Source organism: Eptesicus fuscus, chromosome 18, assembly GCF_027574615.1.
Source record: "Eptesicus fuscus isolate TK198812 chromosome 18, DD_ASM_mEF_20220401, whole genome shotgun sequence".
NCBI lineage: Eukaryota > Metazoa > Chordata > Mammalia > Chiroptera > Vespertilionidae > Eptesicus > Eptesicus fuscus.
The window spans coordinates 31,400,427-31,544,605 of NC_072490.1; the positions used below are offsets into that span (position 1 = coordinate 31,400,427).

The 144,179-nt window shown below is 46.4% G+C and overlaps 1 protein-coding gene across 2 annotated transcripts; it reads right to left on the bottom strand.

The window, feature by feature from the left end:
* Positions 1–17,091: 17,091 nt before the first annotated feature.
* Positions 17,092–99,772, bottom strand: NMNAT3 (nicotinamide nucleotide adenylyltransferase 3). 2 transcript variants are annotated; one of them, XM_008152614.3, is made up of 5 exons: positions 99,556–99,772; positions 55,642–55,791; positions 32,537–32,720; positions 27,278–27,360; positions 17,092–18,271 (listed from the first exon to the last, which is right to left on the bottom strand). In XM_008152614.3, the coding sequence occupies exons 2-5, from the start codon at positions 55,748–55,750 to the stop codon at positions 17,889–17,891; spliced, it is 759 nt and encodes a 252-aa protein (XP_008150836.2). In that variant the 5' UTR covers positions 55,751–55,791; positions 99,556–99,772; the 3' UTR covers positions 17,092–17,888. The 2 variants fall into 2 exon arrangements, with proteins under 2 accessions (XP_008150836.2, XP_054585598.1); XM_054729623.1 differs by lacking the exon at positions 27,278–27,360 and having other exon boundaries at positions 18,191–18,271.
* Positions 99,773–144,179: the final 44,407 nt, after the last annotated feature.

A 144,179-nucleotide genomic window follows, 5' to 3' on the forward strand; every position in this document is an offset into this window, starting at 1 on the left:
AAATGGAAGCAATTACTAATGTACTGCTGGTCTCATTCCTGCCCTGTCACCTAACGGCAGCGCAGGACACCAGAGTTCTGCACTCTGCTTCTTTATGTTCTGCTTGATATACTCTGGAGACATTTCCATATCTGTACATGGACAGTGTCCTCCTTCTTCTGCGGGATAATCCACTGTTTAGCCAGCTTGTCCCCCATCCATGGGCATGTATGTTGTTTCTCAGCCTTTACAGTGAAGATCTTTGATCACACCTCATTTCCCACCTGGAGTGCTTGTCACAGTGCTTTCAAACCTCTCTCTCTGCCAACAAGGAGGTGACATCATCGTGTGGGCTGACTTTTTGACCCTCTATTAAAGACTAAATATCTCTTTGAAATTGCTTTTTGCACAAATTACAGCCTAGGCAACAGCAGATACATTCTCTCTTCCTGACAGTGGCTCCCTCCCAACCACTCCCCCTCCCACCCCCACTCCCCCCACGCCCCTACCCCCCCCCCCACACCCCCCACGCCACACACACGATTTAGTCTCCACATGCATCAGGCGGCATTAGGAAAAGAATGCCTCCTCTTGAGGGCAGGGTCACTTCATCCGAGGGAGTGGCCTGGAGTTCAGCCCCTTACCCGCCTTACTCTGCATTGGGGTCTGTTGCCATCTTGGGCCATATAATTCTTTGTTGGGGCGGGGGTTGTATTGTGGGATGTTTAGCAGCACCCCTGGCTAGATCTCAGTGGCACCTCCCACAAAGATGTCTCCAGACATTGTGAAATGCCCCTGGGGAGGGTGGGGGGATCACCCCTGGATGAGACCCACTGTTCTGACAGCTGTACCCCTCCTCAGGCTGGTCTCCTCTCTCTTTCCTCCTGGCTCTGGGATGCTCAGGCCACCAGTGGCTCCCACAAGGCCCTGGCTCCATGTCCCTCCCTAGCCAGCCCAGAGCTCATCTCAGTGGGACAGCCAGGTGATGGGACAGCCAGTCCTGGCCCTGCCCAGCCTAAAGGTGCAAGAGCTCAGGTAGTGGTTGGGTGGGTCCTGGCTTGGCCTTGGTTCTCTAGGGCCTCTAACCAGGGCTAGCTGGGCTTCCTTCCCTGTTGGCCTGACTCACTGGGATGGAGGTGCAGCCAAAGGCTTAAACAGTGAGCTCGTCAGTCCTTAGTCACCCCCAACTAGTCCAAACTCCTGTCCCTGCTCCCCTGTACCATCCACTCAGCCGAATGGACTCCTCACCCTCCCCAACCTTCTCCCTTTGTGCTGTCTCCTGAAATGGTTCAGGCCAAATGTCCAGCACCGTGCCTGGCACACAGCGGGGCTCTGCCAGTGCCAGCCCTCTACCGTGCCCAGAGCAGTCCCTTCATGCTCTAGGCAGAGGCCTGCCTCTCCTCACCATCCCCATTCTCCCAGGTCCATCCCAAAGAACCACGATCTGGCCGTTCCGCCCTCCTCTGGCCGGTTGGGAACTCTCCTACTCACCTGACCTCACTGTGCCCCATTGGCCAGCTGGCACATGGCACTTAATTCAGGGGGGTTTGCCCATTCCCATCTGCCTTTGTTTAGTCCCCCGAAAGGTCAGTATACTCCTGCCCTTCAGGTCTCCTCCCAGGAGGGCTGGGCCCGGTGCTGGCTGTGCTGCTTCCTGCAGCTGGGGGCTGGGTGTGAGGGTGGGCACTAGAGGCAGGATGCTTGGTTGGAAGTTGGCGGTCACTGTCTACCTGAGTGACCCTGGGTAAGCTGGTTATCCCTCTGTGCCTCAGTTCCCCCATCTGTAAAATGGGGACACTCCGAGAAGCAAAGGAGAAAAGGGATATAAAGGGCATGGCACAGAGTCCCGCTCCAGAAACACTGCTATTGGAGGAGCCTTAGAAGTGAGGAAAGAGGCAAGGAGAGAAGGGTGCTGGCCTGTGCCCCCTTCTGGGGCATTGAGCTCAATCCAATGAGTTGAAGTGGGAGTGCTCTGTGGAAGGGTGGAAGCATTAGGTTTCATCACGGTTATCCTTGCTCTGCCCACTCCGTCAGGCCCAAGTTAATCCATTAAGCAGTAGTTTTTGGAGCTGCTTTCTGTCTGGGTGATCACCTGGGATGTGTTAAGAAAGCATCCCAGGACAGTGTGTAAAGAAGAGAGAGGGGATCTGTGTGGGGTTGGCAATTAGTGAGGCGGTGAGCACAGCCAGGATCAGAGAAGTCAGGAGGAGGGAGGAAAGGTCAGGGGAGGGGAGAGATAGGTGAACAAAGCAATATAGAGGTGGGGGCAGAATTGTTAATGATTGAAGAGAGAGAGAGAGGAGAGAGAGGGAGGGGGGGAGAGAGGAGAGAGAGAGAGAGAGAGAGAGAGAGAGAGAGAGAGAGAGAGAGAGATCCTAGGACATCCTAATGGGCTCTTTCCTTTAAAAAGAACAGCAGAGATATGAGATCCAGGATTAGTCCCAAAGCCCTACCAACACCACAAGGAAGGGAACCAGCCCAGTGTGGACCTACCCTGAGGGTGCTGAGAGGCACAAAGAACAATTCTGGGTTGTCGGGGAGGGAAGGCAGGAGAAAGCCAAGGACCCCCAGGGGCTTCTGGGGGACCGCTCAGAGGAGCAGGGAGGAAATGTGCTGGCTCCTTATTTAGCAGATCCACGGGGATACATTAGAGCTCAGGGGACCATCTCCATGAAATGATCCCGCAATTGGATTGGCCATGATCCTTACAGGCTCCTTGTGAGGTGGGCGGTCCTACCTACATTGTTGAGCGGTCAAGCAGCTGGGCCCACAGGAGCTTCCCCAAGGCAATGGGGCTGCAACAGAGAACCCAGGGGCAGACCCTGAGGCTCCAACCACCCCACCCCCTGCAACCCCCTTCCCCTCAAAAATGCTCCTCACAAAATGCTGGGGGAAGAGTGTTCCTTGGAGTCTCATCCCCGCCCTCCTTGCTGGCCTCCCACACCCAGAGACCCCCAGCAGGGGACGGGTGGCCTTGTGCTCTCGCTTTGTGCTCATAAAGAAAACCTTCATCTGGTACCACATCCCTGCTTCTCTCTCAAGGGCTCATTTATTTTGGAGACCTGTAAAATCTTCTCCTTTCCTGTGTGCAAACATGACTCTGGGGAGCGGCCCTGCTCCAGTCCCCGAGTTGTCACCGCGCCATCTGTGAGGTTAATGACTGAAAGGACAAGTGTGACCCTACAAGCTTCCTTACTGTGTCCACCATGTCAGGGAGGGAGAGGGCTGGTCAGGAGACCACAGGGAATGAGGGGCACCAAGGTCTACTGAGGACACTCTCCTTTGATGATGCAAATGTGCAAATGACACACTATGTCCACAAGCCCCAGAATCTTAAATCCACTTTTTTTTTTTTGGGGGGGGGTGGCCTGGGGATTTTTTTCTGTCTAGAAAATGTAGGTCAGCAACCTGCCATCCATACATGGCAATTGTTTCTACAAATTGTGGCACACTGCATGGGAAGGGTGTCTTTTTTATTCTTTTCTTTCTTTCCTTCCCTCCCGTCCTTTCTTCTCTCACTCTTTTTTTTTTTTTTAAGAGTTTAAAAAATGGATTTTTAGAGAGGATGGGAGAGGAAGAGAGAGAGAAACATTGATGTGAGAGTGAGACATCAATTGTCGGCTGCCTTCTGCACACCGCTTGGCTTACTGGGGATCGAGCCCGAAACTCAGGCATGTGTCCTGATGGGGCATCAAAACAGCAACCTTTTGGTGCACAGGACGATGCCCAACCAACTGAGCCACACCAGTCAGGGCTTCTCTCACTCTTTTTTGCTTCCTTAACTATTTCATTATGGAAAAATTTAAACCTATATAAACATAGAATTACATATTGAAGTCCCATGGATTCATCACCAGCTTCAACAATTATTAATTCCTGGCCAATCTTGTTTCCTCTATTTTCCCATCCTTTCCCATTTCCAAAATTATTTTGAGGCAAATACCAGACATTGTATCATTTCATCTGGAAACATTTCAAGAAGTATCTCTAAAAGATAAAGGCTCATTAAAAAATTATCCAACAATACCATTATCAATTTTGTGTTTTCACTGTGATGAGACTCTTAAAATATATTTTTGGCCAGTAATAACAAATTTTGAAAAATATGAATTATATATATTCACAACTTTCCCCACATTTCAAGAAAGATTGTGGCCTAACCAGTGTGGCTCTGTGGTTGAGAGTTGACCTATGAACCAGGAGGTCACTGTTCGATTCCCGATCAGGGCATATGCCCGGGGTTGTGGGCTTGATCCCCAGTGTGGGATGTACAGAAGGCAGATGATCAATGATTCTCTCTCATCATTGATGTTTTTCTCTCTCTCTCCCTTTCTCTCTGAAATAAATAAAAATATATATTTTTAAAATGATTGTGTCATGTACTTTACCCTGGGCCGACTTAGCTAATCAGAAGTGTTGGGAGGCAGGGAGGATTGGAAGTGGCCCTGAAGGCTGATTTAAGTGGACAGAGAGAGAGCAGGCAGCTACCCTCAGGAGAGGAGGGAGGGTGGAAAGGACTGAGGGATGGAGGAGTGCAGTGAGGAGGCAAGAGTCTGAGCACAGAGTTAAGAACTTCTCAGAAGTAATGTTATGACCACATCTGAGCTTTGTGCTGATTACAGAATCCTGGGTAAGATATGATTCCGTAGGGCCTTCATTTTCGGAAGAGAATGTGGTTTAAAGAGGTCACATGGATGGAGCCTGCTGGGCTGGGGACTGAATTTGTGTCTGGCTCTGTCTGACCCGAAAGTCCAAGGTCTTAACCACCAGTTGTCTCCTGAATAAGGCAAAGATCTATGGGGACCGTGGCCTGCTGGATCTGATAAATAAGCCCAAAGAAGAAAATCGCAGAGAGAAAATAAGTCTCCTAAGTCATCATCAATATGGAAGCAGAGCTCGAATCCCCAGGTGAAAAGAAAGCACAGGGCATATATTCTAAGCAGGAAAATCTATAAACAGTTAAAGATTAATGTACCTTAGTGAGGCTCCAGCCAGCTTTAAAAAGAACAAATCTTGCCCGAGCAATGTTTTGGCATTCTTGGGGCAGAACTACACAATGAAGAGATGAAAGGGAAGCAGCTGGTCAAACACATTGATTCCCAGGAAGCACGTGGCCCAGCTCTCTGAGGACTTCCCGAGACCTGAGAGTGAATACAGATCAGGGCTCATGCTGTCCCCTGAGGAGGGGAGGTGGCCTCAGAGGGAGGATTGCAGGGGTAGGGTGGGCCAAGAGCCCCTGTTCAGGGCTGGCCTCCAAGCTTCAGTCCATGTCCTGTCTCCTTAGAAGCAGTCCAGGGTGAACATGCTTTATAGGCAGCTGATGGGGGGTTTGTGCTTCCAAAAAGGGAGAAAATAGGCCAGGAGCCCATGGATTCATTGACAGAGAACAGACTCCAAATAGCATTAGAATCATCTTGGTAAAGACCCTACTCACCTGTGACCTTCCTTCCTCCTCCTCCCTACCCTCTGGATTGATAGAGCCCAGTGATTTATACAGAGCGGGGTTAGAGTCAGACTGGGTTTGAACCTCAGGCCCACCATCTCCTAGCTGTGCGAGTTGGGGTAAGTCACTTAATGTCTCTAAGCCATCCATCGCCTCCAGGGTAGTTTCGAGGTGTCTGGCACACACACATCCTCAATGAATTCTAGTTTCTTTCTCTTCCTTGTCATTTGAGGCCCTTGACCATCTGATCTCAACATCTGTTCCCAGCCCTATGCTCCTTTCCCTTTCAGTCACCCTCCCATGCTGGTGGCATGGTCTTCTATGCCCTCTTGGCCAAGCTCCTGTAGATCCCGGGCCCAAGTATCCTGCCCCTTCTCCTCTTCACCCATCACAGCCTCACGTTCCAACTTCACCATGATCTCTGCCCTGAGTTCCGAGAGCCATGAACTCCCCAGTCATGCTGTGTTGCTCACACCACCCGGGGGTAGACTGAGTTCTTTCTGGGTACATGTGCTCATGCATGCCTGCTTCGCTTCCTCAACAAGACTGTGAATGCTTTGTGGCCAGTGACTGTGCTTTAGATTCCTTCCATATTCCTCACGACCCCTGCTCATGAGCTGGTCACACAGTGACAAGAGCTCCGTGGACACTCACCTAGAGAACTGGGGGAAGTGTCAAAGCTGTGAGTCTACAGTTCCTTTCAGCAAACATTAAGCACCTCGTAGGTAGGTGGTTGGCGCTGGGCTTGATGCTGAGGGTTCTGCCTTGAGTGAGACACGATCCTCAGGAAGTTAAGTCTAGTGGGAGACAGAAGTGTAGCAAGTCGAGGTTTGTGCTTCAAGGACAAGGTGGTGGTTGAGCACAGGGACAAAGTTTAGAAGGATGAGTAGGCGCTTGTCTGACTGAGGGTGGGGAGGGTGCTCCCAAGAGGGAATGGCACATGCAAGAGCAGGGAGGAGTAGGAAAGGCCGTGGGATAATCGGGGAAAGTGGGATAATCCCATGTGGCTATAGCATGACTGAGGGGAGCAGTGGGGGCAGGAAGGATGGCATGTTCTGACACAGTGGAAGAAAATGTTGGGGAGACGAGTGTGGCCAGGCCATGGGCAGCCCTATATGCTGTAACAAGCTACCTGGACTCTATCCTGTAGGAAATGAGGGACTGCTGCAAAGTTGAAGTACAGGAGTGTCACCAAAGGAGGGAAGGAGAGACATGCAGTCCTGTCTTGGGGATGAGCGTCTGTGAAAGCCAGCCCAGAGGGACGGAGCCTAGTGGGGGGTGCAGTGGGCAGGAAGGTGGCTCATTCCGCTGCCAGCAGATCACAAGGGCTGTACGATGGTGTTAGCACAACTATCTTGTTCTTATGCCACCATGGCCCTGGGCTCTAGGGGTGAGAGGAGGATGTGAAAGTTATCTGCCCACCCATTCACAAATCCACCATCCATCTTCTAAACAATCTCCTTGTATCCACCCATCTAACGCACCGCCACAGAATGCACCCTACCGCCTACCCATCACCCATCTACCCCCTCATTCATGTACAGCACTGTCCACCCACCCAGCCATCCTTCTGACCATCCTTCCAACCATCCAGTCATCTTTATTTTAAACAAGTTTTCACTTCAAGGCATAACTAGGAACAGAGGGATGCCGAGAAATTCTTGAGGCCCGTGGCAGACTGCCAAAGTGCCTATCTCATCATCATGAGATGGGGATATTTGCCACCCCGAGACTGTGGGCTGGCCGCATGACTTGCTCCGACAAGCAGAATCTGTGGTGGAAGTAATGTTGCACCAGCTCTGAGTGAGGCCTCCAGAAGCCTTTGCAGCTTTTGCTCTTGTGCTCTTGGGACCCTGCCACCTACACCAAGTGAGCAAGTGTGGGCTGGTCTAATGAATAAGAGATACATGGTCCAGTCACACCTGTTGCCCCAGCCAACAACCGACAGACAGCCACCAGACCTGAAATGCGCCCAGCCGAGATCAGCTGCTATTGGCCCAGAAGCTTCTTGCTAACTGCTAGACTCATGAGGAGACATGCATGGTTCTTGTTTTAAGCCACGAAGGTTTGGGGTGATTTGTTCCACAGCAAAAGTTAACGGATACAAGTCCTCAAAGTCCTGCCTGTCCCCACGTGGGCTCTGGGACCCAAGGCCCCTGCCTTTATTTTCCTTGGCAGATGGGTAAGTGGATGAGGAGTGGCCACAGACAAGACATGGTAGAGTTAGAACAGATGTTGCTAAGCCTCAAGGAACAGGTAGGAAAACAACACCCAGCCTGATGAAGATGGTGATGAAGATGATCCCAGCCGCTGTTTGAGTGTTCATGTGAAAAACATGTTGAATATGTTATCTAATTTAACCTTTAAACCACACTGTGGGGTAGGTGTTCTTATCCTTTTTAATGGATAAAAACAATGAAGTTTGGAGAGATTAAGTAACTGGCTGAAGGTCTCATAGTTTTAAGTTAAAAAACCCATGATTCTAAACCCATTCAAGGAGACAAGGGCTTTACGATGGTATTAGCATGACTATCTTGTTCTTATGGCAACAGGGCAGCGAGGGGGCCTGGGCTGTGGCAGGACATGCTGGGCTGTGGGTGCACAGAGGAGAGGCTGTCCCCAGCTCTGACTGCAGGGATGGGGTGGAGGTTAGGAAGGAGACATCTTGCGATGCGAGGGAAATCCACATCTTACAAACATCCATTTGTACAAATTTGCCATCCTTTTCCCGAGAAGCCAGTTGAGTTTTGGCCACGTTAGGGCTCCCAGAGAGGTTGTGAGTCGAGGCAAAGTTGTGGAGGATTGGGACCCCACGCCTGGCTCGACACCCCATGTCCTGTGCTCGATGCAGCTTCCCGGGAAGGAAGACCCTGGCTCCTCTGCAGGATCAGGCTGAGAGTGACCAGCTCACCAGTCCAGCTACAGTCCATTCACTCTGCCTCCTCCGTGGAGTCAGGCTCCCCCCAGACCCATGCTCACCTAAGCACATGCTACAACATTGCCTGTGGGCCCAACCTGCCCCGGGCCCAGGCCTGTCTGCCCACAGTGGAGGGAGGAATAGAGAAGGAGGTGCCATCCTGCCCATCCATCCCTTTCTCCCTCTAAGGACATGCTTTTTCCATCACTGTACTACCTCCTGCACAAAACAGGAGCAAGAGCGGTACACATACTGCTGTCTGCTTCCCGGTTTTGTGGACACTTGCTAGAGCAAGCATGTCAAACTTGTGGCCCGAGGGCCGCATGTGGCCCACAATGAATATTTTTGTGGCCCAGCCAATATAACGGTATGTAAGAAAACATTAATTTTATCATTGCTTTGTTCTATTTTATGCTATACTTTTCGAAATACAGCTACGTTTCTATGAAAATTGAAGTTTGTGTTTTTTTGCGGCCCACTTAAACTTAAACCTTGTTTATTTGGCCTGTGTTAGCCTTTGAGTTTGACATGCTTGTGCTAGAGTGTTATTAGTGCCCATCACTTCCTTCCTGTCTGCCCTTGCAGACATGTTGCTACCACATGGACCAGGGGGATACGCCCATCCAGGGCGTGAGTCTCTCCCAGGGAATCTGGAACTGTGACACTGCAATAGGGGTGTGGTGGGAGGTCACACGGGCAGTGAAGGAGCATAGAAGCCAATCTGGGAACAGGGGTTAGGGAGGGCGGGAGAAAGAGGAAGAGCGGAAAGAGGAGGAAGAGGAGGGGGAGGGGAGGGAATTCAGTTTCTTTTTTCTTTCCAGCTTCTTGTGAACCCTGTAAATGTGTCCTGTCCTTGGGCCCCTCCCATTGCTGGCATCCTAGGACACCTGGTGCCCCCATCTCTCTTATTAGGCTTGTTTGAGGAGCTCCTGTTTATCAAAATGAGAAAATAAATAAATAAATAAAAAGCCTTGAAGGTGCCCAGCAAACACCAGGAACAATGTTTGCTTACAAATTGCTATGTCTCTCTATGGCAAGTGAAATTCATCACAAATTATCTACTAAAATAAAGAGATTGCTTTGGCTTGTATAAAAGATAATGAAAGTGACATTCTGAAAAAGAATAGGAAATGCGAATTTCAGCAGCTCTATGAGATGAGATTCCCCCACCTTCCCCCCCCCCCCCCCCCACACACACACAAAAATCAATTTACTTAAAAAAAAATCTAGAGTCTACAATCTGGTAACATCAATTAGAATGAAAAATACACATACCATTTGACCCAGCAATGCACTCCTGGGAGTCTTCCCCACAAAAGCACTCGTTTGAGAGGGCTGATGTTTAAGGGTGTTTATTGCAGCATTGTTTGTAGCAGAAAAAAAAAACAAAACGGAAAATCTTTAGATAAGAACTTCCTAAACTCCCTTGAGTACTGTGTTCCACATATTATTAAGTGTATGTGTATAAAAAGGATACATACCCTATTTTTCTGTGTATAAGACACTATTTTTTTCTAAAATCATTAGACTGAAAATTGAGGGGCATCTCATACATGTAAGTCAGCTGAGGAGGGAGCCATGCGGGTGTGTCACTGCTGATACCTTGTCAAACAGGCTTCCTTTAATCACGAGCCTTATTGTTACTGACATCAGCTGATGTCGTAATTGGAGGTGGAGGTGGAGAGTGCGCAGATGCAACACGCACCAGAGCATGCTGAGCCCATAAAGATGTCAAAAAATTAAAAAGATAAATACCGGTAAGCGATTGTCTTACTCTGCAAAATTCAAACTGAATGCAATCAGCTATGCAAAAAGGCATGGAAATAGAGCTGCAGAGAGACAATTTGGACCTCCTCGAACTGAGTGTATGATCAGACAGTGGAGAAAACAGGAAGAACAATTCCTTAAGATGCCAAAAAAGAAGAAGACCTTAAGAAGAAAACTAGCAAAATGTTTAAAATATTGATTTCTTAATTTTGGGTTGGAAAAGTGTGGGGCATCTTATACATGGGGGTGTCTTATACACAGAAAAATACAGTTCTTCAAAAACACTGATTTATAAACAGGCGCATTTATCATGGGCTTCTCACACTATTAAGATGCTTATTCAGATACTAGAGGCCCGGTGCATGAAAATTCATGCACTGGAGGGTGGGTCCCTCAGCCCGGCCTACCCCCTCTCACAGTTTGGGAGCCCTCAGGAGCGGGAGGTGACCCGGTGATCAGGGGAAGGCGATGCCCCATCACACCTCTGCTGCTGCTACTGCTGGCAGTGAAAGCCTTGGCCAGCCCTGGTTACCTGAGCCTTGGGCAGCCCTGGGCATCTGCCATCCGAGGCTTGCCTGCGCCTCGGGCTGGCCCTGGGGGGCTAAGGGGACTGGGGGACTCTGGAGGCAGGCACACGGAGCAGAGTGCCTGCCACGTGCCTGCCGCCCCAGCGGGGCTGAGGGGACTGGGCGCTGCCATCTTGTGGCTGTGGGCGCCACCATCTTCGAGGGCATGCAATCAATTAGCATATTCACTCCTTATTGGCTGTGGGTGCTTCCATCTTTGAGGGTGGGGCAGTCAATTAGCATATTCCCTCCTTATTGGCTGTGGGTGCTGCCATCTTTGAGGGTGGGGCAGTCAATTAGCATATTCCCTCCTTATTGGTTGTGGGAGTCACCATCTTTGCGATGGTGTGAGGGTCAATTAGCATATTATCTCTTTATTAGATAGGATTATTTCATGAAGTATTTCTTGAGCTAGAAGTTGTACTGGGGAAGAGAACAATGATCAAGATGAATTCTTGCTTTCAGGGAACTTTGAGTCACCACTGAATCAATAATTTCAAGAGTGAAGGAATTCTCTTCCAAGAGAAGGGCAGGGAGCTAGGAGTGGCATGGGCAGGTCTGATTTACTCAGGACTCTGACAGGGCATCCTGGAAAAAGCGACGTGAGGTTGAAAACTGAAGAAGTCGTGGGAATAAGCCCAAAGAAGGGAGACAGCATGCCAGGTGGAGGGAACCATATGCAACAGCACCAATGAGAAAGAGAAGGTTGAATGTGAGAAACTGAAAAAAGCAGGTGTGGCTGGAGCAGAGCGAGCAAGAGCTGTAGGGGTAGGAAGGTGGAGGGAGGGGATAGGCTCAAGGGTGGGAGGATTGGGGGTGTGTGGAGCAGGCCACCCCAGGAGGAGTCAAGTCTTTACTCCAAAGGCAAGCAAAGGAAGTGCCAGAGGATTTAAAACACACACACACACACACACACACACACACACACACACACACACACACCTTTGTTAAGGTATAAGTTAAATACCACAAAATTTATCTATTTTTGTTCATAGTTTGATGAGCTTCAGCAGATTTATAGAGTTGTGCACCATCAGCACAATCTAGTTAGAACACTCCTGTCACCTCCGAAAGGTCCCTGTGCCCACTTGCAGTCAATCCTCACTCCCATCCTCAGCCACCACCGGCCTGCTTTCGCCTCTATAGTTTTGCCTTTTCTAGAAATTTCATGTAAGTGGAACGATACACTGTGCTGTCTTATATGTCTGGCTTCTTTAACCCAGCATATTTTTGAGATCCACCCATATTGGGGCAGGTGCCTAACGCAAGGTTCCTCTTTTATTATTCTGTTGTGTGGATGAATCTGTTTTTCCATTTACCAGTTGATGGACATCTGCATGGCCCCAGGTTTTGGCTACAGTGAATAATGCTGCTATAAACACTCACACACATGTCTGGGTGGACATGTTTGCATCTCTTTTGGGTGGGTACCTAGAAGTGAAATTGCTGGGTTGCTTTTAACCATTCCAGTGGGTACGAAGTAGCGTCTCACTGTGGTTCTCTCAAGACTAACAGTGGCGAGCATCGCTTCGTGTGCTTCTGTCCTTCATGGATCTTCTTTGGTGAAGGGTCTGGCTTCTGGGGTTTCCCATTTGATGACTCACTTGAAGGACTCAGAAGCAATTCTTTATACCTATGGTAGTGGGTTATCACAGCAAAAGGACATACAGCAGGACTAGCTGGGAGAGAAGACACGGCAGGTGGAGTCTGGAGGAGCCCAGGCCAAGGCTTCCCAAGTTCTCCCTCCTGGGGTGGGGGCCACACAGAGCACACTTTCCCCTCCAGCAGTGAAATGGAGCATCAGTGTGATTGTTTCTGCCCAGGGAAGCCTGCCTGAGACTCCAGGGTTCGATTCCTGGTCAAGGGCATGTACCTGGGTTGCAGGTTTGATCTCTGGTCCGTCAGGGCACGTGTGGGAGACATCCAGTCAATGTGTCTCTCCTCTCTCTCTCTCTCTCTCCTTCCCTCCCTTTCATACTCTCTCTAAAAATCAATGGAAAAAATATCCTCAAGTGAGGATTAACAACAAAAACAAAACAAAAACTCTAACAATTCCCCCCCAAAAGAAGACTAAAACCCAATTACAAATGATCCAAAGATTTGACTGCATGTGTGCAGGGTTTTTATCATGGGCTGGTGATCAGGGCACTTTGCCTGCATGACCGGCCATGACCAACAAAATTCCGGGCTCCTAGAAGGAAAGCAGGTGTTCGCTATAAATCACGTTTGCACAGTCGAGGCAAGCTGGTACAGGATTCAGTGCCCCGGGCAGGATTCTTATCACTCAGACACGTAGGCGGTACTCCAAAAGCCAATTTCTCCGGTGCCAGCCAAGGGTCACCCCATGAGCAGGTCCTTCCAAAGAGCAACACTGGGCCTGCTGCACACGCCCAGTCCAATCTTTGGTTCATTTTTCAATTGGGTTTTAGTCTTCCTTTTTTTTTTGAAATTTTTAGAATTCTATTCTTGTTGTTGTTAATCCTCACTCAAGGAATTTTTTTTCCATTGATTTTTAGAGAGTGGAAGGGAAGGAGGGAGGGGGAGAGAAAGAGAGGCAGAGGGGGAGAGAAAGGCAAACATCGATGTGAGAGAGACACATAGGTTGGATGCCTCCCACATGGGCCCTGACAGGAGGAAGGGATGGCTCCCCCAACTTGTCCACAGAACACAATATTGTCATTGTTTTTCAGAGTGAAACTCCCATGACTTTGTGGGATTTTTAGAATTTTCATCATTTGGGGAAGGTGGGACCAGATGCAATCCCTTCTGGTTTTCGGTCTATGGTGCCACGAACATGTCCCTTTGGGGTTATGTGAATAATTCTAAAAAATTTTCTGGTGTGTGCCTACGTGCATTATTACAGGTTGTTTATTAGTCACACACGTGTGTCTATAATGCTGAGTTCTGGCCCAAGAAAATAACTTCATGACTGAAAGGGAACGCAGTCCATGCATGGAGACCTTTGCAGAAAGTGAAGGCAGAAGCCCTCAGCATAGGAAGTGCGAGGATGGGGATGAGGACGTTCACAGTCATGTATTAACCCAATTACCAAATGCGCCTTGCAAATCCGGAGCGGTTTAAAATGGAATTTCACATCCTTCTGTCCCAAATGACACAGAAAGTATTATAAACGAAAATGTCTTTCCTCAGGCTGAGATACAGAGCTCCTCTCCTTCGGCAGCACACGCTATCACAGGAGAACCTTTAGTTAAGGCTGGAAATTCTATTTACCCAGGAGCCCAAGCCACTGTTTTTCTATTCTTGCAAAATAAACAGAACAGCGAGGCAAACCAGATGCAAAGAAGGCCCGAGGGAATGGAAAGGAATGTGAAATCAGGTGTGCTGGTCAGAGTCCAGGCAGCAAATCAGGAGCTCAGCGGTGATACACATTTTCTCTCCTCTGATACTAACAAGGGGAGGTTATGGGCATCAATGGGACAAAGTGAAACTAGAGAAATATATATGTGAGTGTGGATATGTGGGTTTGTATGTGTGTTATTTTATTTATAATTAAATATATTTTTATTGAATTCAGAGGGGAGGGGAGAGGGAGATAGAAACATCAATGATGAGAAACATTGATTGGCTGCCTCCTGCACGCCCCCTACTGGGGATCGAGCCTGCAACCCAGGCATGTGCCCTTGACGGGAATCAAACCTGGGACCCTTCAGTCTGCAGGCCGAAGCTCTATCCACTGAGCCAAACCAGCTAGGGCTGTTGTTTCGTTTTAGAAGAGGACGATGAAAAGGCTCAGAAGTGAATGTTTTGCTTGGTGGGAGTCCCATGACACAGTCATGAATCAGAGAGATGAAGGCACCTCCTCCCAGCCTCGTTGGGCCTGGTGCTCTGAGCCTATAGAAAGGCTGGATAGGGAGAGGGCGGCATGCAAGGATACCTGCTCTCGGGTGCATACTGTAATAACAGCCCCCTTCTTAAGGGGGTGGTAATAAATCAAGCTCATCTTGCAGCATATTTTGCCCTTTCCTGCCTCCGGGCCTTTGCGCATGCGGCTCATTCTGACAGCCAGTGGCCTTGACCCATCCCCAAAGTCTTGTGAATTCATCTTTCAGGTTTCAAATCCATCTTCTCTTCCCTGCCATTGGGGTGAATCCCTGATGCTTTATAGGGTCTAAACTCTGTACAGTTTTGAAGGCCCCTTTTCAGAATAAGAATAAAAATTATGATGTGAAAGTCAGACCCCTCCAAGGGTGCTGGGAAGTGAAAGGCTAGCGCTTAAGCTTCTCGGTGAACCTGCTGCCTCTTGTTGTCAGAGCACACAGTGTATTTGTCTCAGAGCCCTCATCACAGTTCATAATCATGTCTGGTCATGTGAGTATTTGATTGCTGTCCACCTCCCCAGTGGACAACAAGCTTTTAGAGGGGAGAGACTGTGTCTATTTTGCTCATTCTTGTACCCCTAGGGTTTAGTCTAGTGCCTGGCACATGAGAGGTCCTCAATAAATAGGATTTGAATAAATGAATCCTGAATATTGAATCATAATCATCAAAATCATACAATTACTAGCTTCCACTCATTGACAGTCACCTCTTGCCAGGCCCTGGACGGCAGTTCTGAAGGTTCAGGTAGGTTGGGAGCCTTAATCTGTGAAAACGGGAGAGAGAACGCCACGAGGGCCCTGGGAAGTGAAGGGAGACTGAAACCGAGGTGCCCCTGGTCCAAAGACGTGACTTCTGATTCCTACTGTCAAGGGCATCCTGACCCCCAGAATAAACACGACTTCATGAGTGGTAGGGACTGCTCCCAAACCGTTTTTGTTTTGTTTGTTTGTTTTGTTTTTTAAGAGACTCTTCTGCAGCTGTTTCTTCCTGATTTTCCCTCTTGGGAAACAGAACCCCTCCTCATATATATACCCCTGCAGCCATGTTCTTAAGCGAGGACGATTATATTGTGCCCAGGAGACATATGGCAATGTCTGGGGGCATTTTTGTTGTTACAGCAGGAAGTGGGGGGATGTTACTACCAGCACCTAACGGACAGAGGCCAGGGATGCTTAGCAATGCACAGGGCAGCCCCTCACAGCAAAGAAGGATCTGGCCCAAATGCCAATAAAGCCCAAGCCGAGAAACCCTGCCTCCAACCCAAAGGCTCCCTCTCCACCCCTTTTCCTGAACACTACAGCTGTTTGCAGGGGTGTGTGTGTGTGTGGGTGTGTGTGTGTGTGTGTGTGTGTGTGTGTTTTCCTCCTTTGCCTTCTATACTCCACACAGAACAGTGGGCAACACTGCTCAGAGAGCAAGGAGGAAGATATTCAGCAGAGCAAATGTGATGTAATTTCAATTACACATTCAGCTTGTTAAAAGAAAACTGACATTATTGTAACAGGCCCTGTTCTAGGCCAGTGCATCGGGTGGCCCGGGAATCTTGTAAAAATGAAGCTTCAGAGTCAGGAGCCTGAGAACCTCCATTGCTAACCAGCCCCCCAGGGATGTCTGTGCTGTGGCCCGGTCCACACTTGGAGTAGATTTCTAGGTACGTAGGATAGGTCAACCAACAAAACAAAGATCCCCCTGCCCTTGGAGAGCTCCTAGTCTGGCTAGAAACATTGGACCCAAAGAAAAGTAGACAGGCTGAGGTCAGAGGCTCTCAGAGACTTAGAAAATCAGAGCGGGAAGAGAACGTAGAGGTTGTCGGTTCCTATTTTAGAGGCTGGGAAACTGAGGCTCACAGTGGGAAGGGAGCTAGTCAAAGTCCCATCGTTTGCTGCGGCAGCTTTTGACAAGGCTGTGGGTTTCCTTTTGCATTATCAGGGTCCTTAGGGACCTCTTTAGGGTAGAGGTCAATCATGGGGAGGGGGAGGAGGAATGGCCAGCAGCTTCAGAGGCTGCAGGAGTACAGGTCTGGGGATCCCCACGGAGGGCCCCACGGTTCTGGACCCAGGAAATCAATTTCAGTCACCACTGTAATGACACATATGCAAACACTTGGATATATTTCTGGAGATTTTAGATTTCTTCGACTGACCCTCTGTTTCTCTGCATGACTAAAACTGTAGCAAGGATGTGCCAGGAGAAAAGGATGGAGAAGTAACACGAATACACGCAGGCATTTAGTTGGCAAGTTAAAGAGTAAACTCAAAATAGAATTAGGCCAGTCAAAACCTCTTCCTATCAGGAATGGAAGGATAAATCCTGAACCCAAGCCGGGCTCCTGTTCTCATCTTCCAGGGCCCAGCTGAACAAGGCCACCTGCCCAGAGCTTCAGGTTGGAGAACTGTTCGCATGGTGTTGAAAAGCAACTGCCTCGTCCACTGCTAAGAACATAAACTTTTAAATTCAGGCCAGTTTGATAGGAACAGTAGCAAATTGCATGGAGTAGCTAAAAAGAAGAGCAACATCTGGCACACCAGGCATTAATAATACAACAAAGGAAGAAAAAGAGAAACTTTTCATTAGTAGTTTTTGATGTCAATTTATTATTTATCCCTTTGTCAATACTCAAACAGGCAGGCCATCATTAAACATTCAGAAAGATCCTCTAACAGACTCGAGGCATCTGTCTTACCTCAGTTTCTTCTTAGAAACCTGGAAATCAAGAGCTTGGGCATTTATAGGATAGCTGTGTTAAAAATATCTGCTGTATCAAAAATATTGTTTGAGGATCACTACTTGGAAATATTTTAGTTGAAATTTTTATCAATGGCCAGTAAGCAGACAGATCCTGGTTCTTAAAGGAAGATCTGGTGTGAATCAGCAAAGTGCAGCTTCCAAATTTTTAAGTCCTCAGTTGGTATTATTTTGTTTGGAACCTGGTGTTGACAAAGCCCACTGTTTATTAATTAGCATCCTGTCAAATCTCTCCAATCAAGACCACGCCGCACCTGGTCCTAGTTAAAAAGTGCATTGTGGGCAATTCTGATGTGACCCACAGGGGACCCTGCCATGCGCAGAACCACCTTCAATGTGCCCGTCACAAGTACCACTTCCGAAATGAGAAGGCCTCTTCACCCAAAGATGCTGAAAGCTTCTGCTACTCCTAATGACCTGCCACGCCATGCTAACTTCTTTGATAAATGTTCATCCTCGAGACACTTGCTCTTCCCGAAGAAAGGCATCCCTGCCTGGGGACAGAAGACTCCTCAGAAGTAAAATCATTCTTGAAAGAAAACGAATGAAAAATGGAAAAAAAGAAAAAGAAAAACAAAGACCGAATGGCTCTCTCCTCAGGAGGAGCTCAGTGAAGAAGAGGCTGGCCTCCCTAGCTTGTCTCCCCTTCGTTGTTCTGGGTGCTGCTGCCTTTCCAAGAACTGCCCCTGGAGTAGAGGTTGTGGTCCTTTATGTAGGCGATGACGGCGTCCGGGAGCAGGTACTTCACGCTGTGCCCGTGGCCCAAGGCCCTCCTGACGTATGTGGCGCTGATCTCGTTCTGCACTGGCTCCCTGACCAGGAGAATGTTGTGCTGCCACCTCTGCAGGATGGGCGAGTCCGAGATGTACCTCTTTAGGTCGTGGCCAGCCCGGCCCACACACACCAAGCCGAACTTCTCCACTATTTCCTGGATGTGCTCGTCTTTCCAGAGGTTGGGGGTCTGGAAGGTCTTCAGGATATCTGCCCCGCAGAGGAGCTTCAGCTCAGGCACAGCTGGAAAGACAAGGGCAGATCCCAGCCGTTACAGGAAGGGTCACGGCCGGGAAAGATAACGTATTCCATTGGCAATGTTCATAAAACGCTCCTTGGAATGTATTGGAGACTCAATGTCTTCATGCTCATGACTTAAAAAGAAAATGCATGAATCTGAAGCCACTTCAGGGACACGCAGTTATAGGTAATAATTCGATCAATAAATCTTTGTTTGATATTGTGAAGTGCCAAGTGACACAAAATAGTTTTTATTTTTAGTGGTTGCTGGATCCCACGCAGAGTGGTCCAAAGGTGGCTATACAATAACAAGCTGTGGGCCTCAGACAAGTTACTGCCCTTCTCAAAACCCATTTCAGCTCTAACACGTGTGCTTCTCTAAGACCTCATCATAAAGGTTAACTGTAAAGGATAACCAAAAGGTCTCTAAGACCCCAGCTGATGACCTTGTCATCTGTTTTCAATGAAACAAAGCTCTAGAACAACTGATCAATGTGGATAATCCTTCGACATTTGTTCTAACAGAATGGCGATAGTGCTGATAAAAGAATACTTAATGTTTATCGGGTGCTTACTATGAGCACTATTGGTTGCTGAGCGCCTTTTGTGTATAATCTCATTTGAGCCTCAGAACAACTTGATGAGGCAGGTATTACTGTTGCGCCCATTTTGCAGAGGGAGAAAGGAAGGCACAGAGAGGCAAGTGACTTGCCTGAGGTCACTCACTCCTCCAGGCAGTTAGTATTCAAACCTGACAGCCAGCCTCTAGGTGGGGCATTTGTAACTGGTAGGCTCTGCTGCCGCCTGCTGGCAGGAATTGTACATGCATCAGAACCGAGAAGCCCTTCCTGGATTGTCAAGGACAAATCAAGTCCATAGGAGAAGCAACCGGCAGGATCCCTGGTCCTTCTAGAATGGGATTCTAGCTTTGGTCAACAGCCCAGGCCGGGCTCCTAGAGCGCTGGCATCTCTCAGTCACCAGGAAACCTCAGTTGGGAGGGGCTTCAGGGTACCACCTGCTGGGGGAAAACCTGATGTAAATGCTCAGTTTAGGCTCCTCTATTGTGGAACCTTTGAAGGAATCTGGACCTGGACCAGAGAGATGAAGTGAAAGAGGAGCACTAGCCCAGCTGTGGGATGGGAAGCGAGAAACTGAGTGTCACGGAGAGGTCCGAGTTCCAGCCTCAGTTGGGCACAGGCTATCGTGGGGCTGGAGCCAAAGCCTTCCTTCTCTGGGCCGCAGTTACCCACCTATGAAATGGTGGGCGCTGGACTTGTGTACTCAGCAGATGTAATTAGAGAAACACACTTTTCAAACACTCTAGCAGGATAATATTGGTATAAGGAAATGGCATTCAAACATACATTAATGCATGTATGCAGGAATTCTCCATGGTTAAGAACAGGATTCTAGACACTGTAGATTCTCATCCTGGCTCTGTCATTCAACAGTGTGACCTCAACTTTAAAATGAGGATATCAACAGTACTTATCAACTAGGATTGTTTTAGAATCAAATGAGCTTACAAACGTAAAGTACTTAGAATAGTAATTGGAACAGAGTAAGTGTGGTATGTGTTACCTGCATCCATCAGTCCGTCTGTCCATCCATCCACTCACTTATCCACCAATTCATTCATCAACACATCTATTGAACACTTACAGGGTATCCCATGGCCTTTTATAATCAATGAAACTGCATTTAAAATTTTCCAATAACTCACACTTTTCACTAATTTGGGCTGGTCCCATTGCTCCAACATATGTGTGGGTTTGAATTATTCTGCACCTGTGAGGTTTTTACTCATTTCTTATTTATTCAATCATTGTACTACAGCCTAACACCAGAGTTTGTCCTTTCAAACAGTTGGGTGGTTTTTATATGGCCTTCCTCTGGGGGAGGTTAGATGATGTACATTTATTTCCAGGGCCTCCCGAGGCCTAGGGCACACACCCCTGTTCCCATAGGTCAGAGAACAAAGACACCCTCTTCTCCTCCCAGTAGATATTTGTGGAATGATTTCCACATATCGGCTTCAATATGAGGTGCCGCTTGACTCATTAACAATGACAGTAGGAGCACGGTTCCCTTTGAGCCCCTGCTCACCCCTTCCCTGGTCCTCAAGTCATAGGCTTGTCTTCTTCCGGCAACAGGTGCTCAGACCCCAACTCTGGGCAGTCCTGTCATCAGGCCTCACAGAAGTGTTCCCATATCCCTCTCAAATCCACTCACATCACTGCTACAAAACCTTCAGATCAAGTGGGTCTCACCATCCAAGTCCCCAGTACATCGTCTGAGGTGTTGAATAAAAGGCTACCATTTGACTTGTCTGAACAGTGACATAAACAGGAGGTGCGCTGGCATTTTCGGGCAGGGTGCTCTCTCTGAATTGCCACAGGCTTTGAAAAGCAGAGATTCACATGGAATGTGAGGGAAGGGCCCCCAGAACCTTTTCTGTTGAATGTCCAGCTGCCCTAATGCCTTTAAAAAAGTTTTTTAATTGATTTTGAGAGAGAGAGAGAGAGAGAGAGAGAGAGAGAGAGAGAGAGAGAGAGAAACATCTGTGAGAGAGAAACATCATCGATGGACTTCTTTCTGCATGCCCGCTACTGGAGAATCAAGCCTGCCTGCATGTGCCCTGACCAGAAGTTGAACTGATGACCTCTTGGTTCCTGAGTCGATGCTCAACACTGAACCACACCGACTGGGCAAGCTGCCCTAACTCTTTGACATTAAAGGGCACCAGACCTGAGGTCAGTCAGCCCTGGGTTCGAACTTCAGACCAGCTGCGACTCTGGGATAGTTGTAGCAGACAAGCCTGCTTCCTCAGTTGTAAAATGGGGATGATAAAACCTCCTGGGGAAGTTATGGAAATGGAGTGAGGGAGGGAATGCTATGTGAATTGCCTGCCTAGTGCAGGATATGCACATGGGCACACACAGGAGTGTGGGACTTCTGGGCCTACACAGGAGGACACCAAAGGTGAGGCCAGGTATTGGCGTCTGTAGGGCAGCACCCAGCTTAACCGGACAAGTCAGTGTGAAAAGGAATCAGATGACGTGCCTGCCGGGTTATATGGAAAGGGAGTCCTCTGAAGGTCACTGGGCGGTGCTCAGCCCCATCAGCCCAGGGCGGGGACCAACTTCACAAAAGACAGACATAGTCGGCTGTTAAAGGACCCAGGCATCCTCCATCCCAGTGTGACACCCATGTAACCCAGGACACAGCAAGCAATCCACATGACTCTGGTGAGGCCAAGGAGGACTGCAAATCACAGGAGTGATGGGCAAAGCAGGGCTCTGGCAGCCAGAAAATGCTGAGCTCAGCCTATAATTCGCAATCCCAGAGTAGAACAGCACACAATAAAATACAGAGCACACAAAATGGTCCTTTAGAAATACGTCACTAGTAACATACAAGCCCCCTCATCAAAAGCCAGACTTATGCTGAGAAAAACTCCATCTTCCTCTTTTAATTGCTCTTGTATTTTTTTTCCTGATTATAAACATATCTGTGTCAATTATGGAACATATAGAAGATATGTGTTAAAAGCAGGAAATAATAATAATAATGATAATAATAATAACAATCCTATATAATAAAAGGCTAATATGCTAAGTGTCATCTGGTTGTCCTTTCAACCAATCAAAGTGTAATATGCTAATGATATGCTAAGGCTGCTCAACCGCTTGCTATGATGTGCACTGACCACCAGGGAGCAGACAGTCAACCAGTAGACCAGTCGCTATGACGTGCACTGACCACCAGGGAGCAGACAGTCAACCAGTAGACCAGTTGCTATGACGTGCACTGACCACCAGGGGACAGGCACTCCGACAGTTAGGTTAACTTGCTGCTGGGGTCCGGCTGATCGGGACTGAGTGAGAGGGGCCAGACATGCCCTGGAGCCCTCTTGCGGTCCCTCCCCAGCTGGCCAACCTCTCATGTCCCTTCCTGGCCTGGCAATTGTGCACTGGTGGGGTCCCTCAGCCTGGCCTGTGCCCTCTCACAATCCTGGACCCCTCAGGGGATGTTGGAGAGCCCATTTTGGCCTGATCTTGCTCAACGCAGGAGCTTCCCCCTGGTGGTCAGTGTGCTCCCACAGGGGGAGCACTGCTCAGCCAAAAGCCAGGCTCACAGCTGGCAAGCAGAGTGGCAGTGGCGGGAGCCTTTCCTGCCTCCTCAGCAGTGCTAGGGATGTCCAGCTGACGGCTTAGGCCCGCTCCCCCTGGAAGCATCAGCTGGACATCCCCTGAGAGCTCCCAGACTGTGAGAGGGTGCAGGCTGGGCTGAGGGACCCCCCCCCCACCCGAGTGCATGAATTTCGTGCACCGGGCCTCTAGTTATATATATATAAAAGCCTAAGCGACTGAACAACCAAATGACTGAACGACTGGTAGCTATGACATGCACTGACGACCAGGGGGCAGATGCTCAATGTAGAAGCTGCCCCCTGGTGGTCAGCAGCAGGAGTGCTGCTTAGCTTACTGACGGGCACCAGATGCCGGGCTCACAGCTGGCAAGTGCAGCTGCAGCAGCACGAGCTTCTCCTGCCTCCACCTCAGCACTAACTGAGCAGTGGCATTGGCAGGCACAGGGCCAGGATGAGCGGGAGCGGCACAGTGCCCGGCTCGGGCTCGGGCTCCTCCCTGGCCACTTGCTGCTTTCTGCACTACGACATCCCTCGAGGGATGTTGGATTGCTGGTTTCGGCCCGATCCCTTGAGGGGTCTCGGATTGCGAGAGGGCGCAGGCCAGGCTGAGGAATCCCACCAGTGCACGAATCTGTGCACCGGGCCTCTAGTAATAATAATAGTTTTGCTTTCTATAAATCATCAATAGTTTAGTATATCCTACCTAATAAAAGGGTAATATGCAAATGGACCACACCTTCACTATGCCTAAGCCACGCCCACCAGCCACGCCCACCAGCCAATAAGGGCGAGTATGCAAATAAACCCAACCAAGATGGCTACAGCCACAGAGAGCAAGGTTTCCCAGGCAACGGAGGAAGCCAAGCTTTCCGCCTGCCCTTGCTAGGCCTAAGCCTCCACTTAAGCTACAAAGTTTCAATTATAGAAGGTAAACAAATCTTAACAGAAATGGCAACAGCCATGGAGCTGGAGAGAGCAGGCCAGGGTTGCCCCTGGCAATGGAGAAAGCAAAGCTTTCCACACACCCTGGCCAGGCCCAGGCCTCCGCTTAAGGCTACAAAGTTTCAATTATAGAAGGTGAATTAACCCCAATAGAAATGGCTGCCGGCCACGGAGCAAGCAGAAGGCTTGGCTCCACTCCAGGCTACAAAGTTTCAATTGTAGAAGGTAAATAAATTCCAGATACCAGGGCCTCCGCTTGGGTCGCCAGGGGGCTGGCCTGCAAACCACCACAGGCCCCTTGCTCAGGCCGCCCCATGCACCAAGGGAACCCCCATCCTGATCTGAGACACCCTTCAGGGCAAACCAGCTGTCCCTCACCCCTGCACCAGGCCTCTATACTATCTAATAAAAGAGTAATATGCAGATTGACCATCACTCCAACACACAACATGGATGCCCCCATGTGGACACAAGATGGCCACCACAAGATGGCCAGCAGGGGAAGGCAGTTGGGAGGCACCAGGCCTGCAAGGGAGGGCAGTTGAGAGGGACCCAGGCCTGCAAGGGAGGGAAGTTGGAGGCGATCAACCCTGCAGGGGAGGGCAGTTAGGGGTGACCAGGACGGCAGAGGAGGGAAGTTGGGCGCAAACAGGCTGGCAGGGGAGCAGTTAGGCATCAATCAGGCTGGCACAGAGTGGTTAGGGGGTGATCAGTCTGGCAGGCAGAAGCAGGTTAGGGGCAATCAGGAAGGCAGGCAGGTGAGCAGTTGGGAGCCAGCAGTCCTGGATTGTGAGAGGGATGTCCGACTGCCCATTTAGGCCTGATCCCACCGGGATCAGGCTCAAACGGGCAGTCGGACATCCCTCAAGGGGTCCCAGATTGAAGAGGGTACAGGCTGGGCTGAGGGACACCCCCCGCCATGCACGAATTTCGTGCAACGGGCCTCTAGTTTTAAAATATTTATATTTTTCTATATATTTGAGATTATATATATAGAACTGTATCCTGTTTTTTCCACTTACCTCATAAGCATTTCCCCAAACCAAGAAAACCTTCTGTTTAGTGTCTTCATCCAGGTATACAGTATAATTTACTTACACATTCCCTTATATTTAAACACTGAGGTTGCTTTTATGTTCTGCCATTATAAAAATTGTGTGATAAACACCTTTCTGCATAAATCTTTGTCCTGATTTCTAATTATTTCCTCAGCTAGATTCCTGAGGGGGCAGGGTGGGAACTATATCATGCAAGAGGCATGGATATTTTTTTCCCCTCCTTTTTAAAAATTTTTTTAAAAATTGATTTTTAGAGAGCTTGGAAAAGGAGAGGGAGAAACATCGATGAGAGACATCATCGACTGGCTGTCTCCTGCAGGTCCCGTGAGCACCTGCAACCTAACTCAACCCAACCCAAGTATGTGCCCTGCGAGAATCAAACCAGTGGCTTCTCGGTGCACGAGTCGACACTCAACCACTGAGCCACACTGGTCGGGCAGGGGCATGGACATTTTTAAAGCCCCTGATTCATTCTGGTCAACTGAAAGCCCACTTTTCATTCAATGTAAACTTCCTTTTTTAATAGTTACTTTAAATGAGAACAAGATGAGCAGCATTTAGGGTTTGAACAGAAAGAAGGGGATATGAGACAAACCCTAATGTTATAGGGCCAAGCAGAGTAGGCTAGGAACCCCTAGAAAAATAAATCCCCAAAGCCAGTGCCGTGAGCTTTGGCAGAGGGAGTGAGGAGTCCATCTCAGTGAAAGCAAATGGGACTGTTTTCACGGGGAAGGTGGGTTCCAAACTGCGCCTCAAGGTCAGATAGGTTTCAACAGGGGAGCCGAGATGGGAGGGGGAGGAGGGGCAAGCCAGGTAAAGAGCCAAGACAGGGATTCTGGAAGCATGTGCAGAGAGGTGATGTGCGAGAAGATGGGAGCCTCAGGGTGGCATGCCTCCCACAACACGGGGGGGTGGGGGGCTCCCAGCCTCTCACTGGAGGCTCTAGCATTCCTCAGAGGCACGGAGTGCCCAGCACCTATGCTGTTTCCTGCCTTTGTGCCCTGCTCAGCTGCCCTTCTGTCCAGAAATGCCCCCAACTCCAGATAACCTACTGATCCTATGAGTCCCGATGCAGGTGTCTCCTCCTTCAGGCAGCCTTCCTAATCCATGCCTGGACTCATCACCATTCACAGCCTGTCTCCAGCTCAGGAATAGGGTGGGGGCAGGCTGTCTCTGTTCTCAGCCTGAGCCCAGAGCCTGGTCCGGGGCGGTGCTGAGCGAGCATCTCTAGACTCCTATGAGGAGTGACTGCTGAGCCAGAGATGATTCAGAGAGGAGGCAAAAGACTGAGAATGAACACTCCTTGTGCTCACGACTGGGGCAGGGGGAAGAGCCCATGCAGTCAGGAGGAGAGGTGGAGACCAGAAGAATATAATAAACATTGCATAAGCTGATTACCCAGGACACTCTATAACTCCTTCCTCCTTAGATTCCTACTCCAGTACACAGTTCCCCAAACTGGCCGTAAAGCCTGTCCCCAGAGTGACTGTGAAACACCCAGATTCCCAGTGCCATTCCCACATGGGAGGTCTGGGGTGTGGTCTGGGAATTCGTGTTTTTAACAAGCCTCACAGGCGATTCTGCTGTGAGGGATCCTTTGGCTGGCATTTGGGGACTACTGCATGAATCCTTTGGGGCCTGGTAGCATTTTCAAGTCCTTTTAGAAGATTGTTTCCCAGTCTGTGTTCTGGGGAGCACTAGTTCTGAGAATTACTAACATGCACTAAAAAAAGAGTTCCATGACTAAAGAATGACAATGGCTGCTATTTCCTTTTCCTGTGGAGTCACAATGCTCATGAACATAATGAAGGCTCTGAAACGCCCTGCAGTAAAGAAACCATTTTAGGCTTGTTTAACCATGACATTCCCAAGCCCAACTGATCTGGAAATAGGGTCCCACCAACCAAAGCTGGGAGAACCGCAGATGGGCTGCTGGAACTTCAGGCCAGTGGGAAAGTAATTGATTCCCTCTGTGTCAAGTCCTGCCCTCCCATCACCTGTTCCTGTTTATTTGCAAGAGGGGGCCCTGCATTTGACTCCCACCCCAGTGCCATGGCCGCCTTTAGAGAAAGAAGGTACTTTGAAATCACAGCTGGCAAGGTTCTACCACACACCAGGAGTTGACAACAGGGTAGAAACCCAGGGTTACAAACTGAAAGGACAATCCAAATCAACTTTAAATTCCCTTAAAAACAGGTCTTCTTTCCCTCACCGGTGTGGCTCAGTGGATAGAGCGTCGGCCTGCGGACTGAAGGGTCCCAGGTTCGATTCCGGTCAGGGGCATGTACATTGGTTGCGGGCACATCCCCAGTAGGGGGTGTGCAGGAGGCAGCTGATCGATGTTTCTCTCTCATCGATGTTTCTAACTCTCTATCCCTCGCTCTTCCTCTCTGTAAAAAATCAATAAAATATAAAAACAAAACAAAACAAAACAAAAAAAACAGGTCTTCTTTCCCAAGTAAACCACTGAGTTACACTGTTGTGTTAGTTTCTCAGTATAAGGGTTATAATGGCACATTTTGTATTCAACAAGAAAAAAAAACCCATCCTGAAAAAAACAAAAAGAACAAAAACACAAAACAGAAAGGCTAAGGCTTTTAAAAGAACCCCAGCATCACTCACCCATTTATCCCCGTGTAGCCCTGACTGTAATCCATGTCACAAGCATAGGTCACAGGGTAGGTAAACCCCTTTGGGGCAGGAAATCCCAAATTAGCATAATGATTTACAAGGAGTGGTGGCAGACTGATTAATTTGACCATTCAGCCTGGGAAGCTCACCCCAACCAGGCGGGCCCCAGAGGGCTGTGACTCCCATCAGTTCTCCCTCCCACAGAGGAGGGGGTCAGTACCCACCTGTGGGCGCCTGGGAGACATCTCTGCCTTGGCCCCGACCTTCCTCCTGGGGCAGATATCTGAGCAGTTCGCTGTGATGATGCCTGTGTTGTAAACATAAGGCTCAGGGTGTGTCTGTGCGGCCTACTGTCCCCCAAAGCCACCCAGGGGCTCCCACATGTTAAGTCTCAGCCTGCTTCTGTCCATTTTACGTAACACATCCCACAATTATTTGCTGAGGGCCTACTATGTGCCAGGCCCTGTGCCAGGTGCTAGACAGAAAGCAGACACTAGGAGGGGTGGGGGGGTGGGGAGGAGGGGAAGAATTAGTATATTCCTACTCTTTTCACATTTTCTTTCAATATCTCACTTTTTAAAAAGAACTGAGTAGGGGTTAAGGACATGGCTATTAGAATCAGACAGATCTGAGTTCAAAACACAAATTTTCATTTGTAAAGCCGGGATAAAAACACCCACTTTTTAGAACTAGACAGAGTAGTGGCTAAGAGTCTGGCTCCAAGCCAGTCTGCCTGGGTTGGATCCCAGCTCCCCCGCGCCCTGCCCCGAATGCCCCGACCACCCCCGCCCCCAACCCCCCCGCCGCCCCAGGCCTGCTGTGTATCCCTGAGCGAGGGTTTCAGGTCTCTGTGTGGATGGTTCAGCATCTGCATGATGAGGAATAATGACAGTGCCTGCCTCCAACGGGTGGTTATGAACATTAAAAGAGCTGTACATGCAAAGTGCATTGAACAGTGTGCACACAGAGCAAATCTCGTTACACGTTAGCATTTCCAATATGATTAGCCTCACCAATTTGGCATGCGTGGCTCTTTTAGCATTCTGTCTTCTGCAAATCAAGAGATAGCTCTGTCTTTTTCTTTTCTTTTTTTAAAAATCACACACAGGTAATTACTATGTCATATCAATTTGATCTTCCATCTCCTACCTACTGTATTGTGCATTAACTAGAGCTGTATTTGAGAGGGAGCAGTGCCGGCGATAAAAGCATATGCTTTGCAGCCAGAGCAGGTGGGTTCAAGTTTAGGTTCTCCTGCATGTCTGATCCTGGAAGGGTAACAACACCCTGGGAGCCTCACTGATCTTGTCTGTTAATTGGTCATGAAAAGTTCATGCCGGCCTCATCTCCGCTGAGTATCCCAAGAACACGAAGAATGAAGTGCTCTACCCTGCCAAGTGCTGGGGAAGAGGCTCAATGCTGATGATTACTGGGGGAGGGCTCAGTGTAAAGACGAAGTTCTAGCATTAGACTGCCTGGGTTGGAACTCTGGCTCCAGCTTGTAGCTGTGCAATCTTGCTGGGTTTCTTATGCAATCTGCCTCCAGCTTCCTCATCTGAAGGACGGGGGATAATGACAGTCCCATCCCAGAGAGCTGCTGTGAGGATTACCTGAAGAGCTTAGCACCGGCCCATACACAGAAAGTGCCTAATAAATGTTAGCTGTTATTATTATTGTTGTCAGCCTATCTTCCCCATAAGATTGTGAACGGGGAGCGCTTCCAATTCACCCTTACAGTCTTAGTACTCAGGAACTGCGCACCGAGTCAGCTAAATTCCGGAATGATGGAAGGAGTGGATAAAGAATACATTTAATTCTGGTCCAAAGTCCTTCCTGATCATCTCAGAGACTCGGCTAAGTTTTTTTAAGGCCTAGCTGTGCTTCCATATTGTCTTTCTGCTTTGGTTTTAGTAAGCTGCACTCTGCCTCTACGGTTTCACTCCTGGCTTCGTCTGAAATCTCACATCAGGTTGAAGTAGGTTTGGGTCTCACTTCCGCTTGCTTACTGCAGGACTTTAAGGTATGTCACTGACCCTTTCAGAATCTCCATTTCCTTATCTGTAAAATGGGGCTAAACCCACCTACTTCTCAGAGTTGCTGAGCTGATTAAATATTATACACATGAAAGCACCTAGTACGCACAGTAGGTGATCAATAAAAGGTACTGATTGCCATTTCGTTTACTTACCTTGAAGCTTCTAGTTCAAGTTAACCTATTTTGAGTATTAGCTAGATCTCTAAACTCTGCTGTGCAAATGATTACTTACAGTGCTGAGTGCCTCTTCCTCAGAGACCTCCACTCTGCCTCTGTGGGAAGTGGCCATCACTTCCTCTTGTTGCCTGCCTGAGTGGTACCCTGGTGTGCCTCGCCCTAAGCCTGAGAACTGACCTGAGGAGCACGTTCTCTATGTCCTAAGAAGCCCCAATAGTCTCTGGGGACACCTGATCTAAGGGTCACTGTTGTAGGAGCAAAGTCAGCCTCATGGTGTTCCCACCGGCAGATCCCTGGTTTTGAAGATGGCCATGAACTGGCTTCAGAGTCCAACAGACTGAGGCTCCACCACTTGCCTCCTTGTTGTGTGACTATGATAAAGTTAGCTTCTCTAAGCCTCAGTTTCTTCATCTGTAAAGTGAGGACAGCGTAAGATCATGTTTGTGAAGGGGTACATGAGATGTTGATGATGGACTATATCAAGTCACGTGACTAGGGCTCTCCTCCCACAACATGGGGAAAAGGTGAGTGAGATATAAGTTATCAGATGCCCTAAAAGCATGAAAGCTGGCCTAGACTTAAACACAAGCAACCTGATAAGGAGAAAAAGAATCCTCAATAAGCCCCACAGTGATTTACTTTACAGTGATATTTGTCACTGTTACTATGATGGAAATCCACTGTTGACTCGATCAAGAAGATACTAAATGGAGCAAAGGATGGGGTAAATTTACCATGCCTTCTAGAAATCACCTAACTTTACAATTAGTCAGATTTTTCAACCTTAAAACAAAGAGCTTCTGGTAGTTTTAGATAAACATTAATAATCAAACAAATTTTCTAATGTAATGAATAAACTTGGAGATGAAGCTCACTCCAAATATTGAAAACATATCTGATAATCAGCTGATAAAATGGTGTTGACTGTCTGTATCAGGGGCTTCTCAACATTGGCTGCACAAAATAAATCATTTGGGTACCTTTTAAAAATTACCCATGCCTGCCCTGGCCGGCTTGGCTCAGTGGATAGAGCGTCTGCCTGCGGACTGAAGGGTCCCAGGTTCGATTCCGGCCAAGGGCACATGCCTGGGTTGCGGGCTCGATCCCCAGTAGGGGGTGTGCAGGAGGCAGCCGATTGGTGATTCTCTCTCATCATTGATGTTTCTATCTCTCTCTCCTTCTCCCTTCCTTTCTGAAATCAATAAAGAAATATATTTTAAAAAAATTACCCATGCCTATACCCCAACCCAGACATATCATAATTGTGTGTATGTGTGTGTGTGTGGGGGGGTGCTTAGCATTTAAAAAAAAAGCTTCCCAGGTGATTCCTACAGCAGGGCTGAGACCACTGGTTTGGACGGATCTCTGTACTAATGAAAAGCCTGAAAATTCTGGCCACAGGTTAAGATCACAAGGGAACTCTTAAAAATCCTGACGACATCCCAGCCTCTGGGGAAAGACTCAGGCACTGATACTTTCGAAAGTTCCTAGGTGATTCAATGTGCAGCCAACGTCCAAAAAAGAAAAGAAAAGAAAAGAAAAGAAAAGAAAAGAAAAGAAAAGAAAAGAAAAGAAAAGAAAAGGAAAGAAAAGAAAAGGAAAGGAAAGAAAAGAAAAGGAAAGAAAAGAAAAGAGAATTCGTTCAGTAAAATTTAGCTCACACCTGCATTTTCCCGCAGAAGCTCTAGTAATATGATATAGTACTGTGGTCAGTTCCTATTTATCCAAGAATGGCTTCTCTGTTTTGAGGATAAATTACAGGCCAGAGTTAGGGATGCAGGGAATGTAGTAAACATTATTAAGCATCTTCCAGAAACCAAGTGTTTTTTCCTACACTATCTCATTTAATTCACACTGTACCCCACTGAGGTAGGTGGTGTCACCCCCATATGATCAGGTGAGAAATTGAGGCTCAGAGAGGGTGACTCACATCAAGTCACTTAGCTAGTAAACTGGGCTCCAAAAGCGGGGCCCTCGGCCACACTCCACAGCATCTATCTGTTTCTGCCTTCGTCTCCAGCTAAAGGATTTGTTGGATTGTCTATTGTTTTGTTTCCATTTCCCTCTTATCCTAGATGAATGAGAGCTGACTATAGGGCTTATTCTGAATGATGATCTAGGCGGAAATTTATTCCTTCTGTTAAAAAAGGAGAGAGCACATGTCCTAACAATTATTTCATATTTGCTCTCCTTTTAACTTGGCAACAGATTCTGAAGTAGCACTGGAACTGCTGAATGCTTTTAGCTGGTTCTCCGCGCCCCCCCACCCCCCCACCAAAGGTAAATAATAAACACCAGGGTATGTAGCTAAATGTTTACCTGAACTTTCTCCCAAGTGACTTTGAAAATGAGTAAAAAATGGAAATCTAAACAGATTATAAACAGAGCTGCCAATGGTCCGAACGTGCTCCCAAATAGGTGGAAGACACAGCCGGCTTCCGGCAGAGCTGGCTGTCATTACAGCCCAGGCAGGCCCGCCTCCCAGTCCCCTGTGGCAGCCAGGACAGGTGGGGCTTCCTGCTTCTCTAGCAAACTCTCAGTGACGTTTCCCAGACACAAGCCAGTGGCCCATCGTCCTAACATGCAGGACTTGCCAGGGCTTTTACAGAGCAAATTACTTACCCTGAATGCTAACAGCAACTCCAAAAGGAAAAAAAAAAAAAAAAAAAAAAAAAGCCGTGTAACTAGTTCTAGATTCATAGTCCCCCCTCTCCCACATTTTAAAGTCTAGATTTATAGAACCCAGGACTTGTATAATTAGAAAAGATAGCGTATTATGTACCCACAGTTTTCAACCTACTCAATGCTGACAATAATAAAAGGTCCCACTTACTGAATATTTTTATGTGGTTCTGGGTCAGAAAAGTTATTTCCATCTTTAAAATCCTAATTAGGATTGATTGTCCCCATTTTGCAAATGAGAAATATGTCTCAGAGAAGTTAGGTCGAGAGCCCAGAGTCACCGAATGCCTAAAGCTACTCAGTGGTGGCACTGCAGCCAGATGGTACCTACAACCGGCTGAAACAAGACTGGGCGTTTCCAGAAAGCCCATCCCAAAGGGCAGTGGTTTGTGATTTTTCTCATTCAGGACCTCTCTGAGATCGTGGGCCTGTTGGTCTCTCTCCCTCTAGGGTGAGCACTTCTTGGATTTTGGCTGTGAAGGCCTGGCTGAAGCCCCACTCAACACTCCATCCCTACTTTTCACCCCATGGGCCCTGCAGACATGACCCATGGCCCCTGGTCATCTCAGGAAGGCATGCCCACTGTTACCTCAGCACCTTCACCGTCTCCGTCCACTGCGCCTGCTCACTCTCCCAGGGGTCCACCCGGATCCAGTCGGACGTCTGCAGGGCCAGCCGGACCATGGCCACTCGGTGGTGGGCAGCTGCAAGGTCTTTTTTCCTGTAGTTGTCACTGACTGGAGAGATGATACCCCCGATCACCTGGTACGTTCCTAGGCAAAGCAGAACAGTGGTGTTGCTCGCCACCTGCCTGAATTCAGGCAGGTGCTCAAAATCTCCATGCCTCATTCTGGCATTCTCTCCTGAGTGGCCAGCTCCCTTAGGCATATCCTTATTTGAAGGATATGTTATTGCCTACGTATTTATTACTCTTACATACCTTTCTGTGAATTGAGCACCTTTAACTCTAACAATGCTTCTTGACTTAAAGTCTTTATGTCTGATATTAATGTAGCCTCAACAGCTTTATATATGCATGGCCTTTTTTTTTTTTTTTTTATAACCTTTCTCTTTCAACCTACCTATACTTCCGTTTCAAACACGTCTTTTGTAAATAGCTGAATTTAAAAATATTTTGGTCAAGTTTGACAATTACTGATTTGTAACTAGAGCATTAAGTTTACTTATATTTAATGTAAATATTGACATATTTAAATTTCAAGCTACCATCTTTGTGTTGAATTTTTTTAATTTTTTTGTCACAAGTTTTATGTGTTTTTTTTCTCCTTTTCTGCCTGCCTATGTACTTTATTTCATTTTTTTTTCCTCTTGGACTGAAACTTACATATGCAGTCTTATATTCAAAGTAAATTAAGACCTTTACCCTCTTCCTCAACAACACAAGGACTTCAGAACTCTGTAACTGCATTTAATATCTCCTTACATGTCATTGTTATAGATATTTTAAGTCTGTTTATCCCCCTAACCTTAATAGGACATATTATTCTGTTTTATACACTGATCACATTTAAATTAAAATAACCTTTTTATTTATTTCAGAGAGAAAGGGAGAGGGAGAGGAAGAAACATTAATGATGAGAGAGACTCACTGATCGGCTGCCTTTTTGTATGCTCCACACTGGGGATTGAGCCCACAACCCAGGCATGTGCCCTGATCAGGAATCAAACCGTGACCTCCTGGTTCATAGGTTAACACTCAACCCTGAGCCATGCCAGCCAGGCTGTTTTTACCAATTTTAGAGAGAGAGGAAAGGAGAAAGAGAAGGAGAAATAGCAATGTGAGAAACATTGACCGGTTGCCTCCTATGTGCTCCCCACCTGGGAATGGAACCTGAAACCTGGGCATGTACCCTGACCAGAAATCAAACCCGCGACCCTTTGTTGCTACTGGCCCTTTGTTGCCACAGACGATGTTCCAACAGAGCCAGCCGGCCAGGGCAAAAGCATAACTTTTAAACTCTGTATCTGACGATGCCAATTTCAAAGTCTGTACAGGTTGTTTTTGTGGCCTGTTGTTTCTTATTTATACTAGAAATTCGTGCACGGTGGTGGTGGGGGGGTATCCCCTCAGCCCTGCCTGCACCCTCTCCAATCTGGAACCCCTCGGGGGATGTCCGACTGCTGGACATCCCTCTCACAATCCCGGACCGCTGGCTCCTAATCACTCACCTGCCTGCCTGCCTAGTCGCCCCTAACTGCCCCCCGCTGCCAGCCAGGTCTCCCCCAACTGCCCTCTCCCTGCCGACCTGGTTGCCCCTAACTGCCCCCCCCTGCCGGCCTGGTTACCCCCAACTGACCCCCCCTGCTGGCCTAGTCACCCCTCACTGCCCCCCTGCCAGCCTAATCACTCCCAACTGCCCCCACCCACCCCCGCCGGCCCGGTCACCCCCAACTGCACCCCTACCCCCCCCCCCCGGCCGGCCTGGTCGCCTCCAACTGCCCCCCTCTGCTGGCCTGGTCACCCCCAACTGCGCCCCCCCCCCTGCTGGCCTGGTCGCCCCACGCAGCCTGCTTTTTCAGTCATTTGGTTGTCCCTCACTAACCCTCCTGCCAGCCTGGTCGTAGGCAGCCATCTTGTGAGGGCATGATGGTCAATTTGTATGTTACTTCTTTATTATATAGGATTGCTTCATGTTTATTTATATTGTTTTGTTTGTGCCTATTTTTGACTGCTTGCTGCTCAATGTCTCTGACTAGTTACTTGTGGAGGCTCCCCCAGGCCTAAGATACATATATTTTCTTCCAGAAAGACTTTATGTTTGCTTTTGACAGACACCTGGAGGTAGAAGTCATAGATGACCTTAAATCAAGCCCTTTGGTTTCAGCTTCTTTGGCCAATCCAGGCAAAAGGTTGCAAAGGCTGATGTGTGGCCGTTTTTTTCTGGCAATGTTTTATCCTTTTGTTTTCTTCTCCTACTTGCCTCAGTACCAAGGCAACAAGGCTTCTGGGAAGTCCTCTAGGGTTGGGGAAAGGAGGTGGGTTATGATGCAGTTCACCCTGGCCCTGTGGGTATAGCTCCTTAGGGGTCCAGCTTAATGTGTGGGAAGTCACCCATAGGCTCCTTAGCTTGGGCAGGCTCCAGCCTTTGAACAGTTTCCCTCTTGGCCTCTATGGCCATTGATTCAATGCTAAGTGAGCAGTAGGGCATCCATGGCAAGTGTCTGTAGGACATCAGTGGTTCTGGTGTTGTAGTAACCTAGTGATCTCCATGGTTACAGGTGTTTATCTCTCAGCTGGTCGGAGACATCAGCACTTTTCAGCTTTAAAAGTGAGGTTTGAAAAGGTTCTATCCACCATTTATTGTTGTTTTAGTGGGAGATGATCCAAAGAGTGCAGCCTGTCCCCCTGGAAGCTGGAGGTTCTTTGAGGCATTTTCCCAGCCAGGGTAACCCGGTTGCCTAGGGCTCTCTTCAAGGGGCAGCAGCATTCACTGCTCCAGGGGGATGACAGAACCAGCGGAGAATAGAAAGGGGACATTCAGCTTCTGAATTCCAGCACTGGCTGCTAAAACTCATCTTCAGAGGAACACTGAAGGCTAAAGTTTTCATTTGTAAGAGTCAGGCTTTGTTGAGAGAGAAATATTTAAGTTCCAAAAGTTAAACACACACACACACACACACACACACACACACACACACACACCAGAGCCCAGGGAGTCAGAGCACACAGTTTTACTAAAACCCACAGAGTAGTAAGAAGGAGAGAATATGAAACTGGAAAGGAAAGGCCCTTTCTGGGCTGAGGGTGGAGGAGTGAGCTGCAGGCATAGAGAAGAGCCTAGAAGAAAAGTTTGTGGTGACAGAGTTTAGACACAAGTGGAGGCTTGCTCCTTACACCCTCTTACCCTTCGGAGACAAAACCTTGTGCATGTTGGGTGGGGGAGGGCCCAAACTGCAGATCTGCTGGGCTTGTATTATGCTTCCCACTTGGAATTCTGGGAGGAGACCATCTTGCATTGCCCTATGCCAACACAGCATCAACACAGTAGTAATGGTGGTGTGGCACGCATGGGCAGAGAGGGCTTCAGAAAACATTCCCTCCCCTGCCCTCCAAGTCCCTCTTAGCTTCAGCAGGGCATGACAGAGATCCATAAAAATTCCCCAGGCTCCTTGAGAGGAGTAGTGAAGGAGATTGAGGGTAGTTAGCAGGGTTACTTGCAGGGAGACAGGGTACAGGATACCGAGTGTGCAGCCAAAGGCAGGAACCATGGTGTTGGGAGTACCAGGGAGAGCCCAGGCATGGGCCCAGACAGCAGTGGTAGTTAGTGCCTGAGCCAAGGGATGCTGAGGAGGCTTCCAGTGTGGAGGCACAGAGGACAGGGGCCAGTGCCAAGGTCAAGGGCAGCCCCCTTGGCTAGAGGGTATTCGGGGCCAGATGCCCCTTTTTGGATGCTAGGATGATATGCTACCGATGAAGCTTAATTCAATCTTGGAGAAGTAGGCAGTAAAAGATTAACTTGACTAAACAATGACCTGTAAGAGTAAGCTTAATATCAGAAAATAGTTATCTTGAAGTAGCATTTTTTTTTTTTACCATTCATGGAAATGGTGGCTTAAGAGCAAGTTGAGTGTTATAGAAAGCAAAGAAAGTTATATTTCTACACATCTGAGTCCCATGTTATACATGGAACATGTTAGTTCTTTCCCCTTTAGAAGAGAACTAGCTTCTGCTAGGTGCTAACTCTCTTGGGCAATTTACATACATTTTTAACATTCACATTTGTCTTTGTTTTACTGGAGAAAACTGGGTATGAGGCACCAGGGTCCCTTCCAGGTGGTTCTGCTAGGCACTTGGATACTCAGGTGCCACCTGTGATGGTTTAGCTCATCTTGACAGGGCAGGTCGTAGGCTGAGAAATCATTGCTGTGTTACGGCACTCAGGGGAGGAGAGTCAATAAAAATAACAGTTTGGGCTAAAACTTCTTGCCCTTCGAATGGTCATGAGTTCAAGCCTTTTTCCTCTGCCACAATCCCAGTTTTTCCTCTTATGTGACCTCCCTCTTCCAATTGTTAGATGCAGGTACTTCTCTGGTGACCCCACTGCTACCCAGACACACCTCCCTTACAGCGCTTGTATGATAATGATCTGTTTGCCTTTGTCTTTCCCATGAGACTGATAGCTCCCTAAGGACTCGTAACTGTTTTCATTCTGGTAACATGCCCAGAACATTGCTTAGTATGAAGTTATACTGTCCTTACCTTGAGGTTACCATAGTAATACATGGCTGTGAGTTTAATAAGGTGGATAGAGCTCCTTGTTTATCTCCACCCCCTGTGGAAAATCTAATACAAGGGCAATAAAGGAATAAAAGAAGTATGAAATCACAAGGGCAAAGTGAGTGAGAAAGGAGACAACAATGGATGGAAAGGTGAACAAAATTTTGGAAGCTAGAGAGCTGATGAATAATGGTGACAGAGCAAGCAGAGTCTGCAGGCGGGGAAGGTGGTAAGAGGGAAGGTGCCCTCCATGGCAGAGCCCAGAGCAGCTCAGGAACTGGAGGAGCCAGCAACCTCTCTAGGTGGGGTGTGCCCGAGGGCCGGGACACAGGGAACTAGTTGAGAATTTGCCTAAGGAGCCCTTAGATCCAATCACCTACCTTTTTCTCCCATCCTGGCCAGAAGGCCATGTATCTGCTTTCTGTTGAGGTTGGACCAGAAAGATTCTTTTTTTTTTTTTAATTTCAGAGAGGGAGAGAGAGAAACATCAATGATGAGAGAGAATCATTGATTAGCTGCCCCTGCAGGCCCCAAACTGGGAGGAGCTTGCAATCCAGGCATGTGTCTGACCGGGAACTGAACCATGACCTTCTGGTTCATAGGTTGACATTCAACCACTGAGCCATGTTAGCCGAGCAAGAAAGACTCTTGACTCCCAGATACAGGCACAGTTGAGAGGAGGACTAAGTTTGGCTCCCACTATAATAGACTGGAGATGTCTCTCTGGGAAATCGGCCTACCCAAGAGAAGACAGCTACAGATACTCACATTTGGGGGTCTTAGACCTAGGACCTGGTCATATGGCCATGAGCCCCACCAGCTTCACCCAAATACTCAGAGCCTCAAGCCAGCATTTGCGGCCTGACCTGAAAATATGAGTGGAGAGCCTAAGAAGAGACACATTTTAGAAAGGTGCTGATCATGAGTGACAGAGACCAAAACCACCACCAGGAGAAAAGGAACTCGGACACAAAAGCAATGCAGAGAGCAACAGGACATTTCAAAAATCTCCAAATAATGTCAGAGAGATGAGAGATGACATCCCCTTCTATGAAACAAGAATGGGATGCTTTATAAAGAAATAATCAGAAATATTATACTGACTGAAATACAGAAGGTAGGAAATCAAATAGATGTTTTTCTTCAAATACTTAAGTGACTGTCCATTTCCTTTTATTAGATAATCTGTCCCCCACTGACTTTGTTTTTCCCTTAGCATATATTCTTTTCAGAGAGATTTTATGTTTCATTATGCTGTCTAGAGTCAGAATCACATTCATTTAATCACTTAAAAAATTACATTTTAATGTCTGAGAGAGCCTTCTGAGTACCTGGTTAGTTTTCCAGGAGAATCTTGGGATACTTTCTCAAGTTAAATAAAGAAAAATAGCCAGGGGTATTTTCACTGGAAAGCCAATCAATAAAAAACGGTGCCAGCGAGGAGCTGGCTATATTTCCACTTAGTCGGGTCTCTGAGCAGAGGAACAGAGCTGCTGCCCTCAGCGCCCTTCATGTTTCTGGCTTAGGTTAGCCCTGGGGGCTTGTGTCCTTGGCTGTTTCTCTTGTGAATGATCTTTTTTTCTCATGTCTTATTACACAGAGTGGCCAGATTATTATGATCTCTGAACACATAATAATCTGGCCACTCAGTGTATATTCTATATAATAAAGGGCTAATATGCAAATTGCCCCCTTGACCAGGAGTTCGACCAGCAGGCAGGCTGGCCCCCACCCATGCACGAATTCATGCACCGGGACTCTAAAATATATATATATATATATATATATATATATATATATATATATAATGAGTGGCCAGATTATTATGCATTCAGAGATCATAATAATCTGGCCACTGTGTGTGTATATATATATATATATATACACTAGAGGCCTAGTGCACAGATTTGTGCACCAGTGGGGTCCCTCGGCCTGGCCTGTGGGGATTGGGCCAAAACCAGCTCTCTGACATCCTCTGAGGGATCCTGGATTGCGAGAGGGCGCAGGCTAGACTGAAGGACCCCACCAATGCATGATTGGGTCTGGGGAGGGACCACGGGAGGGCTCCAGGGCGTGTCCGGCCCATCTTGATCAGTCCCAATTGGCCGGACACCAGCAGCAAGCTTACCTACTGGATGGAGTATATGCCCCCTGGTGGTCAGTGTGCATCATAATGACTGGTCGAATGGTTGAACGAGTGTTGGGACACTTAGCATATTAGGCTTTTATTATATAGGATATTTTTTCATTACGTTGTATTAATGTTACTTAGAAAACTCTACCTTTTTAAAATTAAAGTATAGTTGACATATCTATAACAATCCTATCTAATAAAAGAGTAATATGCAAATTGACCATCACTCCAACACACAAGATGGCTGCCCCCATGTGTACACAAGATGGCTGCCACAAGATGGCCAGCAGGGGAGGGCAGTTGGGAGGGACCAGGCCTGCAGGGGAGGGCAGTTAGATGACCAGGCCAGCAGAGGAGGGAAGTTGGGGGCGACCAGGCCTGCAGGGGAGGGCAGTTAGGGGCAAACAGGCTGGCAGGGGAGCAGTTAGGCATCAATCAGGCTGGCAGGGGAGTGGTTAGGGGGTGATCACACTGGCAGGCAGAAGCAGTTAGGGGCAATCAGGAAGGCAGGCAGGCGAGCAGTTCGGAGCCAGCAGTCCTGGATTGTGAGAGGGATGTCCGACTGCCCGTTTAGGCCAGATCCTACCAGGATTGGGCCTAAACGGGCAGTCGGACATCCCTCGAGGGGTCCCAGATTGGAAAGGGTGCAGGCTGGGCTGAGGGACACCCCTCCCCACCCCGTGCACGAATTTCGTGCACCGGGCCTCTAGTAAAAGCATAATATGCTAATTAGACCGTATGTCCTTCCGGATGACCTTCCGGATGAAGCTAGGGCTGTGAGGGAAGCCTGGGTCCTGGGTGCCAGAGGGAAGCTGGTGCCAGCAGCCAGGGGAAGGAAGGCCTACTCTTGCCAGAATTTCGTGCATCATGCCTCTAGCAATATTATTTTAGATCAAGCATACAACATAGTGATTCAATAGTTATATTCCTTATGATATGATCACTCTGTACTTTGGTTTGTTTAGTTTGAATCTGGGCTACCTTACTGAACTGATTAGTTCTAATAGGTTTTCAAACTCTTCTCTTGGATCTTTTTTTTTTTTTTTTTTTTTAGGGACATGGTAACATCACCTGAAAATAAAAACAGTATCCTTTCTATAACCATATTTCTTACTTTTGACTGATGCCGTTGGAAAATAATAGTGGTGAGTAGGCATCCTTTTAATTTCCTTGCTTCTGTGGGAATGCTTCTGAAGTGTTAGGCCACTATTTATCATGCCAGATAAGCATTCTTATAGTTCTAATTTAAAAAGAGCTTAAAAAACACCACCCAAGCAGGTGTTGGGATTTTATTGAATGACTTTTAAGTGTGTATTGAGATGATGATTTAGGTTTCATAAAAATATACTGTCTTAGTAATGCGATATATTAATAGATATCTTTATGGTATACTGTCCTTGAATACCTAGGATAAATGCTACCTGGTCATGTTGAATTATTCTTTCATTAGCAGTTACATAACCTACTATTTTATATGGGTGTTTTGCATTCAAGATTATACTGTTAAACGCTAGCTATAATGTTACAATATCCTTATCCAATTTTCTTTGTTATAGAAAATGGCTATGGTAGATTGAACTATTGGTCCTAATTCCCCAGTCTGCCATGATGAGATTACACCTCTGCCACAGCCTCAGGAGGCAGAATATATGTCCCCACCCCTTGACTTTGAGGTTGGCCATGAGACTTCCCTTGGCCATTGGGATATTAGCAGATGTGACATGAATAGAAACCTAATGACTTGCTTTCTTGTTGGCCATCCTGCGCTTGTGCCATCTGAGAGAATATATGAGGTAGCCACTATTCTGTCTATTCTCCTGGACCCCAGCATTATTTAAATACTATACTTTAAACTAATGAGAATTAGATAACATATGGACAGCTGTGGCACTTAGCTGGTGCTCAGCAATTGTTCCTTCCTCCACTCCCTGGCCTGGTGAGTCAGCAGAGGAGAGAGTTGTGGTAGAATGCATTTCCAAAGATGGTCAGAACATTTATCTCCCAGCCTGTATGCTCCTCTAGAACCTGGCCACTCCTCCACCAGGAGAAGTCTGTGCCCCTCCCCTTGGCTTGGGTGGGCACTTGTAAGTGCTTTACCCAGTGGCAGAAAGTGACACTGTGTCACTTCTGAGACTGTGTCATTAAAATGCCATATACTTCCACTTTGTGATGTGGGGAGACTTGGTCTCAGAGCCTGGTTACCAGACCGTGAAAGCCCAAACTAGCCTATGCTGAGAGACCCCACAGTGCAGTCACATGGACGTGTTACAGTCAATGTTAACATCCCATCCCATACCCAGCATCAACTGCTAGAGTGAAGAAGTCTCCAGATGCTTCCTGCTCCCAGCTGTGTCGTCACTCCCAGCTGAGTTCCCAAACATCCTGGAGCAGAGACAAGCCATCCCACTGTGCTCTGTCCAAATTCACGATCCATTGAATCTCTGAGTGTAACAAAATGGTCAATTTACACCACTAAGTTTGGGGTGGTTGTTATGCAGTAATAATAACTGGAACAGGAATGGAGATTCAGAAAGGTTATGTAATTTTTCCATGGAAACACCACCAGAAAATGGCAGAGTTGGGATTTAAATCCAGGTCTGCCTGTACTTTATCTATTGCCCTGAACTGATGACTGACCCTGAGGTTGTGAGAACCCTAAGTCAGCCAGGTCTAAGAAGGGCGCCTCTGTCTATGTAGAGCCCCACACCAGGTCACTGTGGTGCGTGACAGAGATTCCGCCCCCGCTAGAGCTGACCTGAACAATGAGACCATCTCCCCTTGCAAGACTGGGCTGCAATAAAATGTTACTGCTGCTTAAAATGCTAGCAGCCTCACAAACCATGAAGTAAGACTTAATAGCATTTCAAAGTGTAAAGACTTCATTATTTCCACAGAGAATGCTTCGGCACATTTATCAGCATTTTATTAAGAACGAGCATACATATTTAAAACAAAGCTACACTTGTCAAAACAACTGAGAAAAGTGTTGGGTAATGCTTGGCCTTGCCTGCCCCGTCCCACGGGTTCTGGGCTTTTGCTCAGAAAGCTCAGTGTCCCTGTGGGCACAGGCACAGCCAGGCCTTACCCACTTCATGGACCCTTCTGTCCATTTCCTTCTTTCTGTGGTTGTGCTGGCTGGAAAACAAAACCTTGAAAGGCAAAAATAAATAAAAAATAAAAAATTAAGAACTATCAGGAGCAGCCCAAGGAAAAGGAGCCAAAGGGATGATAAGCAGGTTGGAAAAAAGACAAAGAAAAAAAAAAAGACCAGAACCTCAGTAACTAAATGGATCTGCATGATTTTTTTAAAAAGGTTATTGTGATTAAACTTGGCCTCCAAGCTAAGCCTGGAGAACATGAACTGGCTGAGGCTATTAAGGCTTTGTGGCCATTTTCTTCATCAGATTTCAAGCTTATTTAGCAAGTCCGTCCTCCCTCCGTCCTCCCTCCCTCCCTCCCTCCCTCCCTCCCTCCCTTTCTTTTCTTATTTTGTTTCTTCAGCCAGATTTCTCTTTGCTCTTTTGGCCCAAATGGACTTGAGACTGCCTGTTTATTGCTCTGCTCTGTGCACTGCTGGCCAAAAGCACCCATCAGTTTCATAGGCCATGGTGTGTCTGGATCACAGACATCTGGGGGAGGGAGAAGAATACATCCAGGTCTTCTCATCATCCCAAAGTAGATTGGTGGCCCTCTGGAACCACAGTCGGCCAGCTGGGACCGTGGTGGCCATCGCCGGAAGTGTAATCATCCTTCCCCCCTCTTCAGTGCCCTCAGGGTATGCAGCTCTGTCTGCCCGTCACTTCCCTCTTTCTGTGCCAAGGCTCTTTCAATCAGCAAACTCTTCCTGCGTGCCACAAAGCACTGGTCTCCAGGTCTTTCAGCGCCTGAGCTTGTCAGTGTGAAGTTTCTCTGCCTTTCACTTCCAAATGTCCTGCTTTCTTTGTGTGCAACTTCCTAAAAACTTGGCAAAGTAAACAACAAAGAAGCAATATTTCCTAGAGTTTCAACTTCCCTTCTTCGTCTGGATAGAAAGGACTGTTTTGTTGTCTCTCTCTACTGCCCTGTTTGCTACAATCATTTTTCTGAGTCTCAGGTACTTAGTGTTGGCCATTTGGGAGTGCCTTCTGTTTATCTGAGGACTGACAAAGCCTCAGATGGGGTGGCCGGCTCCTTGGGGTTCTACGTGCTTTCAGGGTATTACAATGTTTTTCTTTTGCGTGTCTCTGTTTTCCATCATTTAACCCCTGGCTGTGTGTCTCTGCCTGCTGAATAGAATGAATGTACTTGCAGAGTTGGTATGTTTTAAAAAGAACTCACCAGAACTCCAAAATGCTAGGTTATTGGCTCCTTAGAAACTTCTCTTTGGGGGTCTTAGATCTGGCAGGAACTCCACAAAGCAAGAAAGGCAGTAGGGGGCAGGTTGTAATCAGACAGTTCTGGCTTGGAATAAAGTCCACTGAAGGAGTCCTGGGAAAGCAGCTTGAAATACTGCCTTGAGCAACCTCTCTGTGTGCAAGCTATGCAAAGCAGCCTTGTTTCCACCAAGTCCTGGGCAATCTGTCATTTCAGTGGTCCTCTTAAGATGGCAGGAATGTGAAGGCAAGCAGACAGAGGCACGTCTGAACAAGAGGCTCAGCTCTGCTACTTATGAGCTGTGTGACTTGGGGCAAACTGCTTAACCTCTCTGTTCCGCAATCTCTTCACTTGATTCCAATGAGCTAATAATATAGGAGACAAAGACCAGTTCAGGCAAACACATGGTTGAAGAGCGCACTAGAAACATCAGATGAACATACCCCTGCCTCTCTCTTGTTCTCACCACAAACACCATTGCTCTTCTTAAGGCAAGAGGGGACCACATTCATTTATTTAGCATGTATTTTAAGGCAGGCAGTGCACCAGCATGTGAATTCTGAAATAAAGTGGGAGCCCTGCCCTCAAGGGGGTTTCAGTCTTGGGAGAGACAGACAGTCACCATGAGGTGGTCAGTGCTGGCAAAGGTACCTGGGGAGCCCCCAAAAGGCTCTGAACAAGTTGAGCAGATTTTCTGGAGGAGGGGGCATCTAAATTGAGTCACATTCCAATGCAGAAGGCAGCGGGTGGCCTAAGAAAGGTGAACTCTTGTTAATCAAATCAATTCTTTCCACTTTAACTGTATTGAAAAGAGACTTTCTTTCTTTTTTAAAAAATCTTCAGAACAACTGAAGCTTGATGACTCCTTGATTCTGCACTAATATCCTTGCCCATTTCTTGATACTTTTTCAATTTTCCTTCATGGTAATTTACACCCAAGGAAACTGTCCAAGATCTGCTAAGAGATTCAATAAAATAGGTCATGGAGTTAAATGCTGCGGTGAAACACAAGGCTTAATTTTATGGATAAAATTTAAACTGCTTAGCTGCCTTTTTGCATTATTCGTGTTAAGACTAATGATGACTCAGGAATGGAAAGGGATCACTGTAGGAATCAGGAAGCCATTTTCCTAATTCTATAAGCTCATCTGGTGGGGTGGTGGTCTTTGCCCTTGAGGTTAACAGACAGGGCATTTGGAAAGAGACCTGACCAGCCTGCTAGCCCGTCTCCACCACTAGGGTTGCTCCTGGCCCCACTGCAGGAACAGGGAGCCTGAAACTGGAATGCTTCCTAAGATTGACATTGGGAGGAAGGAGAAAGAGGAGGACAATGTTTCCATGCCAGCCAGTACTTCCTGGTATCTCTCTGAGTGAGGTCCACATTGATGTCATCGTTCACAATTCTTGGCAGTGAGGCTGTAAGAACTGTAATTTTCCCCAGCCATCCCAGGGCAATGGGATTCTTATGCATCAGTGGAGAACCATGGGTCAGCACTAACTCTGGAGGGACCACTTCTTTTCTATTATCCAAGGTTCTTTTATTAACCGAGCACTGGGCTGTAAACAAGACCTCTTTTCTATAATGACCAAAGTACTAATTTTTTGAGAATGGAATAAAAGAATATATCTCAGTAAAAATACGTTTAGAAAAAAAAAAAAAAGGATATGGGTTTCTTAGGTTGTAAATGCTTTAAGGAGTTTAATGCAATTTCATTTTTGTGGTTTGTTTCTAACAATACCCTTAATTTACATGTCTAATGTATTCAATGGTCAATTCTGATTATGTAAATAATAAATGATCTTTCCATTTGCAATATAAGATATAATTTAGAGTTGCAAAACTAACTTAAAGCTAACCATTCTCACCAAGCACTAAAAAAGTAGTCTGGGTGGGAACATTTTTCTTAAAAGTTTTTCTTTTTCTTTTAATTTCAAGTGTTGTTTAGATTTGTTTTTCTGTAGCTGTTCTGTGTAATAGTAAATAGGCACCTACCAGCCCCCACAAAGAAAAAGGGTTCTGTGATCCAATGGTAACATCTTGCATTATTATACTACTAGAGGCCCGGTGCATTAAATTTGTGCACTCGCTGGGGGGGCCGGGGGGGAGAGGGTCTCTGAGCCCGGCCTGCGCCCTCTCGCAGTCTGGGAGCCCTCGCAGTCGGACATCCTTAGTGCTGCCGCAGAGGTGGGAGAGGCTCCTGCCACCGCTGCTGTACTCGCCAGCCATGAGCCTGGCTTCTGGCTGAGTAGTGCTCCCCCTGTGGGAGCGCACTGACCACCAGAGGGCAGCTCCTGCATTGAGCATCTGCCCCCTGGTGGTCAGTGCACATCATAGCGACTAGTCGTTCCGCCATTCAGTCTATTTGCATATTAGCCTTTTATTATATAGGATGACACAACCAGGACACTGATATTCATATAATCTACTAATCTTGTTCAGATTTCACCAGTTTTACATGCACTCAATTGCATATGTGTGTGTGTGCGTGTGTGTATTTAGTTCTATGAAATTTCATCCATCTGGAGGTTTCATGTATCCACACCACAGTAGACATACCTAACAGTTCCCTTACCACAAAGACCCTCAGGATGCCCTTTTATAATCACGTCCACTTCCCGCCTGTCCTCCCACCCCCATCCTTAACCCCTGGCAACCACTAATCTGTTATAATTTATATAATTTGATCTTTGCAAGAATGTTATATAGATGGAGTCATACAATATGAAAACTTTAGGATTGGCTTTTTCACTCAGCATTATTTCCTGGAGACTCCTCAAAGTTGTCACATGTAGCTTCTTTTTATTACTGAGTCAGGTTCTGTGGTATGGGTGAATTGTAGTTTAACTATTAACTATTCAGCCCTTGGAGGATATCCGGATTGTTTTCAGTGTTAATCATTATAACTGAGGCTGTAATGAACATTGTGTACAGGTTTCTGTGTGCACATAAGTCTTCATTTCTCTGGGATAAATGCCCAGGAGTGCAATTGCTGGGTTGTAAGGTAGTTTTGTTTTACATATTTAGTTTTACAAGGAATTGCCAATCTTTTCCAGAGTGGTTGTGCCATTTTATGTTCCCACCAGCAATTCTGAGCAGCCCCGTTTCTCTGCATCCTTTCTAGCATTTAGTGTGGTAGCCATTTTACCAGGTATATAGTAATACCTTCTTGTGGTTTTAAAATTGCATTTCCCTGATGGCAAATGCTGCTCAGTGTCTTTTCATGTGCTTCTTTGCCATCCTCTTCAGTGAAATGTCTCTTGGTGTCTCCTTCTTCCCATTTCCCAATTGGACCGTTAAGTGTTTTCAGTTTTGAGACTTCTTTATATACCGTAGGTACTCGCTCTTGGGTGGATACATCGTTTGCAACTTCAGCTCTTTTTGAGGAATAGCACAAAGTGAAACAAAATAATCAAAAAATTAAATATAAATAATTATTGATTTGTTTTCTTTTTATCTTCGGCTAGGGGGAAGGAGAAAAGGATGAGAAAACAGGGGAAGAGGTGGGAGGCATCTTATAGTTTATGGGGACATGAGTAACGGTTCCCATTTTTTCATAGCACTGTATATATGAGCAGCAGTGGTGTAGAATGAAAACCAGGACGCAGGGTTCATAAAGTGTCTGAGAGCCTCAATGTAAAGGTCACTCATCGGTTAAGTGCTGTTTACCTCTAACCTGGCGTAGTCAAGTCTAGTGCAAGAGTAATGTCACAGAAACTGCCCCCTCCGAGACCTGTCCAGAATCTGCTTCATTTAAGCCACATCCCAAGGTAGATATATAAGGATAAGAAAAATGCTGATTTCTTATTAAATCAGAACAGCACCTACTTTTGAAAGGATTTGGAATGTTAACACATGTGTAGCCACAAGCCCTTGAAACCTCACAGGATAAGGAAAAACTTATTTTGGTCCAAACAACTGCTGGAATAATCCAACACCTCCAGAAAAAAAAAGTTTTAAATTAGAAATGTGAAACGAACCATGTTTCAGACCAGGCTGGAGAACTGTGCATGAATATATATTAAAATCACTCTGATTGATTGATAAACATCATCTGTGTGAGCCCAAGATTAAAGTACCATGCCGGGATTATTTTAAATTTACTCAGGCTCTCATGGTATCTCCTAAAGCGCAGAAGACCCAGAACTGGAGCTGCCACTGCCTTAAATAGAATTATTACAGCTTAATCTCCCCCCTTATCTCAGATTATGCAGTACTGCCTGATCATGATGCATTTAATTCTCTTTATACTCACTGTATAGTAGAGAATCAAGATTAAATCACAGGGGTAGCAACAGTCATGTGCAATATACTGGACACTGACCAGGTGTTTTTCTTTAACACAGAAAACTGCTGATGCTCAATAAATATGCTTCCATTTAAAATGCAAGGCACTGAGAGGAAACTCTGGGAGCCATAAGATACCTTACCCCTCCTCCAGGTTGTCCAAAAGGAGGAAAAGAACAAAGCTTTTGACTGGTGGTTATCTTTACGATGCAGTTTCATCAGTTTTAACATGCGGGGCAAGATTGTGAGGAAATAACATCATAAAGTATCAAGAAAGGAATAAAGGACACAGGAGAAGCTGTGCTGTGGTCTCCTCCCTTCCATGCATAGATGTGAGATTATTATGTGAACCTGTCTGCTCATGGTCATAGGAACAGGAGCCGCTGTAAGCCAGCACTGGGCTGGGGCCTGCTCCAGATGTAGTGGAGAGGCCAAACATGTATTGGATGTATCACGTGGGCTGGATACTTTATGTACATCATCTCATGTAGACCTTATAATAAACTAGAGGCCCAGTGCATGAAATTATGCAAGACCCAGACCCGCCGCACCACCGCAGGACCCCAGACCCGCTCTGCGCCACCATGGAACCCATCAACGCACCTCCTGGTGACCAGTCATTTGGTCGTTACGGCATTATGGCATTATGGTCACTGGCTTTTTATAATATAGATAACCTTGTAGGGTTAGGAGATTGTATCCCCATGTCGCAGCTGAGGAAACGCAGGTTGGGGGGTGAAGGGCATTGCTCAAGATCATGAACTAGTGAGTGGGTTTAACAACCAGGTTAACTTCAAAACCAGTGCCCTTTCTGACCCTCTTGTCTCCTCTGTGGTTCACTATTCCGCAATCCTTTCTTTTATCTGTTGTGGCAACCAAGAGAGACTAGAAATAGAGAATCCAGAACCCAAGAGCAACGAAGTCCGAGCTGAGTGGCTGTGTGGGGTCTGCGTGCTGGCGGGCTGCCAGACACAGGCCTCCTGGGTCCTGCCTGGGCCGGAACAAAGATTTGATGGAGAGTAGATCTGTGGCCACTTTCTCTCCATGAGTCTAGAAAACCAGTGCTCTTCTTTCTGGAGGAACCTGTTGAGCTGACTATAGAAAAAGCATAAAGGATAAATTCTGGACTACAGTTTGGGACCCTGAATTCAAACCACACCAAAATCAGGGACAGGGCCTGAAACTGATAATTTCTAAGCCACTTAGAAAAAGTGATGACTACTCAGAGCTGGCAAGAGTTCATAGAGAATAAGTCATTTCCCTATTTGGGAGGGTTTCCACATGAGCAGGCAAGTAACAGCAATGAAGGCAGAACCTTATCCAGGCATCAGACAAGATTTTACAAGATCACCTCAGCAATGAGTGGGAAATGCATACTGGGCCAAGTTTCAGGCAAAAGCTGTCTGGGGCTATGCACCTGCCCTGAAGGCTGAGTCCAGTTTGCTCTGGTGAAGGGGGCCCGAACCAAGCATGTCAAACTCAAAGGCTAACACGGGCCAAATAAACAAGATTTAATTAAGTTTATGTGGGCTGCAAAAAAACAAAAGCTTCAATTTTCATAGAAACATAGGTTTATTTCGATAGAGACTTGCTGAATATAAAGGGCTGAAATAAATGAGTCATCGTTAACATAAAATAATAAGACATTTTAACCTTTTGCTCTCGGATGTTGAGTGTGACTCGACGCGGTTAGCATTAGAATAAAGGAATCGAGAAAAAAGCAAGCGAGTGCAAAGGGTTAATAAAAATTAATATCTTTTTCTTGAACATTAACTTACCAGACACTGAATAACTGCACAAATTAGTAAGCGTAATGCAAATAAAACTAATTTTCTTGTTCTCTGAAAGCAAAATATTTCCTGTTGCATATACCAAACAAGTCAATCCAAGACTAATGACGTGGCAATTGGCTGCTAAAATATTCGCTGCTAGTATTAGTGGAGAGAAATGGTGCGCCTGCACATAAGGCACATAAGAGAAATGAATGCAACACAATTATAGTAATCAGTCATTAGCAAACATTGTAGTTTGTTATTAATAATTATGTATAACAAGATATTGTAAAAATTAAGTTATGAAATTTTTATTAAAACATTTCTTACAGCCCTAGCTGGTTTGGCTCAGTGGATAGAGCATCGGCCTGCGGACTGAAGGGTCCTAGGTTCGATTCCAGTCAAGGGCACATGCCTGGGTTGCAGGCTCAATCCCCAATAGGGAGCATGCAAGAGGCAGCAAATCAACGATTCTCATCATTGATGTTTCCCTCTCTCTCTCTCTCTCTCTGCCTTCCTTCCTGAAATCAATAAAAATATATTAAAAAAATAAAAAAATAAAAAATTTCTTACATACCGTTATATTGGCTGGGCCGCAAAAATATTCATTGTGGGCCACATGCGGCCCGTGGGCCATGAGTTTGACATGCTTGGCCTGAACTCTTAAGTCAGCAATCCAGGTGCTGGATGGGTATCTGGGCTGTCCAGGTATAGCTTGCTAAGAGTATTCTAGCAATTGCTTTTCCGAGGTTCTTTGAGGATTTGTGTGTCAAGATCTCACCTGGTGGCCACTTGGTTAAAGACTTCCACAGAGTCCTTTTCACCTAAAGTCCACATTCCTTCCTTGGCATTTCAGACTCCAAGATCTAGCCTCGACCACTTCTCCGTGTTCTGCCAGTCCACCCAGACTCTCTGCTCTCACACATGTCTCTGGGACTTGCACCTTCAGAAGGCTGCTGCATCTCTGCAGGTGGGGCAGTGGGAAGAACACTGGCCTTTGGGTCACAGCCTGGGTTCATGCCCAATTCTCCCATGATTAGCTGTTTAAGTGACAACCTCTTCAAGCCTTAGTTTCCCTATCAATAAAGGTAGGGAGAAAATGGTCTCCTGACCATTGAAAACTTTCTTTGTTTGTTAATTCTCACCCGAGGATATTTTTCCATTGATTTTTAGAGAATGAAAGGGAGGGACAGAGACACAGAGAGAGAAACATCGATGTGAGAGAGACACATCTTTTGGCTGGCTCCCGCACATGCCCCAATCAAAGCCCGGGATGGAGCCTGCAACTGAGGTAGGTGCCCTTGACTAGAATCAAACCCAGGACCCTTCAGTCTGCAGGACTATGCTCTATCCACTGAGCCAAACCAGCTAGGGCAACTGAACACTTTCTATGTTCTAGTCCTTGTACTTACACAACCTTCTTTAACCATTATAGCTTATGCAGTGTTCTCTTGCACATTGTTGTTATTCTTGTGCTTAAAGTATCCTTCTCAGCCTCTCCCCTTGTCCCATTTGATTCACAAGTTCTCAAGAGTAGGACTAGAAGTACTTTCATCTTTATAAAATCTTTCTGTACTTTGAGATTTGCACATTATAAGGTTCTTATGTTCTACCCTTTGGTAACTTGCCTGAGGTCACACAGGGACCACTTTTGCTCCCCTATTATGCCTGCATGTTGCATAGCTCCCAGCTCAACAAGTAATTTGTTGAATAAATGGAGGAAGCATGGGTTGGTGGTTATGAGCACAGATTCTCTGGGGCAAACTGTCTCTTCTGGCTGTGTGACCTTGGAAAAGTTACCCAATCTCTCCCAGCCTCAGCTTCCCCATCTGAAAAGTAGGGAGAGTAACAGTACCCACTTTGCAGGGTTGTTGTGACAGTTAAATGAGTTTGTGTAATGCAGTTAGAACACTACCTGATAAATAGTAAGGTCTATATGAGTTTGTTAGATACACAAAACAAACAGGTGCTACACAGTCATTAATGAACAAGTATTAAACTGACAGAAAGTTTGATTTAAAAAAGGAAATACAAGTGGACTGTTGTTGAAATATAGGCCAATGCCCAAATTAAATTGATTAGAAATAATAAACGTTGAAATAACAGAACACAGAATCCAAATTCAATTAGTAAGTTTGTGACTACATGTTGGGAAAACAACTGCTTACAACTGGGAATACATCCAGCATCTTAGGAGAAATTCAGTCTTGAATCCTTAATATATTCAAAGAAATGCTTTAGGTATGTCTGATGCTATTGACTAGTCATATGTTGGGTTGAATCTTCTCTGTCAAAAATCAGCAAATTAAGAATAAAAATGCCAAATGAACTTCTTTACAACTACCCATACCCACTACACATCTTCATCCATCAAGCCTTTGAGAACCCTCTCTGTGAGTGTTGTGCAGCATGCAGTGCAGGGCAGGGAAGTGCCTCTGGTTAAAGGACAGCACTACAAATACAGAAAATCCAGACACCACACATTCCTACAAGCCCATATCTTATTCCCAAACAGTCTTGCAAGTAAAGGAGGGTAAAAATATAGCCGGTTCAACTTGGAGTATGTATGACTTTGTTTTACTACTTTATTAATGAAAATCTACAGGCACAAGTTTTCACAGGACTAAAGACAGTTAAAGGTTTTGACATGTTATAGGGCCTCTGTCAGTTTTTAAGGTTTCCTGTTGTTTCGGGAGAAAAAGGAAGCAGTAAACCAAGGAAGGGAAGGACAACTGCAGTTTGAAGAAAGGATGCTTATGAAAGGAGAAAGTTCAAAATTTGAGCTACTACAGCAAACTAGGAAGACACTGTTAATTTCTATTTAAAGGTACGAAACAAATTGCTTTAGCTTGTTTAATTTGGTTTATATGCCTGCAATAGCAAATGAAAACTGTGAGTTGTTTTAGTAAAAATACACCATCACAAGGAAGATTTCATTTTCTTCAAGAAAAAAGGAGGTCATCTGTGGGGCCAGTTTTTCATCCAGCCTTAGCTGTGAGCTGATTCTGATTGAGAGAAAGGCTCTGTTTAAGTATTTGCCCCTGGAGAGATAGTGGGTTGGATTATGCCTCATTGCACAGATCTGCTGGCCGGGGGAGACTGCAGTCAGTGGCTGGGGCTGTGGGTCAGAGAAGATGATGCCCGACTATAAGAGAATGGAATTCCCACCACATACCCCTCATGGTGGCAAAAAGGTCCCCTTTTCCATGACCTGGTCCTCCCTACCTTTTCAGCCTCGTCTCTCTCTCTCCCATGTGCTGGAATGTGGTCTTTTCCACCTCCATGTCTACCCATGCTGCTTTCTCTGCCCACAATCCCCCTAAACGGTGCCTGCCTAAGTCTTTCACTTCTGCAAGCTTTAGGTGTCACCTCCTTCAAGAAGCTTCACCCAACTGCCAGGTGGGAGACATCCCTCCTTTGCACCTAGTGCCACAATCACCTGCTACTGTGCATCTCTGGCCACCTACACTGTGCACTCCTTTGGGGCAGGGGAGAAAATTTAATCAACTGTATTTCCAACCACAGTGGTTGGCCTGGGGGAGATGCAGTAAATATCTGTGGGATGTTGAAAGATGTCACCTCTATGTATAACATTCAAAGACATGGGCAGGAGAATTCATTCTGGACTTTCAAAACTGACCAAGTTCTTTCCATAGAAGAATGACTGAGGATAAAGGCAAAGAAGGTACTGGAAGTCATTTGTGACCAAGGACCCTTTACCTATTAGTACCCCAAGTGATAGAAATCATAAATAATATAATGTGTCCATGCATTTTGTGGTTACTGTGACTTTTGGGGACTAGGAATATTCTGACATGCACAGGGTCATGCCAGAGTCTTACCATGTGGCTAAAGCAGAGTCTGCAAGTACATTAAGTACCTGAAGTCCCCAATACAGCTGTCTGTGAAGCAGCACATCCTAGAAAGCAGAGTATAGGCCCTGCCCTGATAAACCTCACAGCAAAGATAATGGCCACGAAGCCAGGGGCATTTCTGATGAGTCAAAGTTGACAGGAAAAGCCACTCAGTGGCTAAGAGTCAAGCAGATATTTATAGCGAGCCAAGTAGAAGCTATACGCCCTGAAAGGACATTATTCCACACACTATTTACAAATATATAGGGAGTATATTCCTTCTTTCCCCCCAAATAGAAATATTCTCCCTCCCCCAACATAATTGCTTTATAAGAAATTTGTGGAAAGTGGAATGGCTGCACCAAGGGTATATCCTTTTTTCCTAAGAGAAAAGGACACTTTTTTATTTTAACACAACAGCAGTTATTGATCTTAAAATTTAAACAATAATTCTTTAACACCATTTAATATCTAGTCAGTGTTCAGATTTCCCCAACTCATGAATATCATTTTATAGTTTGACTTGAATCAGGATTCAAATAAGGACCATGCATATTTGAATGGTTAAACATCTGTTGAATCATAGTTTCCTATAGCTCTTTCTTGCTTGCTGTTTATTTGTTAAACAAATTGGGACACTACAGAATTTATCCCATTACATATATGACCGAAGCAACCTTGTGGAGTCTTTTTTTTTTTTAAGTCTGGTATTTTTTTTTACCAAGGTATAATTTGCACTTATATACTTATATACATAGTTCATGGACACAAACACTAGGGTGGTGAAGACCTGATTTTGGGGTGGGATGGGTAGGGGCTGAATGGAGGGGAGTAAAAGGGGGAAGATGAGAGACATCTGTAATACTGTCAACAATTAAAATAAACAAATAAAATAAAAAAGGTACAATTGGCATACAATAAACTGCACATATTTAAAAGGTATGATTTTGTAAGTTTTGACATATGTATACACCTGTGAAATCACCACCACAACTGAGATAACAAATATATCCAACATCCCCCAAACTTTCCTTGAGCCACTTTGTAGTCCTTCCCTCCTGCCCCAGGTTGCTCCCGGACCCCTCAACTACTAATCTGTTTGCTGTCATTGTGGATTAGTTTGCAATTTCTAGAAATTTATATTAATGAAACTCATATAGTATATACTCTCTTTTGAGCTGGATTCTTCTATTCAGCATAATTGAGATTTATCTGTGTTTTTGATTCATTCTTTTTTATTGCTGAGTACTACTCCGCTGTATGGATACAACACCATCTGTTTTATTTATTCACATGTTGGTGTACGCTTGCATTGTTGCCAGTTTGGGGTTATCATAATTAAAGCTGCTCTGAAAATTTGTGCACAAGTCTTTGCATGAGCATATGCTTTCATTTTTTTGGGGGGGGTAAATAGGTATGGAGCAGCTGAATCTCATGGTAGGTAAATATTTAACTTATAAGAAATTGCCAAGCTGTTTTCCACAGCCGTTGCACCATTTACTTTCCTACCAGTAATATATAAGAGTTCCATACGACTAAGTTTTGGGGGAGTCAGAAGCTATATGTGGATTTTTGACTGTATGTGTGTGTGTGTGTGGGGGGGGGGTGGTCAGTGCCCCTAACCCCTTCGTTGTTCCGTGGTCAACTGCAGAATGTTTGCTTACCCACTGAGGGGTAGCAGAGGTTCTCAAGGGCACATACTACCTCTTCATCTGGCTGTGTAGGTAAATGCTTTCTGGAAGCACCAGGAAGGGTGCCCTGATGGAGACATAGGTTCTATAAAGTATTCGGTGCCTTTAGCATTTATAGGCAATTATGAGATGGGCAGGGGTATGGGGTGGGGGCGGGGGGACTCTGAGAAGGATTCAACTATATGGCCAGGGATATGTCACACGGCTAAGGAGTGTTAACCCTCAAACTATGATGGAAGAAATGTACGCCACCAGCTATGCTGTGAATGAAGAGACCAAGCAGTTTTAATAATGGTGATGATGACGGCAGCCAGCAAAGCCCCGGGAGGCCCAACCCACCAGGACTGGTGTAGGCCCCTGACTGACCTGTTTGGTGCAGGTGGTCTCTGGCAACCTCAAACAAGCGCAGGTGCATGTTGGTGATGGGGTTGAAGGAGCCACAGGCCAGGAGCACCACGGGGATCCGGCTCTTCATCTTGTCAGGCACGTCCGCAGCTGCTGCAGTGGCCACTCTGCCTAATGGGGACAAAAACTCATGTCAGGGAGTTCACGTGAAGATCAGTGTCTCTAAACCACACACAGCACATTACTTCTCACTTATTAGATGAATGAGGAGGCAATAATAACAACAACAATGTTTGTGGAGGGCTCCCCATGGGTCAGGAACTGTGCTAAACACTACATCAAAGTATATCCCTCATCTCACCTAATCCTTTCAACAACCCCCAGTGGTTACTTTTATGGCACAGGAACCTGAGAAGCCACAGGGCCAGGACTGAAACCCAGGAAGACTGACCTCAGAGACCATGTTCTGCTCATAAGTTCCATACCCTCCCTGGCCTCTGATGGGTCTCCCTGGGGTCAAAAGGAGGTATGTAATGTCATCTTTGATAGTCCAAGTAGAACTCAGGTGTAAGAGTAGACCAGCACTTTTTAAAAAACGTATTTTAAAATAATTTCCAACTTACAAGAAAAGTTCCAAAACTTATGCTAAGAATTCCCATATACCCTTTACTAAGATTCCCCAAATATTAACATCTTACCACACTTGCTTTATCATTCATTCTCTCTTTCTACACACACACACACACACACACACACACACACACATCTCCCTACAAATATTTTTTTCTGAAATGATTGAGAGTAAAGTCTAGATAATACCTCTTTATTTCTAAATACTTTAACAGCGGTTGCCAACTGGTGGTTCACGGACCACTGGTGGTCCGTGAGGTGCAAAAGGTTGTCAACCACTGCTTTAGTATATGTTTTCTATGAACAAAGACATTTTCTTATATAACTACAGAGCAATCATTAAGATCAGAAAATGAATATTGTTGCAGGGCTATGATCGATTTTACAGATCTTTTTTCCTTTTACCTATCATTTTTCTAAGCCCAAGCATTTTGAGAGGGCCTAGCTTACCCTCTCGTCTCTGCACTCCTTGGCTTCTAGCACTGGTGAGGTTAGAGGAAAGCAGAAAACAGCCTGGGCTCCAGGGCAGGCTGGCAGACGTGGCTCTCCGACCTCTGAGATGCTGCCTCCTGGAGAGGCAGTGAAGAGCTCCACTGGGGTTAGGCCTTGGTTTGACTCCTAGTTCTACCTCTTACTGGCTGTATGATGTAGGGTAAATCACAGTCCCTCTCTGAGCTTCAGTTTACTAATATTCAAGATGGGGATACTATTACTTACCTTTATTTAGGGGTTGTGAGGATAAATGAACTATATATGTTAAGTATCTGGTACATAGAAGTGTTTAATAGATAATCACTGTGGCTGTGGTGATGATAATGACAATGATAAAACAGATGCTGCTGCATGACAAGGGGGAGGTGAAGGAGAAAGAAAGGAGGTGGCAATGGGCTTGTGGGTGGCAGCTGCCAAATGGCTCCCAGTGATCCTCACCTGTCAGTATTCACCTGTATTCCCCTCACCATGAGTATGGGCTGGACTTGTAACATGCTTTCAATGAACAGAATGCAGCAAATTCTACTTCTGAAAAAAGTTACAAAAGGATGCAGACTTCCCTCTTCTGCTTTTCACTTGCTCACTTGATAAAGTCAGCTGCTCTGTTGTGAGTTGCCTCATGGAGAGACCCATGAGGCAAGCAGCTGAAGGAGACTTCTGATGCCAACAGCAGATAAGGAACTGAATCCTGCCAATAACCATGTGAGTGAATGTGGAAGTGGGTCCTTCCCCAGCTGAGTCTTCAGATGAGACTGTAGCCCTGTGTCTTATAAGAGACTTTGTGTCAGAAGACAGAGTTAAGCCACATCTATATTTCTGACCTATAGAAATGATGAGATCGTAAGTGTGTGTTGTTTTAACCTGCTAAGCTCTGGAGTAACTTGTTATGCAGTAACAGGTAACTAATAGAGTGGCCACCAGGAGGAATGCATTCACTTCCTTTCTCACTCCTCTTGCTATGGTGGCCTCAGCTGTAATTCTGCAATTCCAGGGGTAACACAGACAGTTATGTCACTGGAGCCTGGGACCCTCTTTGTATCTAAAAACATTGTTTTAATCCGGCCCCTACTGTCTGCTTCTCCAGGCTTGCATCCAATCACCGCCTGCCTCTTACTTTATATTCTAGGAACAATGAATTACTTGTGAGTGGTTCCTTTGTGAGCTCCTCATGGCTTCCTGCTTCAAGCTTCTGTTCATGCTATTTCAGTTTCCTCCAACTGAAATAACCCAGCACACCCCAATCTGTTAAGATTCAACTCAGGGGATCGATCACATTATTTATGGCTTTAATCACAATTTCTTGACTGACTGCTAGGTGCCTATTATCAGTTAGGAATGCATTTGGCTGCAAATTTCAGAAGCCTAACCTCAGTGGCTTAAACAAATAGAGGTTATTTATTTCTCACATGATGAAAAATCTAGAAGTTGGCAGCTGCTGGCATTGGATCACTGGCTCTCCAACGCCCTGCAATTCTCTCAGCTTTTCATTCATGATTACAAGATTGCTGCTATAGCTACAGCCGCCATGGATACAATCAAAGCAAGAAGAAGACTAGTGGTGCTACACTAGTTTGGTTGTGCCCCTTAGTCAAGAACACAGGAGCTTTTTCAGAACCTCCCTCCCCCACTATAGATTGCTTCTGTCTCACTGGCCAGAACTAGGTCACATGGCCACTCTATATAGGAGGCTGGAAAAGTATTTAGCTTTGTAACCTCTCCATTGAGAACCAGCAAGGTAAAGGGAGCCGGAATAGGATGTCCACAGTGTCCGCCACAGAGTTGGAGATATAATTGCCAGGGAGCTCTTCTGACACTTAGCTTGGGCTAGCTAATCTCTACCTTTAGCAAATCACACACCACACATCAAGTGCAGAAACCTGCTCTGTGTCCTTCCTCCTCACCAGACAGTAAGCCCTGTAAGAGCAGGGGCCGTGTTTTCTCTACCTCAGAAGCTCAGTCAGCTTCAAGCACAGAGCTGGGCTCCCTGGAGACTGAGAAGGGCACTGGCCAGCTGGAGAGCAGACCTGCACGCTGGTGGTGGGAAGGCCCAATGCACCTCCTAGTGTACAGAAGCTGTTCTGGATGTGTTCTGAGTTACCGCATGAAGATAAAAAAACTCTCAGCTTAGGTGGGCTCCTTTTGAGGCAGCAGAAACACCCCCCACTGCAGGAGAGAAAGGAGTCTGCAAGCTGCTGCTGCTAGCTTCTTCCCAGGGAGGTTGGATGATTTAATGAGATGCTATTTGCAGAGAGTGCTGAACTATTCACAAGAGCAGCCTTGTGGTGAGTGTTATCTGAAGAGGCTGGCTGTTTTTCACAACTACGATGAAGCCTTTCAAAATTCTATTTCATTTTGACAAAATATAATTTCCTAGGGCCATTAAAACATGTAACTGCCCCATTTCAGGTAACCTGGGGTTTGGATCCACTTTTCCAAAAGTTCCTAGAAACTGTATATGAGAACATTTATTTGAATGGTGGCAATGAAGTGTGATGTTGGGAAGAAGAATAAATGGTATTTAGTAAGTGTCTTTCTTTTCTTTCCTTGCTGTGGGCGCACTGAGCCACTCTGCTTGAACAGTGACTTATACTGCCTGGGCAGCACCTCAGGCAGGAGGCGGCAGGGAGCACACAGTCCCAGGCTCAGGAACGAGGTCAGTGCACCTGCGTCATTTGTATGCTCTAACTTGCTTCAACTACACACCCTCCCCAGCCCAAGCCTAGAGAAACACAATGGTAGGGTTGAAATGGACTCACTCCAGCGGTCCACCAGGAGAATAAACGAGGCTCCGATTTGAGTGCAAGTCTCATCAGACACAAGGCCAGAAGCATCCTATAAAAGTGACTTGTCTGCCCTATCATGTAATAATACCTCGGAACACGAAGCAAGCGTGGGGGACTTGCTATTGGGAAAGGCTTCTCATCAATGAGCATTTAATGGAGGTCCACACATGAGCAATAACTGCTGTGGAAGGATTTAACAAGTTGAGAAGGCAGCATACAGCCTTCTTGGAATTCATCATTAAGTAGGAGACAAGGCAAACAGATTCTACTTCTGGCACCAGTCCCCTCTCTGGTGTACTGCTTCCCCCTCTACAGTCACCCAGACAGCATTTCATCTCGCTCGTCAAATACGACGTGTGGCTTCCTTTCTCCTTGCTTCTGCAAGTGCTGTTCCGAGCACCTGAACCGCCCTCCTCACTCCTGCCATCAAGGTTTCTCCTTGGAGTCCTTACCCAATGCCCCTCTACCCCATCCCACGCCCGTACCTCGCATTGTGCTAATGTATTTGTTACACATTTGATCACTTCCTTCCTTCATCAATCACCGAACCATCATTGCTTTGTTTCCATGTCACTCTTCACCAAGTAGATGAATTCCTACTGGGTGGTTTCTTATTCATCTAGATCCCCTCAACTCCTGAACTGTGCAAAGCACACGGAGGAGGAGGGAGGGCGCTCAGAAATGTGTGGAATGAATGAGAGAATGACTGACTATCCCCAACCATGCATAGTCCCTTTCAGATGACCACCTTCTCTTTCTGGTTTTGTCACAATCACTAGACAGGGTCTTCCTGAGATATAATCTGACCTTTCTGGCTTCCTAGAGGAACTTAAGATCATACTCCAAGACCCCACTCCACCAGACCAGACTGAAATCAAATTAAGCATTCCTGCCCTGTTGTGCCATCTTCAATGCCAGGATGCCACCAACAGGAACATACCAGTCTCCTGCACATGGACACCAAGGTCATCCCTCTATTCTGGACAACTGGAGTGTTGCAACAGGCTGCCACTCTGCCAGGCAAGGGGACTTTGCAGCTGTGATTAGAGTAAGGGTCTTGAAATGGGAGGTAATCCTGGATTAGCAAGGTGGCCCAATTTTATCAAGAGGGATGATGAGGGAGAGTCCGATAAAGACATAAGGACCAGAAAGGAGAGAAGATGCTGTGCAGTGCACTCAGCCTCTAGTTACTGGAACCGGCAAGGAAATGGTTTCTCCCCTAGAGCCTCAGCAGGAACCCGGCCTTACGGACACCTTCAGTGCAGACCTCTGAAAGAACAGAACTGTAAAACTGTGTTGTTTTAAGCCAACAATTTGTGGCAATTCGTTACAGCAGCCACAGGAAAGTAACACCCTCACCTACTTAAGGGCTGGTTCTCTGAAGTGGCCTTTGCACCCGGGCAGGAAAGGCTCAGGAGTTGAGCTGATATTAAAGGATATTAAAGGGTATGTTGGACACAGGTACCAGCACTGCAAACGTCCAGAAAAACACTACCTAAGGTGGGTCATGAATTAAAAAAGCATGTCAATGTGGTCGTGTGTCGGTGTGAGCTCATGTGTGGGTGGCCCGAGATGAGGCTGCAGAGGGTGTAAGGATCATGCAGGCCCCCAGGGGTGCTGTGCAGGATTTTACCCTATGGACAATGAGAAGCCTCTGAAGGATTTTAATCAGGGATGTGACTTACTCATATTTCTGTTTCTGAAGGAGCTCTCAAGTGCTCCCAGGAGGGTGCATCAGGAGGCTCCAGGATGGCTAGTCCCGGCACCCCTCACCAGGTGAAGGTCCCCGGCTTCCCAGAGAATGGCCTTCCCTGCTGCCCACATTTCACCTCAATCACCAGGTAATGCGATGCCGGCGGATGCCCCACATGCACTAAATTCTAACTAAGCATGTACCCCTCGGCCCATTTGTCACAGGCCGTCGCAGAGCCACAGCGAGGAAAGGCGAGCGGGAAGGTTAAGTGCCCGTCGCTGCTGATGTAATGTGCTAATGCTCATCGCCTGGGAGGCAGTCAATTTACCTTTCCTTGCCGTGAGTGCCTCTAACAGGACCCAGCCCGCGAGAGTGGCTGCAAACATCCTTGTTTATTATAGACATAAAGCAGATGGCTTCCGGCAGAATGGAAATGGATTCTATAAACATCTTTCATTACACAGACCTCTTGACCGGACTCATCTTAAAGAAAACAAGAGACATGGTAGGTACAGGGTTGGGCAAAAGCAGGTTTACAGTTGTGAATACGCAAAAACACAGTTTATTCATGTATTATTGTTTATTAATTACAGTAATACTTTCCATACAAACAATGGTAAACCTGCTTTCGCCCATCCTGTATTTGTGGGGTCGGCGAACACATTTCTCAGGACCCAGTAAAACCATTTCCATCTGTGGGAGTGTGTCAACTTCTCCAGGGCAATCAACCTCCACATGAACTCCGGGCGCTTTTTCTTTTCAACTTTGTTGGATGCACCCGCTGTTGCTATGGGCACACAGTGCTGCTAAGAACAAAAGCAAAGCGGGCCTTCTTTGTCAGTGTGAGGATCCTCTGCCAGCCAACCCTTGGAGGAAACAAACATGCCAATTAAGCCCTCGTCCCAATTATGAGACTCCCAGGAAAGCAGGCAGCCTGGCTCTTTCGTTTTGAGAACTTTCAAAAGATTTGAAGGAGCTCAGGAATGGAACGAGGTCTCTTGCAACCCTACTACCCTCAGGAGCTGGGACTAATTTCGATAGGAAGGTGGAACTGAGTGACAGTTACCTGGTTTACTGAGTGACAGGCTGGGCACTGTGCTAAAAACTACACACATCAACGCTGATGCTTTCAACACACCTGGAGGGGAAGGGTTTGTGCTTGCGTTCTGGTGAAGAGTCCCAGTCTCAGTGAGCCACATGGGAAACGGAGATAAATGCCCCGCATCCTAGGTCTATCATGGGGGATCGGAATTGACCCATGTACCTGGCCCATAAGAGGTTCTCCAGAAATATTAGCTCCTTTATCTTTCCTTTCATTATGTTTAAAGCAGAATTCACCATTTCCACATCTGCTGCTATATGCTGTTCACTTTGTTCAAAATAGGCCCCACAATTTTTATATTCACCCGCAATCAAAACATAGCAGCTCTGGAGGAGGAAAAATGGCTGCGGAATAGACAGACGTGTCCCGAGCCTTGTCCCAGAGCAGAAAGAAAGAACAGCTGAGGGTCGCACGGGGAGTGTTTGTTGGAGAGTTAAGGGACAGCTATACTCCAGGAGAAGGTGGGGGACTGCTGGACGGGGTTCCCCTGACCGGGCAGCCCCCACTGCCGCTGGGTTCCCTCCCAGAGCCACCGGCTCGGATGCGGAGACCGCGCCATCTTGAAGGGGAAAGTGGATGTTATCGGAAGCCTGAAAATCTACAACTGCGACACCCACCGAACAGCTGCGAACCCCAGAACACCGGTCCCCAATTGGCGCAAACACGCGGATTCAGAGGAGCTCTACACTCCACCACGGAAAGGTCAGATTTCGCCCGGGATAAGGAGAGAGAGAACTACATAACCAGACACCCGGAGAAGAGAGACCACGGGGAGACAAAGAAACAGCCCGCATATGAAAGAAAAGCAGGCATCACCAGAAAAGGAAGTAAACGAAATGGAGGCAAGCAACCTGTCAGAGAAAGAATTCAGAGAAATGGTCATAAGGTGGCTGAAAAGAATGGAAGACAAATTCGACAATATGAGTAAGAACCAAGAGGAAATGAAGAAGAACCAAGAAGAAATGAAAACCTAGCAGCCCTTAGGAAGCTGTCAGCAACCCCCCACTTGTTAGGCAGCTCATTCAGACCAGCTGGGCCTGGGAGGTGGACCACAGTGGGGTGCTCCCGAGGAAGGCCATCCCCATGGCCCTGCTGCAGTCGTCCGTCTAGCTCCAACCAAAGTAACTCAGCTCTAAGCATCCCTGAGACTGCGTTAAGAGTCAATACTGAGGAACAGAGGAATGAGTAGTTTAAGCCATGCTGGTAGAAATAACGTCTTCTGATAATGAAGAATGAAGATGCCCCACGTCACAGCTGACTTGCTAGCTTGGAACAAAGAAGGTCTAGAAGAGCAGGGAGAAGGTGAGAATTGTCTGAGATCTGCTGTTAGGAGTGCAAACTAGCAGATAATTAAAATAAAAAAACTATCAGCCACTCTGCTAGTGCCTTAGAGGGACGGGGGCAAGTAAAACCTAGTGCCTGTCCTTAGGATTATAATTTAGCAGGAAGAACAACTATTTAGGAACTGTAGGACAGAGGCAGCTGGTCACTTCCCAGTATCCACTTCCCCTTCCTTTTTAGTTACAGAACCCCTGTCTTTAGCTGGCACATTGCTATATTCCCCATCTCTGCACGAGGGTGAGGCCCTGTGCCTAAGGTTTGACCAGTAATCTATGAACAGAAGTGTTGGGTGACACTTCCAGGAACTCTTCAAAAGAAAAAGGCATGACTTTCTCCTCTTCTCACTCCTGCTTTCTGGAATGTGGTGGCTGGACTACGGCAGCTCTCTTGCATCCTGAGGACTAACTGCAGGTTTGACAGAGAATAAGCCAAGAGAAAGCCAGGACCCTGAGGAACCTGACGCTGCCATACCAGGCCCAGACTGCCTACCTCTGGGTTTCCTTGACCTGAGAGAGAAATAATCTAAGCCACCATGATTTTCTGTTTTTCTGTTATAGCAGCTAAGCCTACTTTTAACTGATATACTGACACCTAATGCATGTTCACTGAATTAGTATGTAAAGAAATAAAAAAGTGTGTAGACTTTTAGAAGTTTCTCTTGCCCCAGTTAGAAGTATTTTATATGCAGAAACTCAAATGGATATTGTTTGAAAGGGAAATACACCTAAGGAAAAAAAAATCTACCATAACTTAATTTTTTTATATGAATTTTTCATGGGAGGAAAAAGCCTTACTCAGGACTCTGGGAAGCTGAAATGTGAAGCAGCAAATCTGCTTTTCTGTAGATCACAAAAGCCAGACTCTGTCCTATATCCTTGCCCAAAAAAACAGATTCATTATGGCGCACTGTCGCACTCTGCTTCGAGTGGGCATTTGCCATATGGCTTGGCAGTTTAATGGTTTTCTGATACTTGACAAAAATAAAGCACAATCATTTTGCAAGGAGTTTGAGTTCCTAGATGGGTCTTTTCCAAATAACAGCTGTGCCTCAAAATTGAGTTACTCAATTTGCAATTTGTGGACACAATACTCAAACATTTACAAGTGAGCAAAACCACAAATCACTTGGGCTATTTCCAGCCTTCAGAGTTTATGAAGTTTTTAGCAATGTTATGAGTGTGCAGCTGTCAACAAGCTCAAGCCATTGTCTCTGAACCACCAGACCTGGCAGGCAGCAGTGATGTCCTACTTAGCAGCAGGCCACGTGGAGCCAACCACAAACCCTCCGGAGAAAAAGAATGTGAGGGAGAGAAACAAACTTCACTGCAAAGCCCACAGTCTAAATTCCACTCCCTACCACATTTGTGTAGGTGACACCTAACTCGACAGCTCTAGTCCTGACCTTGCTTATGGGCCCCTACAAGTCCACGGATGGCTACCTGGCACGAGCTTAATCATAAGCCAGATAGACGTGGATTCAAAGCCAACTAGCACTTCCTCAGTGATCTTGACTGAATATAGCAGCCAGGAGAAGCCAGGTGAGGTGCATTAACAAACAACCCCCCCTCTCCCCCAAATATCAGTAGCTTAAACCAATAAAGGTTTATTTAATGTTCTTGTTAGACACATATTCTGATCGCAGCTCTGCTCTGTGTTACCTTTGTCCCTTAATCCAGAACTCAAGCCGATGGTGCAGTAACTACTTATGGTGACTAACTACAGTCAGTCACTGTAGCAGTGAAAACGAGGGATCTGGAAGGTCCCTCACCAGGAGTATCAGCTTGGCCTTAAATTAGCACATGTTACTTCCAACAACCCCACCCAACCTCAGTGAGTTAGAAAAGACAATTATACTCTGGGTCCCAAAGGTGGAGAGCCAGAAATATTAGATGAATAGCCCCGAGCCCACTACAGTGAATTAATCAACCACTCTGAGCCTCAGGGACCCACATGGAAAATGAAGATACATTAAGTCTTCACGTAACGCTGTCGATAGGTTTTGCAACTGTAAACTAAACTCTGCATAACGAAACCAATTGTACCATAGTCTAAATGATATAAATAAGAGTTAAGTCCCTATGGCATCTCATCAACATTACGAGATGATGTTTTTCAAAGACCTGCTATAATGACACATTCCTCCTGAGACTGTCATGAGGGTATTGAAGATGACCCACTTAGAATAGCAGCTGACCCATAGGAGGTTCTCCAAAAATATTAGCTCCTTTCCTTTCCTTGTGTTCAACACAGAATTCACCATCTCCCACACTTGCTTCCTGCTGCCCATATCCTTTTTCTGATAAAAATTCCACTTTTTCTAGTCACCCGTCATCAAAACCTGCCAGTTATCTATGACATATTTTCATCCTTCATCATATTCCCCCAAATACAGTTAGCCTCCAAGTATGAACTATATTCCCTACTGAAGGCCTTCACATTCTGCCACTAGTGAGACCCACCCCACTATAGCATTTCATCACCTTCTCATAGAAATTAGGGTGTTTAATATTGTGAGAGAAAGGAGCTCTGGTTATCTTGGTGCCTCTCCACACCAAAGGCAAAGCAGTGAAGGGTCATGGAATTATCAGAAGGCTACCAGGCCATTCCAGAGACTAAAGGAAGAGCTGAACATGAGAGACCTCAGGGCGGACAAGGGACAGGGCAAGTGCCCTGGGCTCAGCCTGGACAGGGTGCCATGGTACAGACATGGTCCCCAGTGTCCAATGCTGTTCCCAGAGAAGGGAAATGGATGTGGGCTGGACAGCTCCCCTCCCTACCCCTAGAGATGGCTTCCACAATGATAAGGTGAGAGAAACTCTGGAGTCACCTCCCCCCACTGATCTGGCCCCAATCTGCTAAACTAGATTAGCCAATTCAAAAGTCTGGATTCAGTCACTCAAACTAATGTGATAAACTATTGAGTGTTTACCATCCGCCAAGCACTGTATAAAATCTGGGCCTTTGTGCCAGCCCAAGGACAAAGTTCTCAGTAATTTGTTCTCCACTGGCACTGATTTGCTAGGCCACGTCCTTCATCTGGCATCAGGGAGGTTTTGGCCTCATTCTACCACTCCTAATGATCTCCTGACCACCTTCTCTTCCCTACACGTGCTCCATATCCTCACCAAGCGCAGGCCATCTGCCATTCTGACGTGTCCTCTCCGTCTTCCTGCTCCTTGGGCCTCTGTGTATGCCATTTCCTGGAGCTAGAATGGTCTCTTCCAGGACCACCCTCCATGGAGCTTCCCCTGGTGGCCCACCTGGAAGTCAGTGCTCCCTTCTCGAACCTCTTAGAAGTGACACTGTCTATATTGTTGCACCCCCACACCGAGGGCAGGGATCCCCATGGGATCCAATGCAGAGTGGAAGGTGAATAAGGAACAATCACCATATTCACTGGGGAACAAGGCAAAAGTGAAAATAAAATAAGAGCCAGAGAGTACCAGCCACTTCCCAGCATGGTCTTGGCTGAGCCACTGGGGAGGAAATATCCCCCAAATCACAATGGCAGAGCCCCAGGTTTATCTACCATTCCATCCCCTTCTTGCTTCCAACACTTCCTGGTCTTCCCAGTTTGCTTACCCCACCTAAGTTTCCATCTCCCAATCTGGGGTGTCAGCTCCCTTTTGGACTAGGATTTTGCTCTTGCACCATGAATTGTGTCTGCTGCCCTGGCTGGACTTCATCCTGGGATCCTGATTTCTGATTCTCACCTCCGAGGCACCTTTTGACTCTTATGTCCTCTCCCTGTTTCTACCCAAGCCTTATCCAGAGCCCATGCCCAGGACCCCACTCCAGTTCTGCAGTGGGCAATGAGGCACATTTAGTAGTGGGGAGGCAGTCCCACACCCTCGCCAGCTCCATGAACTTTCCTGTATGGCAGCAAAATGCAGAACAGTTCATAATGATAACAGGGGATGGCACAATGACCCATCTAGTACCCAAATCACAAAACTGGCAGCCATCTGGGCTCTCCCCGCTCCCTGGCCTTGACAACCTGTCAGCTCCACCTCTGCAATATCTTTATTATCCACCTCTCGCTCCCTCTCAAACTCCACAGTCACTGCCTTGAACTGGGGCTCATTATTTCTCAATTGGGCCTGAGTGCACTCTTAACCTGTCTCCTATCTCACCTCCTCTGATCCATCCGCTGCTCAGCTGCTCAAGGGGATCTTTAACATGCACATCTGATTCCTGCTTAGTCCCCTGCCACCCAATCACGTTCTGGATAATGCTGAAACTCACCGCGGCATCCGTGGCCCCTTATAATCTGGTCCTGACCTGTTTCACAAGCCTCATCACTTACTTTCCAACCTCCTCCCTATGTCTGCCCCATCAAATTGCTTTCCATTCTATTCTAATCTCCTTGGACTGCATTTTAGGACCAGCCCTAAAATCAAATAAAAAATCCTAACAAAGAAGGCAAGTTTGTTTAGCTTGCCTGTTCATTCTTCACTAAAAAAGAAAATGCGCTGCCACTGCCATCAAGCTCCTCAAGACAACAGGGGGATGATCCCAAAATAACTGGAAAGGTGGGAAGCTGGCCAGGCTCTCCGTGAAGGCAGAATAGACCAGTGGAGGCCCAGGGAACCACAGCAGGGAAGAGGCAGGCAAGAGCTTTGCTGCTCAAGGAGAGGTGTTCGCTTGAGAATTTCACTGGGCACAACATAATCAAGTCTGGAGAAAACCTTTCCCGCTTCATGTAATATAATTTTCTCCAGAAATTATAAGCCAAGCAGCCAATCTTCCCTTCTTTAAGGAGCTATAAGAAGACTACCATGGTCATGAGCAGATAACTGCAAATCTGGGCAGTGATCTATGAATTCAGAGCAGACCTGAGCCAGGTTTGGGGCAGTGATTAATTAAAATTTTTAACCAAGTTCATCCAACATATATTTCATGGTGTGTATAATTGCTATTGTGTTGGCCAGAAATTAGACCCAAATCGTGGGCAGTTCATAGAAACAACTGCAGTCCCTATGATTCTTAAAGAGACAAAACTTATTTTGTTTCTCTCCTCAGCTACTGCTTTAGAATCCACTAGTAGGACTGGCTGACTATTCCCACCCAAAGTCATGCATAGGCTAACATTTCTCATGTGTGGAGGATACATGTACTCAAACAGTGGAGGGCAAGGGGACACTTCTGGCCTTGAACTGAGGTTGCCTGTGCTTGCACTTGGGGCACTTCTGTAATGGAAAAAAGCTTGGCATTTACAAGCTCTATGACCTTGAATAAGCCCTCTCGTCCTCTATAAAGTGAGGATAACCCAATACTCATTCATGGGGGTGCCATGAAGATAAACTAAAGATACACATTAGGACTATACCTCCTCCTTAGGGTTAAGAGGAAGAGGAAGCTTTTCATCAGAGTCAGGAAATAGGATTCATGTGTGCCAACCCTGTATAAAGATACCACTGTCCCTGACAGAGTCTACCGTTCCTGAAAGAGCAGGTCAAATGAAGCCACTATTGGTCTGAGGGCATCCAGCCCTGCACAGTACAGATGAGGGATATAATGGAGCCAGTGTTCCAGCTCACTTGGGCCTGGGCTGGGGCAGTCCAGGAAGCCCAACATATCTACGAGCAGATCATACACAACACTCCAGCTGACCTGCACCATGCTCCCTCCCACAAAGTCAGGACTTGTTGACTTTCTTTACTATGCATGAGTTTAAAAACCAGCAAAGAGGTTAATTTGCTTCTATGATTTCTGTAGAACTAATGTATTTACCTGTACACTTTGGCTGATGGCTCTTTTTACAGGTCATTAAAATTATTTTTTAATCCTCACCTAAAGATATGTTTTTATTGATTTGAGAGAGAGAGAGAGAGAGAGAGAGAGAGAGAGAGAGAGAGAGAGAGAGAGAGGAGAAAAGTTGGGGTGTGTGTGTGGGGAGAAACACCAATCAGTTGCCTCCTGTACTCGCCCTGACTAGGGATCAACCCTGCACATAACTATGGCCTGTGCCTTGACCCTGAATCAAACCCGCCACTTTTTTGGTGTAGGGGATGATGCTCTAACCAAGCCCTAACACATCAGCACACTCATCTCCAGTGAGTCCAGTATGCAAAGTAGGTACTTTCTGCATAACATGGTCTCTCAAGTCCAGGCATCTATTTTGTCTGGGTTGCAGCTGAAGAGAGACTGCCTGTGATTGAGGAAATCCCACTGTGTGGGATCTGGGGAGGCTTGGTGTGTTGAACCCTAATGTGGAACTGGACTGGGAGTTTTGCAGGGGCTATTTTGAACAAACACGATTTTCGATTGGGCTCAGAACCTAACCTCAGGGGAAGCTGCCTTTGGAGCCTCTTACAGACTCCTCTCAACTGCATTCACTGTCCCCCCGGGCACCACAGGGACCTTTTGAGGGCAGCTCTGTGATTGGTGGGATTGTCTTCACACCCTATGCCCCCAGGAGACATCCTCCTTGCTCCGGCTCACCACAGGCAAGGACAGCTGTGCCTCTCCTGCTTCCGTGCTGACTGCTTGCCTATCTGAGCCTTTCGCCCAACACAACCTGGTGACTCAAGGAAGCCCTAACACATCAGTACAGTCATCTCCATGCCTTTGGCTCCTGATGGTTCCTTTGCTTAGAATGCCCTTTCTATCCATTTCTACCTATTAAACTTTGTTCCTCTGGCACTCAGAACATATTAGGCCAACAAAAAAAGGTCTTAACAGCAAAAACAAATGACTTGATTAAAAAACAGACAAAGGACTTGAATAGACATTTCTCCAAAGAAGATATGCAAATGGCCTAAGTACATGAAAAGAGGCTCAACATCACTAATCATTAGAGAAACGCAAATCAAAATGACCATGATATGCCACTTCACACCTATTAGGATGGCTACTATAAAAAATACAGAAAACAACAAGTGCTGGAGAAACTGGAGCCCTTGTGCACTGTCGGTAGGAATGTAAAATGGTACAGCAATATGGAAAACAGTATGGCAGTTCCTTAAAAAATTAAAAATATAATTATCATATGACCTAGCAATGCTTTTGGGTATAAACCTAAAAGTATTGAAGGCAGGTCTTAAAGAGATATTTGTAAACCCACATTCATATAGCATTATTCACAATAGCTAAAATGTAGAAGCATCCTAAGTGTCCATTAATGGATGAATAGATAAGCAAAATGTGGTATATACATACAACCCTCAAAAGGAAGGATATTCTGATATATACTACAACATGGATGAACCTTGAGGACAATATGCTAAGTGAAATAAGATAGCCAGAAAAAGGCAAATACTATATGATTCCACCTATATAAGGTACCTAAAACAATCAAATTCAAAGAGACAGAAAGTTGAATGGTATTGCCAGGGGCTGGAAGGAGGAAGGAATGGAGAGTGTTTGTATAGTAGGTATAATTTCGGTGTTCAAGATGAAAGAGTTTTGGAGATGGTTGTGTAACAATGTGAATGTACTTAACATTACTGACCTGTATACTAAAAAATGGTTGAGAGAGTAAATTTTATGTTATATGTATTTTACCACAATTAAAGTCTATATATTCAAAAGCCTAAGCAACCATTCAACTGGGAGCTATGACATGCACTCACCACAAGGGGGCAGATGTTCAATGCACAGGCATGGAAACATGAAACAGACTGAGATGAATATCAGAGGGAGGGGGAAAGGGGGGAGGGCGGGAAGAGATTAACCAAAGATCTTATATGCATACTAGAGGCCTGTTGCACAGACTTGTGCACTGGTGGGGTCCCTTGGCCTGCAGGGATCGGGCTGAAACCGGCAATCCAACATCTCCCAAGGGGTCCCGGATTGTGACAGGGCACAGGCCAGGCTGGCGGACCCCACCGGTACACGAATCCATGCACTGGGCCTCTAGTTTTAAAATAAAAGGTCTCCTTTGGTAAGCCTTCTCTGATGCTAGGTTCCAACTGCACTCTACTGCTCACCAACCTCCAGACTCCTCAGTTTCTGTTCTTTCAGGATTATTTTGAGACTTACCCAGTTGTCCAAACCAAGAGAATCACAGAGAAATAGAATCAGAGCCCTGATTGAACTATTCTCAGAGTCAACCCCACCTGGACCATTTCAATGACCATGAACCAATAAATTGCCTTTTTAACATTAAGCTAGTTTGAGTTGGCATCTTCTTACTTGCAAACAAAATCAACCTAATTGATAATACACTTTATCTGAAATGCTAGAACACTAAGAATAAAGAAAAGATGCTAAAGACTTCTAGGGAATAAGAAAAAGAAAGTTCATAGACAAAGGAAAAAAACTAAGACTAGCATCTGACCTCTCATTTGCTGAGAGGTTGGGTAAACTGAGGTTACAGTGAAAACTTCTCTTCAAAGTCTAACCAAAGTATATATATATATATATTCTGATAAAAATATAAATTAAAATGTGACTTTATTTTAGGCCCTTGATGGAATGAGAGAGAAAAAAATTCATTTGACCTTGATATTAGGAATTTCCCTTTGAGTGGTCCAGGGCTACTTGACCCCGAAGTGAACATTTATGTGATAAAAACAATTTAAATGCTATTTGATGATGTTAAACTTTTACTGTCAATCTAGTAAAAGGCATAGAATGCTTAACTGTGACGACAGAATTAAAAAAAAAGGCAATTTAAGAATATAGCTACCAGAAAAGAAGTAGTTGGAAAAAGAATGATGAATCTAAATACTCATGAAGAGTCTAAATACTGACTCCAGTTTATGAACAGGGAAGAAATGTGGTTATGATATATATGGGGGAAATAGTACATTAAAGATGGGGCATTAACTTTTCTCACATAATATGAAGCTGGAAGGTAGGCAGCTCAGGGATATGCAGAAGTTCTGATATAATCAACATCGAAGAAACCCTCTAGATTTTTCTGTCATTCTTACAATATGCCTTTCACCTACCCTCAAGGTTCTCTCATGGTCACATGATGGCTGCTGCAGCTCCAGCCATTTTATCTGTGCTCCAGGTAAGAAGGTACAAGAGGGAAGAAGGGCAAGAGAGTCCTTCTTGCTGAATCAGCCCCTTTATCAAAGAGTTTTCCTGAAGCCCCACCCAACAACTTCTGCTTATACCTCACTGACCAGAACATGGTGACATGATTGTCTCTGTCATAAGGAAAATTAAGAAGTACAGTTTTTTTAGATGACACATTGCTGCTTCCAACAAAAGTGGGTTTGTTTGTAAGAAAGAAGGGGGAATGGATATTGAATAAGCAATTCACCATCTGGGATTCAAGACACAGAAGTATATTATTTAAAGTAAAAAGGTAACCAATAAAAGAATAAAAAATAATAGAACCATCAAAAATGAGAGGAAGGAGGAAGGGTAGAGTGCAGAGCATAAATGAGTTAAACCAGTTTTTCATAATGGGACTCAATGGCTATCTTATCAGAATACAATTTAGAGTTGTGTATTTAACCTCCAAAATAGTAAAACTAAAGAGACTATTTCTGGGAGGGAGGCAAAGGGGTAGGAATGGAGCTGTAACTTTTTATTAAAAGCCCTTCTGAATTAGTTGAATTTTTAAAAACCATGTGTGCTCATTATTTTAATTACATAAGTAACAGTGTTTAGTCTATTATATTGGGAAGCAAAGCATCACTCTATTTCATTTACCCTTGGCAACTTTGCTAAGTGTTGGGTATGTTTTTAACTCCCCTCACTGGCTTAGAAAGTGACAAAAACCAGCCATAACCAGGACTTTCTTTATTTTACTTCTTTCAACTGACTTGTTATTTTTTTAACTCTAGCTATTCACATTCAAGATCCTTTATGAGAAGAGAGACTGGCAGGCACATCACCTCTTCTGTTTCTGGTGGGGCAGGTCCCCCTAAGCCCCACCCTCTGTCTTAAGGAGAAGCCAACATCTCCTTGTGCTCATTACCCCAGCTGCTGCCATCTGCCTTCTGTGCAGGGGAGCATGTCTCTACCTGGCTGGTCTGCACTCTCAAATCGCTGTCCTAATGTCTCTATAATATGTTAACAGGCAGTGGCCAAAGGGAGTTCTGCTGAAATAGTCAGTAGTTTAGGCCATTTTGGACTAAATCCTAGAATGCACACAATAGTGCTGAGCGATGCAGTTTAATTTATGAGCATGCAGGTCTGCTGTGAAATTGGGAAATGGAAGTAGAAGACATTAGCATTCACATGGCAAGGGCAGGGCCACATCCAAAACTGTAATAGGCCTTTCACAGGGGGGACTCTCCTTCAGACACTCTGCCAGTTAAATGTGTGTCACGAACCTCATCTTTCTATTTTGATGCCGCCGACCACCTGAGAGGGAGGTATGTGTTGTCCTTATGCCCTTAATGTTGCCCAACACCCTCCATTCTTTTTAACAGTAGAACAGTTGTGTTCACATCTAAAATGAATTTCATGGTTTGGATGTGGTTTGATCTTCAGGAGGGAAGGTAGAACAGATGGCTTCTCAACTTCCTTCTAGCTAGGCATGCAAACGATTCAACAGCTAAGTATTTCCAAGTTAAAAAGGGAAGACAGACACGTTTGTAATTTAACTCATAGCAGTTGTACATGTGGTTCATGCCATGTACTCTCCAGTTTAAGAAGTTCGTCAGCCAGAGATTTTTGTCTGACCCTGACCTTCTAGTCCATTTTTAATGCACAGAGTAAAAGAACATCTACTTCTGCCTTCCTTATGAATGAAAATACATTCTTCCAAAGAGTTCAATGGAAATATTAAGTGTGCCCCAGCAGTAAGTTAAAGTATATTGGAAAAGAGGTTGGAGAATAATGTTCCCCAAATATATCAGGTTCGAATTCCTGGAACTGGTAGATGTTACCTTATTTGGAAAAAGGATCTTTACAGATGTGATTCAGTTAAGAATCTTGAGATGAGGAGATTATCCTGGATTATCCAGAGGGCCTTAAAAGCAATCACATGTATCCCTACAGGAGGAAGGGAAAGGAAGATTACACATACACTCACACACATACACACACGAAGGCTATGTAATGATGGGACAGAGAGAAATTTGGAAACACTGTCCTTAAAGATTGGAGTGATGTGGCCACAAACCAAGGAATGCCAGCAGCTACCAGAAGCTGGAGGAGGCAAAGAACAAATCCTTCCCAGAGCCTCCAAAGGGTCTTTGGTTCAATGAGACTCATTTCAGTCTTTTGGCCTCAAGAATTCGAGAGAATACATTTCTGTTGTTTTTAAATGACCACCAGGTTTGTGGTAATTTGTTACAATAGCCTGGGAAACGAATACACCCACAGAGGTACTGGAGGGTAGGATTTGTATGTACAAAATTCATCCCTAACACGCTAGAGTTCTTTCGATGGCATTTAGCAGAATTCAACTTTCTGCCTCCAGTAGGTGGGACATGAGCGGGTTGAATGCAGGACAGTCAGGCCCATGAAGCACAGGTTAAGAAAAGCAGGCTGCCGCACTCCTGGGTCTTTGGGAACAGCTCTGAGCAACATCCCCTCCTGAAGCAGGGGGCTGAGTGCATGAAGAAAACATGGCTAGTTCTTAAAGCAAATATCTGAATAGATAAGAAACTTTGCATAATTTAACCTCATAGCTCAGATAGAGCTGAGTAAGTTTGTGTGTGTTTTGGGAGAACACGTCTTTAAACAAATGCAGTGTAATTATTAATAAACATGGCCAGATGCCTGCAAGCATATGGTACCAGGCTGTTCTCTGAAGGTTTATCTATAATAGTGAAAAATTTAGAGACCCACAATGTCTAGTGCCAACAGGGGAATGGTTAAATCCTATATAATACTATGCAGCTAATAAAAAGCTATGTACTGACATCAGAGGTTATTAATGAGTGAATGTTCAGTGTCTCTCCTATAGGTATGAGGGTTAAAAAAAGCAAGTTGCAGACAGTTTTACAGTTATTATCTCATTTTGGTTAAAAACACTATATGTGTTGTTGTCCTATACAGAAACAATATATAACGTATGCACCTATATACCGTACGTGCATACATCGATTGGATGGGTACCCATCGCACAGTAAGTCATTACCTCTAAGGAAAGGGGAGGGCCGTTGGGGGAATAGACTCGAACTTTCTACTTTATACAAATACATTTTTTCCCCCTCTAAGTGTGGACTCTTTTTGTACAAAAGAGAATATGCAATGAAGACACACTATGAGAACCTTGTCCGTGAGGTGTCCGGTAGGCAGTGGAGACCCTCAGTAACTGTGTGCCTGACGAAGCTGTGCAGCAGGTGGTTACTTCAGAAAGTGGCTGTGGCCTCCTGAGCTCGCCTGGGAGCCAGCTCATGTCGCAGGGCTACAGGCAACAACCTTGGCTTTTACACCAACCTCCCTAATGGTGCTGCCATTTTTTTTTTTTTAAATATATTTTATTGATTTTTTACAGAGAGGAAGGAAGAGGGATAGAGAGCTAGAAACATCGATGAGAGAGAAACATCGACCAGCTGCCTCCTGCACACCCCCTACTGGGGATATGCCCACAACCAATGTACATGCCCTTGACCGGAATCGAACCTGGGACCTTTCAGTCCGCAGGCCGACGCTCTATCCACTGAGCCAAACCGGTTTTGGCCATTTTTTTTTTTTTAAATAAAAAGAAAGAGAAAAGCAGCCAGCAGACCAAAGTCCCAGGCAAGTGTGTCCTGTCTCTCCTATAGGCAGGGGGCACCAACTCAGCGGTTCACGCAGAAGCCAAGAGGAATCCGTCTTCTGAATGCTTTCTGCTGAGAAATTCTACATGAGAATGTTTATAAAGATTGTTTGCCCCCTGGGAGGGTGGTTTTCTCACCAGATGAGCAGACAGTTCCTGTGCTCAGGACTGAACACAGCCCCCCCTATGTTGGTGAGCTGCCCAGCAGGACAGGAGGCTCTGTGCCTTGGAAAAGGACTCTCCTAGCCTCCCTCCTTGGAGTACACCCCAAGTACACCCCAACTATGCTCCGGCACATATAAAAGCAGAGCTCTTGGTTGAAAAGAGCCTCCCCAGTTACTAGCCCAGTGGAAATGCTGTTTTGGATTCATGTACAGCCAGGCTGATCAATTGTCTACCAAAAAGGTGTTATTACAGCTAGGGAAATATGCATTGAACTCACACTGTTCAATTCAGAGGCGCGGAAAGATGAATGGGAGTGTGACTCAGAACCCGAAAGCAAAGATGAGATTTCTGGACAAGAAACTACGAGCACAATTTCCTTTTGGATAAAAGCAGGGGTGTGCGTCGCTCCCATCTCAAACACACGCTACATGAATGCATTGCTCTGAAGGCGACAGGTCTCTCCAAACACTTCTTAAGTGATGGCTCTTAGTGAAATTACTGCTTTTTGCAGAATGAAAGGAACCAATCCTCTCTCCCCCCTATATAATCTGAAGTGCTTCTTTTTAAAAGTACATTTCTCCAAGACTTGCTGCAAATCTTTAGAAGTCATGACATTTTATGATTCCTTAATACAAATTTCAGGAAAGACTTTCATCTCCTGTATTTTAAAGAAATTGTCACAAAAACAAAGGTTGTGAGCTGGATTTTTCCTTAAGCTGGAACTGCTGTATGTAGAAGGCTTGTGTTTAATCAAAGTATCTTCTGCTCTCATTTGCAGAATGTTCACATCTAGTCCAAATCCCCCATTTTATAGTTGAGGAAACTGAGAACCAGAGAGGTGAAGTTGGTTACCCAAGGTCACACAGGAAGGTACAGCTAGAATAAAAGCTCAGACTGAGACTTCTATCATACCGTGACAACGCCTTATAAACCAAGCTCTTTGGTTATGGAAGATTTTTAAGTTTTACCCAAGGAAAGCATCATGACACAACCCTTGTCCTCAGGCCTAATGAGCCCGGCACAAATGCAGAAGACCCCTTTTGTGCAGGTAATAAATTCAGAGAAACATAGGAAGGAAGGACCTAGAGTGATTCTCTACTCCGCCTCCTTCCCTTGAGGCAGAAGTCATGACATCATGCTACGGGAAAAGTAGTTATCTTATTTCTAAAATCCTTCAGGGAAGATTTCATAACGTCACTTACAAAAAGGAATACCTGATTTCTTCTCAACAGTAGGATCCAAGAAATAACCATAAAAAACCATTGCACTGTCTTTCACCTAAAAATATAAAATTTTCTGTATCCCAATACCTCAGAAGTGATTCCTTAAAATCACCTCCTAACTTAGTCCAACATGGACATTTCTACTGGAAAAGGAAAACATTTTGGAAAGTAAGAGTATGGAGTTGTCGTGAAAGCTTAAATATGATTTTTGTAAGAATCTGTTAAGAATGTGGAAGACTCATTCGGGCCTGTTTATATGAAGAACTTTGACAGAAATGATATTTCAAGACATAAAACATTTGTAACATGAAAACTCCCAAGTTACATGGCTCCTGCCAGATGGTTTCATCTCTAAGTTTTATAAAAAGTCCTGTGTTGTTTTTTTTTTTTGTTTTGTGTTTTTTTTTTTTTTTTTGCAAAGCAGTTTTTGTAGTAGGTCTTAGCTAGAGAATGTACATTTCTAAGTAATCTGAGGGGGGATTCCATGATTCCACACATATTCATGCCAAATGATTCGAAGGCCAGAGGTAGTTCTGAGAGGAGGAAGTCTAACATCCGGGATATTAAGAGAGGGGAAGCTAATAAACATGCAGCACTTTGTCTGAAGATGCTACCGCTGACCCACTGCCAATGGCTTGGAACTGCTTTTCCATCTCTGATGAGATTAAAGGCTCCTGAGAATCCAGGGCTGCTTCCCAGCGGCAGCTGCTGGAGTTGGGGTGGCCCACATCTGTGGCACAGTGCAGGCTGCCTGTGTGAGGAGCTGACAGGTCTGAGGACAGGGTGGACACCAGAGTCTTGGCCTCAGGGTCCTGGGCAAGGGTATAAAATGGCCTCTTTAATTTTGTCGTCCTCCCCCCACCCTGCCCAACCCTCCATTTAAGAGCTTCTGCAGCCATGGTTCAGTGCTTCTGTTCCAGCCATTTCTCCTCTGCTGTTCCAGGCAAGGGTTTCTCTGAATGCCCCACTGCCTTCCCCTGATGTTTAGGAATCTTCCAAGCACTGACTGGTGGTGTATCTGGGGCCCACTCCTTGATCAGTGTCCAGCACTCATCTTCAGGCCTGATGGAAAAGGTCTATCTCAGTCCTCACCGAGAACCCAGGAAGCCCAGGCTGGAGGTGATGCTGGGAGGGCACTGTGCCGGGGAAGACTCTTGGTACCCTGGGGTCTGCCCTGAGCCAGCCGGTGACCAGGCTAGGTGTGGGTCCCAGAGGAGGTTCAGTAGCATCTCAGCCTGGAGACTGCCCACAGCTGGTGGGAGAGCCAGATGAGTCATAGCCATAATCCAATTTAGTGTGGGTACCCAGAAAATGCAAGGTACCCAGAAATGAGGCCGCATGGCTCCGAGCACACGAGGCTAGAATAACTTGTAGAGTTAGCATGTAACAGGGATCATATCATTACTAACCATTTATAGGACACTGCTGCTATTTCATATTATTTTGATTAGATGTTGTTATTCACCTTTTGCAGATGAAGACACTGAGGCTGAGAGACGTGAACTCATTTGTTCAAGGTTCCATAGGAGTGAGCTCAGTTTGACTCCACACTCCTGGCTTCCTCTCAAGCTGTCTCCCAGCACTTGGGCATGAACAAGGCGACAACAGCACTTCTCAGTTCTGCATGGACCTGTGAGCACATGGTTGGGGGACTTTGCAGCCGGTCCCCAGTAGCAAACTGTTTAAGTGGAACTGCAAAATTCTCAAAACTAAATTAAATTCACTTTAATTTTGAGAGCAAAGCAAACAGATGCCCTGCAGCTCTTTTCCTAAGAGAGGGGATGGAGTTCCAATAAACTGCCTTCACTTCCCTCCCTTGAGAGAGGTTGGGGATCACTGGAGAACCAAATGCAGCTCTGTGCTCAGAGAGCAAACAGCTTCAGCTGAAACTCTAGAAGTTAAAAAGAAAATGCAAAAAAAAAAAAAGAAAAACCTGAGCCTGAACCAGGGAAATGCACATTCACTCAAGAGAGGGTTTAAAAAACACCTGAAATACAAAATGGTTTTCATGATAAGCATCTTACCCCTATTTTACTGAAACAATGGGAGTTAAAATGTTAAGGGAACAAATAGATACAGGGCGAAAAAACTGCTAGACATTCCAGTTTAAGGAATCAATGCTTCATAAATGTCACCTTTATTGCATCATTTTCTGCATCTACTTAATTTTATAAATATATTCATACTTAGATAAAAAGGTTCCTAAGAGGTCACCCTGAAAATAAAATGAGGCTCAGAGATATTTTTTCTTCAATTCTCACCTGAGGATATGTTTATTGTTTTTGTTGTTGTTGTTTTTTGTTGGTTTTTTTTTTAGAGAGAAAGGGAGAGAGAAAGAGAGAAAAACATTGACGGTTTGCCTCCCTTATGCACCCCGACTATGGATTAAACCCACAACCTAGGTATATGCCCTGACCTAGAATCGAACCCACAACCCTTAGGTGTATGGGACAATGTTCTAACCAATTGAGCTACACTGGCAAGGGCTCGGAGACTTTTTTGAAAATCCAATGCAAAAAAAACTCACAATGTGTCATTGAATAACGCCAATGGTAAGTGATATTATTAAATCCTCATAATTTAAAAAATCTTTAATTAAAAAATAATAAACTATAAAATGCTTTTTGAGTTGAAGCTATTATTTTCTGAGCAATCATTTAGCAGTAGTTTCTCAGTTATTGTTTCTCTGTATTATAATCCTATGTGTAGTAAGAAAAGCCTGCATTTGAGACCCCAAACCCTTTCTCCTTCCATGTCCACACCCTGTGAGTCTTCCTTTTGGCCTGAACTCTCACTCCACTCCCTTCCTGGCCCCCACTTCCTAAGGTGAGTTTCTGGCCTCTGTCCAGCGCCTAGCACGCTGGCCCCAACATGCTTATTCTTAGATTCCTGGCCTTCAACCTGGTCCACAGAAGGTGCTTAATAACGGCTTGCTAAATAAATGACGCAGGTATCTGGCCAGGAGCTACTTGCCTCCTTTCTTTCCTTGGGGTTCTTTTCTCCATGTGGAATGCCCCATTCCCCCAGTTTACCTGTTGCAATTTTCCATAAAAGAGCAGCATCACTCAGTTGTGTAGGAGTGATCTGGCCCCCTTATTTTTCCTCCCCTTGCCCCCTCCAATTCATCCAGCACCGAATCCTGTAGACTCCACCTCCTAGGTCTCTCCCTGAACTCCCTTCCTCTCCACCCCCTCTATAACACTGGCTCTCCTCACATCTATGGGGCCACTGCTTGGCCTGCTCCCCACTCCCCTTTCCAGCTTCTCCTGAACTCATTCTTCCGCTGCTCCTTTCTGTCTTCAGGCTGGAGCCAGCTTGTTGACAAGGCAGACCGGTGGTCTGTGATATGGATTTTGCTGGTTCCATAAGTCTCAGCTCTTAGCAGTCAGTCCCCGCCCACTCATGCAGTCACTGGGTACCCAGCAGCTGAAGAAGCCCTCGTACCCACCCTTGACTAGTTGCCAAAGCAGACTCAAAGGTTAAATCAGGGAGTAACTAAAAAGATGTCTTAGTGAATTCTAACTTTAAATTGAACCTACACAAATAGGTGATTTGACGCAGGGCCAAGGCTTTGATTTGGGAGCAGGGATTGGAGCTTTTACAAATCCCATCTGTCAGCAACATTCCCCTTTCTAGTTCCTTCTCAGTGGAAAGGGTATTTAGAGATGCACAAGAAGCAATGTGAAGTAAAGCACCTGTCTTGACTGTCTGATTTCCCATGCCTCTACCCCTGCCAATCTTTCATAGCCTCGTTCCTTCACCAGCACCTCATGGGGGCAGGGGTGGGGGCAGCCATTCTCACTTTTTTGAGTATTTTCAACGCATTCACTCATTCCTCAAAAAACAAAAAACAAACCCAACAACCCTACTCTTTCCTTCAATACTCATAATCTATTAGTTTATGGGATATTTAATAAAGTTATATGGTTTATTAATAAGTACAGTTGGCATTAAACTGGAAACAAACACAACTGACTGTAGGTATGGAGCGCAGGAGGGGAGTGGGCAGGAGAACTTGGGCAGAGAGCTCAGCCCAGGCCTGGGGGTGGGGAGCGGCAGGCAGACAGGCCTGCATGTGACTATATGTGTGTCCCGTCTCCCCCACTCTATTATGAGCTCTGGACCAGAAGAGTCTGGCTCAGTTCACTGCTTTTATGATCTTTGTGTCGAGCATAGGACTGGGACATAATCTGTGTTTAGGAAATGCTGGCTGCATGGAGAAAGAAGCCTCCCCACAGACCTGCCCCATGCCAATTCCAGCTACTCCTCTAGCAAATCCAGCTCCCAAGATACCCCTTCCTCTCCCGACTTGGAGTCATTCATGGCCCAGTCACATAGTCAGCAACACGTTCTAACTCAGATCCAGAGCATGACAGCATTTCAGGGCCAGATGCAAGGGACCAAACACTCTCTAGCCTCATGGCTTACAGGTCAGGAAGATGGAGACAGGCTAAGAGATCCGGTCAGAGGCGCACAGCCCCCTGTGACCAGAGCTCCCCCTACCTGTCTCCTAGCTCAGACTCCTGTCCTCTCTCTTGTCCCTGGGTCCCAGGAGCTGGTAGAGTCCCCGTGATGGCACAGCCCCAGGCTAAGGATGGCTCTGGAACAGCTCCACTCTATGTGAGTGTCTCACAGGTGAGACCCTTTGGGCAGGAATCCCACCTTCCTCCCCTCCCCCCAAAGCCTGGGACATGAGAAGTACTAGATTAGCTGAAAAGTGAGCCTTCAGCAAGTTAGCCTGCAGATAAAAATAAAGTCAACTTCAAGCGAGGGGTATGATTTTAAGGTAAACGTTGCACCCCAAATGACCCATGAGGAACCCAGTGACTGGCAGACGTGCCCACTCACCGGCAGACACAGAGAGCTGGCCACTGGGTTACTGAGTGAAGGAATAAATAGAGATAAACCTGCTTCCTGGGCTTGCAAACACTTCATTAATAACACTGACCTCCTTTTAATGCTGAAAGCATTTGTTCTACAATACTTCTGATAATATCACACAAATAAGACGCAAAGCAGTAAATCCATTATTGTCCTGATTATGGTACAGACGCATGCAGAATTTACGACAGAAGCAAAACCATGAAGTCTGGGCCACTTTTGCTTTTGAACAGAGAACTGGCCTACCTCACAATCCACCCCTTAGTTCATCACAAAAATGAACATGGATGCAGAGGATCCAAATAGCCCAGTTGGCTAAGGAATGTATTATGGGATTTATTTTATCAATGACTGTGATAATTATGCTTTTTAAAAGACAAACTTTAAAACTCCTTCACTGCCATTAATAATCCCTTCATTCAGCAAACATCAACACCTACTAAGTGTCAGGCAGTAGTAGGCCAGGAACCACATTCCTACCTACAGGGCTCACCTGTCTGAGCTAGTGGAAAGCAGATGGGCTAACCAATGTTCACAATCCAGTGTCATTAAGAACTGGCATAAATGGAAACAGAGGGAGCCTGAGTACACAGAGGAGGCCCCAGCCCAGCGAGGCTGAGAGGGGTGTAAAAGGGGTATGTAAGGGTTCCTGCAGGAAGTAACATAAGTTTTGCATTTTGAAGGATGAATAGGAGTTAGGTAGGTAAATGAGCTGGGAAGAGAAAACAGCATTTGCAAAGCCTGGTAATGTGGAAGGCCAGGGGCATGTTGGGGCTACGAGAGGGTCAACAGAATAGCCAAGGTTATAGAGGAGATGACAAGGTTTTCCAGGGCCTGGTTGCCAAGGGCCCTGTGTTCTATGTTAAAGTTGAACTTGATCTTTTTTTAAAAAATATATATGTTTTATTGATTTCAGAGAGGAAGGGAGAGGGAGAGAGCGATAGAAACATCAATGATGAGACAGAGTGTCATTGATTGGTTGCCTCCTGCACACCACCTACTGGTGATGGAGTCTGGCACTTGGACGTGTGCCCTTGACCGGAATTGAATCTGGAACCCTTCAGTCCGCAGGCTAGTGCTCTATCCACTGAGCCAAACTGGCTAGGGCTGAACTTGATCTTGATGGTGGTGGCTGGTTGGCCACTGCATAGTTTTATGCAGGGTGGTGATCAATCCACAAGTGATTACCTGAGGGTCTCCTGAACAGCTGAGCAGTTCCCAGGGACACCTTCCTTTATTCAGTGCTCCTGAGGCAACAGCAACTTAAAAGCCTCATTAGCAGGCTGGTCTCCAACAAACAACTAAGCCTGCCTTCCCTTCCATAATGCCCTCTCTTTGAGGCCACAGGTACTTTAATCGCATTCTAATTTTAAGAAGTGATAAACATATGCTATGTTTCCATTTGCAAGTTTTTGATTATCAGCCAGGCATTGTAGCTGCAAATTACCCATTTCTATTATAATTATTTTTACTTCTCGAGATGAAGAAAGAAAAGAAGCACTTTTAAATTACTAAAGTGCTCGAGCCACAGAGGGAGGAAAGAATTAAACACTGCTGCATCTTCCACCAATGGCACTATAATAGTAAGAGTTTGCAAAATGAAATGCAAGCTTGTGGGTTGCGTTAGACCAGACCTGAATAGGAGCCTTTGCTCACCGCCATCATAAAACACGGCCCAGACTGCAGCAAACCAGGGAAGAGCTCGGCTGGTGGCAGAATTGCTGCTGTGAGGGGTCTCACAAATGGCTCCTTGAAAACCAGGCTGCTTTAGGTGACAGGCTTGTGCTCTTGGGACTTTTTTTTTTTCTGACTCTAGGAGAAAATTTTAAAGATGTAATGGTCGCTAACTCAGATGCATCCAAGCATCTGAAATGTATGGTTATATTATGACTGGAACTCCGCAAGGATCCAGCCAAGCTAACTGGCATCAAGGACCCCGAGACCCTGCACTTCCTGTCCTGGTAGAGACTGGCTGGGATGAGGGTGAGGAAGAGCCTTGGGAATGGATGGGAGGTGATGAATTCAGGCCACTAACTGAAGTGAAGAGGAGACTAGCATGCGGAGATGCATGCATATTGGCAGCTTCATAGTGGGGTTGACTGTGCAGTGGGGTACCCTAGAGAGCCCACTACCAGGCCACTCTTGTCCACTGCACCTGCCTAATCCCCATGATGGTAAACTCATGCCTTCACACCCCCACTTTTTCCCCATCATGTCCCTGGGCCCAGTGAGACATTGGGGTGGCATGTTCTGATGGTTGGGGAGTCTGGGAAGCCCCCTCTATTCCTCACCCACTCACATCAGCCTTTCTGTGGGAGGGTCCAGGTGGTATTTGCAGGTCACATCTAACACAGCCTCTTCACAGCTTCACCTGGGGCTGGTTGCCAGGGCGACCCCACCATGGAACCTCCAGGACACAGCTCATGTGAAGGAAGGAGTGCCCTTGGCTATCTTCTCTGGCAGCAGGGCCAGCACAGGGAAGCCACAGTCCTCTCTCCCAAGACAGCAGCTTCCCTTGAGAACCACCCCTTAATCCTATAAGGTACAGGACATCCCATCACCCCAAAAAGTTCCCTCATGTCCCTTGCTACTCCATCTCCCTGTTCCCTTCCCTCAAGCAACCACTGTTCTAAATTTTTCCACCACAGACTAGTTTTGCCTGTTTTAGAACTTGAAATAGAATCATACAGTATATAGTCTTCTGTGTTTGGCTTTCACTCAGCAATTGTCTGTGAGATTCGTCCAAGTGGTGTGTGCATTATTAGCTGTGTGTTCCTTTTCATTGCTGAGTAGTATTCCATTTTTTGGCAATACTACAGTTTATCTATTCTTCTATTGATTAATCCTTTTTTTAAAAAGTGAAGATGATCACCTAACCGAGGTTATTCTAATGAAGTCACTCTTACTTGTATTCCAAACTGTTTCTCTTGTGGGGAGAAGATCATCCTGCTCAGAGTTAGCAGAACCCTGCCTGTTCCACAGAGGGGATGAAGAACAGAAGTAGTATATTCCATCACCTTTGTGGGGAAAAAGAGCTCAGTTCTATAGTAGAGACCTCCAAAGTGTGATGAGATGCAAGATGAATCCAGGCTAGAACTTTAATAGTTGTTTTACATGTGTGTCCCATATCTGGCCTGTGAAATTAGTTTTCCTCCATGAAGGAGATAGTTTGCTTTTAAAATAAATTCATATGAAAAGCTTTACTTAAAGAAATATTAAATATAAGGGGTAAAGATATGGGAAAAATCATGAAACTTGTATGTAGATGACAAAGGATTGGAAAACATTACTTAGATGTACATTAAATTCACCCGGGAGCTTTAGAAACACCCATGCCTGGGTCTCACCTCCAGAGTCTCTCATATAATTGGCCGAGGTGTTATCTAGGCATCAATAGGTTTAAAAAGCTCCTCGGGTGACTCTAACATGCAGCTGGGATGAAAAGAATGGTCTGGAAAGCCATGGTTCTCCAAGTGTGGTCTCTGGGTCGGCTGTGTTAACATCACCTGGGCACTTGTTAGACAAGCAAATTCTCAGGCCCCACTGCAGACCCACTGAATTCCAGAGACTGGGGCCGGGGCCCGGCAATCTGAGTCTTCCCAAAATCTCCAGGTGGGTCAGCTGGAGCTCAAGTTTGAGAACCACTGATCCAGGCGCAGGTGTGACAAGCCCTCTAAGCAGCCTTCATCCAGCTCCCAGAACTGAGGTCTGCACCATAATGGTATCTGTCCAGTCAAGATGAGCCCCTTCTGCCAGATATAGCCCCCAAGAAGCCCTTCTCTTCCCTGAGACAGAGAGGGTGGGTGGAGGCCAGGTGGTGAGCAGCTGCTGACCAATTACAAAGACAATGACACCCTAGAGTCCACAGTGTCTTAACCTCAGTTAATCCACAAACCAGTTGATCACCCCCAGAAAATCCAGTGTTCACTATAATTTTATTTTTGCCATGATTTGTGATTATCACTGACCTCCTTCCACTCCATTATCCTTGTTAATTGAGAATTGACTATGCAGTTAAAATGAATGTTTCTTCCACTAACAGAGCTATACCAGATTCATCTTAAAGTCCCTCGCAGCTCAAAAAATTCAATGAGTCTACGGATATATTGATCTGATACAATTCATTTCACCAAGAATTCATGAAATGACCACTCAGAGGTCACCTATTATACATTCACATGTCCAAAGGCTTATAGGAAAGAAATCGAATTTTAGTTGAAGAATAACATTGTATTTAGAGAGCTAAACCAGTGCTTGGCCAACTCTGACCTCTTGGTTGGCAGTGATGTCTGCTTTAAAAGATGCTCAACACAGTCTATAGATTTGGCAAAGTTCTTGGAAATATTGAGATGATAAGGTACGAACAAACACTCTCAGGGGCTGCTCACCTTCATCAGCTGGCTATTTTGATAAGGAAAAAATGCAAAGAAAGAGGAGGCTAAAGGGAGATCAGGGAATCTGTTTATCTATTCCAATGCTAAGTCTGAAAAATAAACTTCCATGTGAAACCCAAAAGATTACAGGACTTGGCAAGAAAAATCTGCTAGAGAATCTGCAGTGACAAATGGAATTCCTATTGATTAATATGTACCATGAGAAGATGTGTGATAAAACACAACAGTCCTTTTCTCATATCATAACACAGCAAAAGAATAATGCCACCATGAAGGAGAAGTCAGGCCACCTGTGGACGGACAGTCACACACTGCAGGAAATCCTCAGTGACCAGGCATCAAAAAAGACCCAGCTAGCTATCCCTTAGTTACTTGACTCAGGACTGACTATAAACAGCTAGACAAAAGCAAGAGTACACCTGGAGAATCAGAATTAGGTCCAAGGTATGACTTCCTGACCCTCTGAGGACTGTCCCACTTGGCTCCATCATGCCCCTCCACCTCTGCCCCAAGGCTGGCCCCACCACTGTGGTCATTTATCTGTGGGTCCCAGAGTGTAGAGCTGTGTCTAATTCAGCCTAAGACTGACCTCCTAAGGGCTCAGTGATGACTTTAAAATAAGACAACTTCTATATATATAAAAGCCTAAGTGACCAGAACTACCAGAACAACTGGGACAACGGTTGCTATGACGTACACTGAACACCAAGGGGCAGATGCTCAATGCAGAAGCTGCCCCCTGGTGGTCAGTGCGCTCCCACAGCCAACCTCCCCCAGGCCGGCAGGCCCTCGATTGCCCGATCAGGGCCAGGCCCCAGGCTGGGATGGGGAACCGGGGGTGGATGGCAGTGGACACAGCCCCTTTCCCAGGGGGGCCGAGAGCTGGCTCCCTCCTCAGGGCAGCCAACCACCCATGCCCTGTACCTCCCCTGGGCTGGCAGTCCCCAACTGGCCTGCCACCCACCCACCATGGTGGCGGTGCGGTGGAAAGGGAAGCGGGGTGGGGAGGCAGGGAACTGCACAGTGGTGGAGTGCCAATGATGGCGGCATCAGCGTCTGGCGTCCGTTCCTTCCATGCCCAGCCCAGCGACTGTTGCCTCCTCTCCTGAACTTGCCTGGGGCCTTTGGGCCCTGGGCTGGGATGGGGAACTGGGGGTGGGTGGCGGCAGATATAGCCCCTTTCCCAGGGGGGCCAAGGGCCGGCTCCCTCCTCAAGGCTGGCGCCAACTCCTCCCATCCCTCCCCCTGGCCAGCCCCAATTGGCCTGCCACCTGCCCGCCATGGTGGCAGCGCAGCAGTGAGAGAAGGGGGGGGGGGAGAGGTGGGGAACCATGCAGTGGTGGGGCGCCGATGATGGCTGCATTGGCGCCTGGTGTCCATTCCTTCCACTCCCGGCCCAGCAACCGTCTCCTCCTCTTTGGCCTGGCCCTGATCGACCTGGCCCAAATTGGCCCTGATTGCTGGCCAGGCCTAGGGACCATGCCCGTGCAAAAATTTCGTGCACCGGGCCTCTAGTTTTATTATAAAAAATTACAAAGTAGCCCCCCAAATTAGAGAAAATAATATAGTGAACTGCTACAGAGAAATCTCTAAGCAATCATTAACAACTTTCCATGTTATTTCACTTCCCCCCACCCCCTGAAATAAAAGCTGTGGATGCCCCTACAAGGACCCCAGAAGCAAATGTGCCCCAACCCCATCTCACCAGGGGGCTCCATCATTCCCAGAAGTGCAGGAGGGCGGGGCATTTCCTCTGGAGACTTGGGGAACCCTGCTCCTACAGGAATGCAAACACAGCCCCAGCCCCTTCCAGTCAGCCTGTGGATGGGTCATGTCTCCCACTCGGTGACCAGTTTGGTGCAGGAGGCTGGATCTGGAGTCAGACAAACCTAGCTTGTAGTCCCCGTTCTGTCACTTGAGCAAGTAGCCTAACCTGTTGGAGTCTCTGTTTGCTCCTCTGTAATATGGGAAATAAGGCCTGCCTCAGAGGGCTGTGGTGAATACTGGCTCTGTCATAGGGCACCAAGCATAATGTCTGGGCCATAACGAGCTTAGTGAAGTTTAGCTGCTGACACTCGAGGTTGGAGTAATGATTTTTAAGACCATACGGGCAGCCAAAGACATTAGGGTGAGTGAGGGCCAGGCAGAGAGAGGCCCGCCTTCTACTAGATCTCTGGCAGCCCTTCCCCAACCCCCGCTTCCTCCAGGTAGGATGGCCTTGATAGGTAAGTGCTGAAGAACAGGAAGAGGATAGTCCATTCTGTGGACTAACAGATAGAATGGTTCCCTTTGGCCACCAGGTGTCGCCTGCTGGCCTCCTACTAGCCCTGAATCTCACCTCAGAGTCACTGACCTTGATTCTTCAGGCACCTGCCATCAGCTACTCTCCCTTTACTCTGTTAATGATCACCACTCCTCCAACATTGTCCACCATCAACATTACTGTTTACTAAGCATCTATTATGTTTCAGGAGCTTTACTGGGTAATTTTCAGACATTATTTCCTGACTCCACACTCCAATATTTTGAGAAAGGGATGATTATCCTCCTTTAGTTTCCTGTTGCTGCTGTAACAAGTGCTTCCACTTAGTAGCTTAAAAACACACACACACATTTTATTATCTTACTAGAGGCCCAGTGCAGGACATTCGTGCACTGGGGGGCAAGGGGGTCCTTCAGCCTGGCCTGCGCCCTCTCGCTGTCCAGGACCCCTCGGGGAACATCTGACTGCCGGCTTAGGCCCCCTCCCTGGAGCGGGCCTAAGCTGGCAGTCAGACATCCCCCAAGGGGTCCTTAGTGCTGCCGCCCAGCTGTGAGCCTGGCTTCTGGCTGAGCTGCGCTCCCCCTAGGGGAGCGCACTGACCACCAAGGGGGCAGCTCCTGCGTTGAGCATCTGCCCCCTGGTGGTCAGTGCGCATCATAGCGACCTGTCATTCTGCTGCTCGGTTGATTTGCATATTAGCCTTTTAGTATATAGGATAGTTCTGGTGGTCAGAAGTCCAAAAAGAGTTTCACCAGGCTAAAATAGAGGTGTTGGCAAGGCTATATTCCTTTCTGAGGCTCTAGGGGAGAATCTATTTCCTGCCTTTCCAGATTTCAGAGGCTGCCACATTCCTTGGCTCATGCCCCCTTCCACCTTCCAAGGCGATGCTTGTTCTGGCTCTGACACCAGCCACAGCTGGTCCAGTCTCACTCACACTGGGTCACTCTGACTCTCCTGCCTTCTTCTTTCACTTATAAGGACCCTTGTGATTACATTGATCCTGTCTGTATGATTCAAGATATTTTAAGGTCAGCTGATTAACAACCTTAATTCCATCTGCAACCTAACAAAGCCACAAGAAGCACCATTCAGCGGGCTGCTGGATATTCCAGAGAGCGTGGGTGATGGAGATGAGGATGTAGGAGGTGTTTATGCAAAGGTGAGAGTTAAAAACCGGGGCCGGGGATGAAATGATCCAGGTGGAATGTACAAGAGGAGAAGTGAAGAATCCTGGGGATTCACCACTCACAATGCTAGCAGAGGGAAGGCAGCAGATGGGGAAATCAAAGAAGAAACTATTAGGCTGGAAGGAGGAAAATCTAAGAAAGAAGGGTCAAGAGGTGGGCATGATCAGAGGTACCACATGCTGCACATGTGGCACAGAAGATATGGGAGATTTGGCAATGTGGAGGTCACAAGTGACCTTCAACAGAGCAGTCTTCCTGAAGAGGTAGGAAAAAAGCCCTCAATGTATTCCCATTAATACAAAGTACTTCAACCAAACTTTATGAGACCAAATAGCAAATAATTTTGGACTCTTTGCTTGATCTTCTGAGCAACATTTGAGGAAGAAAGGAAAAAACAAAATGCACATGATAGAAAGAGAAAAGGAAAGGAGACAAATGTTGACAAACTGAAAAACTACCATCTGCATAACAGAGAGGTGACAAAAGGCACAAGGTGGTCATACCTACTGCTTCTTGAATTCATCTTTTTTTTTTTGGTAGAGAGACTGGGAAGGGTTCTTTTGTTGACCCTTCACGGCAATGACAAGAACAGGTAAGAAGGTGTGCATTAGCACAGAGTACCTATTGGCTTCATCTGGTGAGCCAATGATGATGGACTGTAGCGGCCAAACACTGCAATGGAAGATGCAGACTCAGGATGAGTGAGTGATGTCTGCCGTGTGCACAGGACATGGGAACAGGGCCTGAACATCAGGAATTCACTCTCTTATTCTTTGTGGAATGCATGTTGAACCAAAGGGAAATGGCTTCATTGCTTTAAAACATCAGGATCATGAATTCTTTTTATACAAATTCTAAAATGCCCATACCTCAAAGCATATAAACTTTAGCCACTAAACCCTATTGAACTTGCTACGTGAGCAATTTTAAATCATTCTCAGAGTAAGTCCTTCATTTATAGTGACAAATATTCTAATAGACTTAATAATAATAAATACATGGAGAATGTTTCTAGACTCTGCATTATGCCCCCAAACTCTTGTCATTATTCCTCCTCTGTGTAGAAAAAAACAAGCATCTAAAATGGATTGGGACCCACAAAATTATAGAGTGAATTAAGTTGAAATGTCAGCACAACCGTCTCGTACGCCTCAATTGTGAATAGATATTTTGATGAAGAGCTTACTAAATCTTTAATTGGAGATGGAGTGTTACTATATAAAGGCAATGACTACAAAGCATTTATCACATTGCCTAAAGCCATCACTACAGAAATTCTCTCCCATCCTCTGATATTAGTGTCAGTACGGTGAATCCAGTATTAATATTAAAACGTGGCACTGGATACAAATGAAGTTAAATGTTTTCTCCCAATGAATTTTTCTTTTAAGACCATCTTTAATGTGCTTGAGAAATTAACAGAAAAAAGAAAAACCAAGCTACAACAATGGGAGAAACATTGCCACAATACAGATAAATCTTATTATACACTCAGGCCCTCTTTTAAAATGCTGGGTCTCAAACTGCACAGCTGCAGAACACTAGCATTCTGCCACTTCAAATATTGGTAGTCCATCCCAATTCACAGGAAAAAGATATGGTACTATTTTTCTAATTTAAAGGTTTCTTACCATAATTTTTCATAAGCTTTTGGGGTTGGTTAGTTCTTTTTTTTTTAAAATATGTATATTTTTATTGATTTCAGAGAGGAAGGGAGAAGGAGAGATAGATAGAAACATCAACTATGAGAGAGACTCATTGATCGGCTGCCTCCTGCACGTCCCCCACTGGGAACCGAGCCCACAACCCAGGCATGTGCCCTTGACCGGAATCGAACGTGGAACCCTTCAATCTGCAGGCCGACGCTCTATCCACAGAGCCAAACCGGATAGGGCTGGTTAGTTCTTAATACAGTCTTCGACTTGGTATAAATGGACCTCTGATTTAGCATTTGGTTATTTTCAGTTTATAATGTTCACGGTGTTTAGGGAAGAATTGTAGGGAGTGGTTATAGGGTTAAGCCTGGGACTGCTGGCAAAGTCACAAACAAGTCCCAACTTGGAGGGCACAGCCCTCTAAGCATAATTAAGCCTGATCTTGTGACTGCTCCCTAGATCTTTCCTGGGTGGCTAATGGGCTGTGGGAGGAGCAGCAAGTGCTGCCAAAACAAGTGAAACTTACAAGAACATTGTAAATTACCTTGTTTGCCCCTGACTATAAATAAAGCATCAGCTTTGCAGTCTGGATCTGTTCTGTGGCCTCAGCCAGGCACAGAAGATCCACCTAGACCCAGCTTATTCTCTTTGTCTGTCTTTTCTTCATACTTCACCGGCCCTCCCTCAGGCTCGCAGAACCCTGGGCTGTGCTGGCGCGGCACAAAGAATGTCACAGCAGACATTGTCAGTGCTATGCCCTGACACTCGGGCCTCACCACTTGAGAGAAACCAGCTTGACTTCCACGTGCATCCCTTTGCCCTGGTGCTTCACTGGAAGCTGCCACAGTCCTGGAGTATTCATTCCCCCCAGGACCAGTGCTCAGCCAATGAGGGACATCAATGATGTGTACATAACCAGCCCCACAAAAGGCTAACTCTGAAAGGGTGTTCTACACTGGCTGCCGGGGACTCCAAGCAGGTGTAAATTCCACTTGTCCACACTGGTGACCTGCTTGGTGGTGAACTCCTCTGGCTTATTTCCCTACTTCCTGCTAGCACTTCCTGGGACCTCCTCCCAAATAAACCATGCAGACTTAAAGCTTAGTCTCTAATAAAGACACATGCCTTGATTTCTCAATGTTTGGTCAAATGAATGAGTTTGAGAACTGCTGTTTTGGAAATGCCCTTGGCGACACTCTAGGATGACGGCTACAAGGGCTGACACAGGGAGAGTTGTCATTAAGAATATACAAATGACAGTGGTTGAGCGTCAACCTATGAACCAGGAGATCACCATTCGATTCCTGGGTTGTGGGCTCGATCCCCAGTAGGGTGTGTGCAGGAGACAGCTGATCAATGATTCTCTCTCATCATTGATGTGCCTATCTCTCTCTCCCCTTTCACATCCTCTCTGAAATCAATAAAAATTACATACATATGAATATACAAAGCAGACCCTGAGGTACTGAGTACCAAGGCCTGAGCAGGACAAGAAGCTGAGTAATGTGGGGCTGCCCCAGGCAATTGCTGGCAGTGTGTGTGTGTGTGTGTGTGTGTGTATGTATTGGGGGGCAGAGGTTGCTAAAACTTCACCAATGAGGCCCCAAAGGGAGCAAGGAGGAGAGAGGCTGGCAGAGGGACATGAGTTTGTAGGGCAGGAAAAGGGCAGTTGCCTTCTTCATCTTAAAAACCCTGAGAATATGGTCTACAGGGCCAGAGTGAGCACATCTGCAGGCCATTCAGCCAGTGGACCCGGAGTACAGGCCTCTACCAGAGACAGGGAGGCAGGCAGACAAGCCCAGCTTTAGAAACTGTTGATTAAAAGACTTACTCAGATTAAGGTCACAAATGCCATGCCCTTGAAACTGCAAATAGAAGAAATATCATTAACTTGGCTCATTTGAGGGTCTTTAAAAAAAAAAAAGTTTTGGGAGTAATAAAACAAAATAGCAAGTTTGAAATACGTAAAAAAGTTATTCATAGTTCTATTGTTCAAATGCAATTATTGTCCCCTTTGAGGCTTCCCTCACAGACTGTCTTCCTGAATGCATATTAATGTAACGGCATTCTGTTTACTGAGCATGTAACAACTTCCCACATTACTAATCTTCATATTTTAAAATACTGCACAATATTCCATCAACCTGGTGTTCTGTACTTGGACTATCTTCCTATACTGTATATTCAGGTCACTTCTAAGTTTTCACCATTATAAAAACAATGCATCTTTATACAGTAGTTCTATTCACTTTTCAAATTATTTTCTTAAGACAGAATTCCTTAAGAAGCCAAAGGAAGCGCATTTCCCTGAAACAGGCAGCCCTCCTCCTTTTATCATCTGCGGTCCTTTGATTATTCATAAAATATAAAATGGGTAACAGACACTGGCATCATTTTTTCACAAAAACATTAAGGCAATAATGACCAAAAAAGCATTATAAAAGTTACATAAAAGAAGGCCTGATGGGAGAATTAAGAAGCAAAGCAGTCTTTGATACTAAATCTCTGATAGGATTCATGCCATAAACACCTATTTCTGATCTTTAAAGTGAACATTTGAAAGTCAATAATTTAAAGTCAGACTCCTATACTAATTCATGTAACAGGCATTCTGTCCTAATGATCTCCTGCTCATAGAGAAACATCTAGCCTTTTCAAGTTTGCTCTTTACCTGGCCTGCTGTGATTACTTTACTGACACTGACCTTCAGTCTCTCCATATATGTAACTTATTGGGCCCGAATGGGGTTTGTTTACATCACTTGTTTTCATCATTTTCCCCCCACCAAGTGCAAACCCATTTCAGCGAGCAGATTGGCTGCCAACAGAGCTCTGATGGCTGTGGTTAGTATGCAATTAGGCTGACAGGGTTGGTCAGTCTTGCTCCATACTCCACTCTTCTGAACACTGTGACTAGGTGGGAAGGACCGGAATCAAGGTATTAAACCCCCACACATCTGCCTTTAATATGTTCCAACACTCCCACCTGGCTGTGTCCTGCATTGACAGTTCCTTTTATAAGAGGAAGCAAGGGAGGGAGTGCTGATGGGAGGGCGAAGGCAGGAAGAAAGATGAGCTCTCATTTAAAACCATCTTCGGAGCGCTGGATAGTTCCAGGTTGACGAAGGACACATTTACTCCTCAGAACCCACAGGCCTTGTGGGTTTCTGCACAGTGATGCCAGTTCCCTTCCTTTGCTTCAGGGAAGACGGCAGCTCATCTCTGGTAATGAGGCCTACATCTGAGACTGGTGGGGATCAAAGATGCCTTTTGTCAACAGCTCTGGCCAAACAAATAAAATAACTCTCTAATAATATTCGGTCACGGAAAGAGAATGTTTCTTGGAGCTGTTGGGGTCACATCTTATTTAAAACCAGCCTTTTAGTGTTATTTTCTCCTTGTTCTCAGTGGAACTGAATGGGCTTGAAGGCAGGTGTGCTACCCCTCTGGAGGCTGCAGGTTGCTCACGAGGGATGGCGCTGGAATGGCACAGCCCTGCATGCGGACAGGTGTTCCCGCCCTCTGTCAGCTTTGCCCTTCTCTCCTCTCAAATGGCAGGTCACTAGCTACAACAGAATAAAACCTATACTGACCCCGTGTGCCCAGAGGTACCAAAGAAGGAGAAAATAAACAGGTTCCCAGGTGGACCCTTGTCACCCAGGAGAAGGCTCCAGCACCCACTGCATCAGAGCCACCCCCAGAGAAGGTCATTCCAGGGCAATTGGAGACAGGCATGCCTGGCAAGGTGCCCACTGGGACTATAGGAAGGCAGCAGCTCCAGGGATTCCAGCTTTTTAGGGGCAACTCTGGCTGGAGGCAGGGATAGCAGGGAGGCAGACATGCAAATCAGATTTTCACTGGGCAGGTGGCCAGCTGCAAAAAGGGCACTCCTGGGTAATAAGAGCAGACAGCTCTCACTTCCAGAAGACACTGCCAACTTCATTGAAGGCACTATCACCCAAAAACCCATCACTGAGAACCTTAGATTTCCCTGGAGCTGATTTCTCCAGGTCCGTACTAGCAGCAGAATGCCTTTCCATTCCCAGTTCCTAGATTGGCACTGTGGGTCTATGTGCACGGGAGAGACAATGATGAGAGAACCACGAGTCCACCGTGGTTTGTTAAACACCACCACGCAGCACTGCGCGGCTAAAACACTGGGGCTGGAGCTGCCATCCCGGGGTCCGCCCTGCAAAATGGGATCTGTCTGTCTTCACCAGGGAACTATGATAAACGAGCTAAGACAGACACTGGTCAGGACAAGCCACTTTATTTAAGAGCTTCGACAGCCTAAAGTGGTTTAACATAGATGCATGAAAGATTTATCTGGATGATAAAATATCTAAACTTGAAAGGCACATACGTTATAATTTTGCAGGGTTTTTTTTTTTCCTTTTAAGATTTCACAGAGTCAAGCGCTTTGGGTAATGAATGAAATGCACATAAAGTTGACTTCATTTCACACAACCTTGTCTGGTTAGTGTCTGCCGAGAGCCTTTCCTTCCCGATGGGATGGAGTTCAGAATCAAGGCCCACCCATCGGTTTCTGTGGCCTTCCATCCCCGTGGAGAGCACTGGGAGGATTAATAAATAGAAGAGCAGCTATTACTGATGGAGCACCTACTATACCGTGTGCTGTGCATTAAGACTAGCACTTCATATACTTACATATGAGCATTACTCAATACTCATAAAAGCCCTATGAGATAGGTACAGCGATTCCCATTTTACAGATGTCCAAAGTGAGCTTTCGAGAGCTTCTGTGACACACATGAGGTCACACAGGTAATTTTATCTGACTCCAGAGCTGGGGTGTTCACCACTAAGCTACAACATAAATGAAAATGCTTGGCCCTTAGCAAGTGCTCAAAAACACTGGTTATCTTTCCCTATCTTCATACTCCTTTCTTTTAATAGCACACTTAGATGGTTGCCTTGCAGGTTTTTGTCCATTCATTCATTCATTCATTCATTATGGGCTCAGTACCCTGCTGGATTTAGTACTGACTCTAAGCTCCTGGACCAGTTTCAGGCAATTAACACATGAAGGTGAGGGTCAGCATGGGGGTGGGTGTCAGGGGCAGCCCCTCACAGGAGACCCATACCCAGCTGTGGATTAGCGACACAACCAGAATAAGACAATTTTGGATCTTTTTCAACCCTAGTTTTCTCCCATGACTTGGCTGTTTTCTTTGGCCTGAGCTTTTAGGCCTTCTGACAGTGTGACTGCCGAGGAGGCCCTTTATCATGCGGAACACCCCTTTTCTCCACACAGGGCTGATGCTTTCTGGTAAAACCACTGCAACAGATAACCCGACTCCGCTGCTAATCACCATGCACAGTCCCTCAGAGCTAACCCCTCACCCCCACATCTTGCCCTCTGCCTGCCTCATCTCACCAGTTTTTGCCCAGAATAAAGAGTGATGATAATAGCAGTACTAGTAACTACCTACATATTGGGCACTGCTGTCTGTATTTTAGATACATTAACTCATTAGATCCCATAATAACCCTCTGAAGTAGGTACTATTATTATTCCTATCTTAGTACATTTAGGGGAGGAGGGTAGAAGTTAATATTTCTTTAGGGCAAACTATATGCCAAGCGCTGTGTTCAGCTTGCACAATTACACCATAAGTGACCCGTGCAGGGTCACTCACAGAGCTGAGAAGTAACGAACATGAATTTGAACCCACATCTGTGACTGCCAAGCCTAGAGCTCCCTTTCTTCTCTCCCAGTCTGGCTCTGACATGGTCTGCGAGGGAAAACAAAGTTTACCCTCTCTCCCTCTCCCTCCAGCACCCTTCTGCTAATATCTCTTGTTTTGTTGTTGTTTTTTTACCCCCACCTACAAATGGCACCCCCCACCTACAAACAGCACCAGACTCCTCTAAACTGTGCTCCCCCACTCTCTGAGCCTCCCAGCCACTTTTCATGGAGCAAATCCAGAGTCTACACCAGGGGTCCTCAAACTTTTTAAACAGGGGGCCAGTTCACTGTTCCTCAGACCGTTGGAAGGCCGGACTATAGTTTAAAAAACAAAAACAAACTATGAACAAATTCCTATGCACACTGCACATATCTTATTTTGAAGTAAAAAAAAAACAAAACGGCAAAAACACCCGGCGGGCCGGATAAATGTCCTCGGCGGGCCGCATGTGGCCCGTGGGCCGTAGTTTGAGGACGCCTGGTCTACACCAACAGTGTCACAGAGTCAAAGAAGGAATTGGGATCATTTAAGCCAACAAAACACACCAAACAGCAGGTGTTTCCTGAAGCCCAAATCTCTCTCCTAAATCCCTGGAGTTTTAAGATCTCAGGGGGCCTCAGCGAGGAGATTTTTGGACAGTTTTAGAGGGTGACACTACCAATAAAAGGAAGTAACTGATGCTCAGTGGAGGAGTGTGAGCCTTCTGTCGGGGGAGGGGGGCGCTCATGCAGCTGGCAGTAACCCGGTGAGTCTTTCTGGGAACTGGGTACCTGGCTGGAAGCCGAGGGGCTTTCCTGGGCAAGGCCAGAGGGTCAGACCCCCTCCTCTGGGCTCCTAGAGACCCATCCCTGCGGGCTGGAGCTGTTTGCCTCCCCGGGCCCACCCCAGCTGAGCTCCAGGAGGGCAGGGCCCTGTCCGATGACTCTTTCAATCCTGAGAGCCAGGGTACCCTGGGCACCAGTTGCACGTTTCCAGAACGAATGACCAAAGCAGTCATCGTTTTAGAGAACAGGCTGTTTGAGAGCCTCAGACGAGGAAACAGGACTCAAGGAAAGGGGGTGGGGGTGGGCGGGGGGGCGTGAGGCACACACTATTTATGAGGATCACCATCCTGCTCCATCCAGAAAGGTCCTCCCGGGCCTTCACTGCCTGCGCACCTGGAGCACTGCCAAGTCACCTACATACACCCTCCACCTTCAGGGAGTGGGAAGACTCCCATTTTACAGAGGAACCTCCTTTCCCCCCCAGTTCTGTGCACACCAGCCCCACCGACTTTCCTGTTTCCTCAAGTGGGTCACATTCTCTCCCGACAAAATGTGTGTGCTCTGCTGTCCTCCACCCCGGAACCCTTTGCTTCCTATGGAAGTTGGAACCCCAGCGTCCTCCGCAGACGGGGACCACCTGTGGAATGCTCTCGCAGCACCACCCCACGGAGCACTTTCTGTCTTCCCACCAGCCTGTGAGCTCCGCGCGGCGCGCACCACGGTCCTCTGCCCACAGCCGCGTCCCCGACACGCGGGCCAGCGGCGGGCCCTCGGGGCACACGGTGAGCCTTAGTGGGGGGCCCTTCTGTGTATCGGCTGAGTGCACGAGCGCCGACGGCGGGATGGATTCGAACTCACGTCTGCCGACCTCGGGTCAAAACCGCGGGAGTAACGGGGGTCGGCTGACAAGGCCGAGGCGGGAACGCGCTGCGAGGCTCTGCACCCCGCCGCCACCTGTCGCCCTGGCGTCCGAGTCCGGGCGGGCGCCCGCGAGGGCACCGGCGGGCTGACAGGGCGGCCGGGGTGCGCTTACCTGCGTCCCGCGGCTCCTCAGGGGAACTTCCGGGACGGGGACTTGGGAGGCAGAACCGGGGCAGTGCCCGCGGGGCCCGCACCCACGCCCCCGGGAGGGGACAGCCTCGGGCGCGGAGTGCAAAGCCCCCTTCAGTGGGGCAACCCCCGGACGCGCCCGCTACGACCCCGCGCTGGGGGCGGGTCTCAAGCGGCCTTGACCCCCGCGCTCCGCGGGCTCCCCCTGTGGGCGGAGTCACAGGAAACTTAGCTCTTCGCCCCGCCCCCTCCCTGGAATGGGAACCAGGGTTCTGTGCCCCGCCCCAAGCCCCGCCCACTCGCCCCGCCCCCTCCCCGGAATGGGAACCGGAGACCGGGTTCTGTGCCCGGCCCCAAGCCCCGCCCACTCGCCCCGCCCCCTCCCTGCCCCCACCCCCTGACAATTGTGTAGCGTGCGTGTTTATTTGCTTTTTATTTTCCTGTTTTGTATTGCGTTTTATTTCTTAAGTCATTTAATTTCACTTTAATTTTTAAAGATCAAATTAAAAATATATATCAAAGTAATGCAAGAGCAGCACTTTTTACAAAATAAAATGGTCCAAATGTTCCTAAAATGAAAGCAACAGGCCCCTCTCTCTCTTGCTCCCCACACACAGCCCTTTATATCAGTTCCTCCATTTAGTTCTTCTGGTGGTCACCCCTTGTCGCTACAAAAATAAGCTTACATAGCGATATTTTGATTTATCTATTGACTTTCTGCCATGTTAGATGAGGATTTACTCTCTTACTGTGCCCTTGCCTCCCTTCTCCTGACAAATTTACACCTTCATTCCCAAGTTCTGCCCGGGTGAGCTCTGAGACCTCAAACCAAGAGTGGATGAAGGTTTTGGGGACATGAAGCTTATAGAATTGCAGGGGAAGGTAGAAAGAAAGGCTGTTTTAGAAAGCCCTACAGAATTGAGGCTAAGAAAAGCAATCACAACAAAATCCTGGAGTCTTGGAGATTTTGAGTCCCTATCCTCTGAGATCTTCTTAGGTAATTTATTTCCTGAATTTGCCTCTCCAATGTGGCCTGGCTTCCTCTGCCCACCCAGGACCCTCCATAAATCCAAATCCTCTCAGGGGTGGTAGGGTAAAGGTCCAGATTCATCATTTTCTGCCAAAAGAATTTCCTAAAGGAGTGACTTGGAGTGTGCAAAAAACAGACATCAAGGGTGATGTCAAGGTTTTGTGATCGCTGCACACATAATACCCAGCTTTTCCTAGTATTGATGACAAATTGTTAGTGTAGAGAGTGTTTTTATAAACCTGGCCCTGGGCCCCTGCCTGGTGGGCGGGTCCTCACAGAGCTTCCATGAGGTTGGCTGGACAGGCAGTAGACTGTCCGTGTGCCTTGACAAGGTAACCATAGGCAACGTCACTTTACCTCTCTAAGCCTCATTGTCCTTCTCTGAATTGGGGGTAACAGACTCTATCTCTTGGGGAAGATTAAGTGGCTTAGTATCTATATGTACAAGGATAATTATTGGTTGTTGGTGTGTTGTTTTTTTTCATTTTAAAAACTATTTTAACAACTCAAAAATTTTAAATATTGGTCAAATTTATTGTTCTTTTCTTTTTATTGCCTCTGGATTATGTACCATACTTAGGCCATCCCCACTCTGAGACTTAACAAAATCCAAGGATAATTATCTTTGCATGTTCTCTTATTGATATCTCAGTTTGTCCCCCAGCAGAGTTGAGGCTCATGATAAAGGTTAGGGATTTCTAAGAGTCGCTGTGTAGCACGTTGGTTTCACAGGTTGAATTAAAGTCAAGGGCTAATTCATTCTGAGTCTGGGCCCGGACCTAGGGAAGGAGAGGCTGCACACAGAGAGCGAGACAGACTGGGCAACGATTTCCTCCTGCAAGGGATGCTTCTTTGCCTGGAGAGTGAAGACTAACTAAAGCTTGGTCAAGGAGGGAAGCTGGCTTCCTTGGCACAAAATATATCTCTTAATGGAGGGAAGTAAGAATAATGGCCACAATGTACCTAGATTAAGTGGGGAGGGGCAAGAAGCAGTAGTTGAGAAATCCATTCTGGACAGGCATATTTTTAGAAGAGAAAATGTCTACGTAAGAATTATGCCCTGCCCTAGCCAGTTTGGCTCAGTGGATAGAGTGTTGGCCTGCAGACTGAAGGGTCCTGGGTTTGATTCTTATCAAGGGCACATGCCCAGGTTTCGGGCTCGATCCCCAGTGGGGGGTGTGCAGGAGGCAGCCAATCAACGATTCTCTCTCATTATTGTTGTTTCTATCTCTCCCCCTCTCACTTCCTCTCTGAAATCAATAAAAATATTTTTTAAAAAATAATTATGTCCTTTTCTTGAGGAGCTACTGGATCATGGGTATAATTGGAATAATGTATTTGTATCTCTCCTTTATTTATTTTTATTTTTTAAAGAGAATACTTTTTTATTTCCTTTTTATTGATTTCAGAGAGGAAGGGAGAGGGAGAGAGAGATAGAAACATCAATGATGAGAGAGAATCATTGATTAGTTGCCTCCTGCTCACTCCCCACTGGGGATCGAGCCTGCAACCCGGGCAGGTGCCCTTGGTTGGAATCAAACCCAAGACCCTTCAGTCTGCAGACTGAGGCTCTATCCACTGAGCCAAACCAGCTAGGGCTGTATCTCTCCTTTATTGGAAAGTTTTATTTCTCCTGAATCCTATCTGCCCTTATGGCTCAAGGAAGTGGGCAGGTAATGCTCCCTAAGTAAGAGGAGGATTTTACATAGAGTTTGGCTCCCTCAGAAGCAGATCTCGAGACAAGGGTTCAAGTAGTTTATTTGGGAGTCCACTAAAGGATGCATTGTTCAGCCAGCTATAACAGGTGACTAATCTGTGGGAAAACTAGAAAGCAGTGTAAAGAACATGCCTCAGAATTGTCCACTAAAGAAACAGGCTGTAGGGGGGAGATCTCTAAGGGAAAAAAACTTGAACCGATATGTTAGCTCATTTTTTAACATTTGACAAATTATTTCTAGGCATAACAGTGTGTTACCAAATGAGATCAAGCTATAACATTATTGTGCCGTTTTCTTCTATGACTTAATGGTGTGCCAATGAAGTTTTAATAGGAGCACTTTAAGCACACTGTCTCTGGCCTGGAGGTGTATCCCAAACACATTCTGGAAAACTTGCTCTTGGACAGACCATGATGGGACTGAGAACTGGGTCAGCTCCGTGTTGGGATGGGCCCTTGGCTTTTGAGTGCTCAGAAAGGAGACTGGTAGACTTTTTAAATGATCAAAAGGGGCAAACTTGTCAGTCACTCCAGGTACTGCACAGGTGGGTGTTTCCTTACCACCAATAAACAGAGAGTGCCAATGCCAACTCTTTCTTTTTTCTTAAATATATTTTATTGATTTTTTACAGAGAGGAAGAGAGAGGGATAGCGAGTTAGAAACATCGATGAGAGAGAAACACCGATCAGCTGCCTCCTGCACACCCCCTACTGGGGATGTGCCCGCAACCAAGGTACATGCCCTTGACCGGAATGGAACCTGGGAACCTTCAGTCCACAGGCCGACGCTCTATCCACTGAGCCAAACCAGTTAGGGCACCAACTCTTTCTTATATGGCCATTGAAGCAAGCCTCCACTCGAAAGCTACCATTGGCCATACTTACTATTAAGTGAAAGTGATCCCTTTAAAATATGAATCAGCTCACAATACTTCCCCTCTCATAAGCCCTCAGTGGCTTCTACTACAAATAAGATAAAATACCCAGTCCTCCCTAATGGCCTCCAGTGCCCTGACAAGCTCTCCCTGACATGGTCTCCTGACAGTGATCGTCCCTCGCCTCCAGTCTCCCTGGCTTTGTTGCTGTCCCTTGAACAGCCTGCTTGTACCCCAGAGCCACTGAAATGGTACACTTCCTCACTCCCAAGGTAACTTGCCCAACTCATTAGCTTTCTAATAGACCACCCTACCTACAAAACCAGCAACAGACGCTCCCATGTCACTCCATCCATAGCACTCATTATTTGTCATTGACATATATCTTTATTCATTATTTGTCTCCCTCAATTAAGTATAAGGTCCAAAAAGGGCTGAATTTTAAAATATTTTGTTCTGTTTTGTTTCTTGATATATCCCCACACTTAGAACAGTGCCTGGCCCCTACTAAGTATTCAATAAATATTTGTTGAATGAATGAATAAATTGAGCCAATGAAAACTAAACAAAATCAGTAAATATATTGTTCAAAAATGTTCTAGAATGCAGACTTTAATTCAGATTGGATTCCTCTTAAATTGGGAAGAATTGTCATAGTAGAGAGAGAAAACAATAAAATAAAATGAAGTGGCTGGGATGCATTATATAATCTGATTCATAATTACAGGTGAGTATTAGATTGAGAACTTTTACTACTTTATATTTGACCCGATGTCTGTGTTAAATATTTAAGCAAAGGTTAGCTCAGAAGGCTACATACTCATTTAAAAGTAGTAAGAAGAAAAAAAGTTTCCCCTAGTCATTTTAATAATTCAGAATGGTGTTCTGTAGTGTCTGTTGGCATTTGGGGGCCCAAGATGGTAACTGCTTACCTGAAAACAGAGGCCTTGATGAAATATTTATGATCTCACTCATTTTCATTTTCTGCATATTTTTTATTCCTGCTTCACACACATTTTTTTTTTACCCATTCTTCAGCTGCACAATTCACACACTAAAGTTAATAGAAATTGTTTCATGGATTATTAAATGCAGCTAAGCAATGAGCTTTTGGTAGAACATAAGGCCAAACTGGGGCCATTTTGCTGTTCTAACAAAGTCATGTTTCCTTAAAGGTGCAGACTCCGAATTGACAGAGGCCTCTGCTCTGTATTGTGACGTTTCCTAAGGCAGATGCATGTCTGCTGCAGAAGAGGCTTTAACGTGGGAAACAAAGCCTCCCTGAAAACAGGGTTTACCCTGGTTCAGGTAAGCAGTCTTATAATCAAGAACAGTTGGAATCATGGGATTGATAAGTGGACCTTGGAAATTATGGCAAGAAGACACCAAGTCGTGCCAATATGCTAATAAAAACATTGCCCTCTGGTGCCAGCAGCAGTAGAGTGCATTTTGGTTAGCGTCTACCTGGGCTTAATTGTCTAAGGAATGTTCCAGTGGCAGCACTCCAATGCTGTAAATTATCTTCCTTAATGGAGCTTTTATATTGTACTCCCGTTGCTAAAACTGTAATCCGGGCTTTGATGTCCATCTGGGTCCACTTGGTACAAAGAGGCCTTCTAAGGAGGTCAGAGCCATGATACATTGTTCACAGTGGGAAGCACTCTAGGAGTAACCCATCCTTGTTCCATGAGAAGAGAGGACCCAAAGAGGTTAGATGATCTTCTCAAGACCACACACAGCTCGTCAGAGTTGGGGTTGGAGGATCAGTCAGGATCTTTGTTGTTGTTGTTGTTGTTGTTTTGTTGCTGCTGTTACAAAACAACAGAAATAGTCTCTGCTAACTGAGTAGATGTGAGTTTATTGGTAGGATTGGAAGGTTGGAGATCCAGGCTTAGGAAGGGATGGGAAGAAAGCAGTTCTGAAAAGCTAGGAAGTGGAATCCCTAGGAATGGTCTCTGAGCAGAAATGGTCTAAACCAGCGGTCGCCAATCGGTCCGTGGACCACTGGTGGTCCATGAGGTCCGAAAGGTTGGTGACCGCTGGTCTAGACAGAATGCCACTGCAGGGGCAGGTGATTAAATTCTAGCCATTTCTTCTGTATTATTTCACTTATTCATGAGTCAGAGTCCTGGGAGAGACTCTCTGATTGGCCAAGATTAGGACATGCTCCCTTGGCTGTCCTGGGGAAGGTGTTGGCAAACCTTTTCGAATTTGCATGTTGGAGGGAAGGTCCCTGCTAATCCCCTCACTAAGACTCTCATAACAAATCCCCAAAAGGACCCCCCAAAATATGCTGTTAGGGAAAGGCAGGGATGCAGGGAAGCCAAGGTGCAATGAAGCTCACATTTAGTTTAGAGTGGTAGACTCCTGTGCAGCTAGAAGTGGCCAGGAGAAGCAAACAGGAGTTTGCTTGGAATTACTAAGGAGGTTTTGTTTTCCAAACACTGGAGCTCCCAGTCCCTCTCCTTCCTTCTTCTGTCCTAGAATGTGGATATGATCCTGGAGGCCAAGCAGCCATCTTGAGTCTATGAGGTGACAAGCATGAACTACAAAGTTACTTGCTACAAATGGTGAAGTGGGTAATTAGGAGTCTGAGAGGCTAAATACATCATAGAGCTGCTGTATTAGTTCTAAATTGCCTGCCTACAGACTTCTCATTGTGTAAGAAAATAAAAAAAGTTATTTGGCCAGGCCAGTACAGTTGGATATGAGTGACATGCAGCCTCACATAATATGATAACACCTATTGGTCCTAAAATTCTGGTTTCTTTATTCCCCAGGCAGCACCATTTCTGTTCCACTTACAAAGATGTGATTTCATGCTTTCAAGGAGCTTATGGCTGAATTGAGGGCACAGATAGAGTTCAAAGGGCAGTCCTTCTGCCTAGGCCCTTGCCCCATCCTCCTGCCTCCGACCTTGGACTGTCACAGCCATTCTCTTCTGCATCTTCACCTTCACCTTTTCCCTGCTCCTTCCTCTGAGCTTATAAAGAGGCTCAAGTCTAAAAGAATCCTCTCTTTACCTCCTGAGCTTTCTAACAACCAATCTCTTGCCTTTTCTTCTTATTCAAACTTCTCAAAGAAGTGGCCTGTCCACGCCTCTCCTCCCATTTAATCCTCTACCCAGAGCATCTAGCTTCTGTCCCGGCCTCCACACTGACACTGCTCTGCTGATTGCTAATTCCTATGGGGAAATCTTTGTCCTCATTTCACTGGCCCTATCGGCCACCTTTGATAATGTTGGCCACTGCCTTTGTAGAAACTTCTTCCTCCTTGTCTCTGGGACTTCACATTCTTCTTATTCTCTTCTTATCTCTTGGAGTATGCATGCTATCTTGCTGGGCCTCTTAATCAAGGCATCAGGCCATACCCGGCCTAACTAATGGGAGGACCCTACCTCTGCCCAGAACCTGAATTGTGAGCAGAGAAACTCAGAAACTAAAAATGGTGGTACCCTGGCAGATTGTTGAAGAGCTCCTGGCACACAGGGCCCCAGAACTTCCAGGTTTCTGTCTGCCTCCCTGCCTGGTTCTTCAGCTCCATAGTGGCCTCCCTGCAAATCTTTTCTTTTATATTAGCCAGAGTCAGTTTCTGTTGCTGAGGGATACTCTGGGCTATGCTCAAATCTCTAAAACACATGTCTACAGAGCAGGCCCTGGGCCCTGGTTTGTACCTGCATTCTCAGGGAGCTCATTCTGCAAGGCTCAGATCAACTATCACCTCTTCCATGAAGCCCTCCATGATGCATGTCCTTGCAGTTGAACATGTTGGTGTTTCTATTTGACTGCCTAAGCAAAGCCCAGACCTCCAATGGTTCCTTAGGGTCTGTAGCACTCAGTGGTCCCTTCCGAGTCACCTCTAATGCTCACAGAGTAGTCTGTCCAACTGTCTGTTGGAACATAGGGCTATGTCCTGGTCTCCTCCACTAACCCAGTGTCTCCTAAATGATGCGGTCCTGCCTCCGGTGAGAACTTTAGAAAAAGATGACAGGATCCTGTCAGCAAAGTCATCCTTGGACTTGGATCTGTCCTCTGAGAAGGAGCTGGCAAGGAACTGCCCCATCTCAGTGCCTGAAGAGCCCATTCACTCTTTCCTCCCTCCCCTGTGCCCTCCTGTCCCTCTGTGCCTGATTGGTTCTCCATGAAGCAGACACTGAGATGGAAGTAAAGGTACAAATGGTTTACAGGAGAGAGAAGGGGCAAGAAGCAGGAATGGACTGGGGCGGCTGACGGATCATGATGCTGACTGACAGTCTTTGTCATCCCGTGGCACCCCGGAGCTTAGATTATCCACTAGAGGAGCCCTGTGTTGGATGGAAATGGCCAGGCCCCTGAACCCCACTTTGCTTAGTCATTGGCTGGGGTCTGGCTGAGAATAGCTTGACCTGGTCTTAAAAACTGGGGCAGACCTTGCAGAAATTAGCAGCTGGAGGCTGCCAGGAAGCCATGCCCCTCCCACTTGGGAAGCAAGCCTCTTCGGGAGACGGAGCTGAGCAGTGTATATCCACGTCTGCCACACCTTCTGCCAACCAGTATTTGTCCACAGGAGCTCATGGGGTGGCCCAGGTTCCCACATGGCTCCTGTCTCTGTGCCAAAGTTTCCACCCGTGATGTAGTGGTTAGGGCTATACCTGTAGCAAGGGAGAGGTTTTCCCATCTCCCAGATCCTACAGTAATAGCCAGGACTGCAGACTTCACCACTGAGTTTTTTTTGTACTCGAGTAGCAAAAGCTCAGCTGTGAATCATGGCTCTGTGTCCTTCCCTCTCCCGCAGGCCCTGCCTGCCCCCTTGCCCACACCTCCTCTGTATGCTGCTCAGGGTGCCAGTGGTTGGAACAGTACTGTGCTCAGAGGTCTCACTGGCTGAATGAGGGAAGGGATGAATGAATGAATTACAAAATGAGTGAAGGAAAGAATGATGGCCCAGATGAAAGAATGCAAGAATGATGAAATGGCCTGAGAAAAGAACAAATCGAATAAAGATACTTCAGCAACAGAACTGCCGGCTGAGTCACTTAGCGAGGAGATGACCAGGTCCACCCTCCAGGGATTCTTTGAAAGATCGCTTGACTGCTTCATCCAGTAGCAGAAGCCATGTCTGCTTTCTCTCCTGCCCATTTCCCAGTGATAACAGCTATTCATTTTACTCTGAGCCTTCAGCTTTTTGGTGAAGTTGCCATTCTTCCCTCCAAGGCAGCTTTGCTAAAGGCATGTAGAGCACAGACTGTCTGTGAAGGCTGGTGGCTCTATGGATCTCAGAACAAAGGTGGTAATTGCCTGCGTGGCCCCAGCCTTCCTTTCATTGGTCTTCATTGCTTCATGCTTTGCTCAAATGGCACCTGAGCCTCCAGCCTCCAGTTGTGGCTGCAGTTGGTCAGAGCTCAGTGCCCCTGGGGGAGGAGAGAAGGCTGAGTGCTCCCTTTCACGTGGTCCTCTGATGACGGACAGCCATGCACTAATTGGCCTGTCTCTCCTTGGGCAGTTCCAGAGCCTGTAATTGGGACTGATTCTGACAGCCTGCCCTATCGGGAGAGTGTGCTGCAGAAATACATCCTAGAGGAGGGCATACTTTTCCCAAGATCATTTTCAGAAAGGACAAATGGCCCTGCTGGTGTGGCTCAGTGGTTGAGCATGAACCTATGAACCAGGAGGTCATGGTTTGATTCTTGTTCAGGGCATATGCCCAGGTTGAGGGCTCGATCCCCAGTGGGGGTGGGGAGGGTGGGTAGGGGGTAGGACATGCAGGATTCTCATCATTGATGTTTCTCTCTCTCCCTTTCTCTCTGAAATCAATAAAAATATATTTTAAAAAAGAAAGGTCATATAGAACTTCACACTGATGCTTTAGTCAAGATTCCCTCTATTTTGTCTTCCAAGAGAAGGAAGTATGAAACAAATTAGTAACTGCTTATGCATTTGCAGTCTTGCATATGTTGAGTCAGTCAACTTAGGCTAAGTTCTGCTGTGGTAACAAACAACCCCCATAGCTATATCTCCTACAAAAACAAAGATCTATTTTTTTCTTGGGCCATATATCCATCATGGGTCAACTACAGCTCTGCTCTACTCCATGTTTACATAGTGACCATCTTTGGGACATTGCTTTGTGGCAGAGGGGAGAGTGACATGGAAAACCATAAGTTGGCTCTTATCACTTACTATATGCAGAGATGACATATCCTTTCACTCATGGCTTATTAACCTAAGGCCATGGTCGGCAAACTGTGGCTCGCGAGCCACATGTGGCACTTTGGCCCCTCGAGTGTGGCTCTTCCACAAAATACCATGGCCTGGGCGAGTCTATTTTGAAGAAGTGGCGTTAGAAGAAGTTTAAGTTTTAAAAACTTTGGCTCTCAAAAGAAATTTCAATCGTTGTACTGTTGATATTTGGCTCTGTTGACTAATGAGTTTGCCGACCACTGACCTAAGGAAATCGTATGCCAATTCCAAGTTCACAGACTCAAGATGCATAGTCCTCCCATAAGTTACAGACCTGATGTCAGCGAGATAGGAGAGCAGAATTCTCCCCCAGAGAAGGCTAATATTGCAAATCATATTGTACAGACCGCTTGCATTTACAGTGAGGAGTCCATCGAGACAGTTTGGAGAATCTAGTGTGTGGGGGCTCTGTATCTACAGGTGAAGTAGAGGCTGGGCCTCTACAAGCGGCATGATTTAGTGGCCGAGGTGTCCTTTAATTTCATCTCTGCTTGTGTGACTTTGAGCAAATTGCCTAACCTTTCTGAACCTCTAAATGGACATATTAGTATCTACCTATGAAGGCTATTGTGAAGATTACATCAAAGATCTGGCAGGTCCATAATACTTTGGAGATTTTACTCTGATAAAATAGTTCATGCTTGCCTTGGACAATGGAAAATTCAGAAAAATAGGAAAAAAATAAATAACATCAAAGCATCTCTTGCCACTCAAAGACAGCCAGTGTTAACATTTTGGCACATTTCTGTCAAAAGATGAAAGCATGCTGTTTTTAAAGCTGCAGCTGTTTCTGCATTTGGGCTGAAGGACAAGGGAGAAGACACCTTAATGGGCTCATTAGCTGCCCTCCCTTGTCCTCTTTGGCGAGTCTGGGTGGGAAACATGGAAAGTTCTGTGAGTTCCCCGCATACTACTAATCAAACAGAAGTCTTTTAGTCCTCTGCTGAGAGCCAGAGGAAGGGAGGTTCCATTGTTGGAGCTCTGGCAATCAGAAAAGAAACGATGTGAACGCAGTGGGAAGCTTATGCGGTTATCTGAGACAGAGGGAGAAAATGAGGGATTCCCAGGGAGAGATAAAGACAGGAGGGATGGAATGGAGAGCAGCGGACACAGAAAGACACAGAGAGGGACTCGAACTTGGGAGCCAGAGAAGAACAGGAGCACTCACACGCAGAATGTGAAGCTCGGTGAAGCCAGGCCAAGTTTGCTTGGGGCGCAGATGGCCAGTGACCCTCAGAGACTGAAGCTGGATTTCTAGCTCTCAACACATTCCTGCTCTCTGCTGCAGCCCACCCCCTGACTCTCTGCAAACCTTTAGGATAAAGGTCTGTTTCACAAAACAGCCTGATGTTGCTGGTGCCTTGGGGAGTGCAGGAAGTTCTTTGTCCTGAGAGGGATAGAGTAGCTTAAGGAGAGGAGCAGATACAGTGGGACTGAGCTGAGTCTCTTGAGGGGATTGATAACTGAGCCGAAAAGAGAGTTTGGAATAAGAGATGAGAGACAACCCCTAGAAAAACAAAATCCCCTTTTCTAGGGGAATCCTTGAAATCTCAAGGAAGAGGCTTTGGGTTCCTGCATTTCTGTAAGCTTGAGGCTTGAGTTATATTTGGGTATCAGAAAATCTGTTCATGGATATGTATTAAATCTCAAATATAGTCAAATATCATAACGATGGCTGTCTGTCGAGATATATCTACTTAACGCAGTTGGACTCAACCTGTCCACATGTGGTATACCCTGCTTTTTCGCCCAAGCATTATATTTTAAACGTTCTCCCACATCATTAAAAACTCTCCATAAACATCATTTTAGGGCGTGTACTTTTTAACAGCCATTGTGTTACCCTCCCTCTGTTCCCCCTGCCCCCCGCCTCCTTCCTGCCCCTGCCACCCACTGGCTTTGTTTTATGAATTCCTCTTGGCTGAGCTGGAGGAGGGGCCTCTGACAGGGTCCTGGGAGGGATCAATTATGGAAAACTTGGCCTGAGTCACAAGCTGAGTGATGGCCGCCTCTCCCACCCGTTCCGGGAGCCATCACAGAGATACTTCCAGAGTCCTTTAGTTATTTGCCATTGTGGTTAGTGAAAAGGTGAAATTGGAGCCTATGAGCACAACATGTAGCACAGCAGCACAATTAGCCCTTTGGAAGGTAAAGGATCCACTTTAAAATAAAAGAAAATAGTTTTACTCCCACAATGAAATGGCTGCAATTTTCTAGCTTATGCCGAACCTGCAGTATTTCTGTAATTATGTCCCCTAGGTCTTCTATTCACTGTAATTTCCTCCTTTCTTTTTCTCTCTTTTGCCTCTTTCTTTCTTTTTTTTTACTCCTAAGTAAATTCCCTTTGGTACAAAAAAGGCTAAATAACATTATTTGCAAACAGGAGAAAAAGGCTTTTACATGATGAATGCATTTTACTTGGAACAGTAGAAAATGAAAGGCCAGATAATTAAGTTCTTATCGTAGTAGAGCTGTGCTGTCTGACATTCAGCCCAACCTATGCAGGTGAGACTTGGTCTTCCTTCCTCAGGAAAGGGCAGGTGCCCTGATGGTTTCCTGGGAGGTGACTGACAGCTGTGGCAAATCACAGGCGGGATGAGGCAGCAAGGGTGGCGGGGTCAGACCAGACCTTGAGATTATCATCTCACCTCTCTGTGCCTCGGTTTGCTCACCTGAAAAATGCATAAAACTCCCTGCCTTGCAGGCCTGTCTTGAGCATGTGAAAGTGCCTGGCACAGTGCCTGAGTCAGGTCAGGGCTCAACAATGCTAATTCTTCCTTTGACCCCATGGCCATTGAATGAAGGAACTTTTAGCACAGACAGGGCGAGCCCGAGCTGACCATGACTCATTGGCTTCAGGAGGCTTATGGCTCCAGGAGCCTAGAACCGTGGTCGGCAAACGGCGGCTCGCGAGCCACATGCGGCTCTTTGGCCCCTTGAGTGTGGCTCTTCCACAAAATACCACGGCCTGGGCAAGTCTATTTTGAAGAAGTGGCGTTAGAAGAAGTTTAAAAAAAAATTTGGCTCTCAAAAGAAATTTTAATCGTTGTACTGTTGATATTTGGCTCTGTTGACTAATGAGTTTGCCGACCACTGGCCTAGAAGATGGCCAAAGTGAGAATCTCTGGATTTTCTCAAAGCAGCACTTTGAGGAGTTTTGCCGCAGACAATCTTGCAACACAGGTGCTGTTATTCCATTTTATACTTGAGGAGACAGAGACTCAGCAACTCGCCCAAGGCCATACATCTTGTAAGGGGCAGGGCCAAGACTTACATCCCACTCTGACTCCAGAGCTTATGCTCATTTCTCTGCACTTTTGCTCAGATTCTGTCCTGGTTCTACTGTGCACTACTTTTTCATCTGCGTCAAACGGGTCAAGGGCTGGCCTTTGCTATCACACAGACATGGATTCAAGCTCCAGACCCCCCACCCCATAGCTGTGTGACTTTAGGCAAGGAACTTCACATCCCTGAGCCCCAGCTGTAAAGTAGAACCCAGATAGAGGCTGTGGACATAAATGAGAATGTTTGGAAAGCAAGTGTGTGCAGTGCCTGGCATCTGATAAGCATCCAGTTAAATCATAGCTTTCATAACCTCTCCTATGCTGGACGATTCATTGATTTGGAAGTCTTTAGAACTAGACCCACATTGGCCCTTTCTGAAAATTTTCTTTCACTAACTTCCTTACCCCTCCTGGTAATAATGCCCGTGGGACCCTTGTCACCCAGTGTGAGAAACCTATCCCTATACCTCTTAATGCTCTGAACTGTCCCCTGAACTGAGGGGACAGTTACCATATGAAAATGTTTGCAGGAGGCTCAGCAGCCAGTGCAGAGGCTTAAGCACCAATCCCCCTTCCTGATTAGTTCCCCTGCAGATCCTAGTCAAACAGAGTCCCCAGTCCCTTAGCACAGGCAGCGCTGAGACCTGTCAGGGGCAGGGGGAGGGGGAGTGGCTGGTCTGTGATTAAAAGATTCACCGCCATCACCAGCCAACAAATCATGCCCTTTGGGAAGACTAAAAATTGACTGCAGTGTCAATTTACTGTCAACGCCTGGGAATCTGTGCCCGGATCTGGGGATAGAGAAATCAGTGTCTTCGTCCCATCTCAGAGTCAGGTGGTGGTGGGAGGTCAGCCCAGGTCAGGCTGGAAGGGAGATGTCTGACAGGCTTGTGGGGACCAGGGTTCCCACCCTCCTCTCTCTCCTTCACTCCCTCCCTTTTTTCCTACAAATAATTCTTGAATCCCAATTGAGCCATGTTGTGGACTAGGGTCTGCGATAAAGAATGAATCTGACCCAGCTCTGGCCTCAAGGGGTCCAGAGAAGTAAAGAACAATGACATTCATTGATCAGCCATGATGGAGGTAAGCACAGGTGCCATGGGAGCTCAGAGGAGAGCTCAGCCTTGGTGGTAGTGTGGGAGGGAGGAGGGGATGTCTAGGGAAGCCTTCTAGAAGAAGTGGCATCTGAGCTCAAATTTGAGGGATGTTGGACACGCAGGGGTGTGAGATGAGAAGAGCCTAGGCCATGGTCCGGGGACACTTGGGAGATACAAACAATTTGGCACGGTGCTGGAAGTGGAGTGGCAGAACAGGGAAAGCAAAGAAGGAAAAGGGAGGCCAGGGAGGCCAGGGAGGCAGGCTGGGGCAGAGGCCAGGCAGGAAGCATCCTGCCAGCCAGGCTGCAGTGAGAAGAGTGAGTCAGACAGGCCCAGAGCATGTCCGATGGCCTCACATTCCAGTTCTGCCATGTAGCAGCTGTGGAGCTCTGGGCCAGTTTCTGTCTATGAAGTAGGAATTCTCACACCTACCTCACAGGGGTAAACCTCCGAGCCAGAGTCTGGCCCAGTAGAGCACTCAGCTAACCATACCTCCTTCTTTCCCCCAAGTGTGGGGATTGGAGAGAATGTGGGACAGGAAACCAGGCAGGCCAGTGTCTGGCCAGTAACCCTTTCCTCTCTGGTAGAATCATCTACTACCAAGCCCTTTGAAAATCATACTGTAGCTGGAACCATAGGATCTGTAGCCCCTCACTGGTCTCCAGCTAAGTGGTGTGGCTCTTGTTGGAAGGTCTCATAGGAAGATGGAGGGGGAAGTTACATCACACATCTTATCTCACTTTTCTAAATATTTTCTTTAAAAATTTCTTCACCGACTGTCTCTTCCACCCCTCACACACTCTTTCTCTAAATCTCCACTCTGCAGGTTCCTTTATTCCTACCCCAGGGTCACCACATTGCACAACTCCAGGGGGCACCCTTCACAGGCCCCCTGTTCCCTGTGAGGCTATAGTTGGCAGCCCTGCCACACCCTCTTCAACAACCCAACCCAGCACACTGTTCCCAGCAGGCCAAAGCTATGTCAGAACACATTTCTCGCCCCAAACCTTGGCCCTCCATCATCCTACCACAGCCACTTCGCGAAAGTGACCACCCACCGCAGTGACTGTTCACCCGCGGAGCCCAGCCCGCCGCAGAGGAACGGAAAGCTGTGAGGCAGAGCTTACCTCCATACTGCATGTGGGCAAACTAAGGCTCCGAGAGGTGAGTTCAACCGCCAAGTTCACACAGCTGCCAAGGGACAATCCCTCTCCTGTAAGCCCGCTCTCCGCACCATTGTGCAATATTGGCCTTTCTATTCTATTTGGGCTATGGAGAGGAAAGACTGTGCTCTGTATGTATATTCCTTTAAGATGTATCACAGTGCTGTGCACATATTAGAGACTGAAGGAAGAAATTCATGGGGAAAAATTAAAAGCCTTTAGATCATTAGGGACACAATCACATGTTGTGTTTCCACTCCATATGAGGCAGTTAACGGGACGATTTTAGTTCACAGACTGTGGCACCAGGCAGCCTGTGTTCCAAGTCCAGTTTCATCACTGGCTGTGAGAACTTGAGCAAGTTTTTAACCTGCCCGTGCCTCAGTTTCCCTATCTGTCATTTTGAGGTAGTTTATATGATGGTTGTCATGAAATAATTCCATAGGTTTGAACATTTAGAACAGAGCCTGCATGTTAGTAAGTGCCATAGAAGTTTAGGTTGCTTTCATGGCTAATAATTTTAGATGCTCACTCTCCCACTGGACTATTCTGGAGAAGGGTAATAAAAGGAATAGTAGCTAGATCCTGTCCATTCAAGAGGGTTTGAGGCCTGGGCAAAGGTTTTGAGGGCATTTTAACAACTTTGCTGATTCGTGAAGAAAAGAATTGATCAGCAGGCCAAGCTTTTCCAATTTTGGCCCAAGTACCGATTCAATCATAAGCTCTGGCTGCCCCAGGAAACACAGGTGTCCTCAGTGCCTGGCCCCTGGGCCCATGCTAATTTGTAGGTTTGCATTCAAATCAACAACATAGAGCAAGTAAAAGCAATGAGCAAGGCACAGAAAATCAGGACTTTTTTTCCCCTCCACTGTGTCTAACAGACGAATAGAGTCCACTCATGAAATAAATGAATTTAGTCATCATTGCTTTAGGAGAACCACTAACATTAAAAAATAGATCCCACATCCGGGAGCCAGGAAAATTCCATTGACAAACTCAAGCTACATCAGGAAGGCAGTCTTGACATCTAAAGCAGTGGCTGGAATTTTTAAATAAATGGATATTTTTATGAAACAATACATTAGCTATCAAATCCTATGCTCAGCTTCTACAAAAGACTGAAAGGGATATCACCCCTGCCTCCCCATTTGCCCCTTTCTAGAATGCGATTTCGTGGCTGGGTAGAGGCCACCGGACCCCTTCTCTTGCTGGTGGGCACCTCTACTCCAGCCAGCCCCCTACTTCCGGTACAAACACAGCCAAAATAATTGCAATGGGTAAGAACAGTTTTCCCTGTCCCCCCCTTTTCTTTTTTAAAAATAATTCTTTAGCCCCCTCCCCTCTTTAAGTCTGTGTCATTCATGCCATGCCAATCCTGCTCAGCATCTGAGATCAGGTGCAGAGCTGGTCCTTCCCAGGAGAGCAGCCTGCGGGACGGTGTGTCCAGTTCATCACAAAATTACGCACCATTTGTGCTGTTTTGTGGTGCTTCTCAAATTCATACATCCAAACCAATGAAGGCAAGGCGGAAATCCTATAGGAGGGAGCAGGGATTTTCCTTCCACGGAGAAGTCAAGACGTATGCATTTGCTAATACCTGCTTCCCCAGCCAACACACCTCGGCCGGCTTCCAACTGGGGAGCTCCGGGGCCTTAATGGGCTGTGAGAGCGTTCATTTTTGTTAATTTCGCAGCTGACAGTTTCTCCTCTGGTTTAAGCGGGCCTGCGGACGGTGATTTGTTAGTTCTCATTGGAAGGGAGAAGCTGTAGCCCTGCACGCCGCGGCTTTCATAAATCACATTTTCAGGTGGCTTTAGCATGCCAGCACATTTCTGAGCGCAGGGCCTGACATGAATAATCCCAAGGATGGGGCCCCGTGTCGGCAGCAGCACTTGAAGCACTTGTACGATCCCATCTGTGATTCACCGAACATTCGTGCTGAGGCTCAGACAAAGGTGAATTAGTTCCAGACAAAAAATGCATCACTGCTCTATTGAATAGTCAATTATTAAACACATAATGGAATCTGTGGTTAGCAAGGCATGCTGAAGATGTGCCAGGCTTGCAGAATTTCTAAAAGGAAAGGAAGATGGGCGGCTTTCGAAAAACGAAACGATTCAGGGATAGGGCAGGTAAACTTGGGAAGGCACAGCTTTCCTTAGAGGTAAGCGTAGGGTTTCTGTTCATCTTTCACAGCTTCTTCCATTTCTCCCTTTGGTGAGACCCTGTGGCGGTCCACTCTTGACACTCAACAGTCAGTGATTCTGAAGGGAATGATTAGGGGTGGATTGTCCAAAGTGGCACACCATCTAAGTCTTTATATTTTGGGGATGTTTTGGCCTTTATCCAACTGCTGTACGAATAGGGGTGTGTGTGTTTTGAAATTCATAGGGCTTCAAGCAAAATAGTACATCCATAGTTTGCCTTCCTACCTGGTATCCTGGTCTCAAATTACCAATGGGTGCAAAGCCCAGATGGTAACAAATGCCCAGATCTCCATGGCTTAGCACAAGACTTTATTTAGATGCCGTCTGACATGGGGCAGCAAGGGCTAGCCTCCACCTCGTGACTCAGGGCCCAGCCTCCCTCCATTTGGGGATGCTACCATGTTACCGCATGTTCTCCGAGGTCTCCCTGGCAGAGGAAGAGAGGGACAGAGAGGATCCCTTCATGAGCCCGCCTTGGGTGCCCCGGGCTTTAATTTCCATAATGAATGCTGCTTTCTTCACAGGCACTCTAGACATTTGTCATGTGCAAGGAATATTTCTATCTCCACAATAGATGATTGTAATGTACTTGCTCAATAATGTTACAATGAGTTAGAACTGGACTCGTCTGAGCCTCTCTAGATCTGGTAATGGCACTGTGCATTTATATAGCCCTTTTATTTTCTAAGAGCTTTCAGATTTATCTTCTCATTTCACTCCTTCAACATCTTTCTGAAACGTGAAAGCCCCCGGCCTCCCTGCACTGTCCAGTTGGAGAAACCATGTTCAGCAGGGCTTTGTGCTTTACTTATGCCCCACAGGGGTGGCTGGCCCATCCATGTTTACACCTACCTCACAGGGGTAAACCTCCTGTGATGGCAGTGAAGTTAGGGTGAAAACAGGTGGAAGGACCCTCCTATCCCTTGTGGGTCCCCCTCTCCTTCCACTCTCCCACCTCCTGTCCAGGCTGCCTTGAGGTGTCTCCTTTACCACCTGTCTAGAATCTGTTCTTCTGCACTCACTGCCACCACCTCAGATCTTGCAGAGACCTGAGTATCCAACTGAATACCATAGTAGTAATTCAGCCAACTCCCACGGACTACTTCATGATTGGATCTTAAGCAGAGCATACACAGTTTAAAGTCAGGTGAATACATCCTTTCTTGAAATTCCCAGAAGTCTCTAAGGCTCTTGAAAATATGTTAGAACTGTCAAAACTAAGAGGTTTGGCATTTTAAATTGTGAAGTACAAATCCCAGCTCTGTTTGGTATTAAATAATATAAAATGGCAATTTTTGAGAAAAGGGAGACATAAAAGTAGAGACTTAGAATTAAATAAGGTCATCTGTAAACATACATTTATCCCTACTCCCTCCTGAGATATCAATAAAGTGTCAAGAAAAAGGAATAAAAATGGTACAAATCTGCCAAGATAAAGACAACAGACCAAAGATGACGCTGAGAGAGAGCAACATGTTTAGGAAGATGGGGTGTGGATGGTGGAGGCAGCTGAAGTGAAGGCAGTGGATGCCATGAGTGTTGGTGATTCACACTCAGAGCCAGAAGTTTCAGGGATGGGAAGTCGAGGTATCTCTGAAGACAAGGATACAACTAGAGACAGGTAGATTACAAGACTGTGTAGGGAGTAGCTAGACCCCCAAAACTTCTCTTCTTTGGCTGGCTATGGGAGATGACTCTGAAGAAATTCTCCAGGGAGGTCCTGAACTCAGGACACCCAACACAGAGCAGCGGGGGTTCTAGGGATGGTGTTGAAAACAAAGGAATCAAGTCCAAGTTCATAATGGATTGGGGAGAGCCCAGCCCCTTTCCTTTGCTCAGCTCCTACAGGAATGCTGATTGTCTAGCTTATAACCACCATAAGTCAGGAAAATATTCCAGAATGGAGAACAAAAGAGGTAGAAATAGGACCCCCCCAAAACACACACACACACACACACACACACACAACACAAAACATACACACAAACAAACAAAAACAATCTTGCAAAGTAAAGAAAGAAGAAGAAAATTATGGACTCAATCTACAAGGTCTAAATCTAACTGATAGGAGTTCCAGAAAGAGAGGACAGAAAAGATTGGTGGGAGGAAATTTTCAAAGAAGTAATAAAAATACATTTCCCAGACCGAAGGGCTCGAGTTTCAGATAGAAAGGGCCTGTCACATGTCCCGCACAGTGGATGAAAAATGACCCACGCCAAGGCCAGAGTACCAGAGATGGAGCAAGGAGCCTAAAAACGCAAAGAAAGAGAGAGGGAGGGAGGGAGAGAAGGAAGGAGAGAGAGAAAGAGAGAGAATCATATAAAAATAGGTGGAAATAGCATCAGACTTCTTAACAGCAACCCAGGATGCTGGCAGATAAGGGGCAATCCTTCAACATCCTTAGGGGAAATGTTTTCCAGTCTCAAATTCTCTGCGTGGCCCAACTGTCAAGGACAAAACAATGACTTCTCAGGCACCCATATTTTAAGAATGGTGTGCTCCGCAAAAATGAAAGAGTAAAAAACAACAAACAACCTACTACAAAACAAAAAGCAAATACTATGGGGTTCAGGAGATGGAGGAGCCAGCGCAGAGAGAGGCAAAGGGGATTTGCAAGCTGATGACAAAGGTGTCCTTGGTGGCGGCCATGCGGCAGCTCTAAAGAACACCTTTTCAGATGAGAGCTGGGGACTGGAAGGATCTACAGGGAGAAAAAAGAACGGAGATTACCTCATATATTTGACTGTAATGAGAATTGTTTTACAGCTGGGTCAATGTTTAGCATGAACTGGAGACTGATGCCCAGAAAAAGAAGCAAATGTAAAGGTAAGGCAATTTCAGCTTCAGGAAAAATGAAAACGTGTACAAGAAAATAGATGTAATTATAATACACTATCTATCTCAGTTGTGAACAGGATTTATATTATTCTAGAAATGTGCACACTAGAGTAATTCATCCAAAAATTGTGATGTGATTCTATGGGAGGATGGGGCGGAAAGATAGTGGGATGGCTGGGGGAGCCGGGAGGAGGGAGAGAGAGCTCAAGTCTCACCTTTATAACAGCAGTTGACAGATTCTGGCTAAAACACACCAAGGACTGGCCCTACAAGTGTCCTGCTTAGAGGGATAAAGATGCCCACCAAAAAGACATGCAGAGACTTGGACATGCGAGTTTTTTTCCTCGGAGGAGCAGGAGAGGGGTGGAAGGGACAGTGAGAAAGTCAGACAGGAACAGACCCAGGTTTGGTGGTGCCCGGAACTTATACAATTGGGGGCCCTCTAAGAAAATTACAAATGCAACACTAGGAACAAAGGCTTAGGAGGGGTTTGTCCAAATGAGGGGCTCTGAAGATTGAGCATCAATCATTTTCTGATGCAGCCACTTCTGAAGTCAGGAGACACTGCTTTTCATGGTAAACTTCACGGCATTATGTATTGCTTAATGTCACGGATGTATGATTTGATGTATATTTAAAAAAAGAAAAACAATGAGCACGTTGCTAAAACCCAACTGACTGTCACTTGAATTCAACCATTTCTGCTTGGCTTTTGCATAGTGCTGTTGGGACCAAACCAATCTGTGCGAATTGACACTCACTCACCTCTTTGCATTGCTTGGTGCGCGAAATGCTTCCTCCTCTGTTTGCAAAGGATAACAGTGAATTTTCTCGTAAAGTGTTGGGCCTGCTTAGCCAAGCGCCCTAACACTAATATGTTTTAAAAAAAACTGCCCCGCCCCCTTCTTACCTGCCCCTGTGCCCAAGGCTCCTTGACACAAAGACAACGCTCCTTAGCTGTGGGGTGAGCTCTTCTGAGGAGCAGAAACCTTCAATTTAGGGGAAGCTCAACTGGTACCTTAGATGCTCCATATCAGGTGACAAAACTCAGACCAGAACTCAGGGTAGGGGGCAGGAAGGGGGCATCCGATGGCTGTAAGTTTTGGTGGGAGCGAGCCTCTCACAGAGCTCTCTTGCCAGCCCATTTCCAGCTCCCCCAAAGTCATCTAACAAGAAGGCCATCATGCTGTCAAAATGGTTCAGTTGGGCCATTCCAACTGTTTTAGCCACATTCGATAGCCGTGCATTGAGCCTCAACTGTGCACAGGGCACCGTGCAAGGCTCTGTGCTGCCCGGACCCCAAATGAGTGACACCCGGCCCTGCCCATAAAGAGTCCTGACCTCGGTCTCAGGCTCGCCTCGTGCAGCTCAGCCTTGAGGCTGCCCTCCACCTTCCAGTGCTAATCAGACCCTCTCTGTGGGCTCTGCTGTCAGAGTGGGGGATTCAGACACAGAAAAGATGCAGTTGCTGGAGGTCACTGTCTTGCTAGGGGCCGTGGAAGTCAGAAGAGAGCGCTAAGTTGTCCCTCCTTCTGAGAAAGCAACCGTCCAGCCGGGAAGACAACACACCTGTTTCAATCTGGAGCTGGTGGAATGGAATGCGGAGGTGAAGAAAGTGCCTGTAATTGGAAAACGTCTTATAGGTCCAAGTTTTGTCCCTTTTTGACCAAGATTCAGTAAAATTTATAAACAAATACAGAAAAGTATCAAAAGTCCAGATGTTCACTTATTATTGATCCAATAAACTTGAACTTGCGGTCCTGGGGTAGGTACTGGCTGTGTCCTGAGCCAGGGATGCCTGAATGACTCCTATTACATCATTAATAGGGAAATGGGCTGGCAAGAGAGCTCTGTGAGAGGCTCGCTCCCACCAAAATTTGTACTCAAATGTTCAAAGCAGTATTATCCATAATAGCCCCAAAGTGGAAAAACCCAACTGTCTATCAACTGATGAATAGATAAACAAAATGTGGTCTATCTGTACAATGGAATATTATTCGGTCATAAAAAGGAATGAAGTACTAGAGAAGCTATAACATGGAACATTATGCTAAGCCAGACTGGGTTTCCTCTTCCAGGAAGCCTTCCAGGACATCCAGGTGGAGCCGAGCCCTCCCACTGTGCCCCTAAACCTCCTGTGAGACTCTCTTTATAAGTGCAGATCACATGGGACAGAAACTGCCTGTCTTCCCACCAGATGGTGATGAACTGAGGTCAGGAAATGGTTTGCTGAATACTGCAGTGCCCAGTCCAGACCCTGGCAGCTGGTAGATGCTCAGAGGATGCTTCTTACACTGAATGAGGCAGTCTGTCATCTCCTGCTTCTTTGAACTCATACATAACTGGCCTCCTTCAGGCTGGCTGGGTGACTGTGTGGACAGGAAGGAATAGGTGGATGAATGGGTGGAGGACTGGGAGGGATCACAGACGCTTCCCGCCCGAGGTGTGAGTCATTTCCAGATTTGGTGCCTCTAGGTCACGTTGGGCCTCTGCCCCAGAGGCGGGCGCTGTGCCATTTCTCCTCGCTCTCAGGCCAACCCCTACTCTGCTTGCCTGGCTGTAGGAGGATGCCCGCACTCATCTGCCTGACGTGGCCAGTGTAGGTGAGCAACAGGTGTTCAGACACTCCGGTGTGTAGGCTGCCTGCTTCACCCTGTCCTCCTGACCGTTCATGTCTGTCCCTCTGAATGTCTGGTGAGCTGTTTCTTCCACCTTAACTTTGGAATGATGTGAAAAATTGGATACAATGTAGGGCATGAGAGACAAAAACATTTTAAAATGAGTATTTCTAGACTGGACTGGATTGAAATGTTTACAAATCCTAACATAATTGAAAGTCAATCCATTTAATAGGGAAAGGGCTAAGATCCAAGCAGGCAAATAACCTAATTTTAAAATAGGCAAAGAAACCTAAATAGACAGTTTTCCAAAAAAACATATACAAATGGTCCATAAGCACAGGAAAAATGTTCAACATAATTAGTCATTAGGAAAATGCAAATCAAAACCACGATGAGATAACACTTTGTACCCACAAAGATGGCTATAATAAAAAAGATAATAAGTCTTGGCAAGGATATGGAGAAATTGGAGCCTTCATATATTGCTGGTGAGAATATAAAATGATACAACCCCTTTGCGAATAGTCTTGTAGTTACTCAAAATGTTAAACATCGAGTTACCATATGACCCAGCAATACATACTAACTTCTAGGTATACTTCCAAGAGAAATGAAAACATGTCCACAGAAAAATTTGTACTCAAATGTTCAAAGCAGCATTATCCATAATAGCCCCAAAGTGGAAAAACCCAACTGTCTATCAACTGATGAATAGATAAACAAAATGTGGTCTATCTGTACAATGGAATATTATTCGGTCATAAAAAGGAATGAAGTACTAGAGAAGCTATAACATGGAACATTATGCTAAGTAAAATTTTATGCTAAGTGAAAGAAGCCAGTCACAAAAAAACCCACACATTGTATGATTTCATTTATATGAAACATCGAAAACAGACAAATGTATGCATACAGAAATTAGATTAGTGGTTGTTCAGGGCTGGGGTAGGGGTAATAGTGAGTGGCTGCTGGTGGGTACAGTATTTCCTCCTGAAGTTATGAAAATGTTAGAAAATTGATCATGGTGTTATTTGTACAACTCTGTGAATATGCTTAAACCCATTGAATTATATACTATAAGTGGGTGAATTGTATGGTATATGAATTATCTATACTAATAAAAGGGTAATATGCTAATTAGACTGGGAGACCTTCCAGGAGACCTTCTGGATGTTCTTCCGGACAAAGCCATGGTGGCGGGGCTAAGGCAGAGGCGATCAGGCCAGGAGGGGAGTGCAGTTGTGGGTGATCAGGCCGGTGGAGGGGGGGCAGTTGGGGACCAGCAGGTTGGTGGGGGGGCAGTTGGGTGCAAGCAGGACGGCAGTGGGGGGCAGTTGGGGGTGATCAGACTGGAAAGGGGGGCCGTTGGGGGCAAGAAGGACAGCAGGCCGGCAGGCAGAGTGGTTAGGGGTGATCAGGCAGGCAGGCAGGTGAGCAGTTAGGAGCCAGCAGTCTTGGATTTCGAGAGGTATGTCTGGCAGTCAGACATCCCCTGAGGGGTCCCAGATTGGAGAGGGTGCAGGCCGGGCTGAGGGACACCCATGCCCCACCACCACCGTGCATAAATTTCATGCACCAGTCCACTAGTATCTCAATAAAACTGTCATTAAAAAATTTCAAACAGGGCCCCTCTCTGCAACCTGCCCTGACACCGTAGCCTCTCTCACCACTGGGGGCCTTCTCCCAACAAGGGCTCATCCATGTTCCTGGGTCTCATGTTAGGTGTAGGCCAGTATCTCCCACCTGGATTGTGAGTTCTTTGAGGGTAAGCTTGACACCTTCTGCCTATTTGATCCTCTCATTGAAGTAAGCACAGTGCTGAGCACCAGGAAGTTCACTTTTATTTGATTGGCAATTATTGATAAATTAACAAATGTCCTTTAAAATGTGAAGAGAGAATAGAGAAACAATCCCCACATTATACTATTATCTACAGGTGGTGTGTGTGTGTGTGTGTACATGCAGCTGCAGAGAGAGAGAGAGAGAGAGAGAGAAAGAGAGAGAGGGGGAGTGACAGAGAGAGAGAGAGAGAGACAGAGAGAGAGAGAGAGAGAGAGAGAGAGAGAATACGCTTGGGTGTCTGAGTGGAAGTTGTTGATACCTCTCCAGTCCTCCTAAAGCTGATACGCAGGCGAGTGAGAGAAAAGGCAGCAAGGAATGAAAGCACCAGCATTTTAATTCCAGTTCAGCTGATAACTGGCCCATGGCTTGGGTTCTGGGACTCAGCAACTCATATGTGGAAGAAGGGACTGGAGATTAAGTCTCAAAGACTCCGTGTAGCCTGGATACCACGTGACTGAGTCTAGGGGAAAGATCCTGACTGAGGTCTGGAATATCAGTTCTGGCCACAAACTCTGGAGGCCTGAAATCTCTTTCCCTCCCAGAGCAGGCATGTTCCTAGGTGTCCTGATTTGGGTTGGGCTCTGGGCCCCCTGGGCCCTGGCTGTGCTGGTAGCCATGTTTACTTGAGTCTAGAGTATTCAAGGGCGGTTCCTTTCCCTTCCACCTCCCAGTCCCATCCTGAGTTTTCACTTTCCCTCTGGCCCCAAAAAGAAACGAAAGAACAGTGTGATTAGAGCACTTACCAAAGATGTGCCCTTGAGGTGAAGTGTGGGTGGGGGGTGGGAGGTGGTGGTGAGAGTGCCCTGCAATGGGAGGGCGTCCTGTCCGGGGTGGGTGCGAGCCGGGATAGGCTCCGGTCACCCACGACCCTGAGCTTGTTTTTTTTTTCTTCTTTCTTAAGTGTATGTACTGCTCACATTTAGTTCAAAGTTTAACATTGGAAGTATTTGGGGTCTTTATTAAACCAGAAATACGTTGTAGGAACTTAATTCTAGTTTAAATTAATTACTCTATGGTAAACTTGGTTTTGATATACGTCATTTTGCTTAAAGCTAGTTTCCAAGAACCCTATGGACGTGAAGTGAGGACTTACTCCAATAGTGATCAGTCGCACATTTTTAGTATCAGGTCCCATAATTCCTTACCATATCCCCAGGGGGCCATAGTTATCATCCCCACTTTTCTGATGGGAAACCGGAGGGCAGAGACGAAGGCACTTGCTGAAGGCCACAGAGTCCAGGTGCGCTTGCCTCTGAACACCAGCTCCTTCCTCCCATGACGCTGCGCTTCAGTGACCGGGTCTGGGCCCTTCCCTCTGGGCACAGCCCCTCCTCCCCACCCGGCCCGCCACTTGTGCACAGAGGCACTCAGCCTATATCCGCTGACATGTTAGGCTTGATCTGGACTTGATCCTGAAGAGACAAGGCTCCAAAAAAAAAAAGAATCACTCTAGGGCAGTGATGGCGAACCTATGACACGCGTGTCAGCACTGACACACGTAGCCATTTCTGATGACACGCGGCCGCATGCCGAGGATGAAACATTTGCTGCTCCTGAGGATGAAACATTTGCGACTAGAGTCTTGGAGTTAGTTTTTCCTCAAAGTGACACACTATCCGAGTTATGCTCAGTTTTTTGGCGAAGTTTGACACACCAAGCTCAAAAGGTTGCCCATCACTGCTCTAGGGCGTGTCCCCAAAGGGTCTTGTTCACTGCTCCCAACAGAGCCGGGGGCATTGTGGGAGGAACACCCTCTCATTCGGCTGATCCCACCTCACACTCCTGGGAATAAGTGTCGGCAGCAGGAGGGAGGCTTCTACTCCATTCCCAAATGGTCCTCCTGAGCCAGTGTCCCTGCTGCCACTGGCATCCCCTAGGAGGGAGCTGCAGCCACTGGCCATTTGGCTGGAGCCGGGTCAGATTTCACACACGCTGACTCTCCAGGCTACATTCTCTGGTCTCCATCATGGAGTCTGTCAATGCTTCCTAAGACTATTTTTATAGAAAGTCCTATTTAGCATCGAAGTAATGCCAGAAATGCAGCCTATAAAGAAAGACGACAAATGATCACTTCCTCTTCCAATTCTGTCCCAGGCCTGAAGCTGGAAGGCTTACTGCAGAGTCTATTCTTGGACAGTCAAGACAGAAGTTTCTTTTCTTCTTATTTTTTTGAAACGCCAATCAAAATGTAGTGCTGTTAACAGTCTTTGGGAGTCAGTGGCTAGCATGTGAGCCAACGGGGTAGATTATAATCAACAGACGAATTGTGGTGTTGGAGATAAAGACAGAGTGTTACGGTAATATACATATATCTATGTAGATGAAAGCCAATCTCTGGCTGAATGCTATCGTGTTCCAACAGTGTTTATGGGGCAGCTATAGTGTGCTAGAGGAGACTTACAGGCAGTGTTATATGAAGGTCCCAGATAATAATAGCAAGCCCTTCTGCAGCACTAACACTGTGCCAGACACTGTTTTAAGTAGTGCTTTATACATATTTATCTCATTTAATATTTATAATCACACTAGTAGGTCAGTACTATTATCTCCATTTTACAAATAAAGAAACGAAGGCTCCGAGAGGTTAAGTAACTTGCCCAAGATCACACAGCTGGTATGTGATAGTGCTGGGATGCAAAACGCGGGCCACCAGGCTTCAAAGGGTGGGCTCTTAACCACTGCACTGACTGTCTCTCGGATGCTCAGATGCATGTTTGAGGAGCTCATACTGGCAGGGTCAGCAGAGGCTTCCTGGAGGTGGTGGATAGAGCCCAGTTTGGGGCCTCCTGAGCCTCTCCTGACCCCCTCCCCATCTGTGCCTCCCCCATGCCATGTGCTCTTTCTTACTATCTTTCTAATCACACTGTGCGCCCTTGTGGCATGTCTCTCCTCCTCATTCCTCCTCCTCACTAGCCCTCCATATACATGAATATATGTATATTACCGCAACACTCTGTCTTTATCTGTGAGGGCAGAAGCTCTGCCTTCCCCTTCTCTGTGCCCTTGGCCGTCAGCCCAGGGTCTGGCCCGGGTTGGGGGAGCCCAGTGAACTTGGGCTGAATGGAGCTGTTGTTGAGAGGTGGGAAGGAGAGGGTGGGGCGTTTCAGGGTGGGACTAGGAATAAGTGGGGTGGGGGTCTGAACATCTCTGGGTCCATGTGGAGTCCAGGTCAGAAAGGCAAGATCATGGAGGCCCTTGAATGCAATGGAGGAATGAAATCTAACAAAAGTAGAGCTGCTCTTGGGCAGGTAGGCTTCAGGCAGGAACAGTTTTAGAAATTTAAACTGACTTGAGGTCATGGGGCTATCTAAAACATGGAGATATCTAAAACATGGACCATCAGATGCAAACAAGAGCCAGGAGGCCTTCTGATACCTGTGAGTGAGAGGTTTAGAGGAGGCCAGACTGGGGGCTCCGGGAAGAAATCAGAACAAACTCTAAATTGATTTATAGCAGGAATTGATGGAAACTTGCCATGTGGTGACTCCAGTGGGTGTTGGGAAAGACCTACCACAGAGACCAGCACCAGCCTTCTCTCCTTCCCGGGGCTGTCTTGGAGAAAAGGCCAGTGGCCCTGTGGACTGTATCCTTCAGACTCCATCAGCCTCACCCAGTGTTTCCCGTGACATTGGCTGAGCCAACAACCTTTCATTTTTTTGTCTCCTGGGCTGCAGCTTCAGACATGTTTTCCTCTCTGCAAGGAACCAGACGATTTTTTAACCCACTCTATCATACTGGAGTGGGAAAAAGGAATTGCTGCCCCTCAGCAAAATTGATGCAAATGCCAACTCTGATTTGAAAACAGTCCCGTCATTGAGAAGCTGAGTTTCTCTCTTGAGTTCCCAAGGAAAGTAGAATAATCATTTATTAGAATAATAAAATTATGTCCCCGTCTGACAGTGTCTGCTTTCCAGCACTCAGCTACGAAGCAGGTGCTGATTCCCAGGACTCCGTTTTGTTAACACCCCCTCCCCCTTTAAGCACTGGGGTCTTTCCGCACTGGAAGCCTCATTGCACAGCCCTACCTAGTAACTTAGAGGCAGAATTGAGGGCTCCTTGTAAATTTTCTATGCACTCTTCCCTCATCTTCTCACCTTTGATGGGGTGTTCTTACCTAATCTGGATGTCCTCTCTCTTCCCTCCGGCCTAGAGTGAGTGCCACCCTTGGCACTAATAATGGTAACTGTTATTTACAAAGCACTCTGTGCTAAGAGCTTTCTGCAGATGATCACATGTAATGCTCACAACAACTTTGAGAGGATACTATTTTTATCTGCATTTACTAGTATGAATGAAGACAATAGACATGAGAGGTTAAGTGAGGGTAGATCGAAGACACAAAACCAGGTAGGTCTCTGGCTCCAGAGCCACGCTCTTCCCATGCTGTCTGCCCAGCTGTCAGCAGCATTGCCCAGGTCCTGTCCGATACAAAAGAGGGAGCAGTGGAGGCCATTGTGGTTTCTGGGGCGAAGGTAGTTGTGACAATGTCCAGGGTGGAACTGATATCCTGCAGGTAGAATAAAATAATTTGTCCGATGGCTGATTAAACGACTCCATGTGTGTTCTCATTGTCATGTCATGTTAGGCCTTTAATGTACTTGACGTTGCAATTGAACACAGGATTGCTATAGAAACAATCTTGTTCACGGAGCCCCTGCTATTTATCGGGTGCTGTGCCTGGATACCATCTAACCATTCATTCAAATGATCCTTTGACATACGTATTGCTAGCATTTCCATTTTACAGCGGAGTAATGTGCTCAAGGTCAAATTTATTAAGTGGCAGAGCCAGGATTAAAAGCCTGTCTGACTCCAGAGCTGTCGTGGGGAGCACTGGCTCTCTGGCGCCTCTCTTCCTCTGTTAGGGCCTCAGCTCCTCAGACCCTCGGTGTACACCTCGCCATCACCCTCCATTCAGGTCGGGCCCCTCTCTGTTTACTACTGTTTGTCTGTTTACTACTTAGCTGTTTATTTCCTCCCCATCTCTGAGCTCCATACCCATCCCCCCAGGTCCCTAGAAGCTCTTTCTCCAATGAATTTTATGTAAAAGCTTAAATATGCATGTCTTTTTGTAAACAATCTGGAGTTCTTTTATACATGCTTAGCTTTTATTTTATTTTAAAAGTATTGTGCCATACACCCATGCTGGTTCTGACTGTTCCTATTCAAAACCATGCTTTTAAGATCTTTCCATGTTGATTTATGTGCATCCAGTCCACAGCGTCTCACTGCTGTCTCATATTTTATTCTCCAGCACATTCCACTTAATTATCCCCCCCAGGGATGGACCCCCAAGTTCAACTTCCTGCTATTCAAAATAATAATGCTGTCGACAAACATCCTCCTATCGGTTCCCTTATTAGATCTGAGGAAACTCTCTGGGTTGTATAAATGAAAGTGGAATTGCAACATCATTGGATATAAATACCCATAATTTTACTAAATTCTGTTAAATTGCTTTCCAAAACAGCTGTACTGACTTAAAACTCCCAGCAAGCAATGCACAAGTATTTCCATCTCCTCACATCCTCACCTAAACTATGAATTAACCACTTTTCCAATTTCTGCTACTCTCATGGCTGCAAAGCACTGTCTCATTCATGATTTAATTTGCATATCTTTGATTATGAGAGAGTAAGAGCATCACCTCATTATCATTTTCTGTAAATTGCCTATTCATATTCTTGCCCCTCTACAAAAATAATTGGGTTTACTGTCTTTTTTCTTGATGACCTGGAGTTCCTTGGTGGAGTCTAGTGTAGACATGAATGCATTATTGGTAGTTGATACTACAAAATCTTTTTCCAGTCTGTCATTGACCTATTAATTTTATCTATGGTGCCCCTTGTTAAACCCCATGACTACCAGCTCCTTGTTAAACCCCATGACCACCAGCTCCTTGTTAAACCCCATGACCACCAGCTCCTTGTTAAACCCCACGACCACCAAGTTTTGATGTTTATCTATGTTTGTTTTTAGCCTTATGGTATCTGCTTTGGAGTATATGATTATAGATATTTAACTATATTTTCTTCTATAAAGTTTATAGTTTTACTTTCCATGCTTAGGTGTTTATTCCATCTGGAATCTCTTGGCATGAAGTGACTATCTATGTAGCTTTCTTTTTCTCTTCACGACAAGCCAATTTCCCTAACACCACCGACTAAAAAAATCTTCACTTCTCTGTTGTCTGTGGTGCCATCTAAGTCATCTATAAAGTTCTCATATATACATGATAGGAGGTGCCCCTTGGCCAAGCGTGTCCTTCCTGATGCAAATGGGCATTTCTGTGTCCTGTCCAGGCAGTTGAGGAGAGATCTGGACACTGATGGCGGGGCCATGCTTAGTGAGGATTACTCTCAGAGGGTGTTGTTGACCTCCAGACTGTTGAAGACACAGCAGGATGCTAACATGGACCCTGAAATGGCCTCAGCTCAGTCTCTGGCTCAAACCCAGCTTCAGGGGAGCAGTCTATATTGCAGATATGAGTATCTGTAGAACCAGACTTAGATCACGGTGCTCTGAGTTTGAAGCCCAGTTGTACTTCGTATAAGCTGGGTGAATCTGAGTTAGTTACTTACTAGTAATCTTTCTGAACCTTAGTTTTATCACCTGTAAATGGGTGGGGCTAAGAATACCTACTTTATAGGGCTATCAAGATCAAATGAAGTACCTTGCACATTTCCTGGCACATGAAAAGTGTGTAATAAGTGATAGGGGCCAAAAGAAAAATCTTCATAGGAAAGGTGCTGCTTGAAAGATGAATGGATGTTTGCTAGGAGCGAGGCTGGTGTGGCTTCTAGATGGGAGGGAGGGAGCACAGAACACAGGCCCCAAGGCATGAAATAGCCTGACATTTCAGGAAACTGTAAGTGGTTTGGTTTGGCAGGAGCATCATGTAAGGGAGAGGAGGGACATGCATTATCTTGGCGTACACATAGATGGGTAATCATAGATTGTCTTAGGGCAGTGATGGGCAACCTTTTGAGCTTGGTGTGTCAAACTTCGCCAAAAAACTGAGCATAACTCGGATAGTGTGTCACTTTGAGGAAAAAACTAACTCCAAGACTCTAGTCGCAAATGTTTCATCCTCAGGAGCAGCAAATGTTTCATCCTCGGCATGCGGCCACGTGTCATCAGAAATGGCTACGCGTGTCAGTGCTGACACGCATGTCATAGGTTCGCCATCACTGTCTTAGGGAGTTCTCCAATTGCTTCACCTGTGTGTCTGGCCATCTGAAAGAGATGGCTGCTTTTTCAGGATTGGGGGCTCCTGTCTGAATCCCTGACCCTGCGGGACTCCAGTTCATCCCCAGCCAGAGCCCTCCATGGTCTCTCTGCAGGTTGGAGGCAGGTTACAGTGTGGGGCACTCCCTGACCCCACTGCTTCTTTACCTCCTGCCTGCCATCTGGTCCCAAAGCCAATGCCACTTGTTTTTATTTTTTGCTTTTTTTTACAGCAGCAGCTCATTTCTACTACCCATTTCTGTATTAGGACTTAGGGAAGTGGAACCACTATGCAGGTCATGGAATAAGGGGTTTATTATAAGAACTAGAATTTCCACAATTGGGTGATGAGCAAGGGGGTAATTATCTGTGTTATAGGCTAAAATATGTCCCCCCAAATTCATAGATCAAAGTCCTAGCTCCCCAGTCTCTCAGAATGTGACTGTATTGGAGAGAGGGTCTTATAGAGGGAATTAATATTAAATGAGGTCACTAGGGTGGACCTTAATCCAATTGGACTGGTGTTCGTAAAAGAAGAGGAGATTAGGACAAACACACATAAGGGAAGACCGTGTGAAGATACAAGGAAAAGACAGCCATTGATAAGCCAAGAAGAGAGGCCTCAGAAAAAAATCAACCCTGCGGATGTGTGGACCTCAGACTTCTAGCTTTCAGAACTGTGAGAAAATAAATGTCTGCTGTTCACGTCCCTCAGCCCGTGGTGCTTTGTGAAAGCAGCCTGAGCAAAGGAATACAATCTGGAGGGGAAGTCAGAGGATGTAGAGCCACTGTTTATCCTCCGGCGTCCCTGGCATGGATGGGGAAGTTGGAGCTTGCAGGGAAAACCTGAGAAGCTAGGCAGGTCTGGCCGCTGAAGGGGGAATGTGAAGTGGGGACTCACAGAGAGGTCTATGGGAAGGTGCTGCCTCTCTGGCTGCCACCTCCGTGGTACCCATGGACCTACTGGCGAGCCTAGGGCCACTGGTGGTGATTAGGGCTAGAACGTAGGGGGTGAAACTAGGCACAGAGAGATGGAGAACAACAAAGTGGACCCCATCAGGCACCTCTGGGTCTGTCTGTCACCTCCTCAGACCTCAGAAAATTTCAGAGAGAAAAGCGTACCGCTTCACCACCTCTTCCACATCTCATATACAGTAGGTGCCACTTTTAAGTCAATTTGCACTTGGGACCATAGAGAAAAGGGGGTTCTGGACAACAGAGCTTCCAATCTGACCCAGCTGTCAAAGCAATGGTGCAGCTCTCTGAGATGCTCTGGAAAAGGAAAAGAAAGGCAATCTGAGACCTAACAGGCTTTTGTAAGTGCCACAAACTAGAACCCTCATCACTGGCACATTAAAGGCCCGTAGAAGACTCATTTGAAAAGAAACCCATTTAATTTTGATCAAGCATTTCCCAAAATTCTTTGGCCACTCAACCTTCTTTCTTCTGGGCATAGCAACTCTTGACAACCTGGGTGCACCGGATGAGTGAGGCTGGGCACTGCTGTTGAGCAATTATCCACCTTCTTGCTCAGTCCCCTTTTTGGCCTTGCCTACCTCCCAGACAGCTCTTTGGCTCAAGGGTCGCCCTCTGCCTGCTCTTGCTAGCTCCTGTCCTGCTCCTGGAGCCACACAGCACCCGCCCTGTCACTGTCCGCATGTAGAATGGGACAGGGCTGAGCAGCACTAATGGGGCATTGATGGGCAGGTCAGGTGGATGACATGTGTGAAGGTCCCTGGAGGAACTCGGCCAGCGAGTTTCTGGCTGCCCAGTATGCAACAAAGCCTTTCCCTAAAAATTGTTATTTGTGACAGCTTCACTTTTGGAAAACTCTTTGAGCAGATGTCTTGCTGTTCCCATAATAGCATCATGCTCACCCCCTTGCATGGCAAGATGCTTCCTTGTGTGGGAGAGGACGGCGGAGAGCGGAGTCAGGAAGGGAATCCCTGAGGCCCAGGGAAGCCCCCAGGAGTGAGGCACACACGTGACTCTTATCCAACATGTGGGTCTATTGCCTCAGGGTCCAGGCTATCGTGATGTTGACACTTTGTCCTACCAAGTCCTGTGGATCTGAACAAATACATCCTCCGAAACCAGAGGTACCAGAGGTGCCAGGAATGCAGGCTGTCAGCCCAGATAGAAACCAGAGCAGGCGCAGCAGGCATCTTGCATTGTGTACCGATGCTCCTAATTCCGTTGTCAATTCAAACATCCACTGAGGACTTTAAAGGTACGTTTGCCTAAATCCAATCACGTGTTGGAATTGGAAAAATAAAAATAAAAAAGGCAGACATGTTCCTGACAAGATTGCAGCAAGTGCTTAGCTCGACAGGGCTTTAAATAACTGTTACGGGGAAAGAGCTGAGGAGTCTAAAAAGAGTGCATTCCGTTTCTCCTCCTGAGCCCCACTCCCAGGGGTCAGCAGACAGAGGAGCTATAATTACACCTCAAGTGGTTTTAATGACACAGGAGGGAATTCTGAAGCCCTAGGTTGGAATAGAAGCGGAGGCCTCTGTTCAGCTAGGCATAGCTCACAAATCTCCTAGCTTTCTCCAGATAAAAACAGTCCTGAGAATTTCTGGGGGCAGAGCTGGGGGCAGAGATGGATATAGATGGATTTATTTTAAGCAGCTTTAAACCCTGGCCTCAAAGACCACCTCTTCTTGACCCTTCAAGTCTGTATAAATTAGGGTTGGTAAGCCAGTAGTATTTGGGGTGATTTTCCATATTCTTTGGGAAATCTATTCTGTGGGTGAAACTGCCAGTTACTCTTTGAGGAGCCAGAAGCACGTGTGTGTGTGGGGGGGGGGGGGGGCGGGGGAGGGGGAAGGGGGACATGCCAAAGTGGCCACCATACTTCCCTCTTCCCCTGGCCTCCTGCCTCTCCTGTGGTGAGGCTGATCAGGAAATCCCTGATGGTCCCCTGGAAACTCCAGGGAAGAGATGAAAAAGGAGGAGGACATTGTGAAAGTTAGCTTTCTACCATGAAATACCCTCCCTGAGGCCAGTTCAGTCTGGAGCATAGACACTGGCAAGAAGATGCATTTTCCAAAGAACCAGCAGAGGGAGCTTAGAGTGGAAGTCAAGAGCCTCCAAAGGCCTCAGACAGAGCATTAGCAATTCTGATTTCCATCTGTTTGTCTCTGTTTTTTTTTGTTTGTTTTGACATCAAACCAATAACAAACAACCCCTCCTGAAAGTTGTCAGTGGATTTATGCTCCTCAGCTTATCAGAGGCACCCGGTCTCGCTTTGGGGGGCGGGCTCCCCACAGAGCACCGCTGCCTTAATGAAGAGCACTGTGCTCACCTGTGCATGTCCCCTGTCCAAACCCAGTGCGCAGAGAGCCCTGCAGGAGTGGGAGCAGCTGCCCCCGTGGTGCAGAGGCATGGCCTGCTGTCACGACCTGACAGGCCAGGTGGCCTCTCAAGAAAGAGTCCATCCTGGTAGATACATTTTCCAGGACGGAACCCCATACCCACCCACCAACACATTTTGTCCTGTGCCTTGCTCTTTTCATTTAACAAAATGTGGTGGCTAGCTTTTCACTTAGGTCTACCCCTTCATCCATTACCTTTCACCTGTCACAGTTTGAGGTTGGGGCTTCTGAGTGTGTGGGACTGTTATCTGGTTATTGAATCATTACTATGTACACACACACACACACACACACACACACACACACACACACACACAACTTTATGTGGTTCTTAGGAGAATGCAAAAGTTCCTGGTGCGTTTTCTACTCTTTCACTCAAACTTCTTAAATACTCCCAAACTAGGAACAGGATTCATCTCAAAGGCAGGGTTAGTATAGGGCTCCCTACCTGAGGGAGGAGCCAGCTGTGGGTAGGGATGAACTGAGACCCCCCTAGAAAGATTTCAGGCACCGAGTCTGATGAATGGTTGGATACATATGGGGCATGGGGGCTTCTCAGTGCCCCTGCAACCTCGTGGCAGATAACACACAGACTCAGCAGCCCTCAGCCTCCACACGGAGCCCCTCCCTAAACTGCGGGCGGCAGGTGGGAGAGATGCCTCCTTTTCCTAACAAAAGGCTCCTGACGACCACAGCCTTCATTTACATTTTTGACTTATTAAACTGAGTCATTGCTCTCAATTACATTTATTAATGGAAACTAAGAGCTTCCGAGTGGGAGGCTTATTGGAACATATGGTCAGCTTTCCACGCGGAGAGCCTGGGGCTGAGGAGCACAGGGCGGCAAGCGGCTGGGATTTTAATAAGCGGCTGGTTTTCCTGGTCCCCACTCCCTGAAATAATGAATTAAAAGGAGCTCTGCTTTTTACCTTCCGAGGAAGGATTGGACAATTTAAATGAGGAAAAAAATCAAGAAAAAGCTAGGAGATATATTTAAATACTATTAATGATGTCTATGGATATAGACTTGAGAGTTATTTCTCTCATTTACTTTGCAATTATTTTAATACATGGTTGAATAAAGGTTGTGGATTTGGGGCTCCATAAAGGACTCCATCAATGCCTGGTTCACAGATGAGGAAACCGAGGCTCAGAAAGGTAAAGCAGCGTGCTCAGCGTGACCATGTCCGGAGGAAGAGCTCAAAGTGTGAGAAGAGAGAGAGGCTGATGGATTGGAGTCATTAGGAAAGCTTTGGGAGAGGAGGGGGGTTTGAGTTTTGATTTGAAGGATGGGTAGAATTTGGTCATGAGAAGAGTAGGGAGAAGGTACCCAGGTAGGGGGACACTAATTGAGCAAGGTCGCAGGTGTGAAGAGGTGTTTGTGGTGGTGATGGGAGGAAGAACATATGAGAGGCCAAGGAAAATGATGGGATTTTGATGATGAAGAGGGGAGGAGCTAACATCGATTGAATGCTTCCCAGTAACCTAGGAACAGGGTTTCTCAACCTCGGTGCAGTTGACCGTTTGAACTGGACAATTCCTTGTTGTGAGCTGCTGTGCATTGTACCATGTTTAGCAGCATTCCTGGCCTCTATTTATTAGATGTCAGTAGTACAAGGGTACTCTTGGCTAACTTGTGACAATCAAATATGTCTCTAGACACGGTCAAATGAACCCTAGGGGCAAAATCACTCCCAGTTGAGAACCATCGCCCTAGAAGGTAGGAAATTGAGTCTCAGGAAAGTTAAGTGACTTCCCCAGGATCCTTTAGCTAGAAAGTGCAGCAAACAGGCTTTAGACCAAAGCAGTCAGGCTGTGGAGCCTGCATTCTTCCCCCCGGTGAGGCGGGATGGGTGGGGAAGCAGAAGTGATTCCAGCTAGGAGGCCAGGAGAGATGGCTGCTGAGCCTGGTGCCTCCCAGAAGCCATTCCCCTTCAGCACTCTTGGAATGGGGCTGGCAGCAGGGTGGGCACAGCCCAGCACAGTAGGAAGTGGCAACTGGTCAACTACAATTCCCCCAAGCCAATAATTCTCTGAATATTAAAGAGTCAAAGAGAGAAACATTTATTTTTTTTTCATCAAGCCAGGCTCTCAGGCTCCGGGGGAATCTGTTACTGCTATGTTGCAATATTTCAAGAGTAATTACCCAGCCTGCTTTGGATTAAAAATGCACTTGCAGTTAAAAAAGTTGATGGGCTAAGAAAAAAAAAATTCTAAATCTGGAGATGATGTTTGTTTCTCTCCAAATCTAATTCGGGCCCCACACTGCCACTATAAAATCTATTGATCTGTCAGCTCGTCTCGCACTGGAATAATGTAAAGTAAATTTATAAACTCAAACACCTGGTGAATCAGTTAAAAAAAAACCACCTTGCTTCTCAGAGCATCTTCCCTGACTCTTCCAGCCCATTTCATACTGCTTCTTTGCACTCCTTTAGTTACTTAACCAATGTGATGTTGTGAAAGTAATAGCAATAAGTTTTGGAGCTACAGATAGTTATATAGGTAGGATACAGTTTCTGCTCTCAAGGAGCTCACAGTCTGTTGATCAATCTGGGGTTAGCATGTGCATCATAGGAGGTGGGCAAGGCAGCCCAGGTAGTGGACTCAGCATGTGCAAAGGCCCGGAGGCCTGGCAGAGCTTGGAGTTTTAGAGGAATTGCGTGTTGTTCAGCATGGCTGCGAGGCAGAGTGCAGGTGAGAACACAGCATGCATTACAGGCAAGGTGCACCCCACAGCATCCTATTTCTTTCCATTCTGAACTTTGTTTCTGTTTCATGTTTCCTTCAGTCTACCTCCCAGTACTTTGCCCCCTTTCAAGTATCAAGTGCCCTCTCCACATGCTTTCCTAAGGACTGCCATTTTTGTTGCCCCCTCACTGACTCCTTGTGGCTCTCAGGGTCCATTTTAGTAATAATCAAAATGTTATCAGCATATTGAGGTACTTTGAGAGCAGAAGTAGTGTCTTATAATTTCCTGGTTCCTCAGCAGACTTTTAGGAAAAGGTTGGTACTCAACATTCTATTGATTATTTACTTTGGAATTTCACAAATCGACTTGAAAGAGCTGGTGTGGCTCATTCTGGGTGAATTTGACTGAACTCCCTCTGGGGATTCTGGCTCTCCTTGACATCACATGACTCTACTCTCGTCTGGGTTTTCTTCCACTTCTTTGGTTGGTCCTTCTTGGTTTCCCATGAGACAGACCGCTGTGTCCCAGCATCCAAACGCTTCTGGCCGTGGCTCTGTTGCCTCTTCACTGGTTACCTGCTGCCTGGCTGAGCTCCCACCCTTTCTTCATCTACTTGCTGGCAATTCCAAGTCCAGCCAAGAACTCTGCCTGCATCCCAGACCTGTTCCCACCCGGGCTGCTTCTGCCCCGGGTCCTCTGAACTTCCCGTATGCCAAACAGAATTCATCATTTCCACCCTCACACCTCCCCTAACCCACTTCTCCTCCTGTGTTCTATAGCCTGGTGAGTGGCATCAATGCCAATTCCAGATGCCAACCCAGAAATCTAGACAACATTCTGGAACTCTTTTTCCTTTCCCCAGTCCTTCCAGACATAAGCCCAGTAGAGTCTCCCATCAAATTATTTCACCTTCCTCTCCATCTCTCTTAACTATGTGTTCATTCTGACCTCATTCTCTCTTGCTGAGATAGCTGCCTTTCACTGCTCTTCCAATCTTAATGGGAGTCCCACAATCTTTCTAAAAACCAAGACTGATCTTTTCCTTCTACCATTTAAACATTTCCTGAAATTTTTAGAAATGATATTTAAAGTCCTCAGTTGAAAGATCAAGATAAGATTATTACCTGGCTCCTCCCACCCTTTCCAACAAGTTCCTGGATGGCAGACACCATGGAACGAAGGGATTCCACAATGTTTGTTGAGTGGATAAGTGTTTTTTTTTTTACTCTCTTGGAAGTGACATGAGTATGTTTTCAACTTGGGGTTGGGTAACATAACCTCCCTTTAGATCAACAGGGTCTGACCTGAGACCTCTGCATGTTCTGACAGCTCATATCTGCCTCACAGAAGGTGAATTTCCTGTTCTGTCATCAGGTCATTGTCAAATGCCCTGCCTTGTCACTCAGGATATGTCAGGGATGAATGTTCTTCAAAAGGGAGCTGGCCTTCTTTTTTATTAACAGGCTTGGCTGATACCATAACAAGAGGACTTAGGGCTTTTCTTTATAGTATTTGTGAGCGAATCAGAACCATAAGAGATTTTTATTTGGTAGGGATAAATCTGTCTATCCTGGCAATGCTTGCTGTGCTATTTATTACTCTCCTAGCAATATCATAATCTTGTGTGTTAATGCTTTCATGATACAAAGGGCTTTCTCATGTTGCATCTCATTTTTATTTCTGATCTTCGTGAGGTTGGGATGGAAGTCATTCTTCTCTGAGGAGCAGAACTGGGATTTGGACCAGAGTTCAGTGGACTCCCAGTGCCAGTGCTCAGTAAATGATGGCCACAGTGTGTTCTTTGGAAAACAACCCACCTTTGTAAGAACACCACCATTTCCAAAGTGGTCTCAGGTATGTTTTTTTAAAGCTTATTTTATTTAAGTGAAATCTTTCACTTTCTGCCTTTATCCCTTTGGTTCCTGTTTTGCTTTCAGCACTGGTAAAATGGTTGAATAAAATAGTAGCTAAGGTTTTCTTTCTGTTCTAGCATTTTCTGATGGCTAACCAGAGAAACTGTGGCTCCGGTATTAGTATATTAGCACCTTGGACAGTGCCCAATTCGCTGCTTGGGACTCAAGTCCCTGTTTTCAAATTCCCACCTAAATTTCGGTCATGCAAGATGAAAAGTTCTAGAAAGCTGCTGTACAACCTATAGCTAATAATTCTGTACTCCACACTTAAAAGTTGTAAAGAAGATGGATTTCATGTTATGTTCTTTTTTTTTGCCTTTTTTTTTTAAAACTACAACAAAAATGTTCTTATCTGAGCATCTAAAGGTTTACTTGCATCAAAAAGTCATTGCAAACCAGAGAACCAAGAAAGGGACTATGCCCCGCACTTTCAGATGAAGAAAGCGAGTTCTCCGTGTCTCCTCACAAAGCAAGGACCAGGCTGCACTGATGGTGGGCATATTTGGTCCCGTGGGACCTGGGGTCCTAGGGCTTTGAAATGCAGGTATCGCCATGCAATTATAAGGGGAATAGTGCCTGGTACACGAAGGCAAGAATGACATCAGATAACTGCTCAGTCACTCAGGCGGTTCGCTTTCTCTGTCCTCCGGCTCTGCTGACTGAACTCTCACTCTTCAGAACTCAGCTCTGGTGGCACCTCCTCTGGGAAATCTCCTCTCATCCTTCAACCCAAAGGGAATAGTTCCTGCCCAGATGATCTCATGCTTTGTACACTTTTTGGTTTGGTTTTGTCTCTGAGGAAGAGGGGACTCTGCAATCATACTGCGGCTCTGAACCCTGAGGCTACCACTCACTAGCTGTGTAGACTTGGGTGAGTGTTTTTACTTCTCTATTTATTTGTGAAGTGGGATGATGATGATACCACATACCATACAGAGTCGGTGCAGTGAACAACATATGTGTGCCCTGTGACAGCATTATTATGATTAGCACAGTTTGGCCACAACCAGAGCTACTCATTTGAATCCCACAGCACCCAACACATAATTGGTGTAAGCAGGCATTTGTTGAGTTCCAGTATTTACATAATAGGTGCTCAATAGGCATTTGTCGAATTGTTTATTGAATTGAAATTAATCCAGACTTGTACAGGAAAAGCAGTGTTGAGGCAGCCAACCAATCAATAAAAATGTTATTAAGTGCTGACCAAGGGACTAGCTTTGTGTGAAGATTTATAGCCTTAATACAGCATAAAACTTAGTACCCTCTGTAATATAAGCTTGGTGTTTACTATAAGTATAATTAATAAATTCCTTTAAGTATCAAACTCAATAGTCTAGCACAGAGCAGGATACTCAGTAGACATTTTAACAAATGTCTAGTAAATCAAATTTTCTTCCTGAGTTTAAACCGAGAAGAACATTTTACAAATAATAAAAAACCATGACAAACAAAAAGCCAAAAAAAAAACAAAACTAAACTAAAATCAGCTAATCCTTTCAGGACACGGTTCCCTATGGCAACAGGTGACAGCCCCATTATGTCATGTGCCCTTTGCCCAGCAGCTGAGAACACAATCTTCAAAGCCTGCTGTCTCCCTTTGAATTTTTAAGAAACTTTTATTTTGAAACTAGAGGCCCAATGCACAAAAATTCATGCAAGAGTGGGCCTTCCTTCCCCCTGCTGCCGGCACCAGCTTCCCTCTGACACCTGGGACCCAGGCTGGCTTCCCTTGGCCCCGGCTTTGTCAGGAAGGATGTCCGGAATGATGTCTGGAAGACGTCTGGTCGAATTAGCATATTACCCTTTTATTATTATAGATAAGTAGACTCTCAGGAAGTTGTAAAGACCGTGCAGAGAGGTCCTTTCTGAATTTCCCCCAATTATTACAACTTATGTCACTTTAGTACAATAAAAACCAAGAAAATGACATTGACACAATGTGTCTGTGTAGTCCTCCTTCTGAACTGTGACCTTAACCCCAAACATGCATTGGCCTCAGAGCCCCTGGAGTGGGGGTGTCACAGCCGCTGGCATCCACAGAGACCCATCCAGGAGGTGTGTGAGGGAGTTTGAGATCATCCGGGCTCTCCACCTCCAGACAAGCAGAAATGCGGGTATGGAGGAGGGAGAGGACAGTTCGGACCTTGAGAATTATGTGCTGGTTCTCCTAAACCCTGTCCCAGCTTGCTTCCCCCCTCAACTCAGAGATTACCCGGGGCCCCAGGACATAATTCTTCCACGGGTCCCCAATCCTAGCTGGGCTCGGTGCCTTCTGCTAGGCTCATAAACACGAGCTCCAGGGGCCTGATCCACATTTATGAGAGGGAACCGAGGCAGAGCCCAGCGCGGTGGAAACACCCGCCACGCGCCCTGTTTATGAAGCCTCAAATAACCCGCTTACCGAGGTGTGGGCGATGGTATTTTATGGGGGCTTAGAACACCTCGTAAAGGCCTTTGATTCAGCATGCTTAATTTTAAAGAGATCCTTAAATTGTAGGGCGTCTAAATGCCAGTGTTCTTAGAATATTTATATACCTTCTTTGAGGAGAGAAATAGCAGAAATGGCCAAGACAGAGGGAAAGCCCAGGCTGCCACCCCCAGCGGCTTCCAAAGGAAAGGTTGGGGAACGAAGGCAGGGAGCCTTCTCTTACGAGCGGGGCTGAGAGAGAGATGTGGCCGTTCAGAGCATCCGCACCTGGTGCTGAGCTGGAGGCTGAGAAACCTGTCCTGCAAATCACAAAGCAGCGGGGGGCGGGGGAGGGGGAAGAGCAGCTCCCCACAGAATATGTGTAACTACAACAGAGCCAGCATGTGCTGAGGGCCTACTATGTGCCCGATTCCTTAATTTAATCCTCACTATAACCAAATTAGGCAGAGGCTTTTATTTCCTCTCTAGAGAGGACAAAGTGAGGCTCAATGGGACTGGCAAGCATTGGACCAAGAATCCAATTTATGCTGCTCTTGGGGACTTACTCCCCAAACTTCCTCACTGCAAAATGAGATGAGAAGAGAAACAGCAACCTGGGTGAGAATCAAATGAAATCACCAAAGCAGATCCCCGTGTGTCTTTGATCAATGTTAACACCCTCTGTTATTTTATTTTGGTGAACTATGTGTAAGGCGCTCTTCCAAGCACTTTACTGTGGAGAGCGGCTACAGTGTTTGGACAGGTTCAAGCCTCGGACAAATGAGAGGGCACAGTCCTCTCATGGCCACGTGCAAGTCCCAGCTTGGAGGGCAGAGCCCTCCCAGCACTATGATAGCCAACAGCTGTAGTTGTAAGCGTGAACCTATGGCCCGAACACGTGGCCTCACGTGCCTGAGTGATATAGGCTGCAAGTAAACAAAGCTTGATCAGGTGCATGTAATTGAGTAGGATCGAAACCCACGAGAATGTTGTAAACATCTTGACCACGCCCTTACTTTGCCTCGTGGCATCTGCTATAAAATAAAGACACGGCTTGTAGTCCGTGGCGCTGTCTCTCCATCGGGAGCAGCATCCCACCCAGACCCAGCCTTTATTCATTCTCTTGTCTGTCTTTTCTCAATCCGTCACCGCCCCCTCTCAGGGTCACTGAACCTGGCTGAGCTGGCCTGGCACATAAGGCGCCCTGGGGCTGAGTATGCCATGGCCGTGCCGGCTCCCCACACTTTACGAGTGTTAAATCATTTGATTATTAGAACAACCCTGTGAAGTGGGATCCTTATCATCTTACAGGACGTATTTCAGTTCCCACTGCCCTTTGCCCTTAGTAAGGCTTTGGCTGTCTTTATCACCCATTAATTAGCTCACTTAAAACAATGTGGTGGCCACCTACAGGTGTGCCAGGGATACTGGCCGGCCGTGAGCCCTTCCCTGCCTGTGGAGCTCATGGTCCAGGGGGAGGTAGAGACTACACACTGTTCACCATTTCTGGGAAGTGGGAACTGCATCTTAGGAGATAAGAGTCCTGTGCTGAAGTGTCATAGAGTTTAAGGTGAAGATACCCCAGGTCAAAATCTTTGCTCTGCTGCTTACTAGCTGTGTGACCATGGACAAAGGGACTCAAAACTTTTCTAAACCTCCATCTCTTCATCTGTAGAATGGGTACAGCAAATCATACTTCGCAGTGATATGTTAACAGTCAGTAGCTGGTATCTCCTGCGATGACTCAGGTGTGGGGCAGAGCAGGAAAGGCATGCCAGGTGCGCAGAGCAGCAGGAGCACAGGTGGGCAGTAGTGCAGCAGCCAGAGCTTCAAGATGGCTGGAGACTTGGATGCAGAGGTAAGTGTGGGCGGGGTGGAAGGCAGCGACGCTGGACGGAGGGTGCTCCTGCAGGGGCCTGCGGGACAGTGAGCTCTGCGAGGGGTGGCAGAGTCACATGAAGCGCTGCCGCCTGTGTGTGCTGAAAGGGCCCCATAAACCCTTCCTTGGGGACCCCGGGGCCTGGCAACTGTAGATGTAAGAAGATCGAAGCGGCGGAAAGCATTGCATCTTGTCCCCTCTGTTGTTGAATGTTCAT

What these genes read in the sequence shown, in the direction of transcription:
- NMNAT3 (XM_008152614.3), bottom strand. Translation starts at nt 55,750, where the DNA reads ATGAAGAGCCGGATCCCCGTGGTGCTCCTGGCCTGTGGCTCCTTCAAC. An exon ending in GAGACGGTGAAGGTGCTGAG is followed by an intron (nt 27,361 to 32,536) that starts GTAACAGTGGGC and finishes TTTACAACACAG; the next exon opens with GCATCATCACAGCGAACTGC. An exon ending in TGTCTCCCAGGCGCCCACAG is followed by an intron (nt 18,272 to 27,277) that starts GTGGGTACTGAC and finishes TTGTCTTTCCAG; the next exon opens with CTGTGCCTGAGCTGAAGCTC.